At 40.9% G+C, this 135184-nt stretch overlaps 4 protein-coding genes across 9 annotated transcripts in view; 2 read left to right on the top strand and 2 right to left on the bottom strand.

Moving 5' to 3' along the window:
- The first annotated feature begins 18148 nt into the window (after positions 1 to 18148).
- Positions 18149 to 60977, top strand: LOC137642777 (NADH-cytochrome b5 reductase 3). Of its 2 annotated transcripts, XM_068375628.1 has the most exons (7): positions 18149 to 18243; positions 33210 to 33274; positions 51125 to 51326; positions 52481 to 52599; positions 53060 to 53264; positions 55733 to 55927; positions 58477 to 60977. In XM_068375628.1, exons 2-7 carry the CDS (start codon positions 33260 to 33262, stop codon positions 58647 to 58649), a joined length of 909 nt encoding a protein of 302 aa, XP_068231729.1. In that variant the 5' UTR covers positions 18149 to 18243; positions 33210 to 33259; the 3' UTR covers positions 58650 to 60977. The 2 variants fall into 2 exon arrangements, with proteins under 2 accessions (XP_068231729.1, XP_068231728.1); XM_068375627.1 differs by lacking the exon at positions 33210 to 33274.
- Positions 60978 to 62388: 1411 nt separating this feature from the next.
- Positions 62389 to 84404, bottom strand: LOC137642263 (protein XRP2-like). Of its 2 annotated transcripts, none has more exons than XM_068374789.1 (7): positions 84261 to 84404; positions 81226 to 81435; positions 80481 to 80653; positions 80158 to 80314; positions 76929 to 77085; positions 76213 to 76368; positions 62389 to 65783 (listed from the first exon to the last, which is right to left on the bottom strand). In XM_068374789.1, the coding sequence occupies exons 1-7, from the start codon at positions 84338 to 84340 to the stop codon at positions 65661 to 65663; spliced, it is 1056 nt and encodes a 351-aa protein (XP_068230890.1). In that variant the 5' UTR covers positions 84341 to 84404; the 3' UTR covers positions 62389 to 65660. The 2 variants fall into 2 exon arrangements, with proteins under 2 accessions (XP_068230890.1, XP_068230891.1); XM_068374790.1 differs by lacking the exon at positions 62389 to 65783 and adding an exon at positions 75898 to 76122.
- A 2141-nt stretch (positions 84405 to 86545) lies between these two features.
- LOC137642776 (uncharacterized) lies at positions 86546 to 115620 on the top strand. Of its 3 annotated transcripts, none has more exons than XM_068375625.1 (2): positions 86546 to 86610; positions 112705 to 115620. In XM_068375625.1, the coding sequence occupies exon 2, from the start codon at positions 112709 to 112711 to the stop codon at positions 114107 to 114109; it is 1401 nt and encodes a 466-aa protein (XP_068231726.1). In that variant the 5' UTR covers positions 86546 to 86610; positions 112705 to 112708; the 3' UTR covers positions 114110 to 115620. The 3 variants fall into 3 exon arrangements, with proteins under 3 accessions (XP_068231726.1, XP_068231725.1, XP_068231727.1); XM_068375624.1 differs by having other exon boundaries at positions 86549 to 86615; XM_068375626.1 differs by having other exon boundaries at positions 86579 to 86629.
- An 8165-nt stretch (positions 115621 to 123785) lies between these two features.
- LOC137642774 (protein MMS22-like) overlaps positions 123786 to 135184 on the bottom strand; it is a 120553-nt gene continuing 109154 nt past the window's right edge. For both annotated transcript variants that reach the window (XM_068375619.1, XM_068375620.1), the window contains exon 23: positions 123786 to 123935. The gene's annotated coding sequence lies outside the window, so the exon portion shown is untranslated. The remainder of the gene's footprint in view (positions 123936 to 135184) is intronic.

Raw genomic sequence — 135184 nt, 5'->3', positions numbered from 1 at the left:
CGAATTTAGCAGTTGCTGAAGGGCTCCCTTTTCCATATACTTTATCAGGGGATGTTATTTCCTTAGATTTTTTTTTCTTTTACTTTTATTCAGCATACAGTAAGGTTTCCAATTTTGTTGATATGGGAAATTAAAACCAATATATTGGTTTCATAGAAACTGGATTACCCATTTTTTTGGTATATATATGTATATATATATATATATATATATATATATATATATATATATATATATATATACATTTGTATGTATATATATATATATATATATATATATATATATATATATATATATATATATATATATATATATATATATATATATAAAGTCTACATTAAGGTAAAAGAAATCAAGGAATTCATTTAGAAAACTGAATCTCATTCCAACATCTGTGAAATGTCTCTAGATACAAACAGAAAAGTCATTTAAAGGTCACTCACGATGACAGAGGAAAGAGACAGTGACATTGCCCTATCAAGCAGGACAATGCCCTAGAGAGTGACTATATATATGCATATAATCAGCGCCCAAGCCCCCTCCCCACCCAAAGCTAGGACTAAGGAGGGTCAGGCAATGGCTGCTGATGACTCAGCAGATAGACCTGTAGGTTAGCCTCCCCAAACCCCCCATCCTTAGCTCTCAAGAATGGTGAGGTTACAGGGACCAAAGAAACTAACGAGCTTGAGCGGTACTCGAACCGCAGTCTGGCGTTCAGCAGTCAGGGACGTTACCACATCGGCCATCACAACCCTTTCTCGGAACTAAGGACTTGAATTCTGAAATAATAAGACTTAGCGAACAGTAGCATATTTCGTGACCATTCTAAGGTCAAGTTAACACCAAGGATTCTGTAGACCTTGGTTAACGCCACAATGGAAGAGTCCCAGTCACTGAACGTCACAGAAGTCTTACAAGGAGAGGTATTGAAACCAGGGCTACTGCTAATTCTGCTGACACAACAAGGAATACTGGTCTGAGTGGTAACGTCCCTGACTGGTGATTTCCAGACTGGGGTTCGAGTCTCGCTCAAACTCGTTCGTTTCTTTGGTCGCTACCTCACCATCCTTGTGAGCTAAGGATGGGGGTTTTGAGGAGCCTATAGATCTATCTGCTAACTCATTAGAAGCCATTGCCTGGCCCTCCTTTGTCCTACCTTGGGGAGAGAGGTCGCTTGGGCGCTGGCCATGTGTATATATGGTCAGTCTCTAGGGCATTGTCCTGTTTGATAGGGCAATGTCACTGTCCCTTGTCTCTGCCATTCACGAGTGGCCTTTAAACCTTTAATCCTTTACTGCTAGTTTCACTGATACTGTCACTGTTGATGTTTATATTTATTGGCCATTCATTTATTCAAGGATATTTTTTATATGAATCCTCCCCTTCTTCTTCTTCTTCTTCTTCTTCTTCTTCTTCTTCTATATGTGGTCGCTGTTTCGAATGAGCCTTTTCCATTGATTAATATCACATTTTTGATACCAATAACCCTAACAAAATATACAATATTAATGTTCTTGTAAATACTATTTTTTATGGTTTCAAGTATTTTTTTCCCAAGTGTATTACCATACCTACCATAGAGATAACCTGTCCACTCCCATGATCCAATCTCCATTTAAATTGAGATAACCTTTCCACTCCCATGATCCAATCTCCATTTAAATTGAGGTAACCTGTCCACTCCCATGATCCACTCTCCATTTAAATTGAGGTAACCTGTCCACTCCCATGATCCACTCTCCATTTAAATTGAGGTAACCTGTCCACTCCCATGATCCAATCTCCATTTAAATTGAGGTAACCTGTCCACTCCCATGATCCACTCTCCATTTAAATTGAGGTAACCTGTCCACTCCCATGATCCACTCTCCATTTAAATTGAGGTAACCTGTCCACTCCCATGATCCACTCTCCATTTAAATTGAGGTAACCTGTCCACTCCCATGATCCAATCTCCATTTAAATTGAGATAACCTGTCCACTCCCATGATCCAATCTCCATTTAAATTGAGGTAACCTGTCCACTCCCATGATCCACTCTCCATTTAAATTGAGGTAACCTGTCCACTCCCATGATCCACTCTCCATTTAAATTGAGGTAACCTGTCCACTCCCATGATCCAATCTCCATTTAAATTGAGGTAACCTGTCCACTCCCATGATCCACTCTCCATTTAAATTGAGGTAACCTGTCCACTCCCATGATCCACTCTCCATTTAAATTGAGGTAACCTGTCCACTCCCATGATCCAATCTCCATTTAAATTGAGATAACCTGTCCACTCCCATGATCCACTCTCCATTTAAATTGAGGTAACCTGTCCACTCCCATGATCCACTCTCCATTTAAATTGAGGTAACCTGTCCACTCCCATGATCCACTCTCCATTTAAATTGAGGTAACCTGTCCACTCCCATGATCCACTCTCCATTTAAATTGAGGTAACCTGTCCACTCCCATGATCCACTCTCCATTTAAATTGAGGTAACCTGTCCACTCCCATGATCCACTCTCCATTTAGATTGAGGTAACCTGTCCACTCCCATGATCCACTCTCCATTTAAATTGAGGTAACCTGTCCACTCCCATGATCCACTCTCCATTTAGATTGAGGTAACCTGTCCACTCCCATGATCCACTCTCCATTTAAATTGAGGTAACCTGTCCACTCCCATGATCCACTCTCCATTTAGATTGAGGTAACCTGTCCACTCCCATGATCCACTCTCCATTTAAATTGAGGTAACCTGTCCACTCCCATGATCCAATCTCCATTTAAATTGAGGTTCCATTGCAAAGCTGAACATTTTGTGAAACCTCCCGCGTTCCAAACTCACGAAACCAGATCCATAAAAGCTGAATAATAATGATTTAAACCAACGCTGAAAACCGTAGTATAATCAGGCGTGTATCCTGTAGGATGCTTGAGCAAGCAGAGAAGGATTTGAAAGAGATACGCAAAGACAAAAAGTCCTTTTAGGATAGGAGGAAAAATATGGCTCCTCTGTGACTGACTTTTCTTTCTTGTTTTTTCGTCCAGTTAGTTGAGTTAGATTATGGGATTTGGGGCCGGGGAAACTTAATTAGTTTAAGGACTGACTTTTATTTTCCCTTTTAGTTCTAGTTCTTTTTTGTTCTCGTCTATTTTTAGATGTTGCAATTTCCCCTTGGAAATTACTGCTTGATTTGCATGTTTGAAGGAGATGGAGAATGTGTGCCCCCCCAAAAAATTTTTGTTTTCGAAAGAGATGATGAATTTGTGCCATCAATCATATTTCAAGTTAGTGTTTTATGCAATAAAATTTGATAGAAATTGTGAAGGAAATATGAGTTTGTTTAGACTGGAAATAATCCAGAGGAAATCTCATGAGGTGGAAAATATAAGGATAAATTGAAAAGAAGGCAGCGAATTTAGCAGTTGCTGAAGGGCGCCCTTTTCCATATACTTTATCAGGGGATGTTATTTCTTTAGATTTTTTTTGTTTACTTTTATTCAGCATACAGTAAGGTTTCCAATTTTGTTGATATGGGAAAATAAAACCAATAAGTAATAGAAACTGGATTACCCTTTTTTGTTTATATATATATATATATATATATATATATATATATATATATATATATATATATATATATATATATATATGTATATATACACATATATGTATATGTATATATATATATATATATATATATATATATATATATATATATATATATATATATATATATATATATATGTGTATATATACCTATATACATATGTGTATATCTATATATATATATATATATATATATATATATATATATATATATATATATATATATATATATATATATATTTACATGTAAAGTCTAAATTAAGGTAAAAGAAATCAAGGAATTCATTTAGAAAACTGAATCTCATTCCAACATCTGTCAAATGTCTCTAGATACAAAGAGAAAAGGCATTTAAAGGTTTAAAGGTCACTCATGATGACAGAGGAAAGAGACAGTGACATTGCCCTATCAAGCAGGACAATGCCCTAGAGAGTGACCATATATATGCATATAATCAGCGCTCAAGCCCCCTCCCCACCCAAAGCTAGGACCAAGGAGGGTCAGGCAATGGCTGCTGATGACTCGGCAGATAGACATGTTGATTAGCCTCCCCAAACCCCCCATCCTTAGCTCACAAGAATGGTGAGGTTACAGGGATCAAAGAAACTAACGAGCTTGAGCGGTACTCTGGCGTTCAGCAGTCAGGGACGTTACCACATCGGCCATCACAACTCTATATCTGATTTAAGGACTTGGATTCTGAAAACTTCTGAATCTTACTCCAACACCTGTCAAATGTTTTCAGAAACTGTACAAGTTTCTCAACTTCCAATCTGAAATTATGAAATACGGTCTATCACATAAACCATTCTATGCACTATAGGTTCGCTTGCTGTGAGCGATCAGATGAAAATCTCCCACCATCACCAATCTGCAGTGGCTAGAACATATTGCATAGCTATACTAGTCAGGGTCACCCATACTAGGTTGGTTTGCTGTGAGCGATCAGACGAAAATCTCCCACCATCACCAATCTGTAGATTAATATAAACTTTAGATTCATTTTTATGTATGAGGTTCTACAAAAATTATAATTGAATATTTCAAAAATATATTTTATATAAAACTAAAAATTGGAAATTTAAACTATTACAAATTTCAAAAATCCCTAGATTAAAAAGAGGATAATTGTTGTTTATTTATTATACACACACTTACACATATGCATACACATTTAGACACATAAGCAGGCACATACACCACCACAGATATCATCCATATTGCTTTTATCTTGAAGGGAGTGTATGACTAGAATCCCATTGAATGTCAAGTGTTGGCCTTTAAATGGCAATGCTTACAGCTCCATCTATCATGAGCTGGCCTTCGTTCCTCTCCTTCTGAACAATGTGTGTTCCATCAAATCATTCTGTATGAGAGGGTTTCTCGTCGTGGATATCAATATAATGTTCATTTATTGACCCCCGATTTCTGCTGGCTTGCGTACATCAGGGTGTCGTGATTCACATATTTCCTCTAGGTAAACCAACACTATATTGATGTCCACGACCAGAAACCCTCTCATACGGAATGATTTGATGGAACACACATTGTTCAGAAGGAGAGGAACGAAGGCCAGCTCATGATAGATGGAGCTGTAAGCATCGCCATTTGAAGGCCAACACTTAACCATCAATGGGATTCTAATTATACACTCCCTTCTACCAGAAAGCCATGTGTGTGTGAATATGTCATATATATATATATATATATATATATATATATATATATATATATATATATATATATATATATATATATATATATATATATATATATTAAATATATAAAAATTAATCAATTCATACATACCACTACCAAAGGGACATACATAAGGGTTTCGCTCTGACCAAAGAGCTCATCAGGTGGGTTTTGCCCACATCCATTATGGCAGGCTTGGTTCCCACGACCCTTTCTTCCTTCCCTCTTTTTTTTATTTCCTTTTAATCTCAACTCATAATTCATCAGTACTTCATAAATGTATCATGATAATTCATGGCTTATATTTGAGTCGGAAGAATAAGGGAAGCAATTTGAAACCTACTTCAGTTTTCTGGGCATTGAACTTACGGGTTTTTCCGCCGCGCCAGAGGTTGCCCTTCCTTCTGAAATAGCTTTCGGCCAACTTCCCTCACTACAGCTAGCCTATTAGGGGTCAGTCATGACTTGTATTTGAGTTAGATTACATAGAGAAGCAATTTGAAACCTACTTCAGTTTTGTGGGCATTGAACTTACGGGTTTTTCCGCCGCGCCAGAGGTTGCCCTTCTTACTAAAATAGCTTTCGACAAACTTCCCTCACTACAGCTAGCCTATTATGATCAGTCATGACTTGTATTTTTAGTTGGATTACTTAGAGAAGCTATTTGAAACCTACTTCAGTTTTCTGGGCATTGAACTTACGGGTTTTTCCGCCGCGCCAGAGGTTGCCCTTCCTACTGAAATAGCTTTTGGCCAACTTCCCTCACTACAGCTAGCCTAATAGGGGTCAGTCATGACTTGTATTTGAGTTGGATTACTTAGAGAAGCAATTTGAAACCTACTTCAGTTTTCTGGGCATTGAACTTACGGGTTTTTCCGCCGCGCCAGAGGTTGCCCTTCCTACTGAAATAGCTTTCGGCCAACTTCCCTCACTACAGCTAGCCTATTAAGATCAGTCATGACTTGTATTTGAGTTGGATTACCTAGAGAAGCATTTTGAAACCTACTTCAGTTTTCTGGGCATTGAACTTACGGGTTTTTCCGCCGCGCCAGAGGTTGCCCTTCTTCCTGAAATAGCTTTCGACAAACTTCCCTCACTACAGCTAGCCTATTAAGATCAGTCATGACGTGTATTTGAGTTGGATTACTTAGAGAAGCAATTTGAAACCTACTTCAGTTTTCTGGGCATTGAACTTACGGGTTTTTCCGCCGCGCCAGAGGTTGCCCTTCCTACTGAAATAGCTTTCGGCCAACTTCCCTCACTACAGCTAGCCTATTAAGATCAGTCATGACTTGTATTTGAGTTGGATTACTTAGAGAAGCAATTTGAAACCTACTTCAGTTTTCTGGGCATTGAACTTACGGGTTTTTCCGCCGCGCCAGAGGTTGCCCTTCCTACTGAAATAGCTTTCGGCCAACTTCCCTCACTACAGCTAGCCTATTAAGATCAGTCATGACTTGTATTTGAGTTGGATTACTTAGAGAAGCAATTTGAAACCTACTTCAGTTTTCTGGGCATTGAACTTACGGGTTTTTCCGCCGCGCCAGAGGTTGCCCTTCCTACTGAAATAGCTTTCGGCCAACTTCCCTCACTACAGCTAGCCTATTAAGATCAGTCATGACTTGTATTTGAGTTGGATTACTTAGAGAAGCAATTTGAAAACTACTTCAGTTTTCTGGGCATTGAACTTACGGGTTTTTCCGCCGCGCCAGAGGTTGCCCTTCCTACTGAAATAGCTTTCGGCCAACTTCCCTCACTACAGCTAGCCTATTAAGATCAGTCATGACTTGTATTTGAGTTGGATTACTTAGAGAAGCAATTTGAAACCTACTTCAGTTTTCTGGGCATTGAACTTACGGGTTTTTCCGCCGCGCCAGAGGTTGCCCTTCCTACTGAAATAGCTTTCGGCCAACTTCCCTCACTACAACTAGCCTATTAAGATCAGTCATGACTTGTATTTGAGTTGGATTACTTAGAGAAGCAATTTGAAACCTACTTCAGTTTTCTGGGCATTGAACTTACGGGTTTTTCCGCCGCGCCAGAGGTTGCCCTTCCTACTGAAATAGCTTTCGACCAACTTCCCTCACTACAGCTAGCCTATTAAGATCAGTCATGACGTGTATTTGAGTTGGATTACTTAGAGAAGCAATTTGAAACCTACTTCAGTTTTCTGGGCATTGAACTTACGGGTTTTTCCGCCGCGCCAGAGGTTGCCCTTCCTACTGAAATAGCTTTTGGCCAACTTCCCTCACTACAGCTAGCCTATTAAGATCAGTCATGACGTGTATTTGAGTTGGATTACTTAGAGAAGCAATTTGAAACCTACTTCAGTTTTCTGGGCATTGAACTTACGGGTTTTTCCGCCGCGCCAGAGGTTGCCCTTCTTCCTGAAATAGCTTTCGACAAACTTCCCTCACTACAGCTAGCCTATTAAGATCAGTCATGACTTGTATTTGAGTTGGATTACTTAGAGAAGCAATTTGAAACCTACTTCAGTTTTCTGGGCATTGAACTTACGGGTTTTTCCGCCGCGCCAGAGGTTGCCCTTCTTCCTGAAATAGCTTTCGACAAACTTCCCTCACTACAGCTAGCCTATTAAGATCAGTCATGACTTGTATTTGAGTTGGATTACTTAGAGAAGCAATTTGAAACCTACTTCAGTTTTCTGGGCATTGAACTTACGGGTTTTTCCGCCGCGCCAGAGGTTGCCTTTCGTGCTGAAATAGATTTCGGCCAACTTCCCTCACTCCAGCTAGCCTATTAGTAGTCAGTCATGACTGATGACATTTGAAATTCAGTGGTGAAGCCAAGGGCCATTGTTTTGCCAGGCGGTGAAGCCAAGCGTCATATTTAGGCTAGGCGGTGAAGCCAAGCGCCATTATTGTGCCGGGCGGTAAAGCCAAGCGGGCCAGGCGGTGAAGCCAAGCGCCATTTTAAGCCGGGCGGTGAAGCCAAGCGGGCCATTATTGTAAGCTGGGCGGTGAAGCCAAGCGGGCCAGGCGGTGAAGCCGAGCGCCATTGTAAGCCGGGCGGTGAAGCCAAGCGGGCCAGGCGGTGAAGCCGAGCGCCATTGTAAGCCGGGCGGTGAAGCCAAGCGGGCCAGGCGGTGAAGCCAAGCGGGCCAGGCGGTGAAGCCAAGCGGGCCAGGCGGTGAAGCCGAGCGCCATTGTAAGCCGGGCGGTGAAGCCAAGCGGGCCAGGCGGTGAAGCCGAGCGCCATTGTAAGCCGGGCGGTGAAGCCAAGCAGGCCAGGCGGTGAAGCCGAGCGCCATTGTAAGCCGAGCGGTGAAGCCAAGCAGGCCAGGCGGTGAAGCCAAGCGCCATTGTAAGCCGGGCGGTGAAGCCAAGCGCCATTGTTGGGCTGGGCGATGAAGCCAAGCGCCATTGTAAGCCGGGCGATGAAGCCAAGCGCCGTTGTAAGCCGGGCAGTGAAGCCAAGCTGGCCAGGCAGTGAAGCCAAGCACCATTGTAAGCCGGGCGGTGAAGCCAAGCGCCATTGTAAGCCGGGCGGTGAAGCCAAGAGGGCCAGGCGGTGAAGCCAAGCGCCATTGTAAGCCGGGCGGTGAAGCCAAGCGCCATTGTTGGGCCGGGCGGTGAAGCCAAGCTCCATTGTAAGCCGGGCGTTGATGCCAAGCGGGCCAGGCGGTGAAGCCAAGCGCCATTGTAAGCCAGGTGGTGAAGCCAAGCGGGCCAGGCGGTGAAGCCAAGCGCCATTGTAAGCCGGGCGATGAAGCCAAGCTGGCCAGGCGGTGAAGCCAAGAGCCATTGTAAGCCGGGCGGTAAAGCCAATCGGGCCAGGCGGTGAAGCCAAGCGCCATATTAAGCCGGGCGGTGAAGCCAAGCGGGCCAGGCGGTGAAGCCAAGCGCCATTGTAAGCCGGGCGGTGAAGCCAAGCTGGCCGGGCGGTGAAGCCAAGCGCCATTGTAAGCCGGGCGGTAAAGCCAAGCGGGCCGGGCGGTGAAGCCAAGCGCCATTGTAAGCCGGGCGGTAAAGCCAAGCGGGCCGGGCGGTGAAGCCAAGCGCCATTGTAAGCCGGGCGGTAAAGCCAAGCGGGCCGGGCGGTGAAGCCAAGCGCCATTGTAAGCCGGGCGGTAAAGCCAAGCGGTGAAGCCAAGAGCCATTGTAAGCCGGGCGGTAAAGCCAAGCGGGCCGGGCGGTGAAGCCAAGCGCCATTGTAAGCCGGGCGGTGAAGCCAAGCGCCATTGTTGGGCCGGGCGGTGAAGCCAAGCTCCATTGTAAGCCGGGCGGTGATGCCAAGCGGGCCAGGCGGTGAAGCCAAGCGCCATTGTAAGCCGGGCGGTGAAGCCAAGCGGCCAGGCGGTGAAGCCAAGCGCCATTGTAAGCCGGGCGGTGAAGCCAAGCTGGCCAGGCGGTGAAGCCAAGAGCCATTGTAAGCCGGGCGGTAAAGCCAAGCGGGCCAGGCGGTGAAGCCAAGCGCCATTGTAAGCCGGGCGGTAAAGCCAAGCGGGCCAGGTGGTGAAGCCAAGAGCCATTGTAAGCCGGGCGGTGAAGCCAAGCGGGCCAGGCGGTGAAGCCAAGAGCCATTGTAAGCCGGGCGGTGAAGCCAAGCGGGCCAGGCGGTGAAGCCAAGAGCCATTGTAAGCCGGGCGGTGAAGCCAAGCTGGCCAGGCGGTGAAGCCAAGCGCCATTGTAAGCCGGGCGGTGAAGCCAAGCGGGCCAGGCGGTGAAGCCAAGCGCCATTGTAAGCCGGGCGGTGAAGCCAAGCTGGCCAGGCGGTGAAGCCAAGCGCCATTGTAAGCCGGGCGGTGAAGCCAAGCGGGCCAGGCGGTGAAGCCAAGCGCCATTGTAAGCCGGGCGGTGAAGCCAAGCTGGCCAGGCGGTGAAGCCAAGCGCCATTGTAAGCCGGGCGGTGAAGCCAAGCGGGCCAGGCGGTGAAGCCAAGCGCCATTGTAAGCCGGGCGGTGAAGCCAAGCGGGCCAGGCGGTGAAGCCAAGCGCCATTGTAAGCCGGGCGGTGAAGCCAAGCGGGCCAGGCGGTGAAGCCAAGCGCCATTGTAAGCCGGGCGGTGAAGCCTAGCGGGCCAGGCGGCGAAGCCAAGCGCCATTGTAAGCCGGGCGGTGAAGCCAAGAGGGCCAGGCGGTGAAGCCAAGCGCCATTGTAAGCCGGGCGGTGAAGCCAAGCGGGCCAGGCGGTGAAGCCAAGCGCCATTGTAAGCCGGGCGGTGAAGCCAAGCGGGCCAGGCGGTGAAGCCAAGCGCCATTGTAAGCCGGGCGGTGAAGCCAAGCGGGCCAGGCGGTGAAGCCAAGCGCCATTGTAAGCCGGGCGGTGAAGCCAAGCGGGCCAGGCGGTGAAGCCAAGCGCCATTGTAAGCCGGGCGGTGAAGCCAAGCGGGCCAGGCGGTGAAGCCAAGCGCCATTGTAAGCCGGGCGGTGAAGCCAAGCGGGCCAGGCGGTGAAGCCAAGCGCCATTGTAAGCCGGGCGGTGAAGCCAAGCGGGCCAGGCGGTGAAGCTAAGCGCCATTGTAAGCCGGGCGGTGAAGCCAAGCTGGCCAGGCGGTGAAGCCAAGAGCCATTGTAAGCCGGGCGGTAAAGCCAAGCGCCATTGTTGGGCCGGGCGATGAAGCCAAGCGCCATTGTAAGCCGGGCGGTGAAGCCAAGCGCCATTGTAAGCCGGGCGGTGAAGCCAAGCTGGCCATGCAGTGAAGCCAAGTGCCATTGTAAGCCGGGTGGTGAAGCCAAGCGGGCCAGGCGGTGAAGCCAAGCGTCATTTTTGGGCCGGTCGGCGAAGCCAAGTGCGCAGTACGGGGAAGCCAAGCATCAATTTTTGGCCGGTTGGTGAAGCCAAGCATCATTTTACCCACTCAAACAAGACACGCTCATTCATCATTATCAGAGTTTCTTCACCTGCATAGCCAGTCCTTAAGCCTAAAAAAAAGACCTTAAACCTAAAAAAATACCTTAAGCCTAAAAAAAAACCTTAAGCCTAAAAAAAAAAACCTTAAGCCTAAAAAAAAAACCTTAAACCTAAAAAAAAAAAAGAAGAAAAAGAAGATACTATTCCTTTCATAAGATTGTGAGGGCATCAACTCGCCAATTGTCAGGACCAAAACTTACTCTGCTCATCCCAGTTCTTCAACCTTCATCAGCAGCCATTTGATATCAGAACACCTTTCCAGACTGACCTGCTCCGAAGAAGCGCAGCTTACTTCACTAGCTGATTATCTTGGTCCAACCTTTAAGGACAAGACTGCCTACTAGAAGAAGCCTGGCTCGTTCCCTCTGCAGAGCCGGTCTTCTAGATCATTCCCCCAGAACCACCTGAAGGTTGATATCCGAAAGAATAGATCTAGATATCCGACCATTTGTACACTTGACAAACGGCTTGTACTCGTCCATCAAGGTACAAAGCATACTAGTCTCAGCGGGGTTTCTTCCCTCAGTAGGCCATTGTCCTCCAGGTTATTCCAAGAATTGTAATTCAAGCTGGATAGTAAGCCTTGTATCCTCCAAGCTGGTCAGTCCTTCCAAGTATCCTCCCTGTAGCTGTCTGTCAGTCAGTCAGTTTAAAGATCCGGGGGGGGGGGGATCTCCTTCTTGTGGATGTGGTATCTCGAACTTGTCCTGATTGGATTGAGTACAATCATCTGAAGGTTTGGTCCTGGCAAAACTCGGCTGAATCTCCTTACCCTCACAAAATAAACTGAAATTAAACTTTAATGGAAAAAAATATTCTCATGTTTAAAACTTTTTTTGGTGTTTTCATTTTTTTTTTTTTTTTTTTTTTTTTTTTTTTTTTTTTTTTTTTTTTATCCATTTGCTGATCAAAGTACTTAAGTGCCGGTGAGACTCTTCAGAAGCCATTCGATATGATCAGCTGCTAACTGAACCTGCTTAACAGTACCACTGATGGTGATTGAATGACTATATTCGTGCCTTTGTGGCATATCTATTAAGCTGACTCCACTGTGGCGGGTGATTTCCATCAGCGTCCTTCCTTCCACTCCATATATGGCTCTGTGGAACCTCCTGGGCACATGCAAGTCGACAGTCACGTACCTGTTGAGGCCAGAGTCCCTTGTGGTGGTCACTCTAACCTTTTCACCTTGGAAGGTGATGTGACTACTGTCGGATGAGGAGATGACCCATTTGGGCTTCTCGGGTTCCAGGTCAAACACGATAAGTTTTCGTGTAGTTTTTTTAATCTTTTCTTCCTTTTTCTTCTCCTCCTCCTCCTTCTCCTCCTCCTCCTTCTCCTTCTCCTTCTCCTTCTCCTTCTCCTTCTCCTCCTCCTCCTTCTCCTCCTTCTCCTCCTCCTCCTTCTCCTCCTTCTCTTTCTCCTCCTCCTCCTCCTCCTTCTCCTCGTCCGGGGAAATTTCCTTTTTGAGCTGCTCTTCCTGGCTGTTGTTGGTGCCATGGAGAGCGCCTTTTGAGGCTAGTAGCCAGCCAAGCACCTGACCCACACCAGATGCCCCTTCAACTTCCTCCTTCTCAGCCTTACGTCCGTTGGTATCCTGATCCTGTGCCTCGACTACTTTCTCCTCACTTTTATTGTCTCTGTCATCCTTTTGGACATCCTTCTGATCATCCTTAATATCCATGTTTAAACTTGTCCTAAGTCTCAGTTTCGTCATTCGAGGTTTGTTTTCTTCTTTCGTCTTATCTCCCTCTTCAAGTTCCTCCTTGAGTGAAGGGATGATCTCATTTGCCGCAAGCAGCTCGTCCTTGAGACCAACATTTTTTTCAGATTTGAATGTTTCCAGTTCTTGACTCAATAGGATGTTTTTTTGCTCCAAGTCATTCAATTTCAAATTTTCTTTTTTGTAATTTTCTAACTCTTGTAAAATTCCTTTGTAGCGCTCATTCCTGAGGAGATCATTTATTTTTGCCTCATTGAGGCTTTCTTCCAATTCCTGCTTCTGTTCTGAAATCTGCTTTATTATTTCCATTTTCTTTTCAGCGAATATTTCCAGTTTCCTTTTGTTCTGACGAACTTTATCCAATTTTTCTTTGATTTTAATATTTTCTTTTTCTTTCTCCATTAATTCATTCTTATATTGTTCCAGGATAACTTTTTGATTGCAGATTTCCTTTTTTAGATGTTCGTTTGTGCGGTCTAGGTCGGCATTCTTTGTCGTCAAATTTTCCATATCGATTTGGTTATCGATTTGAAGACTTCCGATGATGTTACTGAGATGCTGATTCTCTGCTCTCAGCTCTTCATTCTCCTCTAAGAATTTTGATTGTTCTTCCTTTCTTAGACTGATCTCGGCAAAAGCTGCCTCCAGTTGTTTTTCCAGGAAACTGATGCGTTCCTCAAATGTCTTTTGGACATTCTCCTTCTCCTTCAGCTCTTCTCTTTTCTGATTCTCTGGGGGCCCTCCTTCCACCTTCTCCTCCATCCTGCCCTCAGAGTTGAAGGGGTCCTTAGACCTCATCCAAGAGGTCATCCTATACATTAAGGATCCTTCCTTTTGTGGTTCTGTGAAAACCACACCGCCAAGTTTCCTCTTAACTTGAAGATGGCCAGTAGTAAACTGGGACATCTTGTCAGTTCCTGCTTGTTGGGGACTGCTCATCATGCTGAATGCTTCTTGAAAACTTTTATTCATTTTGAATTGCTTTCAAAAATCTATATGATAGATGACTGGATTCTTCTTCTTTTGTCAGGTATAATATTGAAAACATAAAATTTCCTTCAAACGACTCTCGGAGACCCTTTTGAATTCGGAATTCTCTTGGAGACTCAACGGAGACAAGAACAATTCTTGAAGACTCTGTGAAGACAATTTCGTTGGCTCCGAGAGAAATCCTCCGCCATTGAACAATCTCTTTTCATCCTTTGCAAGGAGAAATTCTCGAAAAACTTTTACCGAAAAAAGATGAAATATAAAAGATTTATTTACATCGAAAGTTAAATTCAGTAATAGATTTTATGGTCATTTTCTTGTGCAACAAATGAAGTCTTTTAAATTGATATAGAGTTTCTCTAAATCAAAAAATTTCGAAGAAATTTGACATTTTTTTCAGCTCTCTAGAAACCGAAACGTTTTGGTTCAGCTTCGCCAAGAAATCTCGGAAGCCGGAACAAATCCTTTTCATTTAAAGAAAATTTCACACAAATCTCATATGCCATTATTATTATTATTATTGTTGTTGTTGTTGTTGTTGTTGTTGTTGTTGTTGTTGCCTTAAGATTGGGTACATTATCTGTAAACATTAAGAGCATTATATATATATATATTTATATATATATATATATATATATATATATATATATATATATATATATATATATATATATATATATGCATATATTCATATACATACACACACATATATATATACAAGTATATATATATATATATATATATATATATATATATATAAATATATATATATATATATATATATATATATATATATATATATATATATACTGTATATATGCATACTTAGTAAGTACTAGGGAAATCGTGACATCAACTGATTTAATACGTTAAATCTTCAATTATTGTTATTATTATTATTATTATCATTATTATTATTATTACATACACATATACATATATATATACAAAGATAGATAGATAGATAGATGGATAGATATTGAAGCATTGAATTAAAAGTTCAAGATAGAGACGACTGGCGAACTCTAACCAAGGCCTTTTGCGACAATAGACGTAGGAGATGATATATATGTATATATATATATATATACATATATATATATATATATATATATATATATATATATATATATATATATATATATATATATATATATATATATATATATATATATATATATATATATATATATGTGTGTGTGTGTGTGTGTGTGTGTGTGTGTGTGTGTGTTTGTGTCCAAACGACAGGTAGTAGGTTGGCCAGAGCACCAGCCACCCATTTAGATACTACCGCCTGGGAGTTATCGGCTCCTTTGACTGGCCAGACCGTACAACATTGGATCCCTCCCTCTGGTTACGGCTCATTTTATCATTGCCTACACGTACTCAAAATAGGCTGGCCTATTCTTACCACATTCTCCTCTGTCCTCGTACATCTGACAACACTGCTATTACCAAACAATTCTTCTTTGCTCAAGTGGTTAACTATTGCTATGTAATTGTTCAGTGGCTACTTTCCTCTTGATAAGGGTAGACGAGACTTTTTAGCTATGGTAAGCAGCCCTTATAGAAGAAGGGCACTCCGAAATTCTAACCATTGTTTTCAAGTCATGAGTAGTGCCATAGCCTATGTACTATGGTAACGGCTGATGATAATATATATATATATATATATATATATATATATATATATATATATATATATATATATATATATATATATATGTGTGTGTGTGTGTGTGTGTGTGTGTGTGTGTGTGTGTGTGTGATGAACATAATCCATAGTCATGTGTGAGGTATATAGTCTATTTTGTTTTAAGAATACAGGAGCTTTCTGTTACATGAATGATACACAATTTTTTTTTTCAAATGAAAATGTTGTGTCTATCCAAAATAAAAGTTGAATTCTAGCGAATATCAAAGAGGAAAAACTTACATCTATCTATCTATCTATTTTTCTATCGATTTATCTTTCTATTTTTCTATCTTTATATCTATCTATCTGTCTATATATATATATATATATATATATATATATATATATATATATATATATATATATATTATGCATATACTGAATATATAAACAGTATGATATAAATATTATATATATGATATATATATATATATATATATATACATATACATGTACTCTGTATATATATATATATATATATATATATATATATATATATATATATATATATATATATATGTATGTATATATATGTATTTATACTGTATATATATAAACATATATATATATATGTATATATATATGTATAAATATATATATATATATATATATATATATATATATATATATATATATATATATATATATATACTGTATATATATATATATATATATATATATATATATATACAGAGTACATATATACGTATATATATATATATATATATATATATATATATATATATATATATATATATATATATATATATATATATATATACAGAGTACATATATATGTAAATATTTCATCGATCCTTGTGCCAGGGGATCAGAGTTATTGTGTAAAATACGTAAAAAGGTCTCGGTAAGGCGTTTATCGTGATAACTCTCTAAATGTTATTTCTCGTATTAGAGTATCATTTTTATAATAAATTTTTTTTAAAATATAGCCGTATTCTACTTATTTCCCGAATGGTTTTGAGAGGCTAGCCCTTAAGGCCTTGTGACACGCCCAGCACATCGGGCAACTTAGTAAACCGGTGAAATTTCGCCACAATTACTGAAGTATCATTATCTCAGTAAGCAAAATCTTATTAAATAAACGATACAAATCAGTATGACGTCATCACCTCTCAGTGAGACGTTCTAATATCCGAGAGGGTCTATTCTCATCCAGACTTCAGGAATATGCTCCCCGTCCGTCAACTGATGAGTCACTATGATTTCACAAGTTTTGAACCTTAACGGCAAAAGGAGTCGAGTTCAGCGTACCAATTGCTATTAAATGTTAATTTCAACGTGTTTGTCTTAACAAACAGTATGTTGTAATAACGAGGTATGACCAGAGTTTATATTTAACTTTGGGGTGGCCACTTAAAGATATTTTGGGCAAGTAATACTGTCATAACGTAGGCCTACATTTGTAGTTGTTTTGGGTAGATATTTGCGTTGCTTTTGGTAAATAGAGAAACAAGTTTTATATAAGTATATATTCTACAAAATCTACACAGTCTTCTACACAGGGCAAAAGATATTATAAACGTTTACCCAAAAAGCTTGCTTTAAGTGGTCACTTGGTAACTACATTGTCTCTTTTAATTAAGTTCAAGGCTAAATGATTTCTTATCAAGATTTTTTTTTTTAGATAAAAAGTTACTGGGTGTTCAAGTGATCAAAGTAAAGGAGAACACGTCATAGTAAAGAAAATCACAATGCCTTTTTTTCTTAAATCAAAATATAATATAGGCTATCTATATGGTTCATTTATTAAATGTACTAAATTTGTTTTTGAGAAAAGAATCTCTGATTATTATTCAATAGAACTTAAATCTTTGCTTTAGAAATTGTTTTAAGATCAAGTTGAAACAGGTATAATAATAATAATAAATTGTTTCCAAGAAATGTTTAGTAATAAGAAGAAAAACGTCAAGGTATCTGTCCAGGAAGAACCGTTTTCCGCATTGCCTTACTGATACTTTTAACAAACGTTTTGGTGTTCTTCTTTACTCTATCATCTAATTAAAAACGCTTATTTCAAAAATTCACAATATCTACATCATAGATGTACTAAAAGCCTGATTTTAACTATTATTTATTATTATTTTCTTACTAGTTTTCCTATTCTAATGAGAAAAAAAGATGGTGTAATTACAAAATTCATACACTAAGCCAGACATTCGAACAAAACGTTCCCGATCATTCTAAAAAAGCTGTTTTTCGTTTTAGATTTATTCATAGCGAATAAATTATTATTCATTATTATTTTCTTACTAGTTTTCCTATTCTAATGAGAGAAAAAAAGATGATTAATTATAAAATCCATACACTAAGCCGAACATTCGAACAAAACGTTCCCGATCATTCTAAGAAGGCTGTTTTACGTTTTAGATTTATTCATAGCGAATAAATTATTATTTATTATTATTTTCTTACTAGTTTTCCTATTCTAATGAGAGAAAAAAAAGATGATTAATTATAAAATCCATACACTAAGCCGAACATTCGAACAAAATGTTCCCGATCATTCTAAAAAAACGTTTTTCCGTCTCAATTTTATTGAAAGTGAACGAACCTTTGCATCACCATTACACGAGCCGGATTTATAATGACATCATTCGACTTCCAGATAATCAAGTAAATGGCTGAGTGGCTCGACATCCAGGTACGTATATATAAATATTTAACTCGTTTATTATATTTAAAGGGATAATATGAATGTATTTAACTCCCCACTGCTTTATTATATCAATGGCGACCTGTACTTAAACGAGAGAGAGATAATTTCGCAATAGCTTGATATAGGAATTATGTCATCTCGTATTTATTTAACCTTTGGGGCATCTAAGGTTATCACTGACTGTTGTTGTATTGGGGGTAAATTAAGGAATTTATAGATTATACATTATACTATGTTTATTTATCGATTAATATATTAATTTGCTGATTGTTTAATATTTACTTAGTAAGCAGGACAAGTAAAACCAGTGCCGGCAATCTAATTTGAATTCCATTTATTCCAATTTAATAGTTATTTTATTTTGGGTAATTTTTCAAGATAAGGACACACCCACCAATTAGTTTTACCATTATATACCGTTTCCCCAGTATGTTATCTCCACCCGAAACCCCCTGAGTTCCCACTGGGGTCCCCCATTATCGGCGGATATATATATATATATATATATATATATATATATATATATATATATATATATATATATATATATATATATATATATATATATATATATATATATATTTCTGAAACTATTCATTTCCGACAGGAACGAGTGTCATTTTCGAGGAGAACGGAGCTTTTTCCATAGATATAAGTAGTTTTTCCTTAGGTTACATTACCCTGTCATAAAGTACAATAATACCCTTAATTCCATGTATTCCAATCTTATAATTATTTTATTTTGGGTAATTTGTTAAGATAAAGGACACACCCACTAACTAGTCTTAGAAGGATCACTGGTTGTCATTATCCTTTGTTGTAATGAGAGTGATACAGGTAAGGATAGGGTGGTCACTTTGAACTAGGGGTGCTTGCTTGGTTATAGATTGCCTTGCCTTATACAAGACACGGGCTCTGAATATGCTTTTGATATAAAATCAGAGTTTTTCTTCAGGAGCGTTTGTATATCGGCGGCCAGTTCCTCCAGCGTGCATTTCAAAATATACACAAACTAACCTAAACGTTCCCCCCTAACCTAACCTACAATTCCTGTCCTTACCTATTTACCCAACAGGGGGCTAATGCCCCCCTGCGAACCCCCTTACACTGTCGTATTTTTAATCAGCCATCATCATACATACAGGTGGCCACTATCATACATACACCCTTTTCTTCCCCTTGTTATGTTTGAGTCGATCTGTTGGGTGGAATTGTAATGAAATTATACCCCGATCTGTACCTGCTCATCTAAAAACTACAGTACAGTGTGGGTTAACCCCCTACTGAAAATGGTCATGACATTCGGTAAAGCTGTTTAATATTGTTGACCTAACTTGTCATGGTACGAGTAACCAAAGCATGTCGTTAACAGATACTGTAATGATGCGGGAATGTAGTTAAAGTTAGGGTTGCAATGTTTCCATAGATAGTAGGTGTTTGCGAGTGTATTTATGATAGCTGCCACCTATATGTACGATTACGGATAACTTAGAATACGGCAGTGTTCTGCAACCCCCCCCCATTAGGTAAGTAGGTAAGGACACAGATTGTAGGTAAGATTAGGGTTGAGGTTAGTTGATGTGCATTTAATCCATAATGGAGGAAGTGGCTGCTGATATACAAATGTGCCAGTCTTTGCTTTCATTTCCAATTTCATCTGGAGCAATGCTTATCGGAACGTCACCCTGGCAAACTCATCCCCCGCCACTGTGTGGCAAAACCAAAGCAGTAACCTCCCCAGTAAACAGCTTAAACTCACGGGCCGAGGTAGGTCTCAATATCCCGCCATGCGAATGCAAGACAAATGCCTTACAGCTGTATTAGCTTGAAGGCCAGTGCATTGTCTCTCAGATTTTGTTAGATATGATTGAACTTTCCTGTTCCTATTCCGTAGTCAACCTGTGTCCACTGATCTACAAAACTTCCATGGTGCTATGGGTCAGGTTAGAGTGAAGCCCCACATTCAGGTTAGGTCTTTGTGTCATACCGAAAGGTCAGCTTATGTATGGCGATACATCCTATTTTCGATAAGCTTGTAATGTTCCTCATTGTTGGAGAATGCATTTGTTTTGTAGGTTTTTCTGGTAACCTAAGTTTGGTGCAAAAGGAACGTAAGGATTCAATGTTTATTGTTGTCATTATCAGAGCAGATATATACCATTTTTTAACCATTAAATTCGGATTAGATTGCAGGTGGGCAATAAGAATTGGTAATTTGCATAATATACCCGAGACAAGGGTTTATGACCATGCCGAGCACTGTCACATAAAGGTAATGATGCTCCGTAACTTAAGGAATTGAGATGAAGTATAGAATTTTATGGTAAATTCAGACTATTTATGGGAGGATTTTATGATACACTATAGTCAAAGATACAGTATGATAATTGTATCAAAGGCCATACTGTATCCCAATTGCATGAGCATGTTTTCAGTCATTTACTAGGATCTTGGCTCCAACCTACACGCTAAGCAGCAAACATAGTTTTTCAATTCTATCTACAATCAAAGCAGTGCATGTTCGGTACAATGATTGTTGATGCCAAAGCACGAACTTATACTATGTAATTCATTTCCCCAATTTAGGTCTGTTCCTACTTGATATACAAACCCTCTTCTTTTATGTTGGGAATATTTTTCAACACAACCTTGACAGCTGTTGAATATTTTAACATGCAGGTGAGGTATAGGTTTAGGACCCCTGTCCCTTTACCTCTCAAAATCTTTTCAATCGTGTTTTTGGCCACATCGAGTATGGACGTACTGATGTACATTTAACTGAACTTTTCGATTTCTTTTTCCCTTAAGTGAATACTGACTGTTGATTGTTATGATATGAAGTAAGATACTTGTACGTGGGTGGATGGTCTTTACATCTGGTTTTCGTTAAGCTGGTTGTAGATTCACTTAATGGTGTTCTTACTAGGGGCATGATTGTTCACAATCCTTATCATGTTCCTAGTGTAGGTCATGGCCTCCTTTGCTGTGTCAGGCATATGTTTTGAGGGGGAAGAAGAAAGCATTGCTTCTTCCTTTCGCATATTTGGACGAGTCTACTGTCGCGGCTCTTGCATTTATACCCCTGGTTTGATTGCCGAGGATTATTTATCGGGAACAAGGAGCCTTCGGACTTATATCAGCAGACTTTCAGGTTCTGGTGGCATGTAGGGTTCCCTCATTGTTTGCCATACCCCATCAGAGGTTGGGAGCTTCTCTCTGATTGTGCTACTGCTGATGAAAAGTGTGACCTAAGGAAGGTTTTGGCTTCCTTAGGTCATAAGTGAAGAGACTTCAAATAGGTAAGGGGCGGGGCTTCTCGCTCTAACTCCCGCCAGTCACTTAACTGCTCGTTAAAAGGATTCAACGGCTGTCAAGCATTAGCTGTAAACATACTCTCAACCTGAAAGCCTTTGGTTGGGATAGCTAGGATTATACAAATTACAAAAATTTGTAATTTTTGCAAAAGTATTTAAGTTCAACATTTGTATTGTAGACACTTACTGTATAGTTGTCACTCATCATTGCCAGTTACAGAAGTTAAGATGCTAACATGTGCTTAAAGTTATATACTTGCGCTCTGAATTCTCAAAAACTATATTGATTATTATCAAATAAGGATGTATATGAAATTATACTTCAGAATGCTGTTGCAAGAACAAATGCTAACTACTGTACCAGATTTCTTAACCCTCTTACCCCCAAAGGACGTACTGGTACGTTTCACAAAAGCCATCCCTTTACCCCCATGGACGTACCGGTACGTCCTTGCAAAAAAATGCTATAAAAATTATTTTTTTCATATTTTTGATAATTTTTTTTAATAAATTCAGGCATTTTCCAAGAGAATGAGACCAACCTGACCTCTCTATGACAAAAATTAAGGCTGTTAGAGCATTTTAAGATAAATATACTGCAAAATGTGCTGGGGAAAAAATAACCCCTTGGGGGTTAAGGGTTGGAAATTTCCAAATAGCCTGGGGGTAAAAGGGTTAATATGGTTGATGTTTTCCATATTGATATTAATACTGTATGAGAATCGGAAAAGGTTACTGTGTAGCCTGTACAGGAGTAAGGAAATATGTGAAACAGTACGATGTGTTGATGCGCTTTATGGACAAAGATAAGCACAGCACAGTAGAGGTACAGTATAAACTTTAGTGATGTGCATTTTCATTTTACTATACTGTAGTTCTTTTTCATAGCTCTTATCTTCAGGAAGTTTTTATTTTTTGGTGCTGACCTACTTGTTTTGTATACCAGTATATATTTGGTAAAATGTGGAGATTTGTCTTTCTTGTTGCATAAAATTGCTGTGTACACGTACGTAAGCTTGTGCTTTCCTTGCTATTTTTGTGTATTAATTCTCACGATGTTTTTTTTTTTTGTAGATACAGTAATTCTTTGTGCATGCAAAGATGTAGTTTACCATATTTTACAGTTACATATTATTACTGTTTGTTCCAACACAAATACTTACCTCGAACTACTTTCTTAGGAGATTACATGGCTTGCCAGGTCTTTTAGGTCTGCGAACCACTCTCTCTCTGGCCACCAGGGCGCTACCAAAGTCATCCTTATGTTCCGGGCAGCCCTTACTCTGTTGAGCACTTGCCTGATCAACGTGAAGGGGGGAAAAGCGTACACGTCTAGGTTGTCCCATTTGTGCTGAAAGGCATCCTGCAAGGCTGCCTTTGGGTCTGGGACAGGAGAACAATACACGGGGAGTTGTGCGTTCATCTTGGTTGCAAAGAGGTCCAGATTACAGGTAACTCCTAAGAAAGTAGTTCTCGGTAAGTATGTTAGGAAAAATAAAAATTACTTATAATTTTTGATATTTTGCATAGGTCTGTTCAAGTCAGTTTTTACAATTCAGTAGGGTATTCTGGGACCAACCTAAATGATATTCTTGTGCCGGCAAACCCTGACTCTAGGTTTCTCCTGTAAAGTGTCTTGAGATATTTTATATTCAAGCTCCTAGAGTCCAGTATATATACAGCACAGTGACCTTTATTGTCTTCCCTAATAGCTTTAAAAGGATTAAGGAAATTAGTAGAATCTGGTTAAAGTGATTATTATTATTACTATCCAAGCTACAACCCTAGTTGTAAAAGCAAGATGCTATAAGCCCAGGGGCTCCAACAGGGAAAAATAGCCCAGTGAGGAAAGGAAATAAGGAAATAAATAAATGAAGAGAACAAATTAACAATAAATCATTCTAAAATAAGTAACAACGTCAAAACAGACATGTCATATATAAACTATTAACAATATCAAAAACAAATATGTCATAAATAAACTATAAAAAGACTCATGTCCGCCTGGTCAACAAAAAAGCATTTGCTCCAACTTTGAACTTTTGAAGCTCCACCGATTCAACCACCCGACCAGGAAGATCATTCCACAACTTGGTAACAGCTGGAATAAAACTTCTAGAGTACTGCGTAGTATTGAGCCTTCATTTCATATGCCTGTACAGTGCTAAGCTAGCCGATTCGTAATCCTAGCCAAACATCATAAGGGATATTGCAGTCATTAATTGTTAGCTGTTACCAAATAGTCTTTGCAGCATGCTTTCATCTTCTTGCTGTTCCCACTTTTACTTAACCCTTTTACCCCCAGGCTATTTGGAAATTTCCAACCCTTAACCCCCGGGGGGTTATTTTCTTCCCAGCACATTTTGCAGTATATTTTTTTTAAATTGCTCTAACAGGCTTAATTTTGGTCATAGAGAGGTCAGGTTGGTCTCATTCTCTTGGAAAATGCCTGAATTTTCTCAAAAAATTATCAAAAATAGGAAAAAAAAAATTTTTATAGCATTATTTTGCTAGGACGTACCGGTACGTCCATGGGGGTAAAGGGATGGCTTTTGTAAAACGTACCAGTACGTCCTTTGGGGGGTAAAATGGTTAACCACCATTCTTGCTCTCTTACTTCCCTTTTCTTGCATAACTTCTATGAACTCCAAGTTCATAGTACTGTACAGCTGCAGGATTCCTCTCAGTTAACACTGGATGGAGAATGGCCTGCTTTGTCCCAGGTCCTGGTTTTATGGCCTAAATTCCATATATCCGTTCATCCCACTCATGTCTTGTACAGTACTGAATAGCTTGATAGGTTGCAGTAAAAATTAACATTACGACAATCTCTTGCGAAAAACACCGACCAAAATAATTAACGACAGCGTGCAAGTCCAAAACAGAAGGATGACCTGGAGGGCGCGAGTAGTAGGTGTCGGTGGGGTAGTCCAACTGTATTCTCTAGGGCCTGTCACGGCCCTCCCCTTTGATGAAGGGATTATCTAAATGGAAGACAGCCTGTGAATAGTGGTTTTCACACGCCCTTGTTGTATACACGACACCCACAAGGTGATCGCGCGAGGGTAGTAACCTCTGCATTCCATGCTTTTATCTTTCTCTAGTATATTTGGAAGATTTATATTAGAAAAGTGTAAAGAAGGACCCTTTTCATCGGGCGTCACAATTCTCTCCCCAGGAATAGATTTTTCCTTCGTCAAAATCCCTTAAATATACATTATAGGTTTAGTGCCATATTATTATTAGCTAAGCTACAGCCCTAGTTGTAAAAGCAAGATGCTATAAGCCCAAGGCCTCTAATAGGGAAAAATAGCCCAGCGAGGAAAGGAAATAAGGCAATAAATACTGTAAACAGTATGAGAAGAAATTAATAAAATACTTTTAAAACAGTAACATCAAAACAATTAAGTCATCTATAAACTATAAAAAGACTTATGTGAGCCTGTTCAACATAAAAACATTTGCTGAAAGTTTGAACTTTTGAAGTTCTACTGATTCTACTACCCAATTAGGAAGATCATTCCACAACTCGGTCACAGCTGGAATAAAACTTCTAGAATACTGTGTAGTATTGAACCTCATGATGTAGAAGGCCTGGCTATTAGAATTAACTGCATGCCTAGCATTAAGAACAGGATGGAACTGTCCAGGAAGATCTGAATGTAAAGGATGATCAGAGTTATGAAAAATCTTATGCAACCTGCATAACGAACTACAGTAATTGAACGACGGTTCCAGAGATTAATATCTATCTCAGGAATAAGAGATTTAATAGACTGTAAGTTCCTATCCAACAAATTAAGATGAGAAACAGCAGCTGAACACCAGACAGGAGAATGATACTGGAAACAAGGTAGAATGAAAGAATTAAAACTTCTTCAGAATAGATTGATCAACGAAAATCTTAAGAGACTTTCTCGATATGCCTTTTTTTTTTGTGCAATTGAAGAAGACACAGATCTCCTATGTTTCTCAGAAGTAAACTTGCTGTCCAGAATCACACCTAAAATTTTAAGAGAGTTATACAGAGTTAAACATTATCAATGCCGAGATCCTGATGTTGAGGAGGAAGATGGTTTGTATTTGTGTAGGGACAAATAAAAAATTTGAAAAGTAGATTGTAGCTTTCCTAACTATACAAACTTGATTCCTTGATGTTACGCTAACCGCCTCTTCCATCCCACGAATCTTATTATTATTGTTATTATTACTTGCTAAGCTGCAACCCTAGTTGGAAAAGCGGGATGCTATAATCCCAGGGGCTCCAATAGGGAAAATAGCCCAGTAAGGAAAGGAAACGAGGAAAAATTAAAATTTAAGAAGAGTAACATTAAAATAAATGTCTCCTATATAAACTATAAAAACTTTAACAAAACAAGAGGAAGAGAAGCAAGACGGTACAGCGTGCCCGAGTGTACCCACAAGTAAGAGAACTCTAATCCAAGACAGTGGAAGACCATGGTACAGAAGTTAATGGCATTACCCAAGCTAGAAAACAATGGTTTGATTTTAGAGTGTCCTTCTCCTAGAAGAGTTGCTGGCCATAGCTAAAGAGTGTCTTCTACCCTTAACCCTTTTACCCCCAGAGGTCGTACTGGTACGTTTCACAAAACCCATCCCTTTACCCCCATGGACGTACCGGTACGTTCTTGTGAAAAAATGCTATAAATTTTTTCATATTTTTGATAATTTTTTGAGAAAAAATTCAAGCATTTTCCAAGAGAATAAGAGCAACCTGACCTCTCTATGACAAAAATTAAGGCTGTTAGAGCAATTAAAAAAAAATATACTGCAAAATGTGCTGGGGAAAAAATAACCCCCTGGGGGTTAAGAGTTGGAAATTTCCAAAGAGCCTGGGGGTAAAAGGGTTAACAAGAGGGAAGTGACCACTGAACAATTACATTGCAGTAACCTCTTGGGTGAAGAAGAATTGTTTGGCATTCTCAATGTTGTCAGGTGTATGAGAACAGAGGTCAAAAGTAGGAGGTGGGTGGGGCTTTTTCCACACTACTTGTTAGTAGTTATAACTGCTTTATTCAATTTTAATGCTGTTTAAGCTTCACTGAAGTCATACTCTTATTAAAGAGCTTATGTTTGTATTGTTGATAAAATACAAATTACAGTACTCGAAGTATGTTACCATTTTGTGATTGTACAGAGTCCTTGCTGCTTTTATTATTATTATTATTGTTATTATTATTATTGTTATTATTATTATTGTTATTATTATTATTATTATCATCATCATCATCATCATTATTATCATTATTATAAGCCAAGCTATAACCCTAGTTGGAAAAGCATGGTGCTATAAGCCCAAGGGCTCCAACAAGGAAAAATAGCCCAGTGAGGAAAGGAAATAAGAAAATAGATAAACTACAAGAGAAGTAAAAAAATCAAAATAAAATATTTTAAGAATATATACATTAAATTCGACCTTTCATATATAAATTATAAAAGCTTCAAAACAAACAAGAGGAAGAGAAATAAGATAGAATAGTGTTCCCGAGTGTACCCTCAAACAAGAAAACTCTAATCCAAGACAGTGGAAGGCCATGGTACAGAGGCTACGGCACTAAACAAGACTAGAAAACAATGGTTTGATTTTGAAGTGTCCTTCTACTACAAGAGCTGTAGTTAATTTAAAGCCGATTTTGAGCTAAGCCCTCCTTGTCTTCATTTTTAACTATTGTCGTGCTGATGTGACTTAGATTTCAAGGAATGGTTTATTTTGCTTGGACTTATGTATTGAGGAATTTATGTACTTTAGTTGATGGGTAGAGTCCGACATCAGAGCGAAAAGCGGAGAAAACACCAAAGAAACACCAGACAAAAAAATGCAAGGCGTATACTATACGGGTTCTATATGTGGAGTGAGTTCACTAGCGTGGGTTGGGTTGGTAGTAGTAGCTTACGCAGCATAGATGTTGAACGGCACCTCGCTGTTTCAGGGATTTTGAAGAGGAAATCTCTAATTGGTGCGAGGCCTCTGGTTATGATTTATCTTGCTCCAGTATTATATCGATACCTTATATAGGTGAGCGAGCTGGGTTCAACCTGGCATTCCTATGCATTTTTTCTCTGGTAATATATAGCAGTTATATACCTTAGAAATGGTGCTAAAAGGAGCAGCTCACTGGGCGGCACCGGTCATTCGCCCAGAAATAGATTTTTCCTTCGTCAAAATCCCTTGATTTGTATGTATTTCTTGGGATCTGTATTTGCAATGCTTCATTGTTTGGTCATTAGTTGGACTCCTGTGTTGCTTTTATGTTCTTTTACAATATTAAAAAATATTGACATTGGTTTTGAGTTTTTTATATCTTTTTGTATCCAAAATGTCGTATTAATGATGATTTTAAAAATATATTTACAATGTGATATGCTTAGTCTGTGAAAAAGGAAGCCCTTAGGAATTTTTGTGGTGCTTTCATTGGATTTGATCTTAGATAGGTTTAATTTTACCCCTTCTTTACACCTTTTATCCAATAGAGTATTCAGCTTCTTTGCACGTTAAATATAATATAGTAAAAATTATATAGTAAGCACTCGCTTAGTCTGACTGAAGGACTAAAGGGTTCTCTAACCTATACGACTTTAGGCAAAATCTGACTTTGTGCAAATTAACAAGAAATTTGGCTTTCTATAAATATATACATTAGAGAGAGGGGACACATCCTTAATAAACACTTCTGAACATCTAGCATAGGTATTCTATAAATAGAGTACTTGAAAACACTTAAATTTAGTACCTGTACACTCCAAATAGAACACTTGATAAGACTCGGGCAAGAAAGATATGCCTTATCATTAAACCCTGTCTGGTTATGAACTTTTTATCTGTTCAGCACTTTTTATCTGTTCAGCACTTTTTATCTGTTCAGCACAGTAATGAATCACACTGTCATAAAAAATTTGAGTTGCTATCTATCTTTATAAATTGTATTATCTTATTTCGCACCATAAAAGAGGCATATTAAAATTGCTTCCATTTTAATGGGGCAGATTGGGGAAAAATTTAGGGTACCAGATAGTATAAGAAAGAGATCCAGAATACAATACAAGCAATAAACCTAACCAACTATTGAGCCATGGTCCCCATACTTATCAAAATCAAAACTTTTCTTCCCTTAGATAATGTTTAACAAATACTGAAGCTCAATGTCTCTGTATTATGCTTAGAACTCTCCAAGGATAAAATCGTGGTAAAATTCAAAAATATGGGACAGTAGCGTGAAGCTGCGATCAGAGGAATGAAGCAGCAGGGTCGTATGGGAGCGCCGAAAGGTGATTGGATATGTAACGGCTCCTCACTTATCCTTCCCCTTAGAGGATTAGACTGGGAAAGGTCTATTCGGGGTGCAGATATCTATGGTTATGTTAGGATATGTCCCTGATTTATACACGATGTCTTCGGATTGTCGTCCTGGGGGTTAGAACCCTGTGATACCTGACGGTAATTCTCTTGTAGTATCACTCGCAGACATATTATACAGTAGGAAGCAGCCGGAGGGAACTTCCATCAGGACGACAAGGCTATCTCACCCAAAAATGGATTTTTCCTAAGTCAAAATACCTTTTAAAGTACCTTGCTACTGTCTTAGTATTATGAGCTTTCACATTCAAACGGGGAAGATGAGCGTTGTCTTGTAAGCACCTAGGTGCAATTGCTTTTTATCCTTTTCTTCCAACCTCTTCTAACTTTTTCATTATTTTGTAAATGCAAGATTTTCTATAGGTTGCAGCGAGCTATATAGCCCAAAATCATAAATCCAATCTAACTGGGCAAAGATATTTCTCCTCATTGTCTCTTCTGAAAAACTCTTTTGAGTAGAGGATTGAGATAAGTATGTGGTTACCTCTTTACTTTAGAATGGTTATTAGCTCGGAAACTTGGCAAAAGGGAAAGTGATGCTTCCTCACAGCTGAATCCTACTAGAACAGAGATAGCTTACAATTAACTTTCTTTTTAGGCTGTCGCTGAAGCTAAAAGAAACAAGAGTTTTGATTGTTAAATACTTGAAACATACTAAATTGGGTTTCAGCCTGTGGCTTTTCAATGATGAAGGACCTAACTGTATCCCTAATTGCACTGCTATTAGCTAAAACCAATACAACATACTGAAATAAACGAGACCTAGAACCTTTTATTGATGAAGCAATAAAGTCTTTATTGTATGGATAAATATCAACACAACATCGTGTTCAAATAGAAATAAATTTCTACCTCATACGATGTTGTGTTGATATTTATCCATATTGACTCATTAGGGGTAATTTGAATGAATTACTACCAATTGTCACGTGGTGGGCCGGGATATCGGGTAAAACTCGCTGGTAAGAGGCTGATGTCTCACCAGGTAAATCCTCGGACAGCTAGGTAGCGTCAGGTTCCGATATCTTTTATGGCCTCTCGTGGCATGGTTGGTTTTGACCTGGCCTTTCATTAGAAGGGGCTAGCGTTCGATTCCAAGTATGAGGTAGAAATTTATCTTTATTGTATCTTGAGAAACCTCAGATTTTGATAATGTTATGTAACTGTTTTCGATTGTGGTAGGTTTCTAATGTTACATCAACTAAAGTAAGTATACCACTGATGCTGATATGTGGTCATTACAGTGTCCAGTCCAGAGGATTTTGAAAACTATACGTCTGATGATAGGATGTAGTATCCATGCTGTTAGAAGTAGCATGAGGGTGTTTTAGTGTACTAAATGACCCTGTAGTGGTCTTAGATCTTTTGTTTTGCAACTCTATTCACTTCTGGAACTTCAAAAGTTCACACTCGCAGCAAATGTTTTATTGTTGAACAGTATACCTAAGTCTGTCTTTATATTCTATATATGAAAGATTTATTTCAATGTTGCCATTGTTCTTAAAATACAGTATTTTATGATAATTGTTCATTACTGTACTTCTCCTGTAGTTTATTTATATCTCTCTTTTCTTTCATTATCGGGATATTTTTCCATGTTGGAACCCTTGGGCTGATAGCATCCTGCTTTTCCAGCTTTGGTTGTAGCTTAGCTTGTAATGATAATAATAATAGAAGAGACCGCAGGTCCAAGAACCACCATTTCAGTGACTAAAATTGGACTATTCTATCTTAATTCTCTTCCTCTTGTTTTTTAAAGTCTATAGTTTAAATATAAAAGATTTATTTTAATGTTGTTACTGTTCTTAAAATATTTTATTTTATTGTTAATTACATCTCTTAGTTTATTTATTGCTTTATTTCCTTTCCTCACTGGGATATTTTCCCTCTTGGAGCCCTTGGGCCTTTAGCATCCTGCTTTTCCAATTATGGATGTAGCTTAGCAAGTAATGGTAATAATAATAATTGTAGTGTTTACCATGTTTAAACCATTTTGATCCATTTATATAGAGGCACGTACTCTTGATAGCAATAGAGTAAAATCACGTAATACGACTGCAAATGAAAGTGAATTCTCACCTACCGTTGGTTGTTAAGTTCACCTGAAGCATTACAACAGTAAGGTAATGAAATGAATTACATGTTAGGTAGCCTATCCTAGTTTAATGTAGTGAAAACTGTACTTGCAGGGTATATGATGAAATCATATGCAGTACATGAGACAAAATTTGAAGGATTGCGTAGGTGAGCATATGTGACAATGCACAAAGTTGTCCTAAAAGTCATTGTTTTCACTAAATAAATCTTATGAAAGAGACTGAGGCATTAGAGAATTACAGTGAACTTTGTAATACTGTAAATACTGTATGATTTATGAGTCTGATCCGTGCAATAGGTTACTGACTCGCTGGGATCTGACTTAGCGAGGTCTTACTTCAAATACTATTTGTTCCTACACGAATACAAATCATCATCCTTTTTTAGGAGTATGTCTTCAGTGAAGTTGGAATGACCATTAAAATTTAATGAGATACTTATAACTACCCATGGGTGGTGCAAAGGAAGCCTTGCCCATTTTTCAGTCATTAAAATTAACACTTTTGACTTTGTCTGCTTGCGATACATATGTACTCTTGTGTCACTAGGTTGTGGCAGTTGATTAATACATGATGGAATGCGGGAAATTAGACGACTTTTACATCGTAAAGAGGATTTATTGTCTAAGTTAATTTCCACAGAACATGAGCAGAAATCTTCTTCAAAGTGAATGAATGAATCTCTTTAATGAAATAGTCAATGGAACTCTAAATCTCTCTAATTACATAACAGAGGAAATATAAGTCTCGCTGACTTTTAAATTACTGGGACAGTTTACTATAAAATGCTCGTTAGTTACAGATAACATCGAGTCACTTAATAGTTACAGACACACTCTGGGAGAATGGACTTAGAGGGGGAACGGTTAAAATACATTTCAGAGTACAGTACTTTTAATATTGGGCATCTTGTTGATTACCAACGCCAGCCATATCTGAAACAAGCCTACCATGGCTGATGGGTCTACTATTGGTTGCCCACTCACAACTTAAACTGGGTCAGTAACTAACTACTCTTGCCCTCCCAGCTGTTCTTATTGCACGCACATTGCGGGCGGGTATGAGGGCTTGTCTTGCCTCTGGCTAGCAGTGTCAGGGGATGCAACCGTATCCAGCTGGTTCTTGCCTCCTTTATGTCCCTTCTCCCTGGTGTGCCTGTTGCCATGGAAACAGACTCAGTACACGTGTGGTTGGATCAGTCTCATTGCTTATACAAGCTAAGGAACAATCTCCTGTGTAAGCACGATCGAGAATATTATATTTGTTCACCTTTTCCGAATGCCCCAATTATAACAACTTAAGGAATAGATATTTGTTTGAGGCTCGAGGTGAGGGTGGCAGGTTCATCCTTGCCAAGATTCTTGGAAATGATGTGTCCTACCATGCAAGTGGCATTTTTAGATTTATTTCAGAAGCAGGTCTTCAGAAAAATATTTGACTTTAATGACATTCAACTTTAATGATTTTAATTGAATACTCTTTTATTTTTTATTTTATTTTATTTTTATTTTTGTATACATAAATTAAATGTTACCGGCGTCAATGACCTTAGATGTCAGGATGCCTGAAAACTTTATATCAATCAATCACCTTTTCATTGGTCACTCTGTGATCAGTCGCCTCCTGATTGCTCACTACGTAATCGTTGTTCTTATGACTACTCTAAGGACAATGGTTTGTATTTGTGTAGGAAGAAATGCAAAATTATAAAAGTGTTATGTATTTGTCCTGACTATACAAATCAGAATTCTTTAAGTTACACTTCCTGTCTCAGTCATCCCACAAGTTGCAGGCATAGAGTTCAAGGTGCTAGTTTTGCTGACTGATTGATTGGCACAGCTTCTCAAGCACTGCTTGTTGCTAGTTAAAACTGTTCCGTTGAGTTTTATGACTTCCATTTTCACTGAAATCATACTCCAATTATGGGCTCTGGTTTGTATAGTAAGGAAAAATACAAATTACTTTTAAAACTGTGATTTTGGAATACTGTACATTATTGTGTGACTATGTAAACATACAGTACATGTTAATTGGTATGTTGGGTTATTGCAGCTTTGGTATATAATATTGTGGACCTTTATCCAAAGGAGATGCCAGGCGAATAGTCCTTCCATGTTAGAAATGCACTCCATATATTGATGTGATTATTTGTCTTGAATGTTTTAGGTTGTGGCGTAATTCACTTGGAAAGCATCTTTTTCTTAGGGGGCGGCAGAATGGACCACCACAAGGTATGAGAGTTGTGGTTAGAGTAGTGTGTTTTATGAGAATTAGTTTTATCTGTAAAAACTTATTTTAGTAAGATGAAAACTAATTTTCAATATTAAACTTACCCGATAATCATGTAGCTGTCAACTCTGTTGCCCGACAGAATTCTATGGAGGGATACGCCAGCTATCACAATACTAGAAGGGGGTGTACTTACCAGCGCCACCTGTGGCCAGGTACTCAAGTACTTCTTGTTGACACCTCCTCAATTATTCCTCTGTCGTGCTTCTGACAAGACGTTCTGGGATACGCTTATGTTCTTGGAGTATTTTCACGACTTTGGTGAAGTATTTCTCTTTGATTTCGGCTGTCGCTTTACTGGAAACTTCTATTTTAGCTTAGTTAGCTTTTGGAATTAATTTGTTTAATTTTGGTGACGAAGAGAGTATGAACTCTCGTTCACCTTTCAATGGCCGACCCTTCCCTTAGACGGAAGTGTTGGTGTCTAAGAGAGTATAGACTCTCTTTCTTAATTTTGCTTAACAAAAGTTATAGATTTATTTTATATCTCTCCGCCTCTTATAGGCCTCTTCGATTAACTTCCTTTTATTATAAACTTATTAAAATTAATTTTTATATTTGTTTATATTCGACCTTCCTAATAGTAGGCGGTCTTTTCTTGGTACCGAAGTTAATTATCGTGAGCCCGTCATTTCGGTTTTACCTGTTAACATATTATGCTATTTTAATGTTTTTGAAAGAATTTCTTTGATAGTCTCGTACTTTTTCAAAGTTGAACTAACGTTTTGTTTGTCTCGGCAGTTGTTGACGTTCAGAACGTTTCAACTTGCACTCTATCGTTACGATAGAGAAAGAATGTTCACGGTTTCACATTGCAGTAAGAGTAACCGTGTCTAGCGTTTTGTTCATTCTTTCTTAACTTAATGGTTTTGATCCTAATAAGGAACTTTTCTTTTTGGGAAATATTTCAGTTTTTTCCTTTAACAATAATATGTTTTAACGATATATATGATTGGGCTCTTCTCTCAGGTTCTAAGTCAAGAGAGAGAGAGAGAGAGATAGAGACGGAGGGAGAAAGAGGATAAACGTTTCCCTCAAGCCTGCCAGGCGTACGAGTAACGTCGTTATCGTTTTGCTCTTATCCCTAGTCTCTTTAGGGGAAGAAACTAAACGTTTCTAGAGTGATCTAGTGTTTAGTCTCTTTCCAGCCACTGAATTTTCTTTCATTAGATTTTTCTGTTACATTGTAATTCTGTTTTCGCAATTACTAACTTTTGAGAAGGATAGAATTGCGTGTTTCAGGTACAAACCACTTAAAGTTTCGAGTTCAGTGAAATAAGTGCAAACAGAAATCAAAGTGATAAGTGATTAGCGCAAAGTATGTCAGTGTTATGCGTGAGGGTACTTTTGTGCGCGCCAGTCGTCCTCCCAGTCCGGGACCTCTTGCAAGCTCCCAAGCCCAGGGGAGAAGCAATGTCGAAGGACAAAAGGGTTCGGCAGGCCTTGTTCGGCGCACAGAAGTATCCTCGGTGGTTGTGGGCGTGTCTTACCGAGACCGTCACTCCCACCCGCAGACGATTGAGCCCTTATTTTGCTCGTCTGCAGAAGAGATTTAGAGGAGAAAATATAGGCAGAGTAACGCTGGTCTCAGGTCTCAAGACCTCTTAAACGTAAGTCCAGACCTATGCCAGACGTACGAAGTAAAGTTCAACACCCGGATGCAGTCATTGGGTTAGCTCTGACTCTCCTCAGTCATCAGTTTGTCGGGCTGAGAGTGCGCCTACACTCCCCCCGCCTATGCTCGCTCCACCTGATCGCAGTACCACCTGCCAGGCGTACGATGTTGTGGACTCTACTACAGTCCATGCAAGCACAGCTTTCGGACCTGATGCGTGAGTGTCGTGCTGAGAGTGTTGCACCTCCTCCTCCTCCTGCACCGGTGGTGCACCAACCGCCTGCACCCGTTCAGCCTGTGCTGCACCCGCCTGCACCGGTGGTGCACCAACCGGCTGCACCCGTTCAGCCTGTGCTGCACCCGCCTGCACTCGCTGCACCCAGTCGCAGCACCATCTGCCAGGCGTACGATGTTGTGGACTCTACTACAGTCCATGCAAGCACAGCTTTCGGACCTGTTGCGTGAGTGTCGGGCTGAGAGTGTTGCACCTCCACCTGCACCCTTTCAGCCTGTGCTCAACCCGCCTGCACTCGCTGCACCCAGTCGCAGCACCATCTGCCAGGCGTACGATGTTGTGGACTCTACTACAGTCCATGCAAGCACAGCTTTCGGACCTGTTGCGTGAGTGTCGGGCTGAGAGTGTTGCACCTCCACCTGCACCCGTTCAGCCTGTGCTCAACCCGCCTGCACTCGCTGCACCCAGTCGCAGCACCATCTGCCAGGCGTACGATGTTGAACCTCTTTCTGTGTTCGCTGTTCCCAGTGTTGTTCAGCCTCAGCCTTCTTTAAGGCAACCTTTGGTTTGGGATCAGGAGGATTACTCCACTCTTCCTCCTCCTCCCCTGGCTGCTCCACCGGTGGTGCAACTCTCGGTGGAGGTACAACCTCTTCCACCTGTGAGTCAGTCTCCTCAGCTGCTGCACCGAGCTCAACCCGTGCACCCTGATCCTGCGCCTCAGACACCTCTGCTTGCGGGAACTTTACCTTGTTCTGCGCAACCTCGGTCTCTTCACGCTCCACTCATACCACAGGAACAGGAACTTTCTGCACCTTCCACTGTTGTTGTTCCAGCTCGTTCTGACTCTGCTGTTCAGCATACCTTACCTCCATTTTCAAACCATGGCAAAAATATGAATCATGAGTTATGAATGTAAGGTAAACATTATGTTGATTTTTAAACCCCATGCAAGCATGCATAAAGCACTCTAGCACTGGTCATGGAATTTCTGAGAATGTTAAACGCCATGCACACGCTCTGCTTTCCTTACAGCAGGCTCTGCTTACAGCAGGCTCTGCTTACTACATGCTCAGCATTCAGCATGCTCTGCATTCAGCATGCTCTGCATACAACATGCTCTGCATACAGCATGCTCTGCATTCAGCATGCTCTGCATACAACATGCTCTACATACAGCATGCTCTGCATACAGCATACTCTGCATTCATCATACTCTGCATACCTTACCGCATGCTTCTCAACATATCTTGGGTTGTTGCCAACTCACTAGACTGTCAAGCAGTTTCATAACGTTGCCTTCTAGTCTGCTGCTTTTGCACCAGTGAACCCTCACTCAGAGAACTTAGCTTTTCTAGGATAAGGTCCCTGTAGATGAGAAAGTTCTTTTCTCCCTCCTTCTGATATTCCCTTGAGGACTCTGTCATTTGGAGGGAGCCTTTAGCTGCATAACCTCTTATGGACTTTTATTTAAGCATAACATGCTTACAGGGAAGGTAATGGTTCCACTTCAGCCGCTAATCCCGTCTGTTACCACACCTGCTCCCATAGACCTTGAGCTGTGTTGCATGACATGCAGTCCAAGCTTAGTCCTTGTTAGAGGATTTTTTGTTTACGGAGTCAATGTGTCACGGGGAAGACGTTCAACAACCAACAGAAGGGACTTGTTGTGACGCAGTGCGGCAACCTCAGCAACCCGTTAAGGAGTTGTCTGTACGACCCAGATAGTCTAGACAGATTCGGGTTGTCACTGTACTTCCTCGCTTGCCCATGATTGACAGTTTACAGACTGTGCAGCAGTATCATGATCTTGTGTCCGGCTCCGTCAGACGACTGGCTTTTAAGAGCTCCCACAAGTCGTCGCTGTCTGGAGATTTTCAAATGGACTATGGTTCTGACCAAGGAACTGGGCCTCCTGGTCAATTTGAGGAGTCTCAGCTCGTTCCATCCCAGACCATTGTTTCCTTGGGTATGGATCTTCAGAGTCGAGCTTTTCGGACTTGTCCGTCGGCCCCAAGGATCTTCCAAGCCCTAGAATGCATCCAGAGCATGCTGAGAAGGAACCGATGCTTAGTCAGGCAGGGGATGAGTCTAACAGGGACACTTTCATCGCTGGCCCTGTTCATCGAGTTAGGGAGACTCCACCTCCGCCCCCTTCAGTATCATCTAGCTGCTCACTGGATAAAGGACATGACGCTAGAGACGGGCTCAGTTCCTGTCTCCGAAGAGATGAGGTCTACTCTAACGTGGTGGAAGAACAGCATTCTTCTCAAGGAAGGTCTTCCTTTGGCTGTTCAGACCCCCGACCACCGTCTCTTCTCGGACGCATCGGACACGGGCTGGGGTGCGACACTGGACGGACAGGAATGCTCGGGAACATGGAATCAGGGGCAAAGGACACTTCACATCTATTGCAAGGAGTTGTTGGCAGTTCATCTGGCCTTGATAAACTTCAAGTCCCTCCAGCTTAACAAGGTGGTGGAGGTGAACTCCGACTACACCACAGCCTTGGCTTACATCTCCAAGCAGAGAGGGACTCATTCGAGGAAGTTGTTCAAGATCGCAAGGGACCTCCTCATTTGGTCAAAGATCGAAAGCTCACGCTGGTAACGAGGCTCATTCAGGGCGATATGAATGTCATGGCAGATCGCCTCAGCCGTAAGGGTCAGGTCTTCCCCACAGAGTGGACCCTTCACAAGAATGTTTGCAACAGACTTTGGGCCCTGTGGGGTCAGCCAACCATAGTTCTATTCGCTACCTCGATGACCAAGAAGCTCCTCTTGTATTGTTCTCCGATTCCAGACCCAGCAGCAGTTCGCGTGGATGCCTTTCTGCTGGATTGGTCCCATCTCAACCTGTATGCATTCCCGCCGTTCAAGATTGTCAACAGGGTACTTCAGAAGTTCGCCTCTCACAAAGGGACACGGTTGACGTTGGTTGCTCCCCTCTGACCCGCGAGAGAAGGGTTCACCGAGGTACTGCAATGGCTGGTCGACGTTCCCAGGACTCTTCCTCCTAGAGTGGACCTTCTGCGTCAACCTCACGTAAAGAAGGTACACCCAAACCTCCACGCTCTTCGTCTGACTGCCTTCAGACTATCGAAAGTCTCTCAAGAACTAGAGGCTTTTCGAAGGAGGCAGCCAGAACGATTGCCAGAGCAAGGACGACATCCACTCTCAGAGTCTATCAGTCTTAATGGGAAGTCTTCCGAAGCTGGTGCAAGGCCAATGCAGTTTTCCTCAACCAGTACCACTGTAACCCAGATTGCTGACTTCCTGTTACATCTAAGGAACGTAAAATCCCTATCAGCTCCTTCGATCAAGGGTTACAGAAGTATGTTGGCAGCGGTTTTCCGCCACAGAGGCTTGGATCTTTCCTCCAACAAAGATCTACAGGACCTCCTTAGGTCTTTTGAGACCTCAAAGGAACGTCGGTTGTCCACTCCAGGCTGGAATCTAGACGTGGTCCTAAGGTTCCTAATGTCATCAGGATTTGAACCGTTCCAATCAGCCTCTTTTAAGGACCTCACATTAGAAACTCTTTTCCTCGTGTGCTTAGCAACAGGTAAAAGAGTAAGTGAGATCCACGCCTTCAGCAGGAACATAGGTTTCACATCTGAAACGGCTACATGTTCCTTGCGGCTCGGTTTTTTTTTTGGCTAAAACGAGCTTCCTTCCCGTCCTTGCCCTAAATCGTTCGAGATCCCAAGCCTGTCCAACATGGTGGGGAACGAACTAGAGAGAGTACTTTGCCCTGTTAGAGCTCTTAAGTACTATCTAAGAAGGTCAAAACCATTACGAGGACAATCAGAAGCCTTATGGTGTGCTATCAAGAAGCCTTCTCTACCAATGTCTAAGAACTCAGTTTCTTACTACATCAGGCTTCTGATTAGAGAAGCAAATTCTCATCTGAAGGAAGAAGACCTTGCTTTGCTGAAGGTAAGGACACATGAAGTGAGAGCTGTGGCTACTTCAGTGGCCTTCAAACAGAACCGTTCTCTGCAGAGTGTTATGGATGCAACCTATTGGAGAAACAAGTCAGTGTTCGCATCATTCCATCTCAAAGATGTCCAGTCTCTTTACGAGTACTGCTACACCCTGGGTCCATTCGTAGCAACGAATGCAGTAGTAGGCGAGGGCTCAGCCACTACATTCCCATAATTCCATAACTTTTTAACCTTTCTCTTGAATACTTTTTATGGGTTGTTCGGTCGGCTAAGAAGCCTTCCACATCCTTGTTGATTTGGCGGGTGGTCAATTCTTTCTTGAGAAGCGCCGAGGTTAAAGGTTGTTATGAGGTCCTTTAGTATGGGTTGCAGCCCTGTATACTTTAGCACCTTTGGGTTGATTCAGCCTCCAAGAGGAACGCTGCGCTCAGTAAGGAAGACGAACTTAAAAAAGAGACAGAGTAACGGTTCATTCGACTTCCTTACCAGGTACTTATTATTTCATTGTTATTTGAGATAACTGTTATATGAAATATGGGATACTTAGCTATCCTTTAATCTTGTACACTGGTTTTCACCCACCCCCCTGGGTGTGAATCAGCTACATGATTATCGGGTAAGTTTAATATTGAAAAATGTTATTTTTATTAGTAAAATAAATTTTTGAATATACTTACCCGATAATCATGATTTAATTGACCCTCCCTTCCTCCCCATAGAGAACCAGTGGGACCGAGGAATAATTGAGGAGGTGTCAACAAGAAGTACTTGAGTACCTGGCCACAGGTGGCGCTGGTAAGTACACCCCCTTCTAGTATTGTGATAGCTGGCGTATCCCTCCATAGAATTCTGTCGGGCAACAGAGTTGACAGCTACATGATTATCGGGTAAGTATATTCAAAAATTTATTTTACTAATAAAAATAACATTTTTAGGAACTGGTTTTTTATTTGCCCGATTTCAAGGGTCCTGTATTTTGTCCTGGTTATTTGTTTGAAGGTGTACTGTATGTGGCTACTAATCAAGACTTTTAGTCATTCTTTCATAATGTATCAAACATGAGAAGCTGTTGCTTTCGTATGTACTGTGCGTTGTATTTAATGTAACTGTAAAATTGCTGTATAAGTTTTATTCCTCGATTGGTGTCCATATGTCATCATGTTTCCTTTAACAGTTTTTTTTTAACTCTATTAATAGTAAATCTATGTTCTTTGAACATTTGTTAGTACCGTACAGTATTGTAAGCGCTGTAAGTGGAATTGAAGTACGTGTAATGTACAAATATTTGTAGCAATGCCTCATTACCACAGTTTCACTATTTCATTTTTCACTATTTCGTTGAATATTTAACAGATTATTACCATGATAGATTCTGTGGCATTTGATCATTATTTCAGTAGTCATGAAGCTTTTCAAAGAATTAGTTGGAATAGAAAGATTGTAGTTCTGCTTACTGCCAGCTTCATCAATTTTCAAGCAACTATTTAAGCTAGAAAATTATCCAGGCCATTTAAAAACAGCCTCTCTTTATTTTCTACATAAATCATAGCTAAGCTGTACAGCTGTTTTATTTTTAGATGTTTAACGGCCCATTTTACATAGTTATTTCTCATGATTCATACCACTCATGGAATGAGCGAATAGGAAATATTTCCAACGCTAAATTTCTGTACAGTGATTAATCCCACCCACTTAAAGAGAAACTGTTAATGTTTGTTGGTGCAATTATTTACCTTGGCTAATTTTATTGTACGTAATCTTATGTTTGTCTTCTGCAAAAATGATTGAGTAAGAAATTAAATGCATGTCAAACAGTGGTTAGGTTTTGTCTTTGACAAGGTCATTGAACCTCTGGACTAATATTTGGGTAATGCTCATTGCATGTAGTTAACTCTTGATATTATGACATTTAGTTATTCATGAATATAATTTAGCCATGAGACGGTTTGTGGTAGCTTTTGTTAGGTATACGGTATATCAAATTGAAAGCGTATTTAATACGTATCTTAAGTTTTTTATCGATTGCTTGAATCCAATAGGAAACAATATTATGCTATTCAGCATAAATATATTTTCTTTGTTACGTGTTGTTTGGATTTCATTGTAATTACTATCAGTATACAATATATTGTGCTGAGACATCTGCCAACAGACAAGCAGATTAAGGGGGCCCTTTTTCATGGATGGTGTATAAGAATATCACTTAACTTAAATTCTTACGCAAACTTAATCTGAGTATTAAAAACATCTTTTGGTATTAAGCATGAAGTTTTTTGTAAATACAGAGCAGAGCTCTACTGTTTTGCACTTTGGAGTTCATATCTCCTTATTTCTGCAAATATATAAGTTGAAAAATAATTATCTCTTATGCCTCAAAATATGTATGGAGTGAGTGAATTTGTACTGAGAGGATTTATGCAGAAAGCTCCTTCCTTGTAAGCATCTGTGCAGAGCATAAGACATCGATGCATTTTCATTATATAAAGAAGCTATTTTTTTCATACTATATTGTGTTATGATTAGGAACCATTAGCTTATTTAAAGGTGAATATTCCTTTCAACATCATCATTATCTTATTGATTTCTGGGCTCTGACCTGTGCCGCCCAGTGAAATGCTCCTTTTACATCATTTCTAAGGTAATAACTGATGTAAAAGGAGCATTTCTCTGGGCGGCACAGGTCTCTCGCCCAGAAATAGATTTTTCCTACTTCAAAATCCCTTTTTTATGCCTTGTTTTATCGTAACTATTTAGACGTGTGATTGGTTACCTCTGGTTTCTTGTGCACTTTTGGTCTGGATCTTCATCTATGCCATATCTCCATGATTTTCAGAGTTTTGGTTTTGGTATTTGTCATGCTAGTTCCTTATATTAATTGCTTTGGCTTGCTGCAAACCTTTCCGTCTCATTCCATGCCCAGAAATATTTAATATCTCTGCCAATTTTTAGTCTGAAAATATCGTGCCTTCACAACTTCTTCATCCTTAATATGATCTCAATTCCCACTATTCATTTGCAGTACTTTTTATAGTCGGCACCAAAAATCCCCTTATTGCAATGAATCTTACCAGTTGTTCATATAGCTATTAATTTTGGTAGCTATGGCTATTTGACAGAACATGAAATAACACAAACTAACCAACCCTCTAACACACTAGCCCGGGGACCACCCCATCTAACCAGCAGATGCGATTGGCATCACTCGTCATAATGTATAATTTTTGCTGTCTTTTAATGTTGGCTTTATGATTTTTCTTTAATTCTGAATTAGTTTTGAAAATATGCATTTGAAATTTTTCTTCAACTTGTTTATCATTTGCAGTTTGTTTCATAGGAGTTAAGTGTATTACTGGTATATCTTCCAAGTCTTTCAAGTTTAGAACTGTGATAGATGATTATTTACTAGATTAATGAATGATCCCAGTGATCCACGCTCCTCAATTGCTGTTTGCTCTGGTAGGCTTTGTTTAATGCCAATTCATTGGTCTCAGTGTAGGTGCCTGAATGAAGTGCAGAGGCCCTCTTATACACTAATACAGTAGTAGAGAGAAAGATAAGTTAACTGAAATATTATAATGGCTTGTAGTAACACAAGTGGCAGATGATCAAGGTTCCGATAGTGGTTTTCTTGAACTGTTATTGCTCAAGTTCACTGCTATCAGTGCAGATGTTATAAGCAAAGATCATTTAATTACTGATATTTTGAAATAGGTATTTCATCAAGTTTAATCTATTTAACACAATGTCTTAAGAGATTGTGCAGCTAATATGCCTTTAGCTTTTTTCTGAGGTTAATCCTAACCATAATGTGCAAGAAATTCCAGTTTATCCTTCTTTGGAAAATAAAATGGCACCTGCCCTTGCTTTGCCTAGTTCATCAGGCATGCACCCCCAAAGTCTGCATTTGTATCGACTCAGAACAAACCTTTTGTCCTTTAAAACAGGAGACAATTTGACTGTAGCTGGAAGAGTTGTTGAATTGTTAACAAGGGAGCTAGGTAATAACAAGTGGGCAAGGGGGATGGTCCCATCCATCTGACTGTTAGAGGCGACCCACTTTTGACTAACTGTGCAGGATGGGAGGATGTGCATTTTAATATTTTTCTTCAAGCTGTTTTGTGATTTTCCAGGTGCACAAGTGTCCAGGTAGAGGTAAAACTTATGGTAGGTTTTATGTCGAAGGCGACTCGACATCCCTATGTGCTTTTTGCAATTGCAGTGGTATGTTTGTGATCATTCTTCCCTCTGTAATGAGTGCAGGTCTTGTTTTTACTAGGAATGGATAAGTTTGGGAAAAGACGCCTACCCACCATCCTGCTCGGTGCATTGTTCAGGCTGGGCAGAGAGATCTGCGTCCTGCTGTGATGTTTTTACCCCTGGTAGACCATGGGACTTAACTGTACAGTATCTCTGCTAACCCGTGATAACTTTGACATAGAAGAGTTTGTGACCTTCTTTAGTTATTCTATAATTCCAGGTATGCAATATGTCCATGTTTCAAATTTCAAGTTGACCACAGTGTTTCTAACTCCACCAGTTAAGTGTAACAGTTTTGCACCCTTGAAAGTGTTTGTTCCCTGTTCTCCCTCAGTGACAGTGACCCCCAATGAAGTGGTTCATGCTAAGGAAACTTTTGTTGTTCAGATGTCGACTCCTTTTCAAGCAGTCCGTGAAGACTGTTGGTGAGGGGAAGAAGGGGTCAGTTTGCTACTCCTCTTCCTCCTTTACCAATTCCTCCCCCTGCTCTTCTGATTTTGACACTTCTTTGTATAAGATGTCTAGAAGAAACCCTTTCTCCTAGACTTCTTACACAAAAAATCCCATTAGGTTTCTGGGAGGGAGACTATACTAACTTGGTGACTGGGACCCATGTTGTTAGTCCACTGGAGTGTGAACCGGGTGGTAGTAGGTGAACTGTTTTGCCTAGGCCTAAACACCTGTACCATAAGCCAGAAGCCAGGTGAGGGTGGAATATGTGTCCACATTCCTGGTTGTATACTGTACAGTATTAGAAAACCATTATGGTCTTTTCTTTGTTTCATCGCATTGAAAAGCATGTTCTGTTACCACATGGAAGGATACATAGTGATTCATCTTGTACCGAGTAATCCATTGTAGACATGAACCAAGATTGTTTGTGTTCCGATTAATTTTCTCTTAACTGGGAGTAGTCCCTGAATCTGTCCTCGGATCTGAGCTTTTGTATTCCAGGAGGAGAGTACAATCCCATTACTGGGTTGATGAGACTTCATCCCTTCTTAGGGAAGAAGAGGCTTGAGACCTTATAACCCAGAAGAATTCACCCCCAGTCCAGTTCAGACAGAGTTGGAGATCCCCCAGTCTGAGAGCTCCTTCATGGAAGTTCATACAATGCTATGTTGAGACTTGTATGACTTACATGTGTATCTTAGATATTTGCTGTTTGATAATGAAATTTACTGTTTAATCAAAATTTATCTAGAAAATGTCTTAATATTTCAGTCTGGCTCTTGCCACCTTTTTTCTTTTTGCTCTTCTCCTGATACCAACATTATAACCAAGTATGTTTCCAAAATAACAGGAAACGTAGAAGTGATTGAATTTTGAAGGTCCGAGGTCTCAAAGGTTACGGTCAAGGTCGAGCAAAGGGTCTGCCGAATTAACCCTAACCTTAACTCCAAGTTTGCACATGGTTGTCACACAGACTTCAAATACGCCTACGGTCTAAATTGATTCTGCGAAAGGCAAGCTGCTTTCAAGAAATAAGCTACTGTGGTAGAGGTGCTTTTCTAGTTAAATATACCTCAGTTCCCTTTTCCTTTCTTTCCAGCTGGCTCTGAATGGCCTCCCAGGTTCCCGTGCTGGACTTTATGGCTAATTCATAAATCCAATCCTAAAGGGAATGCGTCCTACCGTTTTCTTTACGTAACGTGTTATTTCCTTGGCTGCACTATTCTGTCATTTACATTTCATTTCACCCTTTCCCTTTGAACTTTTCCCACTTTTATTGAACAGTTTTAACTAATACCTTGCTCTAGTTTTTATTGAGTTAACTCCAAGACACGTCTTTTGGATCAGACCCATAATATTCGCGACTCGATAATCTGGTGAATTCTTTTTAAATTACTTTATTGGAAATAATCAGTCACTAAACATATGTATGTTAAAACTTTTTTTTTTTCATCCATTTAGATATTATAAGCTTACGGTAATTATATTGCTGTATGATTATAGTACAATTTACACCTTTCTTGTGTTATGGATATATTCTTATTGTTTGTAAACATTTTCATATGTTATATCTTGTTAATTTTATGAAATCTGTATTGGTTTGTTTGGGTTTCATTTAATAATTTGATGAAATATTTGGTTTATTATGTCCCCCTTTTTTAATTGTCTATTATGGTTTGTATCTTCATCTTTTTTATTCTGTTCACGTCTTCGTTGATATCACTGTATTCAGGAACGAGGGTACAATTTAGTGCAAACTATTATTATGTTTCATTTCAATAATTTGATGAAATGTCTGTTGGCTTTTGTGTTTCATATGAATATTTTGATGAAATATATGTTGCCTTTTGTATGTTCAATTTAAGTAATTTTATTGAACATATATTAAGTAATTTTTCATTGTATCTGTATCTGAAAGAATATGTTGCATAACAACACACTTTTTCTATACCTGTCAACAATTTACAATTAGGCTGTACTTTATGGACTCTAAATAGGGAAGCTCATTGAGAAACCATCTTACATATTTGCCACTTGGGAGACTTCTAATTTCATAGAATTTTAAGAATGGTCTTTGAATGGAAACTTGGAGTATGTTTTAACTTATAAAACAGTTCCCATATTTTCATTATGGTATTTTTGGCCACAATATGCTTTTAGTGAGCAAACTAGAGCAACATTTGTATATTATTATTATTATAATTATTATTATTATTATTATTATTATTATTATTATTATTATTATTACTAATAGCTAAACTACAACCCTAGCTGGAAAAGCAGGATGCTATAAGCCCAAGGCTCCAATAGGAAAAATAGCAAATCAAGAGAACTTTAACCAAAGACAGTGAAAGACCCCAGTACAAAGTCTATGGTTTTACCCAAGACTAGAGAACAAGGGTTTGTTTTTGGAGTGTCCCTCTCCTAGAAGAGTTACTTACCATAGCCAAGAAGTCTCTATTTTATTTTAAATTTCATTGGTCTTAATTTTTTTTTTTTTGTTAGCTGTTTACCTATTTTTCAATATTTTTGTTTTTTGTATTTTAATTACTGATAACTTGTTACAGTGGTACAGTACCTCGGTTTACGCACATAATTTGTTCAGGGAAAAAGCTCCTAAACAAATGCTTATAAGCTAAAACAATTATTCTGAAAAGAAGTAAAGGAAGTTCATTCGAGTCATCCATATGTTCATAACTACACATACAGTATACAGTACTGTACATTAATTTTTAAAGGGTTTTAATGCTAATAATTAAACAATTTATAATCCCTAACATCAGAAATAAATATAAATCAATAATTCATTTCTGATGTTTGCAATGAAATTGTAAATACATACTTATACCAAGGCACTTCCCCAAATTTTGGGGGGTAGCCGACATCAACAAATGAAACAAAACAAAAAAGCAAAACAAATAATTCTATAAAACAATTTAACTGGCATGGAAATGGAATAAAAAAGTTACTATATGGTAATAGTCTCTCCTAGTACCATGCAAACTCATGAAGGGTGTCTGCATCATTTCTCATGCTGGTATGATGGAGTTTGTACATGCCGTTGTTGGGGCAGTTATGGATGGCTGGTTTGAGGCCAACCTGTTTGTGGAGCTTCTCGCCTTGGTGCAGTGGGAAAAGATATAGCATTGTGGAATAACCGCTGCAAAGGCCATAAGTGTACCCATCAGACAGGCTGTCACTATATGTTTTTCTGATGGTCTTGTGAGCTTGCGTAGTACCTGTATAGGCATGTTTTTTTGTCTGTACCTCTAGTACTTGTTGCCCTAACTACCATTTTTCATTTTCCTTTTTCAAAGCTTTTGACCATTTCCACTTCTACAAAATACCTAATGGTTTTTGTCTGTCCTCTCCTCTATAAGAAAATTATGATGATATTTTTTTTTACCAAGGACCCATGCCTGATTTTCTTCAAGACATATTCCTTGTTTACACATTAAAAAGTTAATACTGTATACAGTACTTAATATTATTCATAGAGACATCTCAGCTCATATCTAACATTTGAAGCATATTGATTTGAGACTTGAGAAATTCTGCACATTGCAGCCTAATCTCTCTCGTACACACAGTACTTGTCCACGAAAAATTCCATACAAAGTGAAATTTTTGCTCGCAGACTGATGCAATACCCTTAATCCAATTTGAATTTGTATGGTTGTATCCTGATTTGTTCGAATTCAGTTATTCTTAAACCGAGGTACTTCTGTACTGTAATCTCATTTTTAATATGTACTTTTAGGCTACAGAAGAGGCTGTGACGTCATCAATGGTCGAAATGTTTACATTTTGCCCCTATGCTTTTGTGAGGTTTAAAATAGGTTGGAAAACCTTCCAACCCTACGTTTTAAGTTATGAATACGAGATCACAGATCAAATAAAACAAATATGCAAAAGCCAAAACTCAAAAACGTTAATACATCACCAAATAACGTCCAAACAGAGCAAGAAAACAAGAGAGAATTTCCAATAGTTCAGCCAGCTATGGCGGCAGAGAAAATCTGAATTGGTTGAGTATAGTTCTACCTGTGGTACCGCGAGGGCGCTGGGGTACACCTGGCTTATATGCTCTAAGCTGCGCAAGAGATTTTGAATTTTCTGCCGTGGGCGTCGGGGACTTTAGCCATTATATAACCATCGGATAAGTATATTCAAAAATTTATTTTATTATGAAAATATCATTTTAGCCTTAAAGGTGGAGGTGTTCAGTGTATTTCATGGAACTTTGTATGTTGTGAAATGAAATTGAAAGCTTTTGGTTAGACTTTGTAAAATAATCACTAATAATCTCAAATAACTCAATAAATTCTGTAGATGTTGAGAGATTTCCCTACTGTTGAGTAATAAGAGCTTGATGGGTTTGCGATTTTATCATTGTAACTTGATTAATAAGGGAAGTACTTTTATATAGTGACTTATTATACAGTTCTGTATTAGTTTATTCAGTACTTAACGGTATCTCGTCAGTTTATTCAATGTTGAGCTACATTTAGATTTCTTTGGGGATTGTTGCAGAATTATAGGAGCTTGAGTTGTAGTTTGTCATGTTGTATTTAGTAATACATAGTGCTATTGCATAAGACTCATTGTTATTTAGATTCTAAAAACTTAAAAACAAGTTCTAGTTAGTGTATGGTAGTATAAAGCGGGGTTTACACGAGCGAGCAGCTCGTCGAGCCTGGCTCGACAACCCTGTGTTTGAATTGATGTTCGAGCGTGTAAACGGGCTATTTGGTTGTCGAGCGCGCTCGTCGAGCGGCTCGATGAAAGTCAGGCTCATCTTGACTTTTGTGGGCGGAGCTACATTGTTTGACGAGCGGTGTGAACGTGTGAACGGGTGTCGAGCATCGAACCTCAGTTGTTATTCAAACCTGCTAGAGGAAACATCATCAAAGAAATGCATAATTGCTGCCATTAATGAAAGTAAGAATGAGAAGGAAGTCGTACTTGATTTCATACATGCATATCGAGCTCATCCAGCTTTATGGAAAGTTAAATCAAAAGACTATTCCAATAAAGTAGCCAGAAACAAAGGAATAGCGGACACTCAGTCTTTCATGTGGAGTTATGGCCTTCCTCATAGTAATGAAAGGGCTGACACGATTCGGTAGATCAATGTACGTGTCTTCATCCATACGCAAATAATTGCGCCAGTCATCAGGCTCTAATTTTAAAGAAACAAGCAAGTTGGTATATGAAAATTTCTCTCTTTTGATCTTTTTTTTTTCCTTCTTAGTGCCACTGCTAAAGCAATGGCTATCAAATGGTCCTGGTCGAGAGACATGTTGACGTTGTTTTAGCACGAGGCACACTGAGGCTCGATGTACTGTCTGAAAGCTCTTCGAGCCGTTCTACAAGTAGGTTCGACAACCGGGCTCGACGAGCTGCTCGGCCGTGTAAACCCCGCTTAAGATGCTTTCCAGTTTAATTATTGGGTGCTTTGTGCTTTTGTATCCTGTGGTTTTTGTATTAGCTACTGTATCATGTTTAATGTATTAAATGAGTGTTTCGTCATCTTGTTTCCCCTTCCTCCTGTAGAGTTAATGGAAGTGTCATTAATCATTTTGCATTCATCCCCATCAGTTGCTCATTTTGTTGCTTTTTTTTTTTTTTGTCTCTATTACTGTCCATAGCAAGTCCAAAACAGAAGGATGTCCTAGAGGGCGCACGTGTTAGGTGTCGGTGGCGTGGTCCAACTGTGTTCTCTAGGGACTGTTACGGCCCTCCCCTTTGATGAAGGAATTATCTAAATGGAAGACAGCCTGTGAATAGTGGTTTTCACACGCCCCTGTTGTATACACGACCCCCACAAGGTGCTCGTGCGAGGGTAGTAACCTCGGCATTCCATGCTTTTATCTTTCTCTGGTATATTTGGAAGATTTATATCAGAAAAATGTAAAGAAGGACTTTTTCACCGGGCGTCACAGGTCTCTTCCCAGAAATAGATTTTTCCTCTGTCAAAATCCCTTTTTTATAACAACTTTAACATCATTTTTTAGGCTTGGCTGTTTCTTCATGTTCAGCAAGCATTCGATACTACTATATTACTATTTATCAAGACATTTTGTCTGTGGTTGGCTTTAGCCGTCCCTGATGATTCTGTGTCTTATCTCGGTCCTCTGTACCATGACTTTCAAGTCTCCTCCTCTATATACAAGCCCACATTTGTTTGGTTGAAAAGGCTTAGGCGTATGCACATTTTTAAATCGCTGTGAGAACTGTACCTAAAAATCTCTTAATAAGATAGGACAATAGTTTTTTTTTTTTTCTGTGACTTATTTCTTTTTGTTTTTAATAACCCATAGTTCCTTGGTTGATGTTTAATGTTTTTTTGCCCCTTTAACCTCACTGTGTTCTGTAACCAATGAATTATAGTTGTAATATTCACTCCTTTTATAGTGACTTTATGAGGTGATTTATTTTGTTTTTGTGCAATATGTATTCAGTATTATCCAGACTGTATTGTTTTGCATGTTGGCTAACTGTTCCAAGTGTCATTACTGTATGCCGAAGCTTTTTCATGTGTATCAAGGGCTTTTTTGTTCCTCTCCCCAAAACCCTGCAGAGGGTAGTGTCGTAAGTGCTCCTCAAGCGTTGGACTGTAGGCATTACTAAAGGATTTCGTAACATCCTTTTGTCCTCTAGCTGCCCTCGCGTTTTAGCTTGCTGTCCAACCTTTTAACTTTTCCCGAGGGGTTCTCTCCCTGTTGCATATGATTGCTGAATGGTCTCCAATGCCTCAGTATAAGGCCTTCTTCCTCATATTCATAAATCCATTCCATTCCTCTGGATAGAGGAAGATTGAGCAAACTGGTAATGATAATGCTTTGGGGCTCCACCTTCCTGCTACTCATAGTTATCACAGGTAGCAAGGTAGTTTAACCTAGGGGCTACAATTGACAGTTCATATTGCAATGATGTTTTGATGTTCTCTGCACGTGGTTCCTCATTGGCGTGGAATTTAGAGGTTTCTTGATAAATCTTTGTTTCTATGAAAGAAAATGGCCTGTTTCCTAGAAGGACCCGCAGGAAAAGAAAATTTGTTTATATTTTTAGATATGCGGGAAAAATTGTTCTTTATTTTTTTATTAAATGCTCAGTCTACAGTAAAATTACTAATACTGTAGTCGGCTTGTCTTATTTGGTAAAAAAAATATATGTGAAACTTTGTTTGTATCTATGTAAAAAGAATATTCCCTAAAATGACTTTGAAGGCAGTTTTTCAGAGTATAGTTTTATTAAAGTCCATGTTATTCTTTATTTTTCAGGCTATTCCATTGGTGGTGGGTCTGGTGGTAGTGGTTGGTACAGCTATTTTGACCAAACTCTACCTGTCGAAGAAACGTGGTCCGCCTAAGACTCTTCAAGATCCAACTGTCAAGTACCCTCTGGAACTAATTGAGCGGGAGGACATATCTCATGACACGCGCCGGTTCAGGTTTAAACTGCCGTCTCCTGATCACATTTTGGGTAATAGTTGTGACTTTTAGCTAGGAACCTGTAGTCACTCTAAAGTTTTGGAAATTAAAGCATTTTTTTGTAAGAGGGGCTTTACCCATGCAGTATTTGGTTCATACATACATTCATATACCAAGGCACTTCCCCCAATTTTGGGGGGTAGCCGACATCAACAAATGAAAAAAAAAAGGGGGGGGGGGGACCTCTACTCTTTACGTTCCTCCCAGCCTAACAAGGAACTCTACCGAGTTCAGCTGGTACTGCTAGGGTGCCACAGCCCACCCTCCCACATTATCCACATTATTTGGTTCATGAGTAACATTAATGTAGATAGTTCAGTATTTAGATTTTAATAAATTCACAAAAAGTCTCGATGAGATTTAAGTAAGAGTATATCTATTTTTTTTTTACATATATTTTGTATTATGTGCACTGATATAACCAAGTTGTGTATCCATGAATTTATTAATCTTATTACACATCGGTCAACTGGACTTATGAATGACTTGATATCAAGAACACATACCAGCTTAAAGGATAGATTTTTTTATCATAATTTAATAGACCATGATTTTGTACATTTGCCAGTCTCAATGTTGACCTGTCATCTGCTGCCTTTGATTTAATCTTTTTTGCTACCCATCTTTGAACTTGTTGTTTCCGCCCGACCCCATCCCCTCGTTCTTAAACACATGCGGTGGTGCCCAAAAGTGACAGTAGCACTGTATGATGAAAATACTTTGAAAAATAGTTATGCTTTTTCTCAAAGGCTCAGAAACTATGTAGAAATTATTATATATGTGAAAATGTAATCTCCCAATTTATCCCCTCGTTCTTAAACACATGCGGTGGTGCCCAAAAGTGACAGTAGCACTATATGATGAAAATACTTTAAATAATAGTAATGCTTTTTCTCAAAGGCTCAGAAACTATGTAGAAATTACTATATATGTGAAAATGTAATCTCCCAATTTATCCCCTCGTTCTTAAACACATGCGGTGGTGCCCAAAAGTGACAGTAGCACTGTATGATGAAAATACTTTGAAATAATAGTAATGCTTTTTCTCAAAGGCTCAGAAACTATGTAGAAATTATTATATATGTGAAAATGTAATCTCCCAATTTTTCCATATTTAGGATTAATCTTTTTAAACTTATTTTACAGGGTTGCCTGTTGGACAGCATATCTACCTTTCAGCCCGGGTAGATGGACAACTTGTTGTCCGTCCTTACACTCCAGTCTCCAGCGATGATGATAAAGGATACATGGATCTAGTCATTAAGGTAAGCATCCATATCTGACACAAGTGTGCTGTAGAGGGTTCTTTAGTATGTCCTGCCAAGCTGATCAATTTTTGCTTGTCATTTATGAAAAAAAAATATCTTAAAAATTCAAGTGTTTTCATCAAGTCATTCATTATTATTATTATTATTATTATTATTATTATTATTATTATTATTATTATTATTATCCAAGCTACAACCCTAGTTGGAAAAGCAAGATGCTATAAGCCCAGGGGCTCCAACAGGGAAAAATAGCCCAGTGAGGAAAGGAAATAAGGAAATAAATAAATGAAGAGAACAAATTAACAATAAATCATTCTAAAATAAGTAACGTCAAAACAGACATATCGTATATAAACTATTAACAACATCAAAAACAAATACACTGTATGTCATAAATAAACTATAAAAAGACTCATGTCCGCCTGGTCAACAAAAAAGCATTTGCTCCATCTTACAGGTATACTTCAAGAATGTTCATCCCAAGTTCCCTGATGGTGGCAAATTGAGTCAATATATGGAGGCCATGTCTCTTGGAGAGACCATTGATGTCCGAGGACCATCTGGTTTGCTTGAATACCATGGCAATGGCACATTTGCTATTAAACCAGATAAGAAATCTCCCCCTAATCCTATTTCAGCTAAAAGGGTCAACATGATTGCAGGTATGTCAGTTATTATTATTATTATTATTATTATTATTATTATTATTATTGTTATTATTACTTGCTAAGCTACAACCCTAGTTGGAAAAGCAGAATGCTATAAGCCCAGGGGCTCCAACAGGGAAAATAGCCCAGTAAGAAAGGAAACAAGGAAAAAATGAATATTTTAAGAATAATATTGAAATAAATATCTCCTATGTAAACTATAAAAACTTTAACAAAACATGAGGAAGAGAAATTAAATAGAATAGTGTGCTCGAGTGTACCCTCAAGCAAGAGAACTCTAACACAAGATAGTGGAAGACCATGGTACAGAGGCTATGGCACTACCCAAGACTAGAGAACAGTGGTTTGATTTTAGAGTGTCCTCCTAGAAGAGCTGCTGACCATAGCTAAACAGTCTCTTCTACCCTTACCAAGAGGAAAGTAGCCACTGAACAATTACAGTGTAGTAGTTAACCACTTTGGTGAAGAAGAATTGTTTGGTAATCCCAATGTTGTCAGGTGTATGAGGACAGAGGAGAATCTGTACCAGACTATTCGGTGTAGGTGTAGGCAAAGGGAAAGTGAACTGTAACCAGAGAGAAGGATCCAATGTAGTACTGTCTGGCTAGTCAAAGGACCCCATAACACTCTAGCGGTAGTATCTCAACGGGTGGCTGGTGCCCTGGCTAACCTACTACCTACCAGTTATGGCCATGTTCTAAGCTATTTTGTTTTATCAAAGTTAGAATGTTTAAAGCAGACATTAATAATAATGAGCCCAGTTCGTGGTCGAGACATTACCTGCTATCGTTATGGAAATATCAGCAGTTAATTTATAGAGATCTTGAAGCTAGAAATGCATCAAAAAGTTGCCAAAGCCCCTCGCTTATCAAACAGTATTGAACACTAATGAAACCTTATTTTTTTTTACTTGTCCAAAGTAGGTTTCAGATTGAAACACTAGTGACATGCTGATAAAACTAGTTTAGTTTTGAATAACAATTTTGAATAAAGGAAAAACTTGTTAAATCATCAAATTGGGAACTGTAAGCCTTAATTGTTCCATTTGTACAGAGGTGGGGAAAAGATGGAAGTTTGGCAGCTTTTCTGCAATTTTTTATGATGAAGTTAGAGTAGTTAATTGTACGATATCAATATCAACTGTTCATAACTATGAGGTCATTAAATAAGGAGTGCCAGTTTTGGAAATGGTAAATGGTATGTTGATAAGCATCATATTAAAATGTATAGAAAGTACAGGGTTTGCTTCAGCTTCAAAGTATTGTTTAGTCATATGAAATAGTGCTAGAAATTTTTCAAATGATGTAGATATACAGTACACTCACTACAGAGGAAAATCTAATATTATTTTAGTTATGACTATTGAAGCACATGAAATGTTCAATACATATAATTCTGTAGACAGAACTTCTCCCTAATGTTCATTTAACTATATTTTCTCCATCATTTTCACTTCCTTGTTGGCCTTCATGTGAAAGTAATTAATATCATATAAGGGATATTCAAGATTTCCTGATACTTCACAGCACCGTTATTTTATCGTAAATGCTTTACTCGAAAAAACCATTGTAAGAATTATAAAGTTGAAAGATTTTGTGAGTCATTGACAAAGAAATTCTAGATTAATAAACATAATCATATCCTACGTAATGTATTCAACAGAAATTTGATTCCTTAAATTGATAAGCATGAAACGTCAAAACAGAAACAAGTGAAAACCTATACATGCTTTTATTTTACTTCAATGAGATTTCTGGTCTTACACAGGTACAGTTGTTTAATTTAGCACAGATTCTTGCTTAATGGAGAAAAGTGTCTGTGTGCCTTAGGTCCACGACCTCTTTTTAGTGGTAGAAAGGAAAACATTTCTTAATTACAACATCCCTGTCCTAGAAATAGCACAGTCAAGGAATTTCCTAATACAGTCGCACCTGTTGTCGAGACGTGTTCAACTTGTGTCTCCTATCGTCAAGAAATGATAGGATATATCAATGAAAGTTTTGGGCTTCTTCACATTCTTGATATTACAGATGTAAAAGTATATAGTATTAGGAAAATGGTAAAAAAGTTGAACTATTAACTGTTATTAGACTGAAAGGATTTATCAATACCATAACTAGCATATTGTGTTGGAAAAAGATGGAACTACCCCCAACAGACAGAAATCATTGATGAAACAAGAAATAGTAGGATTTTTTGTTTATGAAATATAAAATCAACAAAAAAATTTTAAAATGTATTTTGATGGTGGGATTAAATATGGAGTGTTGGCCAATGGTTTAACTGTATTCTGAAAAGTAGAGATAGAATAATGTTGATACTAACTCTGTTGAAAATTTGTGTTCTTAAATTTTTTTCCTATTTTTGTAACAAATGTAAGCCAGGAAAGAGTTAGTTCAATCTCAGGTGAATTTTTGTCCTCAAGAAATCATGTAGGTAACAATGCCTTTCTCTTCCTGTAGGTGGGACTGGAATTACTCCAATGTTGCAGTTGATCAGACAAGTTGCACGCAATGAAAGTGATAAGACACAGTTGGCGCTATTGTTAGCCAATCAGACAGAGGCAGATATACTCCTCAGACGTGAGTTGGAAGACATATTATCACAACACCCAGATAAATTCAAGTTGTGGTATACTGTAGATCGCCCTGAATCAGGTAAGAAGGAATTCAAGGTTAGATGTTGATATTTGGTTGCTAATATGGTTATTGTGATTTTGGTTTTGAGGTGTTACTTGTGTTTTTACGAGTGAAACTAAAAAATCTTTGCCTTGTACTTTGTTTTATCTCAATCCTATCCCTCATATAAGCCCAAAGTCAGTCTTTGAATGTTCTCTGACACACTTGTTAATTTATCAATTAACTGTGTTATCAGAATACCCCCCCTCCCTAATGCCATTACAATACCTTAATTTATTAGTACAGTAATCATATTTGTTTTTATGCTTTTACAAACATTTTGTCCCTTAAAATGGGGAGTATTTTTTCAACCGATCTGAATTGCCCGTTGAATTAATTAACGAGGTAATTAATGACACGTGGTAAGCGTGCGCAAGGAGCACCCTTCCCCCGGTGGGAAGCTCATCACTCTTCTTTTCGGAGCAACCAATATGGACATATTGTTTCGTCCTTACCAAACATTTTCATCATTTTGTTTCTTGTAGAAAGTGAATGCTGGCTATTGCTTGTGATTATGAATGTGATACAAGAAATTCATACTTGCTGGGGAAGGATGGACGAAGCAGTTGGTTTTTGGCTAAACCGGCTGAACATCCATGATTGTTCGCAATCATCCCTGTGTGCCAAGTGTAGGTTGTGGCCTCCGTTCAGTGGCAGGTGTATGCCTTAGTGGGGAAAGAGAGCTGATCATTCTCTGGAGTCTGTCCTGGCAATGCCCAAGAAGACACCAAGAAGGTCTTTCGCCTGCTCCGTTTTCTCACTTGTGAATATTCCCCTTGCTCGATCCCGTGGGAGTTACGTCAGAAGCAAGGCGCTCTTTGAGCTATGTCGGCTGGCTTTTCCAGCTCTGCTGGAGTGATTGCCGCACCCCATCAGAAGTTTGAGGCTCTTATCCAGTTGGTACAGGATTGAGTTCGACTTCTCGCTTTGGCACGCTCTGGGGATTGTGATAAACTATAAAAAGTCGAATCTCATACCGAAGCAGAGGTTCAAGTACTTGGACATGCTGATAGGTTGTGGTAGCGAGAGGTTCCATTAGACAATTGCATTAGCAAGCTTAAGGGGGTAGCACAACAGTTTCTGTCCATGACAGAAATACTAGCTTGGAGGTGATAAAAATAGGTTGTTATTAGTAGATACCGTAGATTGTGTTTTGTTACTGTTCATAGTAGATTGTATACAGTATACCTACTTCTGGCCTTTAATTATAATGTGATAATAACCTTATCCATTATTATCTCCTTGATATTTCCATTTCTATACACTTTTACCTTTTGGTTTATGTTCTATATGTTGGCAACTTTCCAAATCACATTTTTTAGTACAGTATTGTAGTTTTGCGTAGTTTTTAGTATTGATTTTTATTGTATTGTTGTGTGTATTTATTGTTCTTCTAATAACTTAACCTAAGATGCCCAAGTGAAGTTGTAAAAGGTTACTTAGTGTATAGTAGATTTTAAACTGGCAGCTAGCTAATCTTCACATTTAAGTTGTGCAGTCTAAGGTCGCTTGCCCAGTGGTTGCCATATTTTCAGAGGAGGATTCATAAGATGAGAGGGCGCTTGTGTTGGTGTAGATGTATGTACTATGTTTACTTTGTCGTCGTAGTTTTGGTCTCCAAATTGGCAGCAGGATTCTCCTCATTAGTAGCAGCAATGGCTAAGATTGAGTAACTCCTGCTGATAAATACTTGTGAAGATGGAGTTTCAAAGTCAGGACAGCCTGAGCTGTTGCTTACAATCCATGTTTTAAACAAGTGTCTCTCTAGCATCTCTGTCTTCTGGTTTTAGCTTCACCAGCAAGAAGAGATTGAGCTTTCACATAGGCAGCCTTCAAGACCAAAACTGTTTGAGCCAGCAAAGTATCTACAGTTGTCTCTGTGACTACGGATGCAGTGGGGACATATCATTGTAGGGTCTATGAAGGTAACCTCTCAATCTCCCAGACAAAGGACAATTTCTGTACTTCCTGCTCCAAGGTTTTGGCAAAGGATGGTAACCGCATATCTGCTAAGTCAATTTTCAGCAGCAGTAGCATTGCCAACACTACTACTATACTTCAAGGAAAATACTCTCAAGTTACTTAGATTGTAGGAGGACAATGTTAAGGTTAACTTCTTGGGCTTCCTCTCTATGTATTCCAGTACCATCTGCTCCAGGATTGAATGACAAACAGCCAGGTCGTGAGACTGTGACCTCGCACCTTTAGACAGCCATGACACCGGCAACTCTGTAGCAGAATTGATCATGGGAAAACATATCCCTTATGTCAACTCCAAGAATTTGTCTTGGGGTACAAGAGATGTTTGCCTTTGTTAAACCTATCAAATATGCATCCATCAATTATGCTCTGAATATCCTACAAATCTGGATTTTGTAGGATTTTTATGTTTGTGTGGAAAAATGTTTCATAATAAAAACTTTATTTTGTATTATCTATGAACTGTACACTTGTTTTTATGAATTTTTTTTTTATTTTGTGAGTAAGAATGTTATTAATACAGTTTATAATCATTTTATTTTTTATAGGTTGGAAATACAGCAGTGGCTTTGTAAGTGCCGAGATGATTTCGGAACATCTCTATCCACCTTCCGATGACACGCTGGTGTTGATGTGTGGTCCTCCACCGATGATCAACTTTGCTTGTATTCCAAACCTTGACAAACTTGGATACTCTGCCAGTATGAGGTTTGCTTACTAATTGGAAATCTGCAGCTTTTGGTTACTTGATAAAAGAAAAGCTTGCTAAAAAAAGGTATGGTTGAGGTTGTTAGCTTTTCTCTGGGGGTTTTGATATGCTCGTATTCACTGAAAGAAGGGAAGAAAGTAATTACAAAGTTTTTTTTCTAGTTATGGTTAGACTTTTTTATCTTTAAGTGTTTTGTTCTCAGTCTCTCCCCTCCTCTTCATATGAATAACCAGGTTTTGCAAACACTTTCTCCAGCTTACCTAACTTACCGTAATGTACAGTACAATAACCAAGTGCATTTCATACCTATGATTTTTTTGAAAGTACCAAAATAAAATCTATTTGCAAAGTAACTTCTCAGTACCAAAACCAACACCAGAAAGACTTCTCTACTCTAAACAACTAAGTATCTGAGTGATTTCCCTCATGCAGTATTTACATGAAATAATTCTTTAAGAAAAATAACCTACATACATCATATCATTTATTTATTATCACTGCGATTAATGAAAAAGTAACACTTACAGATTAAGACTAATTCAGTTATTAAAGATCTCAGAATTGATTGTTATGTTTACGCAAATCATATTTTCAATTACTTGATGGACAACGCACATTTGTAGTTGTAGGTGGGAAAAGTAAATAGAAAAATTTAGCCACTTTTTATTTGTTTAATTGTTTCTGGTAATCTAGACTACTGTATATAAATATATTTACATTTTCATTATTGGTAATGACATGTGAGTAATAGCTTTGCGATATGCTTTCTCAATTACTGGTTTGTAGATGTTTCTGCTACTTTCAGCATTATTTAACAGTAATTTGAATTTAATTAATGTGCCGCTGCTCAGTTTGTGTATGAGAGACATGCCATTTTAGTCATATTCAGATATTTTGAAAGTTAGTCGAGTTCAGTTGGAAACTCTAGATATTAAAGCTTTTGTCACTGGTGTATTTTTTCATTTTAACATAAGTAAAGTACTGTAATAATAATTCTGTTTACAAGCAAAACACACTGTTTTACAGAGTGCTGGTATAAGCACTCCTTCAATTTATCGTTTGAGGATTGTTACAATATAGACTATATAATTTCAGAAAAATACATAATGAATATTTACAGGACATATTACTGCAAAGTAATTTCTTTTCCGTGTACTATAGTGTATTTAGGGCATTTTATTTTTCCTTAGAGCGCAATCATTGTCTGGTTGTATAGATATTGATGCAGACTAGTTTTCCATGCCTTTTGTCATGCACAGTACATTTCCCAAACCTTTGCATACAGTACACAGACTTACAAACAAAACTCCCATTGGAAAATGAGGTCAACTTTACCTTATTTCTTAATTGCATTAAATACAGTCGTCGTCGGCGCCCACTCGTGTCCGAGTATTACAGTAATACAAAGGGAAAAACATGCCCTATTTTCAAGTACAGGACATGTATCCGAGAAAGTATTGTTTTGGTATTGATACGTACAGTAAATTTTTTAACCACCATTAGTCTTTTGGTTAACCCTACTAAGATATTTCACGTAGCAAATTTTAGTGTGGATTAGATGATTATCTGTGTTACCTAACCTTTTTTTTACCTTTCCTTGGTTATAATACAATTAAAATGTACAGTATATAAAGTTGCTGTTATCATATGTACATTCTACTATACAATATATGAATGTACTATAGTCAATTTTTTTTAATGAGGCGCATTTGCACCGACTCGCAGCGGTGCTTTTTTAGCTTGGAAAAATTTTCTTGCTCTCTGATTGGTTAGAATGATCTTGTCCAACCAATCAGCGATCTGGAAACATTTCCGAGCTAAAAGGGCACCGCTGCGAGTCGGTGCAAATTTGCCTCGCTAAAAAATATCGACTATAATTACTAGATAATTGATTTTACTCTACAAAAGGAGTTTGTTTTAGACTAAAGTATTTTAATAACCTTCTTGTAGAATAGTGAAATCTTAGTTTTTATTTTTTATCAGGGAGGTGATGGTATTTAATACTAGGTAGAAAGGCACTGGAACGTTTGGTAGATTACAAAAGTCGGAAGATTAGGCATTTATGTAACCATGCCATGTAGATATAACTGGGTGACCAGATTTGTAACTAATGTACATTTAGGGTATGATGAAGCATACTCTTCAGAAAACCTTATATTGATAATGGATAGATTATTTTTTAATAATTCACAAGTAATTATTTTTAAGTTTGTTAACCAAATTTAATCATTTCTATTGCTTTGGAGGCTTTTTATGGCATCAAATTACTGTAGTTACTGTTGGTTTTAGTCATGTAAAGAAAATGTAACATGTAACGTGTAATAAAAAGTTCTGAGTTTCTCTTCATGTGTAATTAGATGTCACCCTTTTGTCTCATAGAATAGAATGGGGTATTTTTTCATGCTTACAGTACACATACATACATACATATACCAAAGGCACTTCCCCCAATTTTGGGGGGTAGCCGACATCAACAAAGAAACAAAACAAAAGGGGGACCTCTACTCTCTACGTTCCTTCAGCCTAACCAGGGACTCAACCGAGTTCAGCTGGTACTGCTAGGGTGCCACAGCCCAACCTCCCACATATCCACCACAGATGAAGCTTCATAATGCTGAATCCCCTACTGCTGCTACCTCCGCGGTCATCTAAGGCACCGAAGGAAGCAGCAGGGCCTACCGGAACTGCGTCACAATCGCTCACCATTCATTCCTATTTCTAGCACGCTCTCTTGCCTCTCTCACATCTATCCTCCTATCACCCAGAGCTTTCTTCACACCATCCATCCACCCACAGTACAATAATGAATTATATCTTGAGTGTATATTGTTTACAGTAAGTTATGGAGTATGAGATAAATGATATAAAGATGGTTTGTGGACAGTTTTTGTAATGAAACTGTTAATTGTACTGTAATCCAAAGTTGACTGACTTGATTGAAATACAAAATATTTCCTTAATTAGTTAGGCTCAGAAACTTTTTAGTTTGTTTGACTTTGTTGCCCCTAAGGTAGATTCTCATGCATGTAAAATGGAGAAACCTCTTATTAGTAAATGTAGTAGTAATAGTAGTTGTAGTCATATTAATAGTTGTAGTAATAGTAGTCGTAGTAGAACTCGGTATTCTCAATAAAGGTAAAAGAAGTCAGATGGGAAATTTAAATTTTTCTGTTCAATATGATATAATTGAAGATATGGTATTAGATGTTGAATTGTAAAATAGGTGGGGTGCTAATCATGGAAATAAAGAGTATTAATGCAATTGTATAGGCAGTGCATGAGAAATTTGATTAATTTGGCTTGTGTGTAGACAAAGGGAACTAAAGATGCCAACAAAGCAGCCAAAACTTCAACTACTATGACGAGATCAGTAGCCACTATTCTTTTCAGTGATTCTTTAACATATCTGGGTTGTTTTAGCCTATTGTAAAAGTCCCTGCCATTGCCATCTGTGATTCAGGAATATGAGCCTCACTCATTTTTATAATATTAGTGTATATATTTTCCCATATTACTGTATTACTATTATTGATAGATAGATAGATAACGGATGCAGTATTATTGTTTTAGTAATGCTTGGAGCAAGCAAGATTAGTGAAGATGCAATTGTACAAAAATGATATATATAGATAAATAGGTATACATCCTCATCATCCTTGAGTTTGGGAGAGCCTATATGTCTACCTGTTGAATCATCAGCAGCTATTGCCTGGTCCTCTCTGGTCCAGCTTGGATGTAGAAGAGAGTTAAGAGAAGGTCATGTGAATATACGGTCAGTCTGTAGAACATTCTACAGTATAATGTTACCAATTTTGTAAAATTTTCATATACGTAAATAAGAGAAAATCTTATTTCAATGGCACTGAAGACTATAAATATTAGCCATAAAATACATCCAGTGGCATTTAAAGGGTTAAATACAAGAAGGCATGTAATGAAGACAGATAGGATTGAAATAAAAAAAATTAACATTAAATCATTTATTAATCATATAAAACTATATTCAACATGAGATTGTGTACCAAGTAAAGCATTTTGAATGACTATCATTCAACAAAACTACTCTTTGATTTGGAATTATAATATAAAAATTACTTATATAAAAATAGTGCTAATACAATGCTGAGTATCACACATTGGACGGATGCTTTATTCTGATGTGAGAATCACAGGCAAAATCATACAACAGTTTTTGGGGGGTTACTACTTACACCTGTCACATCACAAATGTCTTACTTCTGGTCTTCGGAAAATGAGGTCCTGGAACCACCAGGTAGGAGTGAAAGTAATTAGGTGACATCCTAAGTGTGGCTTCTTGGATACAAGATCCTCTGCCTCACATTTTAAATAATTACATTTAAAACAAAATGGTATTGAAGGAACCACAAAAGAGTAAAACTGTATAGGAGTAAGTTTTACTTAATGATTATTATTAGTATTATTATTACTATAAGCTAAGCTATAACCGTAGTTGGAAAAGCAAGATTCTATAACCCCAAGGGCTCCAACAGGGAATAATAGCCCAGTGAGGAAAGGAAATAAGGAAATAAACAAACTGCGAGAGAAGTAATAAAAAATCAAAATAAAATATTTCAAGAATAGTAACAAACTAGATATTTCAAATATAAACTATAAAAACTTAAAAAAAAACAACAGGAAGAGAAATAAGATAGAACAGGGTGCCCGAGTGTTATATCCATGTCTCCAACAAAATCACTCGGGCATGGAAATGGTAAGGAACACCATCCCACAGTCCTATTTACTTGGGATTTGTGCGTGTGTAATGAACTCTACAGCAAATACTATATTAACATCTGAAATAGCAAGCAACTTGCTTCCTTGAGTTGAACATGTCTCGGCTGCTTACTCGATGCAAAAATTTCTGGGTCGACCTGTGAAAAAGGTCCTTCTTTACACTTTTCTGATATAAATCTTCTAAATATACCAGAGAAAGATAAAAGCATGGAATGCAGAGGTTACTACCCTCACGCGAGCACCTTGTGGTTGTCATGTATACAGCAGGGGCGTGTGAAAACCACTATTCACAGGCTGTCTTCCATTTAGATAATTCCTTCATCAAAGGGAAGGGCCGTAACAGAGACCCTAGAAACCACACTTGGACCGCGCCACCGACACCTAACACGAGCGCCCTCTAGGACATCCTTCTGGTTTGGACTTGCTCGCTTAGTCGTTTTGTTTGTGCTCTTGGTGTTTTTTCATGTTTGAAGTTTGAAAGAAAAGACCTCTAACTGTCAATTGACGGGTGGAGGGGGAGAGGTGGGGAGGTTTAGTGCCATTATTACCCTTTATAGAGTACACTGTAGGTATTACTTGAAAGGTATTTACATTTATCTTTTTCTTATATCCTCCTACTCTACTTCCTTCTTGCTGTCCAACCTCATCTAATTTAACTTGTTGTCTTGGTCAGTTTGACATTCCAGCATCTTGATTTATGTCAGTTTTACTAGTATTTTCTTTGTTAAAAATTGGAGTACACTACAGTACTGTCGGATGTGTCTGTTTGTATGTTGTTTCTCAAATTATGTGATAGATCTAGATAAGCTTTCCAGGTAGAGTTTTCCTCTTCAATGTCAATGCAAAACTGGAAAATTTTGCCTTCTTATCCCTCCTGTTCATAAAACAAATGCAAGGAGTTTGATGGAATATTTCAACCGTATTCAAACCATGAAATATTCTCACCTTGCAAGATTTCGAACAATGCTGAAAAAAAAAAATAAAAAGCAAACTCTTGATCAGAAGAGTTCCAAATATAAGTTGCAGAAGAAGCAAAGGAGTGAGAAACTTTCCCTTTGCCTGTTTTAGAAAAGCAGATAAATAGGTATGTCTTCTTTTAAACCAGCACTAAAGCATTTGTAATGTGCCAGATTAATTTCTTGCGTGAACACAATATTTGTGAATACTATAAGTGAGGAAATATAACATTTATATCTGTATTACATACAATTACTTCTAGCTAGCAGAATTTATCACTTGCCGTGTATAACAACCTATTTTCTTCCCCCAAGAAGATTCTTTTTGACTCCTAAACAAATCCTAAATAAAAAAAATTCCAAGATAAAGACTATTTGAACTTTTAAATTCCATATCAATGTCTCTACCATTTGTAAAGGCTACAAGTGATTCTAAAAATGGTCTTAAATTAAAACATTAAAACAGACACTTGTCCTCTTTCAACATCTAATAGATATCAAATAAAATTATCAAAATAAGTTTTAATAAAAATGACTAGAAAATATTGTACGAAGCCCCACACTTTAAATAAGTCAACATTCTGCAAGTGGTTTTTTTTTCTATGCACGTAAGAGACATATTGTGTATATTGGATATAAAAGCTCGAGTGAGTGTACCGTACAATATTAGGGACATTGTGCCCAAACGCTTCAATCACAGCCACACATACTTTCATCCTAATTATAATTGCCTACCATTTTAAACACCTTTACATTTAATAGTTTACCATACAAACTCAAAAAAAGAACTTTATTAAGAAATGGGTAATGCTAATTCTAGTGCTTAGAAATTGATTTTGATTGAGTAAAATCAGTATTTTCTTTTCTTTTATAAAGAATCTAATTATGGATAATTAGGTCGTTAGTTAATAACACTAGTTCAATGATAACATTGCTTGAAAAACACTGTATCAAGATTGTTTGTGTAAAGTTTAACACTCCAGATTAGGTTTATAAAATAGCTTCCAAGTGACCTTGAAGCAATTTTTAGGCTAACCTGATGTTATTCCTACAAAGTTTTGCAAGGCCCACTGAGACGGCTTTGTATTAGTGAAACTAACAATTATCTAAAGTAACAATTAATAGTGATTTTTTGTACGGTGCTTTCTTGTCGTCATCCTTGTTACTACTGCATATGAAAAAGTATAAAACACATTAGTTGTACACTAATGACTACTGCATTTAAGAAACCAAATATTATTTTTATAAGCAGATTTGGTAATCATTGCCAGAACTGAAACAATTCTGAAAATAATTTTGGGGTGCACAGTTTTTAAAGAGCCATTGACATGGAGGCATAAGAAAAGAAGTTATCAATTTGCTGATTGCTGGAATTGCTGTCTGATGTCACATAAACTGTCTGGCTGGAGGAGGAGGAATTTACCTGTGCAGCAATCTGAAAAGAGTATGTCATTCAATATTTAAAAATGCAATTCAGAGTACAAAAAGTCCTCAACTTAAAAACTTAAGTTCTTAGAAGCTGTTTGTAATAAAAATTTTGGCCAAGGTTAGACTTCACCTAACTTGCATGCTTTAAATTTTCAGCTGCAAAAGTCAACAAGTATTCTTGTCTCATATTGCAAATGTTGTCTTGCTTAATGCATTAAATTATATACCGTAATGTTTTGCTACAATATTTCATAATGAACATTTGATACAAGATCTGAGATTTATGTTTTTCAATATTTAACTTAGCCGGTGATTATATAGCTGCAACTCTGTTGCCCGACAGACAACTCTACGGTTAAAAACTCGCCAGCGATCGCTACACAGGTTGTGGGTGTGCCCAACAGCGCCATCTGTCGTCCAGATACCCAGTACTCAATGTAAACAAAGACTCAATTTTCTCTCTGTCGAGCTATCGACAAGACGTACTTACTCGCTGTTGCTAAACTGGAGTTTTTTCACAACTAATTGGTGAAGTACTTTATTCTAGTTTTGAGCTTTCGCTATGCAGGTGTTTTATCTTCATCTTAAATCTTGAACTCGTTTTGGATAGATTTAATTATGGTGACAAAGAGAGTATGGACTTTCTTTCACTTTTAAATGGCCGACCCTTCCCTTAGACGGAAGTGTGTTTATGCTTTTAGTAATTATATCACGTTATAGATTTTCCTCTATATATTTTATATCTCTCCGCCTTTATTAGGCCTCTTCGATTAACTTTCCATTTATTATAAACATATAAAAATAATTTTAATGTTTTGTTTATATAGACCTTTCCTGAGAGTAGGCGGTCCTAACTTGGAAACCGAAGTTAATCAACGTTGAGCCCTTTATATCGTAATTAGCTTTTAAAGAGCTAAGGATTTAAAACTTTTTAAATGTAATATTTTATGAAAGAATTTCTTTGATAGTCTTCGTACTGTTTTCAAAGATGAACTAACGTTTAGTTTATTTAGGCTACGCAGTTGTTGACTTTCAGGACGTTCAACATGCGCTCTATCGTTACGATAGAGAGAGAGTGTATCACGGTTTCACTTTGCAGTAAGAGTAAATCGATTCTGACGTTTTGTTCATTCTTTCTTAGCTTCAATGTTTTAAATTCTATTTTAAAGGAACTTTTTAATTGAAAAACCTTTCAGTTTTTTCCTTTAGTCAAATAACATGTTTTTTTGACGAAATATAATTGGGCTCTTCTCTTAGGTGCGAAATCAAGAGAGAAAGAGAGAGAGAGATAGAGAGAGGGAGAGAGAGGAGAGAAAACGTTCCGTTCAAGCGGGTAACGTTGTTCTCGAGTTACTCTCGTCCCTAGTCGCTGTACGGGGAGGAAGGATAAAACGTTTTAGTTTTTTATTCTCGTCCCCAGGCTATGTGCGGTGAGAGATTGAAAACGTAGTTATATGAACTAGTGTTTAGTCTCTTTCCCAGCCACTGATTTTTTTATCTTAAAATATGTTTACTGTTTTTTGCTGGTATTAATGAGCTTGCATTATACGACTGATCTCGCAATTACTACCTTTTAATGAAGGGTAGAATTGCGTGTTTCAGGTAGAAATCAGTAAAAGTTTCGATTTCAGTGAAATAAGTGCAAAACAGAAAATCGAAGTGATAAAGTGATATGCGCAAAGTGTTACAGTGTTGCGTCCGAGGGTTCGTCTGTTCGTGCCTGTCGTTCACCTAGTCCGGGACCTCTTACATGCTCCCAAGCCCAGGGGAGAAGTAATGTCAAACGACTTATGGGTTCGAGAGGCCTTGACCAACGAACAGACGTTTTCCCTCTATGGTATCGGGTGTATCTTACCAAGATCTCCCCTACCATAAGACGAGAGAGACGTTGTTTCTCCTCGTCATCCGAAGGCTTTTCGCATAAGAAACCTGTCACAAGGTTTCGAAGCCCTTAAGCGAAAGTCAGTCCTTTCAGGACAGGTCCAGCGTCCTGGTTACAACCATTAGGACAGCTCTGACCCTATGCAGTCATCGGATAACTGCTCGCCGCCTAACAAAAGCGTAACACAGACTCCGAGAGTCTTTTTTTGTAGGCAAAGTGTTGCGGTCACAGACGTTACCCTCGTCTCTTACCACAACCATTTCCGTTGATCCTTAATGGGTTGTATGGCAAGACATGCAGTATATGCTTGCCTCCCTTATGGAAGACTATTCTGCCGATTAGTCCGTTGAGTCTAGCCGTTTATCTCATCGATATCCTGGCTTTCAGCCAACCTAACGTTCCTTTGTGCTTACTGTTGACGTTGGCGTAGCTTAGTCACGTCAGTCAGGTTGTTTAGAACCACACTCGATGCGGTCTCGTGTGGTTTTTCAGCCGCATTTGGACGTTAGGCCACTTGCTGATGCTCCTGTTGACGTTCAAGACGTTCACTAACAATCGGAGTTGACTTGTTTTGACGCTGTGCGTCAACCTCCGCATTCTAGAGTTGTTTTGACTGCTCAGTCTAGGCAGTCAAAGCAGTCTCGAGTGGACGCTGTGCGTCCTCACGCACCTGTTGTGGTTGACAGTTCAGTTGTTGAGGTAGGTCTCTCCCTTGCTTGAGACTCAGCTTTTATCGGACAAGGTTCCTGTAGATGAGGAAGTTGCTGTTCTCCCTACTACTGATATTCCCTTGAGGACTCTGTCAGATGGAGTGGAGCCTAAAGCTGCTTAGCCTCCTGTGGACTTTAATTAAATCATGATGATTTTTTTAAGGATCTTTGTCCGGATCTTTTTGTAACTGCTGCTCCTCGTTCGCCTAAACGTCAGAGCTTACACTAGGCCTAGCTACTTCGAAGCCGTTGTTTTTAAGCTAGTGCTCTCTCGCTCTCCTAGAGAGCTTTACATTGGCTAGGCGACTGGTTTTTCACCAGGAGGAGTTTGGGGGATACAGCCTTTGCTTTCCCTTCTTTTAAACTGGTTTATAGAGCGAGAGTCTGATATGACACGAGAGAAGTTCTCGGCTTGGGAGTTCATGCCTCTGCCCAGATAGACTTCTCAATTCTCGTAGACTCTCCCTGGCGCCTGGCCAGGAGACGCTCCAAGTTGTTTACAGGTCAACTTCACAGCTGTTTTCGAGCCTTTGAAGTTTTGCTGTACAATTATGTCACGCATAACAAGGCTTTCAGGGATGGTAAACGGTACCGCCTCAGTCGCTAACCCCGTCTGTTGCCACACCTGCTCCCGTAGACCCTAAATGGGCTTTGCTGCAAGACATGCAGTCCAAGCTTGCGTCCTTGATAGAGGACTTTAATGCGGAGAAGGTTGCTACCGAACCTTCTGGCCAACAACCTTCCAACCGGTCGGTTGTGCGCCCTGTTGACGCTGAGGTAACCTACTCGCGTCTGCCAGTTGAGATGATTCCTCCACCGATGCGACCCAGTGTGGGTTGCCAGCCGCACGTTGACGTTAAGCGACGCTCGGAGGTGGTTGTTGACGTTCAGGACGTTCAACAACCAGCAGAGGTGACTTGTTTTGACGCAGTGCGTCAACCTTTAGCAACCCGGTAGGGTGTTGACTGCACAACCCAGACGGTCTAGACAGTCTCGGGTTGACGCTGTGCTTGCTCGCGCACCCATGGTTGTTGACAGTTCACAGACTGTGCAGCAGTTCCATGATTTTGCGTCCGGCTCCGTCACGCATCCACCAGTGCGACCGGACTCAGCGAGCCAGACGTTGCCCACTCCGTTGCCGTTTCCTCATCAGTTTTCGGATGAGGAACCCTCTGATGAGGACGTTGCTGAACAACAAGACGATCAGCCCCCAGAATAGATCAAGCCCTGCTATCCATCCAGAAGATGCTGAAGAAGGAACGCTGCTCAGTCAGGCTGTGGATGAGTCTGGTAGGGACGCTGTCATCCGTGGAACAATTTGTGTCACTAGGAAGACTACACCTCCGTCCTCTTCAATACCATCTAGCTTTTCACTGGAAAAAGGACAAGACGCTAGAAGCGGTCTCGATCCCGGTTTCCGAAAAGATAAAGTCTTGTCTGACTTGGTGGAAGGACAATATCAACCTAAGAGAGGGTCTTCCCCTGGCTGTTCAGACTCCCAACCACGTTCTCTTCTCGGACGCATCGGACGTGGGCTGGGGCGCGACACTAGACGGTCGGGAATGCTCAGGACTGTGGAACTCGAGTCAGAGGAGCATGCATATCAACTGCAAGGAGCTGTTGGCAGTACATCTGGCCTTGAAAAGCTTCAAGTCTCTCCTTCGAGGCAAAGTGGTGGAAGTTAACTCGGACATCACCACGGCCTTGGCGTACATCTCCAAACAAGAAGGTACCCACTCACTGACGTTGTACGAGATCACAAGGGACCTGCTCATCTGGTCAAAAGGTCAAGACATCTCCCTAGTAACGAGGTTCATCCAAGGCGACTTGAACGTCATAGTAGATTGTCTCAGTCGGAAAGGGCAAGTAATTCCAACCGAATGGACCCTCCACAAGGATGTGTGCAAGAGACTTTGGGCCACTTGGGGTAAAACCATCCATAGATCTCTTTGCAACCTCGCTGACCAAGAGGCTTCCAATCTATTGCTCTCCAGTCCCGGACCCAGCAGCAATACATATAGATGCTTTCCTCCTAGATTGGTCACATCTGGATCTCTACGCATTCCCACCGTTCAAGATTGTCAACAAGGTACTGCAGAAGTTCGCCTCTCACGAAGGGACAAGGTTGACGTCAGTTGCTTCCCTCTGGCCCGCGAGAGAATGGTTCACCGAGATACTTCGATGGTTAGTAGACGTTCCCAGTAGTCTTCCTCTAAGGGTAGACCTTCTACGTCAGCCACACGTAAAGAAGGTACTCCAAAGCCTCCACGCTCTTCGTCTGACTGCCTTCAGACTATCGAAAGACTCTCGAGAGCTAGAGGCTTTTCGAAGGAAGCAGCCAGTGCGATTGCTAGAGCAAGGAGAGCTTCTTCCATTAGAGTCTACCAATCGAAGTGGGAAGTCTTCCGAGACTGGTGCAAGTCAGTTTCTGTATCCTCGACCAGTACCTCTGTAGCTCAAATAGCTGTTTTTCTCTTATACCTGAGAAAAGGACGATCCCTTTCAGCTCCCACTATCAAGGGCTACAGAAGCATGTTGGCATCGGTCTTCCGGCATAGAGGCTTAGATCTTTCCAAACATAAAGATCTGCAAGACCTCCTTAAGTCTTTTGAGACCACCAAGGAGCGTCGTTTGGCTACCCCTGGATGGAATTTAGACGTGGTACTAAGATTCTTCATATCAGACAGGTTGGAGCCGTTACAATCAGCCTCCCTGAAAGATCTCACTCTTAAGACTCTTTTCCGGGTATGCTTAGCCTCGGCTAAAAGAGTCAGTGAGATTCATGCCTTCAGCAAGAACATAGGATTTTCGTCAGAAAAAGCCACTTGTTCGCTACAACTTGGTTTTCTAGCCAAAAATGAGCTGCCTTCTCGGCCTTGGCCTAAATCTTTCGATATCCCCAGCTTATCGGAGATCGTAGGCAATGAACTAGAAAGAGTCTTATGCCCTGTTAGAGCTCTTAAGTTCTATTTAAAGCGTACTAAACCTTTACAAGGCCAATCTGAAGCTTTATGGTGTTCAGTTAAGAAACCATCCTTGCCTTTGTCAAAGAATGCTTGGTCAGACTTTATCAGATTGTTAATACGAGAAGCTCATTCACATCTGAGTGAGGAAGACCGAACTTTGCTTAAGGTGAAGATGCACGAAGTTAGAGCTGTAACAACTTCCGTGGCCTTTAAGCAAAATATATCTCTGCAAAGTATAATGGACGCAACCTATTGGAGAAGCAAGTCAGTGTTCGCGTCATTTTACTTGAAAGATGTCCAGTCTCTTTACAAGAACTGCTACACACTGGGACCATTCGTAGCAGCGAGTGCAGTAGTGGGTGAGGGCTCAACCACTACAATTCCCTAATTCCATACCCTTTTAATCTTTCTCTTGAAATGTTTTTATTGTTGTTTTTTGGGTTGTCCGGAAGGCTAAGAAGCCTTTCGCATCCTGGTTGATTTGGCGGGTGGTCAAAGTCATTTCTTGAGAGCGCCTAGATTAGGGGTTTTGATGAGGTCCTGTTGTATGGGTTGCAACCCTTGATACTTCAGATCCTAGGGGTCGATCAGCATCCTAAGAGGATCGCGAGGCTCCGTAAGGAAGACGTACTTAAAAGGCAGAGAAATTGTTCAAGTCGACTTCCTTACCAGGTACCTATTCATTTTGTTTTTGTTATTTTGATAACTTCTAAAATGAAATAAAAACTCTTAGCTCATAAAAGTGTAAACATATATTGCTGGTCTCTACCCACCCCCCTGGGTGTGAATCAGCTATATAATCACCGGCTAAGTTAAATATTGAAAAATGTTATTTTGATAATAAAATAAATTTTTGAATATACTTACCCGGTGATTATATATTAAAGGACCCTCCCTTCCTCCCCAATAGAGACGCAGTGGGACGAGGAGAAAATTGAGTCTTTGTTTACATTGAGTACTGGGTATCTGGACGACAGATGGCGCTGTTGGGCACACCCGCAACCTGTGTAGCGATCGCTGGCGAGTTTTTACCGTAGAGTTGTCTGTCGGGCAACAGAGTTGCAGCTATATAATCACCGGGTAAGTATATTCAAAAATTTATTTTATTATCAAAATAACATTTTTCAGTTGAATTTCTGTTTGTAACTTCAAATATATGTAAGTTAAGGACCTAAGAAGTGTAATTACCATACAAGTTATAATTATATCTGGTGTAAGTCAAAGGGATTATGCCCAGACCCTTTAGTAATGCTTGAAGTGTATCATTTGAGCTCAACTTACGGTACAACCTATGTACTCTATACTGAGATATGGATAACCAATACTGCGCCAATTACAATTTGCATTAGTTTATGTTTGGTATAATATTTAAAGGTAGTACTGAACCATATGCCAACTGATATATAAAGGTAGTACTGAATCATACGCAACCTTGTCTAGTGAGTTGCCATCTCCACAAAGCACTTCTTCAGAATTGAGGAATATTCAAACAAAATCATTTTGATTAGTAGAATATTCCCATTACTGTACTAAAAACCACATTTATTGAGATAAAATCTATCCTGCCTTCCTAGCTAATTGCACAGCATTCAACCGAGTTAATGGTGTATTATCTCCCACTACCACCTGATACAAGGTGAAGCATTAAATATTTATTTGACAATGCATATCAACAAGCAAAGGTTATGGGAATGAAAAAGACATGATGATTTGGACTAAGCGACTCAGTGATCACTAGGGAAGGTTTCTGCCCATCATTATGAATACAAATCCATTCTGGTCAATCCCCAGACGGGAAGGGATATATATGTAGAAAACATTTTTTCTTTTATTATTCAAAGATAAAGACTCACACTTCATAGGTATTAGCTATATGGCTTGCCGACAAGTATAAAAATAATACATTCTATTATTAAAATGCTAGTAATTTCTACATCATACTGCCTAAACTAGTAGTATAATATCTTCATTCATATATCAGAAATGCTATGGAAGTATTGTTTAAATTGCCAAGATAAAAAGAGATGATAATACTAAAATTATATCAGTAATGAAGGGCCATCTGTACAGTATAGTAATACTGTGATGAGACAAGTAATAGATATGGAGGTAATAGGGCTAAGGACTAAACTCCTCCATCATGGATACGGACGAGTACCTGGACCAGATGGGAATATAAGTTGAAAGTGCACAAACGGAGACGCTGGTGTCAGAACATTAATGAGGGTAATGAATATTTACATTTCAGTTTGTGGGCATTTATCAAGACATGTTTTTTATTGGGTTCAATAGCAATATAGTGATCATCATCAGATTTCGATAGTGATCACCAGCTCCTCATTGCCACACTGAAATTAAAACTGAAAGCACCCAACAGAAATGTAGATAGAATATAGTTATACAGCTGTTAAAGTAAAAAGCATCAAAATTTCTAGTTGTTTTTCCATTTTATATTTTGGTCTGAAAATGATGAAAAGTGAAATTAATATAGCAGCCTTAAGTATAATAATTTTTATGTGACTTGAAAAAGGTACAAAGCATGTTCTTATCTTTAATCAAATTAATTTTTTGCTGCTATCATTACCAGTACAGTATTGCTTTTTAAAAGCTGCACTAATCGCATCCTGTAGCTTTAGGTTTTCTTCACTTCAACTCCATTAATCACATACTATGAATGTAATGAGATCCCACTCTATTCCCAGGATATCACTTCTCTACCTGGTATGCAGAGGTAAATTTCTCTGTATGCGTCTTACTTGAGGGTACACTCGGGCATACTATTCTATCTCGTTTCTCTTCCTTTTGTTTAGTTGAAGTTTTCATAGTCTATATAGGAAATATTTATTTAAATGTCATTGTTCATAAAATATATTATTTTTCCTTGTTTCCTTTCCTCACTGGGCTATTTTCCCTGTTGGGGCCTCTGGGCTTATAGCATTTTGCTTTTCCAACTAGGGTTGTAGCTTAGCAAGTAATAATAATAATAATTGGCTAGTATCTTGCTTTTTTATGAGCCTCCAGCTATGTAAACAGTACTCATGCCTGTTGTGGCGGCCAATGTGTTAACGTCCCTGACAGTAATTGCCAGACTGGGGTTTGTCCCTTTCAAACTCGTTAGTTCCTTTGGTCGCTGCAACCTCACCATCCCTCTGAGCTAAGGATGATGGGTTTGGGGGAGCCTATAGGTTTATTTGCTTAGTCATCAGCAGCCATTGCCTGGCCCTTCCTGGTCCTAGCTTGGGTGGAGAGGGGGCTTGGGCACTGATTAATAGTATATATGGGGCATTGGCCTGCTTGCTAAGGCAATATCCCTGTCCCTTGCCTCTGCCATTCATGAGCGGCCTTTAAACCTTTAAACAGGTATTTTCTTTGATGAAGATATTTGTTCTAGCACTTCGTAAAAGTCAATTTCTAATGTTTTCATTCTGATAATCATTCCTTCCAATCAGTAGGTACTTTTAGTCGCTGGCATAATTTATGGAATCGCTAGCTTTGCCAAGTATGACTTAAAGGTAGCTTTTTTTTTTAAGAACAAATATTTAGCCTTTCACAGTGTTCCTTTGTTTTTATCAGTAATTGGTTTTATTTATATTTTCAATTACATATTTTTTTGGGATGGTGAAGGGTTTGTAAGTAGTCTTGTTGTTAACTATCAAGTGAGTTGTTTTATAGTTGAAGTAGTCTTGTTGTTAACTATCAACTGAGGTGTTATATAATTAGCACTGAGATTGATTCTCCTTCTAGCTAACATACTCATATCCCCTTTTTATTTACTGTGCTCTGGCAAAAAGGTGATTTTGTCTCTTGATTTTTATGTTTTTTTTTTTTGAGAAAAAAGGTGATTTTGTTTCTGGTTTTTATATTTTTTGGGGAGAAAAGGGTGATTTGTCTTTGTTTTTTATCTTTTTTGAGGGGTGTTATCATATGACATACCATTATATATAAGTTTTTGGTATTGAAGACTAATTGATTTTCATTATTTACCAGATTCAAATATACCATGTATTTTCTTAGCCATCTTTCCTGATATTAATTTTTATCAACTTTTTAGCTTATTTTATGTAGCAATTACTTTTTTTGCTGCCTTTAATTTTGCCCAATTTTTCCAGTAATAATTGTTACTAACCTTATATAGAAGCTATTACCTGATACAAAGATTTTGTGTTGCGCAATACAGGTTTTCTGGGTCCTTGGATTGCACATACCTATGAGCTATAAGAAACTTAAACACTGACCCGTACAGTCTCCAAGTTCTCTACTAACCCTTCAGGGCAATTGCCTTACACCGAGATGTTCAACATCTCGACTTTGATCCTCAAAGCAATTGAGGCATGCATATGATTAACGGGGCTGTGATGAAACAAACTGTAGTTATAACAGTAAGTTATCAATATGTCAGTTAATCTTGAAATGACTACTCTCTTCCCAGGTCCATGAGAATTACAGCCTAAGAGACACACACTATCTTAAATGTGATGGCACTGGATGAGACAGCCGTGAATCCACAGTGTGTATGGGTAGTGCATCTTTTTTTTTCTATCATACAAAAGACTGGTGAATCTAGGAACATCATGGGAATGAAATATTGACATATATAGGAGTACTGGATAACTATTCAAGAAATGTTCATGAATAAACAAACATATTTTCTATTACCGAGTATATCAAAATCAACAGTATTTGGACCACATGATTTGGAACCGAGGCCAGCGTATATTACTGCTCTCTCTTACTTTCCGATATCTTATTTTAGAGTTGCATTACGTATACTGAGTGCTACTTGTCACTCTGAAATTAGAATAAAAATGAAGCAATACAGTTACAGCTTTATGTAATAAAATAATAAATATATTTTAAAAATAACAAAAGTACTCTTACCGCACTGCTAGCATCCATAATACCAGTCCCAAGACAAAGTAAAGCTATGACTGGACCCTGACTAATGACGCTATTGTATTCGGAAGTTCGGAATACACGCTGTGCATCTGCAATCTCCATTTTGACCTCTCGACTATGTTGTATTACACAGTTGGTCTGGAATGAAAATTGTAAATTAATTGATCAAAGAGAATATTATACTATAAGAATTGTAGCTGACTTGCTATTTACAATGTTTTATATCACAATTATATAATTTTGGAGTTGTTTGTGCAGTGCAATACGTAAACTTATTACAAAATATCTTCCTACAAAAATTAATCGTGGTACTTTCTAGCTTCAAGTTAACCCTTTTACCCCCAGGCTATTTGGAAATTTCCAACCCTTAACCCCCAGGGGGTTATTTTTTTCCCAGCACATTTTGCAGTATATTTTTTTTTAAATTGCTCTAACAGCCTTAATTTTTGTCATAGAGAGGTCAGGTTGGTCTCATTCTCTTGGAAAATGCCTGAATTTTCTCAAAAAATTATCAAAAATATGAAAAAAAATTTTTTTAGCATTTTTTTTGCAAGGACGTACCGGTACGTCCATGGGGGTAAAGGGATGGCTTTTGTGAAACGTACCAGTACATCCTTTGGGGGTAAAAGGGTTAAAGTTGTAGGTTGTTTGTGTAATCATGCAGTGTAAATGATAAATATAGGATGTCAAGTACTTACAACTTCTGTTCTTAACAGTGTCATGAAATTAATAGCCCTTTGTCTATACGATGCATCGTAAAAGAAAATGATTAGCGTCGCTTCCTGCGTCCCGTACACGGGAGATCCCAAAGTGTAGGGGACAACGCTCAAGTTGATATCGAGTCTCAGACCCACACTAAAAATGTCAAAACATACAAACCACATTATATGAAGGAATACAAGTCATTGCAAGGAAGTCTATAAATACTATTTCTATATTATAAATACTAGAAATATTAAATCAAGATTAATGAAATTACAATCTACCCTCTAAAAGTACAAATACATTATGGTATATGAAAAGCCTTTTACGAGCATGCTCGATGGGCACACAGTAATACCAGGCCACAATAGTGAAAATGAGGGTTCATGATGTCAGAAGTGGGAAAACTAAAGGCAGGGATCTGGCAACACTGTATGATGCCAGATCCCTGTTTGTGGTTTTCCCACTTCTGATGTCATTAACCCTCATTCTTACTAATTATTGTAGTCTGGTATCACTGTTTGCCCGTCGGGCATGCTCGATCGTGTGGACAGGGCTTATGAAAGATTATAAATTTCAAATCTTAAGAGAAAATTTTATGGAACAAAAGCACTATGTAACAAAAGTACTCTAATATGTTACATAAACTATATCAAAGAGAAGTAATTCCTTGTATTACATATAATATCAAAGGTAATTCCTAGGGATACTAATGTGTTTACAGCTTAAGTTACTTCTCTAGAGAAATTTACATATAATATTTTTTCAATTCTATATCCATTCATTAAAATTATTGTATTCCAGAAGTTCATCTCAAGTTTTCATTGATTTTATTCTCAATCCTACTTGTCTTCTAGAGGCTCCAGTTCTATTGATGGGTCCTCTTGTATGGCTTTCCCGAGACTAGTTGCCAAACTTCTTCAAATCTTAGGGGAGGAAGAATGTGAACCATGGTTTTGATGATGGGTTTTCATTCAGAGATTCCAGCAGAAGACATCATTTAGTAATCAGTGTGGCTCAGTGGTAGAACACTCAGCATTCAAATATTATTGATATGCTTCCCCCTTCAATTGGCAGTGACTCATTTGATGCAGATTTGATGCTGAGCTGGTAGTACACGCAGGGAAGAAAGTGTTACAGCTGTTTATCATCAGCTCCTGAGGATTCCAGAGGGAACCTCAGAGTCTGCATTTTGGCCAAGTAACTCTTCTGTTGCTTCCTATAGAGACTGGAGCTGACTCTTCTACAAGAGGAATCTCTTTTCATGCTTAGCTAAGGACCTAGTTTTGGCTAGAGAAATAATATTCACATCATCCTGAGGAAGACTAGGAACCAATGTACACCATTTTAACCGATACTGTATTTTAATTAACAAGGCCACATAGCTCGAGGGTAGAGCACTGAGCTGGCATCTGCAGTCCAGAGTTTGGTCAGTACTAGACACTAACTCAGTAAATATAGAAGTAAAAAGAGTACTAGCAATCAACAAAAAGTCGAAGGTGGAGGAAAGGGGCCAAATTACCTTACTCCATAATCTCACAATATAATGCACTTATTTCTCTACAAGATAAATTCCCTGTCAATTGACAGTATCTTTCTTTCTACAAGACATGTCACCAACAGCAATTAATGGTTAGGGAGTGACTTTGACTTAGTAAGGTTTGTGTACTGTTATAGTAGCCTTACATGCCTCTACATATATAACCTGTCAATTTAAAAGAAAAATGATCTTACACATGCCTGTAGATAGCAATGCTAAGCAGGAATAAATATGCAATGTAAAATTCACAAATTTGTTTACTCAAAGTATAGAGATTTTGAAAATACCTTGGATGTTAGATTTTGACCGAGACCATGCCAAATTTAAAACTATACAAACAGCAGTTAGTTGCCAGAGAAATAGTGGGTAAAGCTACCCAAAATGCTATGATACCCAGTTGCCCACTTTCAATAAGCCATGCTTCCATTACTTGGTGTACTGTAGAAACATACTTCTAGTCCTATTATCAGCATTGTCAGTTTATTCTACATCCATATCTTATCTTTCATTGAAGATAATCTGCTATTATAACTTATTTCTTTCTGCTTCCGAGTAATTTTGATCATGTGAATTACTTATAAAGTGAGCTTTTTTTTTTTTTGCAGTCAGCTACATCTGAATACCAACATAATTTCTAATTTGTTTTAAAAGCATTGCCTTTGCCTTCCTGTCTTGATGAATAGCTTTTGTGATAACTGAGCTTTCACAAAATAATTTGGATTTTGTGGCTTCTTTGCCAATTGTCTTATCCTCCTTGTACCAATATAGTTAAGGATGATGATATACAATATGTTCCATTTTTAAAGGATGAACAAGCAACAAGTACTTGTCTCCTAGTTGTAAATTCTTATGAATACTGTATTGTTCTCTATGTCATGGGTGAATCCTGGTGCATAGTTCAAGGGTCATATACAAATGTAGGAAGACATTCCTATTGTCTGGCAGCAGATGGGGTCACATTGAGGTGAAGCACAAGCACTTTCTAATATCGAAGTCAAACAAGTGTAATACTTAGTTTCTAGCCATAATTTTCAAAGTTGTGCAAGTGTTTATTACTGCTTTTTATTCCTTCAATTTTAAAATGGTTCTATTCTGAATCCCAACCCTCTGTTCCACCTGGAACATCTGGTTTCATTTAAACATACTGTACTGTAATTGCCTTTAAGATTCTATTTATCATCATGTCTTTTTCAACAAGTCAGAGAATTGGAAATCAAGTTGCTATTTAGACTTCAAGTATGTTAATGTAATGGATTTTTCATGAAGCAAATATTGATTTTTTCAAACAAACCTACTACCATTCCCGGCAGGATAAAAATACTGGAGATATTAAGTCAACTAGTAAGGATAAAAAAGTCATAGCATGCTCGAAACTACCCCCAGCTACCTTATCTTTTTTAGCTAGAAAGGGGAATGATATGTTTTGGATATGTGTTTGATGTAGAAACAGGCTATGTTAAAGCAATCGGCAAGTACTGAAAATTTTGATTAAAAAGAAAATTGTATTTTTCAGTAACGAAGACCTTCAACTAATATGATTATCTTCTCTGGCTTGAAAGAAATGTTGTATTGTATATGAAAGCCTACTCTTATAGATGACAGGGGAACAAAGTAATCAAACGTACATTACGTCAAAATCTTTACAGTACTGTAGTGTACTTTATACTATCTAAATCTGTACAAACCTCTTGAACTCTTCTGTTTCAGGCAATTTGAAGACTTCCAATAAGGCTGAATTTTGAGAAACACTTGACCAGTTTGTCTCTCCTTCAACAGGTGTGAAATCATGGATGTTTGACCAGTTATTGTTAAAAATGCTGATTTTAGCTCGGGTAAAATGGTCTGAAAATAAAATAAAAATAATTTTGATTTCTCCTGCAGCAAATTTATGTAAAATTATGGCAGAAAGCAATGAATTGAATAGAATATGCACGGATGTCAATTTTCTTATAATTTCTTAGAAAAACGAGCTATTACTATATCATAATATAAATACTGTATTCCATACCTCCAAGCTGAGGATAATAGGCCTGGAAACAACCAAATCGCATCTTGGTTGACGCTTCTATAATAGGTTGCGTTTGACAGAGAAGAAAGATGTCCATTTTACAGCAATCTCGGGTGCGGAATTGACCACAGGCAGCCATAACGACGCAATCCCGACAATCTCGCAAGAAGAGACTGCGAAGACAAAAAAAAAAGAATAGAGATATAAACCAGATTTGAGGTATGATTGCAATTTTATGCACTTATAAAATTTATCTCGATGGAAAGTTACCCATACTGTTCAGTACATAACATAATATAATTGAAAAATTATGAACCAAAGTGATTTCAAACAAACAGAACTGTATTATGACATTCATCACTTGCAAATTCTTTATTGATATTAGTCATAACTTTCACACTAAATCCCTTGCAGTAATATGCTGATTTATTAGTTTTTAAACTGAAGAGGAGTTCATGCATTTATTTTATTATGTATCTTTGATCTGAATGGCAAGGACAATTTCAAGTCGTTTTGTTTTACACTTCTTAAGGGTACTCATTTTAACTGCGCTGAGTAATAAGGTATCATGAATTATTAAACTTTATTAGCACTTATAATACAGTGTAGTCATATATTCTTCAAGAAAAGACAAAAAGACATTTGATTTTACTGACTTTACATAATGTGAAAAGAAAAGAAAAGAAAGCTAAGCAAAATGATTAAAGGGAAAGTAGAGACGTAAAAATATTCAGAGTAAACGTACCTTCCAGTAGTAGGGCCAATGAAGATAACGCAATCAGAACAGTCATCAACAGTTATTGTATTGACATGATCAAACAGATAGATTTTTGATGACTGACAATTCTGTATAATGAACTGTTGTCCATCGATTGTGCCTGGTATTCGACCAACTTCTTGTCCAGAAATGTTTTCTATGGTGTAGTCTGCGGGATTGACTTTTTCGCGTTTGTCCCTAAAATAATAGGAAAACCACGTTACAAAATACGAATGAAAAAGCAAAAACATATCTGAAAAAGCAAAAACATATCAACAAGTCAAGTTATTCTACAGTTGTGTAATGATAAAGGGTGCATTCACTTCTTGGTGAGCTAGATTAGATCAAGTAAGCCAGGTGAAGTAAAAATCAATTTATTATATTTCTTTGAATACCTTTTACCACAGACATTTAAATTGCTCTTTTCCATTCCAAGAGTCTTCATCCTTGGTTCACATTAGCCATACTATTAACCCTTTTACCCCCAGACTATTTGGAAATTTCCAACCCTTAACCCCCCAGGGGGTTATTTTTTTCCCAGCATATTTTGTAGTATATTTTTTTTTAAATTGCTCTAACAGGCTTAATTTTTGTCATAGAGAGGTCAGGTTGGTCTCATTCTCTTGGAAAATGCCTGAATTTTCTCAAAAAAATATCAAAAATATGAAAAAAAAAAATTTTATAGCATTTTTTTGCAAGGACGTACCGGTACGTCCATGGGGGTAAAGGGATGGCTTTTATGAAACGTACCAGTACGTCCTTTGGGGGTAAAAGGGTTAACTCCTCCAGTGCATTACAGTACTGAGTGAGTTACCCTTTGCTCTTTCATATCAGAGCCAAAAAAATCTTTTGACTTATGCATCGTCTAAACTTGAAAATCACTCATTCAATTATATGTGTCAAACAATTTCTACCAGAGTATGTGGGTATGGTTTATTTCATCATCATCATCTCTTCATATGCCTATTGACCAGGGTCTCGGTTAGATTTCGCCAGTCGTCTCTATCTTGAGCTTTTAAACCAATGCTTCTCCATTCATCATCTACTTCACACTTCATAGTCCTCAGCCATGTAACCTTTTTTTTCATGTGGTTATAATTTTTATTAAATTCCAACAATATCTAACATGGTACATTTTTTCATGTTGCAATGTTTTAATAAATTATAACCCTAATCCTCTTATGTTAAGCAGTTGTTGGTGTATATGAGAAAATGTCTCCAGGCATTTCTGGCGAATTTAATGTATTTGGGTAACTTACAATACAGTACTGTAGTTTTTACATTTTCTTCATTAAATCGAAAAACTATTTCTTCATTAAATCGAAAAACTATTTCTTCATTAAATCAGTACCTGCTAGGTGCGTAATTATTTTGTAGCAGAATACATTTTGTTATAAAGGTATTTAAATTAAGTAAGAATTACTAAGTGATACAATGTTGCAGGTCATGTTACGGAGGGAAAGCCCCCCTTAGCCCCCTATAAGTAAGGAAGATGTCCTAGCCCCCTATGTTAGCTTAGGTTAGGTAGGTGTGATTAAACCAGGACTCATCCCTATATTATCCACATTCTATGGTTTTTCCATCAGAAATCCATGGTTATTTCTTGTGAAACACAAATGACCTACTGTATGTATTTTTCTAACAGGTTTAGGAGTAGTTTATAATATCTGCTATTAGTATGTAATGTAATACCCTGGTTTTGTGTTGCACCAAATAAGTCAGCCCACTGGAATCCCCCGATCTAGTTACCTAATTGGGTTATATAAGGGGGGGGGGGGGGTAAAACACATGAGTGTATAGTTTGCACCGCAATCATTGTCAGATATTTATGAAACACGACCGGTTGGAAGAATATATAGTTCATGTATTTAGCATTATATCAACCTCATACATTTACATTCCTCGTGGTCGGAATTTCATGATTTAGATCCAAATTTCCATTTAAAAGCCCTAGTTTCTTAAGCTCCTTCTAAGTACAGTACTTGAATGTATGGGCTTGTCATTTTTGAGAGGCCTATAAAATCATGACTGGATATTAGGGTTTTCTCTGAAAATAGGCTTTTGTCTTAAATTTATATGATTGAAATTAGACCCCATGAAAATACTGCAATGATTCATAGCTGTATTTCAATTTTAGTTAACTATCCATATTATAAACCGTTCTCCTGGCCAGATTATTATTATTATTAAATACTAAGCTACAACCCTAGTTGGAAAAGCAGGATGCTATAAGCCCAGGGGCCCCATCAGCGAAACTAGCCTGTGAGGAGAGGAAACAAGGAAAAATAAAATATTTTAAGAACAGTAAAAACATTGAAATAAATATTTCATATATAAACTGTAAAAATTCAACAAAACAAGAGGAAGAGAAACTAGTTAGAACAGTGTGCCCGAGTGTACCCTCAAGCAAGAGAACTCTAACCCAAGACAGTGGAAGACTATGGTACAGAGGCTATGGCACTATCCAAGACTAGAGAACAATGGTTTGATTTTGGGGTGTCTTTCTCCTAGAAGAGCTGCTTACCATAGCTAAAGTCTCTTCTACCCTTACCAAGGGGAAAGTAGCCACTGAACAATTGCAGTGCAGTAGTTAACCCCTTGGGTGAAGAAGAATTGTTTGGTAATTTTAATGTTGTCAGGTGTATGAGGACAGAGGAGAATCTGTAAAGAATAGTCCAGACTATTCGGTGTCTGTGTAGGTAAAGGGAAAGAACTGTAACCCGAGAGAAAGATCCAATGTAGTACTGTCTGGCCAGTCAAAGAACCCCATAACTCTCTAGCGGTAGTATCTCATGTGATATTCCAATGTTGAACTATTCTTCATGGTATTTGTGCTGAATTAACAAAATTCCCCCTTTTAAGAAACGTCCAAGACTCCGCATGCATCTTATTCAGAAAAACATCTGTCATGATTACAGTACCAGACTGCAAATGACAATCAGCTGATTTGACTCGACAATCTGAGGGATCGGGAGTATCTAGACTACAGATTTAAATGTAACGGAAGAAGAGACATTATTTACCAAGAATATGTTTTCGGTGGATCCTTTTCATTTTCTTTTTGATTATCTTCATCTTTTCCTTTACTCTGCAAGCAGCCCATGGTCGAAATACACCCAAACAGCTTTGACAGTTCACCAAGGGATCTTTTTCCCGCTAAGAATTTCTTGGGCGTCGTCTGCAGGTTTGTGTTTAGGTTCAGAGTCGAGGCGTAACCTTTGCAACGGCGCCTCTAGTATTATTATTATTATTATTATTATTATTATTATTATTATTATTATTATTATTACTTGCTGAGTTACAACCCCAGTTGGAAAAGCGGGATGCTGCTATAAGCCTCAGGGTCTCCAACAGGGAAAATAGTCCAGTGAGGAAAGGAAACAAGGAAAAATGAAATATTTTAAGAGTAATAACATTAAAATAAATATCCCCCATATAACCTATATAAACTTTAACAAAACAAAAGGAAGAGAAATTAAATAAAATAGTGTGCCCGAGTGTACCCTCAAGCAAGAGAACTCTAAGCCAAGACAGTGGAAGAGCATGGTACAGAGGCTATGGCACTACCCAAGTCTAGAGAACAATGGTTTGATTTTCGAGTGTCCTTCTCGTATTAGAGCTTCTTACCATAGCTAATGAGTCTCTTGCTATTGATTTCAGATTGACTATCTTTCATGATATTTTGTCATTTCTCCGCACTTTGTATAATATTTCTTTCGTCTTTTTCTATATTTCACTAAATAAAATTATACTACTATTTTCTTTGTCATTTTCTTCTTTTTCGTATGATAGTCAGCAAACACGGGTGCGTTCAACACGTTTGTTACGCCGAACAAAACAGTTTATTTATTGTTGGATTATCTTAAATATTTTAAAAACGTTTTCTATATAGATAGATTGGGAAACGATTCATACAATGGGACGTAAATACAAAGAAATTTTGATTTGGGAAAACGTTTGTAAATGTTATTTTCCAAAATGCTCTATTCACGCTCATACCAAACAAGTGTGAAAGGATGTTGTTGAACGAACCTTATTAGAGAGACTATAACGAAAACAGATGTTGAAGAGTAAATTATGGTGAACCGTGAAATGCTAATTGACTGACAATCAAATGATAAACATATGATCAAGTATGGTGAAATGCTAATTAAAATATGCTTCAGTAATATATGTCTGAACACATTAACGTTTAATTGGCGTTGCTGACCTTTCTATAGGTAACCCCAGTGGAAAATCATTCTCATGTAAGCTCGATACCTTTAAAATCTTATGAAAACTGAAAGTAAGAAAAATAAATTCAAGCGAATAGTAGCATTTTTAAACATAAACATGAAATCAATGCCAACGAAGTTGGAAGGGCGTTATGTTTTCACTCCCATTATTTTGTGTGTGTGTGTGTGTGTGTGAACAGCTCTCTCTCTCTCTCTCTCTCTCTCTCTCTCTCTCTCTCTCTCTCTCTCTCTCTCTCTCTCTCTCTCTCTCTCTCTCTCTCTCTCACAAGTTTATTCGTAATGAAACTTGCAGGAATAAACTGCTATGTAAAAAGCTGGAAATTATTAAATTTTGGAAGGTCAAGGTCAAGCAAAATGCTCAATTCACGTAATCAACCATAAGATTGGACATATTTGGCACAGAAGCTTCAAACGTGGTTCATATTTGAGTGTATGAAAATCCACGCCAATTAATACATGTTGAAGTCGAAGGTCAAGGTCGAGAAATAACCTGCCTCAGCGGAGGTATACAATACTGTATTCAATGCTTTGATTTATATATTTTATGTATAACCTTGCTGGGCTATTTTCCCTGTTGGAGCCCTTGGGCATATAATATCCTGCTATTCCAATTAGCGTTGTAATTTTAGCTGGTAATTATAAACAACATATCAATACTTCTTATGCAGGCGAGTATTTTGGTATATTATTTAAACAAAGAACTCCAAAAGAATTCCCCACCATATAATGTCTTTTATTAGACTTAGTAGTTTGTCGAGAGTATTAAATGTAAGTTGAAAGACCGTAGATACTACAACAAGGCAATGTATACATAATACCCCACCAAAAAAAAAGGATAAAAGAAATGTCATGAAAAATATTTTTTAGGAAAGCACCAAGTTTGCAAATAAAATTAGTTTCAACATGGAATTGACTTTGTCTTAGATTTAACAACTGTAATACAATTAATGCATATTTATATAGATAAAATATAAATCTGAAATAATCTAAAACTTAGATATATATGTCTTAAATGCTTAATTTTTCAAAATTCCTTATAAAGATAGATCCCGAACACATGCTTATTCTCGCCTGAGGAATCGGACGCCGTGTTTACATCGCTGAGCAGCACTAGTCCTGTCGCCTTGTTGGTTATAGGGTAAGGTAATGTTTATCAGGTATTTTTTATGGTCCTTATTTCACATTATTGTTTATTTATGCCTGTATTCAATTGGTGTAGACCAAGGACGTAGGGCAATTTAAATTAAATGTTATTGAACTGTTGTAGACTTAATCGAGAAGTGACGGCATCCCTGAGGAGTTTCCTGTTTGATGGGGGTACTCCGGTAGGAAAACCCAAACTTACACTAGGCCAGACATGATGTCAACATGATGTCAAATTATTGGTATAGACCGTAATTTGGGTGTATATATGATAGCGCCCACCTGTATATATCAATATGGATAACTTAGAATACGACAGTGTAAGGGGGGTCGCAGGGGGGCATTAGCCCCCCCCCCCCCGGTTAGATAAGTAAGTAAGGACACGGGTTGTAGGTTAGGTTAAGGGGGAAAGTTTAGGTTAGTTGGTGTCCATTTTTAATGAATGAGTGAAGAACTGGCCGCTGATATACAAAAGCTCCCCGTAATTTAACGGTATTTATTATAGCCTTGTGGGTGTACATATGATGCAGCCATCTCTATGTATGATGACAGGCTACTAAGAATAAGACAGTGTAAGTAGGTTAGAACACGGCTTGTAGGTTCAATTAGGGGTGCTAAGTTTAGGTTAGTTGGTATCCATTTTCTATGCGTGCAGGAGGAACTGGTCGCTGATATACAAAGGCTCTTAGTTTAGAACGGGAAAAGCTTTGCCTAATATGAAATGTTTTATATTGGAAAACCCGTTTTCTCTGAGAATGTCCGTAATTTTTGTCGCTAATAAATAGAGATAACATAATATATCGTACGGAAATTAAGACCACCCAGTAGGAACTGGGGTTTTTGGATTGGGAAAATTTACTGGGGAATCCATAAATAATGGTAGGTAAATAAGTGATACTTAAATTTCCAGCCAAATTCATGAACCATGTATTTTTCCTACTCGCTATCTTGTGTTTTATGCATTTCTGACTAGGATTATTGAGGCAAATGACCCTTTCATAAGTGTTTGGATCTCCTTATATAAGGACAATTCTGGGGGACCCCAGTGGGAAACCGGTGTATTTTTGGGTGGGGAATGTCATAAATGAGTGATTTGCAGCAATAATAATGATCAGAAATGCAAAATAAACATTAGATAACCAGCTCGAAAAATATATGGTTCATGTAAGGGCCTGAAAATTAAAGATTAATAATCTAGGATTCACTTCACATCCTTTTAATAGTTTTTGCTCTGCTGTGCGCTTGCTATGCTTGCGGAAAAAGAAAAACTGCAACCTTCGTATGCACTGGCAAGCAATAATGCTGAGCTGCGCTCTCAATCCTTGTGGGTCATTATTTCGGGGTTATTTTTTTACTTTCACATGGGTAACAATAGCTATACACTGAACAGAGAGTATTTCTATCCTAATTGATAGCCTACATAGATGAAATTACACTAAATTTCGAAATACTGTAGATTGTACTTCCCGTAAGTTCCCTCTTGGAGACGCCTTTATATGATGTTGTTTTAACTCGAACTGAAGGGAAGGTAAAAGAAAAAATGGCTGTAGTAGAACAAAATCTTGGATCTTGTGCATAAATACCTGGAAGCTCCTAATTGGTTAAAAAAGCCAGGTATATAATGATTACGTCAGATGAAAAACAGAAAAGCTGGCCAAAGCGAATGCAAGAAACGCCTGCGCAGTTGCCGCAGTAACTCGACATCGGTCTCCCAGATGTAAACACTGGACTTAGAGTGAGATATATACTTCACATTTTAAACGACTGATACGTAAGTTATTATGCTCCAGCCCCAATTAAACATGTAGAGAAAAATACCAAACTAGCCAGCACTCGTCCATTTCTTATTGCGAATTTCAGTTTCGCTATTTATTAAAGTAACATGTATTACCCTAATGGGATAACGGTAAAGTTAAATCTTATGTTTTCAATGAATTTGACCTTTATTTCTGCCATAAATAATCAGATGTAGAGATACATGGCCCTTCTTAATAACTACAATAATTGGGTTCCACAGTGGAAAGTCAGGGTTTTTTAAACATTTAAACTTACCTGCTGGTTATATATAATAGCTTTATTCTTTCTGACCGGCAGAAAATTCAAAACTCGCGCCCATCGCATCTATATGCCAGGTATACACTAGCGCCACCATGGAGCTAGGCCGAACTATCCCTCCTAGTCTCAGATTTCTTTCTGCCGCCATATTGGCAAGAACTTTGGAAATTCACTCGCCGTTTATCAGGAATTAACAGTGTTCTTGGTGATGTACAATTGTTTATTGGTTTTGACTTTCGCATTTATTGGACTAGCTTACGGATTCTCTTGGATATCTACTGATTTGAAGTAATTTGAATTAATTTTGATCCTTGCTTGAATTGATCTCTCTATTTACATTTTCAAAATGGCTGACCCCTCCCCTTCATATAGGAAGTGCATTAAAGGGTGTAAGACTCGGCTTGCAAAAGCCCCGGTGGATCCCCATTCAATTTGCATTAAATGTCGAGGTAAAATATGTCATTTTGAGGATAGATGTCAAGAGTGTTTTGAATTATCCGAGAGTCAATGGTTAGCTTATGATCGCTACTCTCGTAAATTGGAAAGGGATAGAGTTAGACGTAGTTCCTCCCGTTCAAGGGATGTATCATTTTCAAATGTCATTGAACCTAATTCCCCGATAGTGGTAGATCCTGAACCTAATCCTATTCAATCTGAACCAACAATGAAGGATATGATGATAGCCATCCAGGCTCTTGGTTCGAGAGTGGAATCGCTGGCAGCGGACAGAGACCAAATTTTGTCTGATGTGAATCTGCTCAAAAGTGGTAATATTATTAGTGATATGGAGGGTGCGTCTGTGCGTTCTTGTCGTTCACCTAGCCTTAGACCTCTTGCAAGCTCCCGGACCCATGGGAGAAGTAAAGTTGATCGGCGAAAGGGAACGAGAGGCGTCATTAAGCGCAGACGTACCTTCGAGCGTTCCTGTTGAATCTATTTCTCAGATCGCTCCCCCTCACCATGGGAAAGGTGAGGTTAGTTTTTTATCCTCATCCTCGGATGAGACTAAACAAGGAAAGGGCTGGCGTCAAGCTTCCAGACCCCTTAAAAGAAAGGCGGATGAAGGTGCGTAAGGTCGCGATCCTTCACCGCAAAGGCCTGGTTGTAGTCATTGGGACTCGTCAGAGAGCTTTCAGCTGCATACTGAATGCTCTCCTCCTAAGCGGTCTAACAAGACGTCAGATATTGACAGAATGATTCAGACTGAATCAGAAATTATTCCTGAGTCTGAGGTTACGGTGCATGCACCACCGCTTCCATCGGACTGGATTCAATCTCCCGCTTATGAGGAGCGTTATGAGAGCGACGAAGAGCGAGAATTCGCTTTGGAAGTCTTGACCGCTGTTTCACAAACGATGTCGCACAGGCGGCCTAAGCAGGATCCTAAGTGGTCTATGCTGCTTGATATGAAACAACAACTACTGTATCTACTTTCATGCATTCTTATCAGCCCGCAGTCGGCAAAGCGTTGGTTCATCACGATTCCGATCGTGACGCGATGTCGCACAGGCGGCTTAACTTTACAAGCGATGTTGATCGGTGTGATAGAAGTGCCGCTTTTAAGTCTGCTAGTACTCTTGCAGTACCCGTTTCTGTTGAAAGTAAACGTCAAGCGAATGAGCGTGACGTCGGGGGTCATCATTCTAAGCATGATGACAAGCGCCAAGCAGCTGAGCGCGAACTCACGCGCCAGGCGCCTGAACGTGACGCGACGCGCCTAGTAAAGCGTGACTTAAAACAAAGAGACCGTGACGTCTCCTGTCAAGCGGACCATGACGCCAAACGTCAGTCTATTTCAGTTCAGCATGCGCACGAACGTGACGCCAAGCGCAACGTTAATGAGCGCCAAGCAAGTAAACAAGCTGAGCCACTTGATCGCACACATCGCGCGCGCCTGATGCCCGCATGTGCGAGCGGCGCTTTTCAGAACTAGAAGCGATTACTCCTGCTGCTATTATTTCTGAAGAGGATCATGATGATCATTCATCCTTGGATGAACCATTGGACATTGCCTCTGAGGATGAAGGAAATAAAAGAACACAACACACTGTTGATTTCAGGAAAATTATGCTGATTTTCTCAGAATTATTTCCTGACAATTTTACTTCTTTAGCTCCTCACTCCCCTCCATCGGTGTTTACAGTTGGTTTATCTTCAAAAACATCAAGGTTCACTAAGATGGTTCTCTCACGCTCTTCTAAGAGAGCATTAAAATTAATGGAGAACTGGATGCAGTCTAAGAGAGTTGTAGGAAAGACAAAATTCTCTTTTCCACCAGCCAAGTTAGCTTCCAAGTCCAGTATTTGGTATGAAACAGGAGGTGTCTTAGGTTTGGGAGTTCCTGCCTCTGCTCAGGGCGACTTCTCAAGTTTGGTGGACTCTTCTCGACGCTTTCCTATGAGGAGAACTAAGACCTTCTGGTCCATAACTGAATTCGACCATCTTCTTAAAGGTATATATAGAGCCTTTGAGGTTTTTAATTTTCTTGACTGGTCTATGGGTACCTTGGGAAAGAAAGTCTCTGCTCTAAAGGACCCTGAGACTCCTAATCTTATTCATATTATGTCCTGCATGGACAAAGCTGTAAGAGACGGTTCAAATGAATTGGCAGCCTTATTCACAGCAGGGGTGGTCAAGAAGCGAGAGACCATGTGCTCTTTTATCTCTGTGGGGGTCTCTCCATTCCAGAGGTCAGGGTTGCTCTATGCTCCTCTTTCTCCTTCTCTTTTCCCTCAGGAACTGGTAAAGGAGGTAGCTTCTGCCCTCACTCAAAAGGCTACTCATGATCTGGTCGCTAAGTCGGCAAGGAAGGTCCTTCCAACGTCCTTTTCTACTCGTGGGTTCAAGGATGATTCTACTTTTCCACAAACGACAAAGTTTTTTTCGAGGAAAGACAGTCGGCAGAAGTAGCTTCAGACCTGATAGTAGAAGGACCAGAGCAAGAAGAGGTTCTAGGTCAGGCAGGAGCAGAGTCTGACTGTCTGTACCTTCAGACCTGGGAGGAAAAGGGAGCAGACCCATGGTCTGTCCAAGTTTTAAAGAAGGGTTACAAAAACCCTTTCATCTCAAAACCCCCGTTGATTTCAAACGTGGTGGATCTTTCTCCCAAATACAAGGAAGAAGTAAAGAGGCAGGCCATGCAACTCAAAATGTCCCTCTTGCTGGAGAAGGAGGCGATAGAGAGGGGGGGGGACTTAGAATCACCAGGCTTCTACAACAGGCTATTCCTGGTTCCCAAGAGCTCGGGAGAATGGAGGCCAGTCCTGGGCGTAAGCGCCCTCAACAACTACGTCCAAAAGACGAAATTTACAATGGAATCCCAAAGTTCAGTTCTTGCGGCAATAAGGAAAGGCGACTGGATGGTCTCATTAGACCTCCAGGATGCTTATTTTCATGTTCCAATTCACCCAAGTTGCAAATGTTATCTAAGGTTTGTCTACAGGAAGGAAGTATTCCAATTCCGGGCCCTATGCTTCGGCCTTACTACCGCCCCTCTGATATTCACAAAGATCATGATGAATGTGGCAAGCATGCTCCACTCGAGAGGCATCAGGGCCTCCCTGTATTTGGACGATTGGCTACTAAGAGCCCCATTATTCAATCGCTGTCTGGAGGACTTGCGTCTAACAATGAGTCTGGCGAAGGAGTTAGGACTGCTGGTAAATGTAGAGAAGTCTCAATTGATCCCTTCACAGAGGATTCTGTATTTGGGGATGGAGACTCACAGTCTGACTTTTCAGGTTTTTCCATCACCCAAAAGGATTCAGTCAGCTCTCCTAAGGATTCGTGCCTTTTTAAAGAAGGAGCTTTGTTCAGTAAGAAAGTGGATGAGTCTCCTGGGAACCCTCTCCTCACTGGAACAATTCGTGTGTCTGGAGAAGTTCAATTTACGACCCCTTCAGTTCCATCTCAATTGTCATTGCAACAAGGAGAACAGTCTAGACAAAGAGAGCATTCCTCTTATGGACCAGATAAAAGAGTGCCTGTGTTGGTGGAACAACTTAGACAGACTCCAGGAGGGTCTCTCTTTGGAACAGAAGAGCCCAGCCTAGTGTTGTTTTCCGACGCCTCGGACTTGGGGTGGGGAGCAACACTGGGAAAGTCAGAGATTTCGGGTCTGTGGTCAAATCAGCAACTAAGTCTCCACATCAACCAGAAGGAACTGTTGGCAGTCCTATTAGCTCTCAAGGGGTTCGAGAATCTAGTACAAAACAAAGTTATCCAAATCAATGCGGACAATACCACAGCTTTGGCATACATAGCGAAGCAAGGAGGAACGCATTCCAGGCCTCTTTACAAGTTAGCAAAAATGCTTCTCATTCGGGCACATCAAAGAAATATTTCCCTATTAACAAGATTCATTCAAGGGGAAAGGAATGTGAGGGAAGACAGCCTCAGCAGGAGGAACCAAGTTCTCCCCACAGAGTGGACACTGCATTTAGAGGTATGCAAGAAACTTTGGCGTTTATGGGGTCGTTCCCTGATGGATCTATTTGCAACCTCAAAGAGCAAAAGACTAGAGAATTACTGCTCCCCAGTTCCGGATCTCGAAGCGTCGCACATAGACACGTTCCTGATGGACTGGTTACATTTAGATCTGTATGCCTTTCCACCTTTCAAAGTGCTGCACAAAGTTCTGCAAAAGTTTGTGTCTCCCCAGGGAACCAGATTGACGTTGATAGCCCCATTCTGGACGTCAAGAGGTTGGTTCACAAAGGTACTGGAATGGATGGTGGACATCCCAAGAAGCTTGCCATTGAGAATAGATCTTAGACAACCACACTTGGCAAGAAACCATCTAAATCTCCCAGTTCTACTTCTGACTGCCTTCAGACTATTGAAAAACTCGCAAGATCTAGAGGATTTTCGAAGGAGGCAGCCAAGGCTATTGTTAGAGCAAGGAGAACTTCAACTATCAGAGTGTACCAATCCAAGTGGGAAGTTTTTAGAGAATGGTGTAAAACAAACTCAATTTCTTCTTCCAGTACCCCTATAGCTCAAATTGCCGATTTCTTTCTAGAACTTAGAAGAAAGAACAATTTCTCCTCCTCTACCATTAAGGGATATAGGAGTATGTTGGCAATGGTCTTTAGGCATAGGCAATTAGACCTCTCGAATATTAAGGACCTTCAGGATCTGCTTAGATCCTTTGAAACCTCTAAAAAACATCAACAAGATTCACCAGCCTGGAATTTGGACGTAGTTTTAAAATTTCTTATGAGTGACAGATATGAACCCCTGAGCTCTGCTTCTTTTAAAGATCTGACTCTAAAGACTCTTTTGTTCCGTAACCGAAATACAAACCACGCTATTTACAAAGGGTTATTACTTTTAGCGTAGCTGAAATGGCGAGCCATTAGAATTTAACGAGGGTGTATTACCCCCGCGCTAGTTAGCGGGGGGGGGGGGGGGGGTAAGGGGAGTGGTAGCTAGCTACCCCTCCTCCCCCTCACACACAGGTGAATACTCACTTTTAACTTTTGGCTCGGACTGTGACAGACGTCTCTGTCTTGGTCCTCGCTTGGCAGCCATTGTCTGTTTTGTCTTTACTTAATCGCTTACTTTTCTTTTACTCAATATATATGTAAACATGTTTTCATGTTTGTATATATATTTGAGTATAGAAATAAGTAAGTTTCCTTTTCAGATGTGTGTGTGTAGTGTACGATATCTACGTGGAGGCCTCGGCAGTTAGGCCACCACGGCGTATTTTATGGGTGGCGATCGAGTTTGACTTATGTCTTTCTCTCTCTCTCTCTCTTGAGGTCGTTCACCCTTTTACTACGTGTTACTACGCCCTTGTAGCCTAGCTTCCTTTCCGTGTGGGGGGTTGCTACGCCGTACGTTTGTATCAATTAGTTATGAATCTAATTGTAGTTGTTTTTTGTTTTTCAGCTTGTAGAACGATTCCTTTTTAGATTACATAATTACATAGTTACATAATTATAATTGTTATAATTCTGTTTTGGTTACAGCTCTCCTTCCGCAAGTGTAAGTGATTGTGAGGGCACGTGCCTGTTTTGTAATTCTTGTTCCTTTCCCTCGGGATTCCTCTTCGGAGCCTTCCCGGGGGAATGAATGTGTACTAATATTATTTGTTTTATTTTTTACAGTTACCGATCTAGTTCGTTTCTGTAATATAGCAACGGTGTGAGCTGTCTGGTTGAGTCCTGGGGATTCGGCTGTTGCTGCCTCCCCCCTTGTATTTTCGTCAGGGGCGTGTCTCCTTCTACTGGTAGTACTCCCGTGTCGACGGACAGCTCTCCAGTTCATTTTAGAACAGTCAGGAGGCTTGCCTCCTTGGGCGGATAACTTTCCTTCCGAGGGAAGTTTTTCCTGTCCAGGCTTGAGTTTTTCCCCTTTTGGGGGGTTCTTCTCTTGCCTTTTTTTCGTGCGACTACCTATGCTCTTGGTGCTGAGCGGTCGCACCTGCAGTTTCGCTCAAGGGGCTGGGCAACTGCAGGAGCTCCTCTTCGGAGGATTGCTCCTTTTAGGTCACTGGCTGACCGGTCTCTTCCACGAAGTGTTTCTCTTTCGTTCGCGAGAGAGTACACTCATAGAGACTCCTCTTCGGAGGTTTCTTCTGTTGCTGTTGCTGTTGGCCCCCCTCGCCGTAAGGCCCTCCGTCCGCCTCGTCGTAAGGGCCTCTCATCTCCCTATAAGGGTGCTATAGGCGCCCTTTTGGATCTCCGTTTGCAGCCTACAACTCCTTTTTCTCGATCTTCCGCCTTGGTGCAGATGGACAGCAGTCTGATCTCGTCTTCCGACGGGCAACGGTCATCCTGACGGACAACGGTCTGCCCGACGGACAGCGGTCTTCCGACGGACATCAGTCTCCCTGCGGACAACGATCCCTTCGGGGCAAAGGGTTGCCCCCACGGGGGTTCTTCCCTTGCGTGTCAGGGTTTCCCTGCGCGCCCTTCTGCTCATCAGCGCTCTCCTGTTCGTCAGCGCTTTCAAGATGATCTTCCCTGCGGTTCCTGTTACGTGCCCTGTGCGCCCACGTTCGCCCTCGCGATCTAGAACTTCGGTTCAGGTCGGGGTCAAGGACTCTTTTTCTTTGCGCAGGCTTCCACGCGTAGCCTTCTGCTCGTCAGCGATCATCAGCTCGTCAGCGATCATCAGCTCGCCAGCGATCATCAGCTCGTCAGCGATCATCAGCTCGCCAGCGATCTCCGGATCGCCCACGTGTGTTACAGCTGGCACGCCAACGTTCTCCAACACTTCTGAAGGAACATGGTTCGCCAGCTACTAGCTCACCTCCGCATGCTGATCGCCATCGCACGTCCCTCAACTGCGGATGCTGATCGCCATCGCGCGACCCTCAACTACGGATGCTGATCGCCATCGCGCAACCCTCAACTGCGGATGCTGATCGCACGACCCTGCATGATCGCCCGCTTACGCATGCTGCTCCTCATCGCACAACCCTGAACGATCGCCCTCCTGCGGATGCTGATCACCATCGCACCCTTTCACGCGATCATTCACCTGCGCTTGCTGCTCGCCATCGCACAACCCTGCACGATCGCCCGCTTACGCATGCTGCTCCTCATCGCACAACCCTGAACGATCGCCCTCCTGCGGATGCTGATCACCATCGCACCCTTTCACGCGATCATTCACCTGCGCATGCTGCTCGCCATCGCACAACCCTGCACGATCGCCCGCTTACGCATGCTGCTCCTCATCGCACAACCCTGAACGATCGCCCTCCTGCGGATGCTGATCACCATCGCACCCTTTCACGCGATCATTCACCTGCGCATGCTGCTCGCCATCGCACAACCCTGCACGATCGCCCGCTTACGCATGCTGCTCCTCATCGCACAACCCTGAACGCTCGCCCTCTTGCGGATGCTGATCACCATCGCACCCTATCACGCGATCATTCACCTACACATGCTGCTCGCCATCGCTTACCATCACGCGGTCATTATCGCCAGCGATCTTCTTCACCTACGCGGCAGCACGATCCCTCGCCGTCGCGCCATCGCTTGCGTTCGTCGTCTCGGACACGTGTTCATTTACCTGCCCACCCTCACGCCCACTCGCCTGCGCGCCCGCGTGAACGCTCGCCTGCGCGCCCGCGCGATCGCTCGCCTGCGCGCCCGCGCGATCGCTCGCCTGCGCGCCCGCGCGATCGCTCGCCTGCGCGCCCGCGCGATCGCTCGCCTGCGCGCCCGCGCGACCGCTCGCCTGTGCGCCCGCGCGACCATTCGCCTTTGAGCGACCGTTCGCCCTCGCGCGACCATAGTTCGCGGCGAATTCCACAGCCGGTGGTAGCAGCAGGGACGCGTGGTCCTAGACGGCACTCGGGATCACCTCCATCCAAGCACAGGTTGGTAGTGCAGGACGAAGACAGGTCAGTACAGCATTCTTCCCCACCTTCTTTTCAGGCAGGTACCGTCGTGTCCACTCCAAAGGATCGCCTGATCCCTTTCACCTTAGCAAGGATTTCGGACTCTGTGTCCTTGGAGCAGCAGACATGGTTTGGTCCGCTGGCACGGGCGTTAATGAGGGTTATGAAACCAGCACTCGCCGGCCAGGGTAACAAACCAGCGGCTGTCTCTCCTACGCTGAAGAGAAAGAGAGGAGTGGACTTCGTGGTGACTTCCCCCAGGGCGAAGTTGGTTCCCAAGAGGTCGGTCTCGAGGGTCCCCTCTCCTGCACGAGTACTCTCTCCTTCTCCCGCCCTGGAAGGATTTTTGGCGGGGGGCTTTCCGTTCAAGATTTCTCCATCGGACAAGGGGTGACTGCTTACCTCTTCCTCTGGGAGCTTACCAGGTTCTTTCCCCCCTCGGTTACGGCCGAGGTTTGGTTCAAGGAAGCTACAGGAAGATCAAGGGTACTTTCCTCCTCTCGAGCTCAGGCACCTTGGCCTTTCGTCGTTAAGTATCTACTTGCGGACAAGCTCGATGTTGTACCATCTGGACGCGCTGACTGAAGGCTTCCTTCGGGTGTCTCATCTGTGGAGGTCGACGGCCTCAGACACTCTTCCATCCTTGAGAAGAGTTTTGTTTGTGCCCAAGGACAGAGACTTAGACAGCTGCTGTGCGGAGTAAATCGACTTCCGGTTTCACTCCTCCAAGGCGCTTTCTTCCAGACTCTGCAGGGCTCCAGCGCCCTTTTCTTTCAACCACGTCGGCCTAAGTTATCGGCTACGACAACTGGGACAAGGTGTCCAATTGCAGTTTCCTCCTGTCAGGAACAGATGGCACGGGAGACTCCCCCGGGGGGGCATAGTCCTAAAAGGAGTTCACGAACTCTAGGATTGCAGGTTTTTTCACTGGGAGGATGCTTAAGGTTACTCATCCGAATGACAGCTTCCCGATGCCCATTCCCGCACAATCTCTGTGAGTAGCCAAGGATATCGCGCCTGCCGTCTCTGTCAGCGAATTCAGTGTCTCTGAACCTCTATGCCATAGCGTCAGCAGAGTTGCCCGGTTGGGCAGAATGATCCATACCTTAGGCGAAGGTCTTCCTTAGGATCATCGACGGCTTCACCCCCGGCCCCCTCAGTCGATCCTTTCTTGTAAGGAAGGATCTGAGAGGGGATGTCCATAGTCGACCTCTCAGCCCTGATCAAGTTTGTCGAACAAACTTCGGCCAGCGTAGACCAGCAGAATCGATCAGACTGGTAACGAGGCGACAGGACTCCTTTAACCCTGGATCGGAAGGACGGGTACTTTCAGTTTCCATTCCATCCATCTTCCAGGGTGCGCGTCGAATTCAGCCTAGACTGCAAGTATTCCTGCTTATGATGCAGTGTGGCTATCCCGCCGTGGCATAGCAGGTTTGTTTCCCTAGAGAACTCTCCCTGCCTTCCTCTTGGCCGCTCAGGTGCAGGCTTCCGCCTCCTCTGCTGTTTGGAGGGCTGGTCAACTCTGGTAGGCTCGGGTTTCGACCTTCTTCAGCGCCGGGACAAGCTTCCGGATGCTGACCATGAGTGTGGGCTCATGGTATTTTGCTTGGAGCCTTCTCTTTCTCTGCCTCAACATTTGGAGTATCTGGCCATGATATTGAGTCAACCGCCTTACCACATTGGAAACCCCGCTTCTCGTCCGTCCAGCGAGGTTAAGCAATGTCGGTACTTGGATGGGTGACCACCTGGGGACGCCAGATTCTGTTACCACATCCTCCGAGCCTTCTTTCGGTTGACTGTGGCAAGACCGAGGAGAGTCGCAGTACCTGTTCTCAGTCAAGCAGAGCTTTCAGCCCTACCTTGGAACGTTTCCTAGTTCTTCTTTCCTCATTGACCCGTCTATAGTCCGAACGGTCGCCTCAGGATAAGTTCCATGTGGGGCGATCCAAGTTCCGGTGGCTTCAGGCAATGTTTAACCGGACTCCCTGGCCCTATGGGACCAGCGGAACTATTAAACCTGCAATGGGTGTTGACCTATGGAGCCTCTTGATGGTAGTGGATATTCTCGTCCTTTCCCCACATTCTTGATGCGGTTCTCAGACTCGTCAAAGGAAGGGGGGGGGGGCATGTTCCGGTCCAGGCCTATGGTCAAGACCTGAAGGATACCTCTCCATCATTCAGGCAGGCTTAAGGGCCTTAGTCTGGCCCCTCTTCAGATCCTACAGCTCCTGCCAAGTCGCCCCGTTGCGCGTCGACTTCATTCTAACCAGCAGGGGATGCATTTTCACACCTTCACATCTTGCAGTAGAGATACCGGGATGATTGAGATTCTCTCAATTCCACCATCGACTCTCTCATTCCAGGCAGGGGAATGTTTCTCTAAGACTATCCGAGCAGAGCCTCATAGAGAGAGTGTACCTAGGGGTCTTTGACCTTGGGTAACCAGCAAGTGCTGGTCTGGGGGACCTGATCGCGACACCTTGGAACCTCAAGCTTCCGCTAGTCTTCCCCCCAGTCTCAGACCCCGAGACTCTGGCAAGATGCATTCCGGTGATGGTGGGATAACTTCGACGCCTGCGTCTTCCCTCCTTTTTGTCTGCGGACAATGGGCCTCAACAAGACCAGGTTGTCTGTCAACCTTTCAATGGGAGAGCTCCACTGGGACTACGCGCAGAACGGTTTCTGGTACGGAGGTCGCGTCATCTGCGATAGTCATCCACAGGGGTCTCCCAGGCAAAGTGAAGAGTCTAAGGTGGTTGGTGCCGTGGGAGATATACCTCTTCCCGTGAGGCCTCTTCTCCAGCAATAACGGTCTTATTGCCTTTCGGCGGGAGGAAACTCCTTTCCGCTCTTGGCAATGAAGCCTGTCGCTCAGCCTTTCCCTGACCTTCAGGCTTAAAGGAATAACTTTTTCCTGCCCGCTGGATCTATCCTCGCTCATGCGAAGCTACGATCGTCCCTGCCCTAGTCGGAGGAAGACCTCCAACTTGGAGCATGGCTCGGACTTTTAGTCCTTTAAGAGATCTTCTCAAGACCCTTTTACGACAGGCCTCGGATTGTATTCCGCCTTGGGTCTTCTGCTCACTCTGGCCACGGCCAGTGTGTAAGCAATCTTCTTGGTCTCTTACTACTCCCCCCTTTCTAAGGAAGAAGGGAAGGCAACATTCAGGCTAGCTCCTGAGTTGTTGGCTAGACTCAGAATCTGAGGGTCCCGACCCTTCGGTCCGATTCATTCAAGATTTCGAGTCTCCATTCTGTGTCTGATGTCCCAAGACCTTCTCTTTCTTGCCAGTAAGGAATCGAGAGGTTAGCGCTGGGAACAGCTGCAGTTTGTCCTCAGTTGCAGCCGATTTGGGAACACAAGAAGGACATGGGGGGAGAGTCACCAGTATACCTCTTCAGCCCGGACTCAAGGACATTCATCTCGACCTGTCTTCAGACCCTCCCCCGTCACGTCGCCCTACAGCACGATGTTGGATACATCGCAACGTCCCTCGCCTTCGAGTAATACTACTCTGTGACGCAGGTGCTACAAGCTGGAGTCTGGAAGCGTCTGATGACCTTCGCAGCCCGCTTCCTGCAGGGCGTGACCCACAGGAGTCTCGATACGTTTTCTATCGCTCTGTGGTGGCTACACAACAGCTGGTCTAACCTCAGGCTCCTTTTTGGACAGGTAGCAGAAGGTTGAGGGCATTGTTATCAGGTTTTAGTCTGCATGAACGAAAGAAGTATGTCTGGCCCTTACTTCTTTCTTCATCATCCCCTCTACGGGGAAGCAGCATCCTGGTCTCTGCATAGCTGACCTCGAACCTCTGCAGGTAAACCATGCTTCCTTGTGTTCCGAGTATTGAGTCAATACTGTCGCGTCCCCCATACCCTGACGAGGTGGTATTGGGAACGTCCTAACCCAGAGTTCCTTCTGGAACTCCAGGTCAACTGCCTAAGACGGGTCACACTTCTTCCTTCACACACAAGCTCACGTAGGCCACATGGTTCCTTGCGGAGCAAGGAACTTGTGAGGTGCAGGGACTCCTTTTCTCGAGTGCGACTCACTCGGATTCTGAGTCCCCGGGTAAAGCCAAAGCCAGTATGGCTGGGGACTTTCCACCCTTCCTAAGGGATAAGTCACCCTTTGTAAATAGCATGGTTTGTATTTCGGTTACGGAACAAATGACAAATTCGAAGATAATTTGTATTTTTCCTAACCATACAAACCTTAGCTATTTACACATATTTGCCCGCCAGCCCTGTCCCCCAAGACAAGTCCTACCTCTAAGTGAAAGTGAGTATTCACGTGTGTGTGAGGGGGAGGAGGGGTAGCTAGCTACCACTCCCCTACCCCCCCGCTAACTAGCGCGGGGGTAATACACCCTCGTTAAATTCTAATGGCTCGCCATTTCAGCTACGCTAAAAGTAATAACCCTTTGTAAATAGCTAAGGTTTGTATGGTTAGGAAAAATACAAATTATCTTCGAATTTGTCATATTTTTAGTAAGCCTAGCAACAGCTAAACGGGTCAGTGAGGTTCATGCTTTTAGTAAAAACGTTGGTTTTAGAAACGGGAAAGCTATATGGTCCCTGCAGCTTAATTTTCTAGCCAAAAACGAACGTCCTTCTCACCCTTGGCCAAAATCTTTTGAAATTGTTAATCTCTGATTTGGTGGGCGACGAAATAGAGAAGGTTTTTTGTCCTGTTAGAGCATTAAGAGTATATTTAGACAGGACTAAAAGTTTAAGAGGCAGTTCAGACGCTCTTTGGTGTGCTGTAAAAAAGCCTTCTTTACCTATGTCAAAAAACGCCTTATCATATTTTATAAGAATTTTAATTAAAGATGCTCACGCACAGTGTAGTGAGGCAGATCTTAAACTCTTAAAAGTTAAAACTCATGAAGTTAGAGCAGTGGCAACTTCTGTAGGCTTTAAACAAAACTGTTCTCTGCAAAGTATAATGGATACAACGTTTTGGAGAAGTAAATCTGTATTCGCACCACATTATTTAAATCGTGTCCAGACTCTTTATGAGGACTGCTACACTTTGGGACCATTCGTAGCAGCGAATGCAGTAGTAGGTGAAGGATCTACCACCACATTCCCTTAAATCCCTAGTACCCTTTTTCCCCTCTTGGAACTTGTACAGTATAGATTTATAGGATTGGAGGAAATTGTTAGACAATCTTCCGCAATCTTTGATTGAATCAGGTAGTCAATTGTTCCTTGAGAGCGCCCGGAACAAGGATTTGTTCCGTAACCGAAATACAAACCACACTATTTAAATAGGGTATTACTTTTGGCGTAGCTGCACTCACCCTCGCATTGACAGCCTTAATCTTTTTTGCTTTCTCTTTCAGTTTGTGTGTTTGGAAGTTGGCCTCTCTCCTTATCATGCGGAAATGCCCTGGTTTACCCGATCGCCCTTGTGGGACTTGTATGTCGGCGGTCGAGACGGACCCTCACACCTTGTGTCCGTTCTGCAGAGGTCAACGGTGTGATAAGGATAAAGTGTGCAGTGCGTGCAGGGAGTGGTCTACCTCCCAGTGGGAGAGGTTTTCCCGGCGACGGAAGAAGAAGTCTAAGCGGGATCTTTCTCCTTCAAGGGTTTCCTTGAAGAAGGAAAATTCCAAGGACTCTTCTTCCATTGCCCGGACCTCCTCCGTAGCTCCCGCTCGATCGGTCTCTCGTGAGAGGCTGTCGAGTGGTAGCGTAGGCCGTTCTTTTGTTGACCGACCTCGGGGTTCGGGAGAGGGAGTTGTCTCCTATAGCGAGGCAGCTCCTCCTCCTCCTCCTCCGGGGGAGGATTTATCTGTTTCTGTTTATAATGATGATTTATTGCAGCTTTGGGCTTCCTTGGGGCTTAAGGGTTCGCCCTCCAGGGAAGCCCCATTTGACTTGATCCAGTTGGGCGCAGCTGTCAAACAGTCGCCGGTGATAGCGGAGATTGACCCTCTGTCTATCGTCGACGTTGTTGTGGCAGAGGCTTCCGATGGGTCGGGTCAAACCCCTGCCTTGGGTGCTGATGTTGCTGAAGGCTCAGTTCCCCCCTCCGAACATCCTTCGAGGGAGGAGCTGAGTCCAACGGTCTCTCCTGCAGGTGATTCTCCCCCTCGGGGGAGTACACTGACAGAGACTCCTCTTCAGAGGACCGACGATGGTGTTCCTGCTCCCAGAGGACGTATCCGTCGCAAGGCTCGCCCTCTTCGCCGTAGAGGTCTTCCTTCTCCCCACAAAGAAGTTAGGAGGCGCCTCTTCAGCTCCTCGCCCTCGCCATCCCCCGCAGAGGATCCTCCTCGTCGTGAGTCGACCGTTGCAGCCGCATCTTTGGACCTCTCTGCAGATCATTCGCGATTTCCTACGCCTGCCAGACTTGCTGATCCTCCTTCACCGTTCGTGGCAGCTGATGCGCAGTGGGCGCCCTCGCACCCCGTTATCCAATGGGCACCGGTCCCTTCGGGGCAAAACGGCTTGTCTCACAATGTGAGCAAGTCCCTTAAGTACCAGGTTTTACCTGTGCGCGACTTACGTGCAAGCCTTCTCCTGTTCCTGCTGTTGCTGAGTCTTCCTGTGCCGGAAACAACGCGCCAGCGATTTCCTATGGCAGAGTCGACATGTCAGCGGTCTCCTGCTCGCCATCGATCTCCTGCTCGCCAGCGCTCTCCTGCTTGCAAGCGCTCTCCTGCGCGTCAGCGATCTCCTCCTTGCCAACGCACATCTGCGCGCCCTGATCCTGATACGCGGCCTGCGCGCCCATAATCTCCAGCTCGCCAGTGAACTTGCCCTGCGCGTCAGCACGTAACTACTGTACGCGCCCACGATCTTCGGATCTTGGCGTAGGAAGGAAGCCTCATCCTTCGCCTTCTCGCGAGCGTTCACCTGTGTGCCTTCGGAACTCGCCCTCTCGCCAACCCTCGTCTATGCGCCATCGCTTGCAGTCACCTTCGCGCCCACAGGTTCCAGCTCCTACCGTGCGCACTTCCAGAGGTGGACGGGACACGACGCGCCCACGAGCAGTCTCCTTCACGCGCTTCTAAGCCTGCTGACCCTGCGCCCCATCTGTCTTCTCCAGATCGCGCACCTGCACGCTAGCGATCTCTGGCGCGTCCGCGAGCCCCATCGCCTGCGCACCATCACTCTCCAGCACGCCCACGCGCCTGCTCGCAGATCACCTGTGCGCCCACGCGCCTGCTCGCAGATCACCTGTGCGCCCACGCGCATCCTCACCTGTGCGCAGTCGCTCACCTACTCGCCCTGCGCGCCATCGCTCGCCCGCGCTCCGTCGTTCACCTACGCGCCGTATTCTCCTGGTCGCCAACACTCGCTCATGTGCACCCTCGTCCACATGTGCGCGAACGTTCTACCGCGCGCGAACCTGGGATTGTTCCATCGCGTGAACGACAGCGCGAGCCCAAGTGCGATTCCCTCTGGGTTTCGCAACGCGAGCTTCCTAGCGGGTCTTCAGGAGCGAGAGCAGTCAGGTTGACCATCTTCTTCACGGTCCCCCCCCCCACAAGCGCAGAACGGCGCGCTCGCAGGAGGGGAGGTCTCCAGAGAGGTCTAGGCACCAATCTTCTTCCCTTTCTTTTCAGGCAGGCCCTGTGGTATCTACTCCGAAGGATCGTCCGATCCCGTTCCCTCCAGCGGGAGTCTCTGACACTGCGTCTGTCAGTAAGCAGCCATGGTTTGGGTCCCTTATCAGAGCTGTCTTCCAGGCTGTTAAGCCTGCCTTCGCTGATTTGGGTCTCAAACCAACGGCAGCTCCGACCCCACTGAAGAGGAAGAGAGGAGTAGAGATCGGGGTGACTTCTCCCAGGGTCAAACTGGCTCCTAAGAAGTTCGTAAGGAAGGCTCCTTCCCCCCCCCTCAGACGTTCTCTCCTTCTCCTGTGGACGAAGCTTTTCCGTCCTCGGGAATCTACCGAGGTGAGACCTTCTCCCACTGCACCCATGGGAGAAACCCCACCGCGAGTAGGAGAGTCGTCCCGTGTTGGGGCGGAGAAGAGCCCTCAGACTTCGTTGCTGGAGTCCTGCATCCTTCCTAGGAGGGAACCAAAGGACTCGAAGACTATCCCGAAGTCTTCTTCCAGGATTTGACCAGAGCCAGCGAGACCGCAGGAGAACGTCCACGTGTCCCCCCAAGTAGAGCATCTTGGGACAGGAGACTTTGCTGCCTGTTCACCAGGAGGAGAGCAGCAAGAGTCAGAGCTTGCCTTCTGGCAAGTCTTGACTCGGATGAGGCATCTCAATGGGTTCAAGGACCCTGAGATCGCCCCTCGTGAGGGCAAGGACACGGTCCTGGACCGAGTCTTTGGCACTCAGAAACCCACTAAGGCAAGTGCGGCTTTGCCTTGGTCCCAAGGGGTGAAGAGTGCCAGGGATAAGGTTGAGGGCCAGCTTTGAGGCTCGAGGTGAGGATGGCAGGTTTATCCTTGCCAAGATTCTTGGACATGATGTGTCTTACTATGTGAGCGGGATTTTTAGATTTATTTCAGAAGCAGGTCTTCTGAAAACTATTTAACTATTGTAATGACTTCTTAATTTTTATGGTTTTAATCGAATTCTTTTAATTTTCATATACAGTAAATGGTAACGGCGTCAATGACCTTAGATGTCAGGATGCCAGAAAACTTTCAATCAATCAATCAATCAATCTCCGAGCTCGCCTCCTCCAGCCGTTCCACTGCTGGCAACAAGCTTCTCCCACCTCCTTGTGTCCAAGAGAGGAGGTATTTTGAGATCATGGAGGAGTTTTGTTTAGCTCTTCCACTCCACCACTCTGTGGAAGAGCTTACCAGGGGAGTCTCTCTTGAGAGACACTCCAGCCGGCAAGTGACATTTTCGGCAACAGAGATCCTGAGTCAGGAGAAGGTCGCAAAGTGTGCCATGCAGGCCACTTCGTGGCTGGACGTCCGGCTGAGGTCTCTGGGCATCCTGCTGCGATCCGAGGATCTGTCCAAGGAGAGCACCAGGAAGGCCCTGGAGACCTTCCTCCTTTCGGGCACACGCACCATTGAGTTTCTGGCCCACCAAGTCTCGAACTTGTGGGCAAACTCGATCCTGAAGCGACGTGATGCGGTGACCGAGAGTTTCCACTTGAAGGTCCCAGTCGTGGATGTCTGCAAGCTCAGACACTCTTCCCTCCTGGGAAAGAGTTTGTTTGAGCCCAAGGATGTGGAACAGGTGGCTGAGAGGTGGAGAAAATCGAACCAGGATTCTCTTCTCCAAAGGGCTCTTACAACAAAGCCCTACAGACCTCCAGCACCTCAACAACCTCGCCAGTCCAAGACAACGAAACCGGCAGCGGCAGCAAAGACGATGGGTCCAAGCGGCAGCCCTTTCCTGTCAGAGACAAGAAGGGCAAAAAGTCCTCCAGGGGAGGCAAGAATCCTAGAGGGAGCGGCCGAGGCCGCAAACGCTAGGATTGGCAATCCCCCTGCATGTCCACCAGTGGGGGGATGCCTGAAAAGTTGCGCATTCAGGTGGCAGCAACTCGGGGCCGATATCTGGACGATCTCCGTGATCAGTCAGGGATATCGCGTCCCGTTCATAACATCTCTCCCTCCCCTGACAGCGAATCCAGTGTCGTTGAGCTCCTATGCCATGGGATCGGCAAGGGGGCTAGCCCTACGGGCAGAAGTCGAGACCATGCTGAAGAAGGATGCTCTCCAGGAGGTCTTCGACGGCTCCCCAGGCTTCTTCAGTCGACTCTTTCTTGTAAAGAAGGCGTCTGGAAGCTGGAGACCAGTCATCGACCTCTCAGCTCTGAACAAGTTTGTCAAACAAACTCCGTTCAGCATGGAGACAGCAGACATGGTCAGATTTGCAGTGAGATCGCAATACTTCATGTGTACACTGGATCTGAAGGACGCGTAGTTCCAGATCCCAATCCATCCGTCTTCCAGGAAGTACTTAAGATTCAGCCTAGACAACAAGATCTACCAGTTCAAGGTGCTGTGTTTCGGTCTCTCCACAGCACCCCAGGTATTCACCAGAGTGTTCACCCTGATCTCTTCGTGGGCACACAGGATCGGCATCCGTCTCCTCCGTTATCTGGACGACTGGCTGATCCTGGCAGACTCAGAATCGACCCTTCTTTGACACCGAGACAAGCTTCTGGGAATTTGCCAAGATCTAGGGATCATGGTAAATCTCGAGAAGTCTTTTCTGCTTCCATCTCAACGACTGGTATATCTAGGCATGATATTGGACACTAATCTCCACAAAGCCTTTCCATCAGACGACAGGATAGCAAGGCTGAGGAGGGTCGCAGATCCTTTTCTCAGACGAGAAGAGCTTCTAGCCCAATCGTGGTTACGTCTTCTAGGTCACCTTTCCTCCTTAGCCCGTCTAGTTCCAAACGGCCGCCTCAGGATGAGATCCCTACAATGGCGGCTCAAGTCCCAGTGGAATCAAGGCCACGATTCCCCGGACATTCTGGTCCCTACGGGTCCTGCGGAACGGACGGACCTTCAGTGGTGGGTGACACACGAAAACCTCCGAAAGGGAGTGGATCTTCTCGTCCTCCCCCCGGATTTGATGTTGTTCTCGACGTTTCAAAAGAAGGGTGGAGGGCCCACGTTCTGAACCACAGGACCTCAGGCCTATGGTCAGAATCAGAAAAGTGCCTCCACATAAATCTGTTAAAGATGAAGGCCGTAAATCGGGCGCTTCAACAGTTCCAACAAACCCTGGCGGGTCACTCCGTGGTGGTGATGAGCGACAACACCACGGTAGTGGCTTACATCAACAAGCAGGGAGGTACCTTTTCACAACAGCTATCCCATCTTGCAGTAGAGATACTGAGATGGACCGAAGTTCACTCGTTTCCACTATCGGCTTGCTTCATTCCAGGCAAAAGGAATGTGCTCGCTGACAGTCTGAGCAGAGCATCGCAGATAGTGAGTACCGAGTGGTCTTTGGATCCTCTAGTAGCCAAGAAAGTCCTGACTTTGTGGGGTTCCCCGACAGTGGACCTGTTCACGACAGCATTGAACTTCAAGCTTCCACTGTACTGTTCCCCAGTCCTGGACCCCAAGGCACTCTGGCAAGATGCCTTCCAACAACGGTGGGACAACATCGACGTTTTTGCCTTCCCACCGTTCTGTCTGATGAGGAGGGTACTCAACAAGACCAGACTGTCGTTCAACCTCTCGATGACTCTCATAGCTCCGCTTTGGCATGACGCGGAATGGTTCCCTGACCTTCTGCATCTCCTTACGGAGCCTCCGAGAGAACTCCCTCCACGACACGAGCTACTCAAACAACCACACGCTAACATCTTTCACAAAGCCGTAGCTTCGCTTTGGCTTCACGCCTGGAGACTATCCAGCATCTCCTCACAGAGAGAGGCTTTTCGCAACAAGTTGCGGAAAGGATGTCTCAGCATCTGTGAAAGTCATCCGCAGGAGTCTACCAGGCAAAGTGGAGTGTCTTCTGTGGTTGGTGTCATGGAAGGGGTATCTCTCCCCTCGATGCCACTATTCCAGCAATAGCGGAGTTTCTTGTGTATTTGCGGGAAGAAATGCGCCTTTCAGTCTTGGCAGTAAAAGGCTATCGCTCAGCCTTAAGCCTAGCCTTCAGGCTGAAAGGAATTGACATTTCCTCCTTGCTGGAACTTTCTCTACTCATACGAAGCTACGAGCTTACCTGCCCTCAGTCGGAAGTGAGACCTCCTCCATGGAACGTGGTTCGAGTCCTCAGGTCTCTTAAGAGACCTCTGTTTGAACCATTACGCCAGGCTTCTGATTGTCACCTGACTTGGAAGACTGTGTTCCTACTCGCATTGGCCTCGGCCAAGCGAGTCAGCGACCTTCATGGTCTCTCGTACGACGTCGCCCATTCAAGGAGATGGGGGAGGTAACGTTCGGGTTCGTCCCTGAGTTTGTGGCTAAGACTCGAAATCTTGGGATTCTGGACCCACGGTTCGACTCCTTCCGGATTTCGAGTCTCCGTTCTGTAACAGATGACCCAGACTATCTCCTACTGTGCCCAGTAAGGAGTCTGAGGCTCTATCTTAAGAGAACAGCTGCAGCTCGTCCTCGAGTGCGAGCATTGTTTGTGAGCACAGGAAGGACGAAGAGGAGGGTCACTAAGAACACCATCTCAGCATGGATTCGCAGGGTCATCCACCATTCCCTGAATCCAGACCCTCCTCCGTCACGTCGCCCTAGAGCACATTATGTCAGAGGCATCGCTACGTCCCTGGCATTCAAGAGAAACTTCTCAGTGACGCAGGTTCTACAAGCTGGGGTCTGGAAGCGTCAAACGACCTTCACAGCCCACTACCTGCAGGACGTGACCCACAGGAGGCTCGATACGTTCTCTATCGGCCCTGTGGTGGCTGCACAACAGCTGGTCTAAACCTCAGGCACCTTAATGGACAAGTAGCAGAAGGTTGAGGGCATTGTTACCCGGTTTTAGTCTGCATGAATGAAAAAGTATGCCTGGCCCTTACTCTTTTCTTCATCCTCCCCTCTCTTGGGGAAAGCAGCATCCTGGGTTCTCTGCACAGCTGACCTCAAACCACTGCAGGTAAACCATGCTTCCTTGTGTTCCTAGTATTAAGATAATACTGTCGCGTCCCCCATACCCTGACGAGGTGGTATTGGGAACGTCCTATCCTAGATTTCCATCTAAAGGATTCCAGGTCAACTTCCTAGGACGAGTCACACTTCATTCCTTCACACACAAGCTTACGTAGGCCGCACGTTCCTTGCAGAGCAAGGGATTTGCGAGGTGCAGGGACTCCTTATCTCGAGTGCTACACACTCGGATTCTGAGTCCCCGGGCAAAGCCAAAGCCAATAAGGCTGGGACTTACCACCCTACCTAAGGGTTAAGTCACCCTATTTAAATAGCGTGGTTTGTATTTCGGTTACGGAACACATGACAAATTCATAGATAATTTGTATTTTTCCTAACCATACAAACCTTAGCTATTTAATCATACTTGCCCACCAGCCCTGTCCCCCAAGGCAAGTCCTACCTCTAAGTGAAGTGAATCAGTTCACCGGTGAGTGAGGGGGGAGGAGTAGCTAGCTACCCCTCCCCTAACTAGCGAGGGGGTAGTTAACCCTCGTTATAAATCTAATGGCTCGTCATTCAGATACGCCGAAAGTAATACCTTATTTAAATAGCAAAGGTTTGTATGGTTAGGAAAAATACAAATTATCTACGAATTTGTCATATTGGTAGAGGTCCTGTCATGTTATAGGTAAGTCACCGTTTGACAGCTCTTAAAGTTCTTCAGCCCCCTTGGTGGGTCACTGGTTCTCAAGGACAGCAGACTTATGATTGCAGAGAGCCATTGAAGTCGGCGTCCTAAATAGATACGAACCCTTAAGCAAAGTTTTTGTTTTATAAACTCTTAAGTGAAATTCCATTAATCTTGCTGTCTCTGACCCGCCAACAAGGGTGTCAATCAGCTATTATATGTAACCAGCGGTTAAGTTTAAATGTTTAAAAATGATATTTTCATAATAAAATAAATTTTTGAACATACTTACCCACTGGTTATATAACTTAAAATGCCCCCCTTCCTCCCCTCTAGAGGCCTATGGGCATAAAAAAATCTGAGACTAGGAGGGATAGTTCGGCCTAGCTAGTGTTTACCTGGCATATAGATGCGATGGGCACGAGTTTTGAATTTTCTGCCGGTCAGAAAGAATAAAGCTATTATATATAACCAGCGGGTAAGTATGTTCAAAAATTTATTTTATTATGAAAATATCATTTTGTGTGGGAGAATACAGAAAACGAGATGTCTAACCAAAACACACCAGTAATTGTAATAAAAAAACATTGGTTACCTATAGCAAAATCAATTAATTGTAATGAAACTGTCAAACACTGGAGCTTTTGTTTTCCAAACTTTCAGATGCATAGAAAACAGGATTTTCTCTCCCATTTCCCATGGATTCGAGTCCTTTGTAGCAGTCGTCATCATACTATAAATACCTTGTTTCTTCATTGGGTTATTGATATATTGGTTTTTGCTGTGCCATATTCTTGCTTCGCTTGCGATTAAGCATTATCTTATTGCTCCCATGTTCCGGTAAGTGGAACATGTTTCACTTTGCGCGTTAGCCCCGTGGAATAGTAATTCAGCGTTAATTATCAGTTATACAAAGCAAAGGGGTAAATCGGCAAATATTTCTGTAACCTTTTGGTTATCCACTTTACTAACCTTAATACTTCTTGGTAGCACTGAATGTTCACATAGGAACCTATTCACTACTTCTGGAGTGCCATTATAATGTCCACAAAACCTTCTAATAACCTTAAAATATGGGAAGCAATAGTTACTGCACGTCTGAACAATAGAATCCATGGCAGATAACTGACGCACTTTTTTAGAAGGGCATATGAATTCCTAAATCACAGTTGATTGGATAATCTTTAAACAAAGCAACCTTCAGCCTTTTTACCGCATTTATAACCAAAAACAAAGGACGATCAGGCATTTTTACCCATAATGCATAGGTTAGTGAGCGCCATGCTGTCTTCAGGTAACATATTCAAAAGATTGAATTCCTTCTGGAGTTAATTTTTATTCCAGACTAAATTCTGTCATTAGTTCCACAAGATCATTTTTGGTTCCCATATTTATCCTTTCTCTACTTTCACTCTTTTGAGGACTTCAGGTAGGACATGCTCTCTCTCTCTCTCTCTCTCTCTCTCTCTCTCTCTCTCTCTCTCTCTCTCTCTCAGGTACAGTGAGTTATGAAAAATGCCATCTCTGCTGACTCAGACCAGTTATTTTTAAGGCTTACATACGTAAGAGAATATTTTGTTGTGTACTGTATATTGTGTATAAAAATATTTATAACTTCAGAACCAGAGTTTATTCCTATTCATCATCCCCAGCAGTATTAGGAGCTATGGTTTCTATACATACTTTTCTAACAGCATATTGTACCTTCTTTCTTTTTTGCCCTTGTCAAATGCTCTTATGGCTTAATCTATCGATATTTAAAAAGTTTGTGTTGAATTCTTTTTTTTTTTTTTGTATAGAATAATACTAAAATTTTTAGCAGAAACTCATGACTTTAGTTAAATACCCATTGTTGAAGCCTGCTTTATTCTACTGCTAAATCAAGTGACACATGGATTACCACGTGTTATTACTTGGCACTGGGGGAACCATAGAAGCATTAAATGATGTACTGGGAGTCCTCTCTCTTCTGTAGAATATGTCTTGATATTTTAAAGCTGTGTAAAAATATTGAGTTTGTATATAATAGGTAAATTTTTTGAAGTTTCTCTTTCATTAGCATTTCTTTTTTAGCACAGTACTGTATTAGTAAATTTTGACAGAAGCTTTTATGTGAACTTCTTATTCTTTTAGAGTTACTAGTTTCACTAAGCAGTTTTGTTCATATCCAAACCATTATGCACACAGTATTTATAGAATATTGGCAGCTAATTGTAATTCACCAAATGCAGTGGTATTTGTTACCTGCTGTACTGATAGTGTTTATTGCATTTTTCCTGAATAGTTTTTTGCATAAGTAAAGATGAACCAATTTATCTTATAACATTGGCTTTATGAAGGTACAGTAGTAAAATACTTTGCTATGATTTTTAGATAATTGAAAATTGATAAAAAATTGATATGCAAGGGTAACCTCAACCTTGAGTTTATCCTTTGATTAATTTTTTTTTTTTAATTTCCATCTCAGATGAATGTCGAAACTCAGTGAAAAATCCAGGTGTTCCCATATATTTCCTCTGCAAGATCCTATAATTCTTCAACAAACTGATGGGACAATGCGTAAGTACCAACAGCTGGCGCTAACTATCACAGCAGTGGTGAGCCTTGTTGCATTCTTGTTTTATAAACATGAATATGAACGTCTGCGCTACACTTTAGAATACCTGGATACTTTCGGACAACCGCCATCCAACGATGAAGCGGCAATTCCTCATTGTGGGTTCAGTACAATTCACAAAGTATCGACCCCTCCCGCAGACTGGGTACAGGTCACGTCAGACCTAGAAGTATACTCCTCCTTTTTTGATGATCAGAAAGGAATGGGGGAGCCACAGATCAGAAGTATAGGTGCTGTAAGTAAATCCCACGAAGCTCCAACTTCACTGGATTGTTTGGTATGGTTTGAGTCTGAAGACCCTCCAGTTCATGGCTCTTGTTCTGTGGAGTATGCAGCAGAAAGATTTCATGGCCATGGTACCAGTGAAGAAGATATTGAAGTTATTCACATTTTGTGCTCGGCTGATGATAAAAGACTAATGCTGAGCAAAACGCCTTACATGATACAGTTCGTTGTGGATGGTGTAGAGCCATCAAAACCAATCTTCGTTCATGAAAGTGACAGTTTGAAAAGTGTCATTAACAAGTCTGCCGTGTGCATAGTTCCTGTTGAGTCTCCTGTCACCTCATTAAGTATTGTAGAGTTTATTGCCTACTATAATGTTATCGGTGTTGATAAGTTTACAACATACGGCACTGTTTTGACTCCTTTGGTAAGGAAATTATTAGATAAATATGGAGACGAATCTGGGCTAGAGTACGAAGAAAAACTATTTACTTCCTCCAAAACTTTTAAACTGACATCCCCTGTTATTAGGAAAGTTATTGAACTTGATTGCTTATATCGTCATCGTGATACCCATGAAAATGTTCTTGTTCTTGATCTTAATCAGTATGTCATCTTGGAACATAAGCCATCCCTTCAAGATACCCTAGTTGTTGTCCAGGGAAATCAGCGTCACAAACGAGATATCGCAACATTCCATTTGAGCAGTCAAGATGTATGCCTTGATAAAGAGCACACTAAACGTGGAACTATTCGCATGTCACAACAGACTCGTATGGTTGGCCAAATAGAAGAAAAAGGAATTGCTATTTTACGACCCCATGTTCTAACGGGCTGGAATATGGGCGAAAAAAGTGGTGGTCCTTCTAATTATCAACACGTGTCAGCTGCAACCATTGTTGTCTACCATTATGGTATATGTTTGGGTAATAGTAAACATGAGGACACCCATCATCTTCCCACAAAGAAGAGGTTTGTAGAAAAAATAGAAAAGTCCCTTTTGTATCGAAAATGGTTGATTTATCAGTGAAATACCAATTATTACTGTTTGTACTGAAAGGATTTAGCCCTTTGTTGAGAAAATAATGTATGCTGGTTGCTTAAAATGAGATAGTGTTAATTCAGTAAAGGCTATTTTCCAATTTATTTTAGTTGAAAACCAATGCTTTGCAAAATGAATTACAGTGTAGGCTAAGAAAAAGAAGGAATGAACATAGCTGTTAAATTATTAATAATTAGGCTCACACTGTGTCGCAGATCAAGTAAACATTGAATGTGTCTAGAAATCTACCAAAAAAAAAAATGCTTGGAAGCTAAAATGTAAGGAACAGTGAAGACTAAATCCATAAAATTGGTATAAAATACTGTAATTGATGTACTTTATATGTGTTCCTACGTATATACAAACCTTTTGTCTTTTGAAATAGGGAATGTCTTTAGCACTGCTGTAATGGCCATTGAAATCATAAACTAGGTAGTTAACAACAAATGCTGAGTGCGAGCGATTAGCTCCGTCCATTCTCCTGTCAAAAACTTCACTTTTGTCTTTGGCTACAACGAGTGTGGTTGTACTGCTGTAGCCTTTTGAATGCGGTTTAATCTTTTTCTCATACTTTTTAGTTTGAATGGTTGATATTGGCTTTGTGTTAATAAGGAAATGAAGCAGGAATGCGAGTGTAGGTTTTAAATCGGCTATAGATCTACTCTCTGCGCCATAGTGGCAGGATTGTTCACAATTATCTTCATTTACGGATTGTAGATTGTGGCTTCCTGTCAAGGCTGGTGTATTCACATAGGAGTGGAAGGGCTAAGTTTTCTCAAACATCATTCTTGCCAACACCCATGGAAATGTTGAAGAAACCTAATACTGTGGTCCTCATTAAGTTTGTTGTTTTCTAAAGCTTCGGGTTATACACCCTTTGCTTTTTTTCTAGGGAATATGCTTCAGGAGCAGGGAAAGCTCAGATCTACATCAGGGAGTTTTTTTAGGGTTGGTGAAGTGCTAGGTGATTGCTGCACTCTAACTTATCCTGGAAGCTCTTCCTTGCAGACCGCCGATGACGAGTGAACTATAGAGGGCTGTGTATCGCTGTCTGAAGAGGACTCGACATATGCCAGAGTGTTGGTGTCTTTTTCCTTTAGGGTTGTGGTGGCCTGATTGGTAACGTCTCTGCATGGTGTTTGCCAGACGGGGGTCAAGTCCCGCTCAGACTCTTTAGTGCCTCTAGCGTCTGCAACCCTACCATCCTTGTGAGCTAAGGTTTGGGGGAGTCTATAGGTCTATCTGCTGAGTCATCAACAGCCATTGCCTGACCCTCCCTGGTCCTAACTTGGATGGAGAGGGGCTTGGGCACTGATCATATAATATATATGGTCAGTCTCTAGGGCATTGTCCTGCTTGCTAGGGCAATGTTACTGTCCCTTGCCTCTGCCATTCATACATCCATACATATACCAAGGCACTTCCCCCAATTTTGGGGGGTAGCCGACATCAACAAATGAAACAAAACAAAAAGGGGACCTCTACTCTCTATGTTCCTCCCAGCCTGACAGGGGACTCAACCGAGTTCAGCTGGTACTGCTAGGGTGCCACAGCCCACCCTCCCCCGTTATCCACCACAGATGAAGCTTCATAATGCTGAATCATGAGCAACCTTTAAACCTTTAAACTGGCTAAATCAAGAATGAGATCTTAAAGAACACAGTCTCTTTCTGGCTTTGTGAGACAAAAGTGTGAACAAAGTGAGGGGTATGGATCCCACTTTGTCTCCAAAGAATCTATAGTCAAACAGGTGATGAAGGAGTTGGAAGTGCCCAACAACTTTCACAACCTCCTTCAATGGAGTATACCCACCAAATCCTTCATTACTTGTGTTCTTGCCCAGTGGTGGGAGCTCTTAGTACAGTAGTTGGGTAGTTAGCTCTGCTCTCATTTGGGACTGAAAGCATCTTTTCAATGGTAACATGGTTAACGTCAGTCTGAGGAAAGGTAGAATGACTGGCTTATCTCCTACTTCTTTCCTTCCCCTCACTTGGGGATGAAGCATTCATGCCATTACACTCTGGATCTGAAACTGATGCTGGTAAGCTACATTTCTGAGCATCATTTTTATTAGACTGGATATATAAGAGGTAGTTATCCCACATCATCCCTTTATGGAGAGGATGGTGAAATTAATACCTATCCATTTTCCATCATACTTCAGGTATTTCATTCCTGATTGCGTCTTCTTTTCGGTGGAAAAAGATTACGTCACAACCAAGGACAGGCCAGGTCTTATCAACCTACTCACCCCTATGATGGGGTGATAAGAGGTTGCTGGAGTCATCTTCCTTGGTATCATACAGGACAAGGGAGACTGGTATTTTTAGGGAAGAAAAAGAACCAACCAGTTTGGTTCTAGGGGTACAGTACTTCCTACCTACCAATAAGTGAATCTCCCTATTTTAAGAGAAGAAGGGTTTGTATACTTGTAAGAGCAAATGAGATTTTAAATGTAATTCATATTTTTCCTAGCTATACACCTTAATCACCCCTCTCAGTCCTTAGCCAAAGATTGCTAACTACTACTTAATGATTTCAACGGCAATTCCAAATCCATTAAAGATATTCCCTATTTTAAGGACTCTGGTTTGTATAGCTAGGGGAAGTAAAAGCTACTTTTATTTGTTATTCTTTTATGTCAAAACCAATTGGGTAAGTAGAAATTAATTAAGCTAGAAAAGGAAAGTGTGCAGGAGGTTGTCATAAAGCAGGAAGCTGTGATTATGTGTATTGTACGAATTTTATTGTTGGAAATCTCTTGAACATGTTCAAAGTAAAATAAATATTGACAGATTTGTCAATACAGTACGATTGCTATTGGAACATTTGTACTGATATAAAAGTTTTTGGCTACTCAATATTATGTGTTTTAGGAGATTAAGAATCTTGCACGTATAAATATAACGTTGAATATTATGCAGGGCTAATTTATATCCAGTGTTTCTCTTGGTGATCAACAATGAATGCTAAACAGTATACAACATGTTTACTGCAATACTGGTCTCTTTGTGAAATTAAGCCCCTTTCGGTGGGTATGTAGATGACTGGCAGATGACTATCGAGTGCCATTGGCTTATCACCTTCTTTAACCATGATTTGTACTTTTGTTCCCTGGTAATCTATTTGGATCAACGTTAGGTCACAAACAGACCCAAAAGTCTAACAGGTTGAGTAAGGGAAATACAGTGCTGTGAAATTTCCTGATCATTGTTGTTCGCAGAGATTCATTTTATCTTTGGAATAATGGAAATGTTTTGAAATTTTACTGTAAGTAATTTTTAGCACATTAAGTAGACATTTCTTGATTAAGTAATTCTTGCCCCGTCAAGCCATTCTTAAAGTATTCGTAAGGTAATTGTTGCCTAAATTTCAATGAATAATGAAATCATCTTTATCATTCATGGTTATGCTCTCTCATTCTCTCCCCAAATTATGGTGAGACACTAACCAATCGTTTTATTTACTTTATTATTGCTGTGTAGAAATCTTTTTCTTATTAAGCTTTTATATTTTTAAGAAATGAGAATGTTCTATATTATTGTGTTGCATATACATTGTTTTATGCGTTTGCTTAGAGTTACTTTTGAATGTTTCATGTAAATTTTATTTTAACAATACTTCTATCACACTTTCATGTTCTACTTGGTGCAGAGAACATAGTTTATTATTAACCCTTTTACCCCCAGGCTATTTGGAAATTTCCAACCCTTAACCCCCAGGGGGTTATTTTTTTCCCCAGCACATTTTGCTGTATATTTTTTTTTAAATTGTTCTAAAAGCCTTAATTTTTGTCATAGAGAGGTCAGGTTGGTCTCATTCTCTTGGAAAATGCCTGAACTTTCTTAGAAAATTATCAAAAATATGAAAAAAAAATTTTTTATAGCATTTTCTTGCAAGGACGGACTGGTACGTCCATGGGGGTAAAGGGATGGCTTTTGTGAAAAGTACCAGTACGTCCTTTGAGGGCAAAAGGGTTAACAAGTCAAGTAATAGTTATGACATCAGTGAAACCTTCTTTTCTAGAGCTATACTAGTCCTTTACATCTTTCCATTGTCTGGTTAATTCAGTTTGTCCCACCCTTCTTTTTGGGTATAGTATATTTATCCTTTGCCAATGTACTAGATGTCTGTTTCATCTACTGTGTTATTGTATGTAATTTCAAGAAAATTTGTTTTTTTAGTCAACACATTTATGTCACTACTGTATTTGGGGAAATCTACGAAATGAACGGCAAGACACGCTTCTACCATTATGACAATTTTATTCTGTTTCTGCTGACTGCATTTTCTTCTGATACTACTTCATGTAGTTCCAAATATTCAGTTTCCATACATTGCAAATCAGGTTCTTGATCATTTAAGAAAAATAATAAAAACTCTCCTTACATTAAACACTGTTAGATACTTTGTGCTCAACTTCTGAGGTAACAAGATTCTATGTATGGAGTGAGTTTTTGTGATTTTTCTTGAATGATTACAATACCCATGAACCTGATTTTTGATGTATGAAACGTGAATCTCTGGAACTTCAATACAGTAGTACCTCGGTTTACGAATGATTCTGAATATGAGCAAATCTGTTTACGAGCATAAAAATTGAAATAGGTTTACGAGCATTGTATTGGTCTGCGCACTAAAATTTCCTTGCTTATGCATATTTTTGGTGATAAGTAATATGGAAACTAGCATGAAAACAGTCAGGCGGTGTCCATACGCAAACCTGCAGTGTTTCATGTGATTTTTACCCTATTTTCATGCTATTTTAAAGAAAAGCAAAAGCTGTTATATGTAGATAGGTTCCTTGTGGAAGTTGAATGTAAGAGAATAAGAAAATAAGATTACCAAATGTCCATAAAGCATAAATTAAGTGTGATTCAGTTATAGTGAATGTCGTTCAAGAGAGACGACTCCCGATATTTTACCAGAATGCTCATGGAGGGAGATTTTCCTTCCAATTACTAACTCCCTCCTACCTTGTCCTCATACCAGCCACAACTCTCCTCGAAGGTAAAGTGCAAGTTAATTTATCAATACTGTACAGTACACTATTTCTTATTTTATTGTGAATGATTAATTTTGATTCAATTCTGAGAGGGTTTATAATTTGTTCACTAAATTCCATTACAGCCTTGTAAAAATGAGTGTATATCCATATATATGGAATGCATAGAGTAAATTTCCTTTATTTCTTATAAAAATTGTTTTAGAATAAAAGCATTGTAGTTTATGAGTTTGCTCCCGGAACGAATTAAACTCATAAACCGAGGTACTATTTTACGTATCATACTCTGTAATTACGATACATAGGATGTCCTGAATTTTTCTCCAATTCATATACTATACATTATATTTAAAATGGGATGCTGTAAATGAGAAGTACCTATTGTGGTAAAGAATATTCTCTGTAGTTTTAACTGTGATTTGATATCTTGAATCTCATCAATTACTGTATTGTCTATTGATTTTATGTACAGTTATTTATACTGCACTGTAATTCTATGTGTGAATGAACACAAAATATGCAATTTTGTTGTAAAATAGTCCGTTTTCAATAGATGAAAATATTTATGTATTTTTACTTATATAAGCTGCCAAATATAAATTACTGTCTGATGATCACAAAAAAAAAAAAAAAAAGTTTTTATCTGATTAGTATGTTTAATTAAGGTTTATGAAAGTGCTTAGTTTTAAGTGTTCTATTTTCTTTATTCATATAATTCACATTTAAACAAAATAGCCTTTGTTATATTGACATTTTTTAATTTCTTTTTATATAAAACTAATTTGCATTTGAAAGATTGAAATAGCACAAAGTGACCAACTCGTGGGAACAAATTTTGTGTGACTCGTCTGTTATACAACCATTGTTTAGTCTATTTACAGGTATTATGGTTCTAAAGTATGAAAAATTTATTAACTGTTTTTTGAAAATGTCTTAGAAGGTAATCCTGATATCAGCTAACATTGGCTATGAACGCAAGAAATTATTAGGTAGTCGACACAATTTTTTAAAGTAAAGGCTTTACTAATGAAGATTAGAGAAATGGCTGTGTTGGCTATTCAGCACAAAGCGGAAAGTAGAGTTGGACAATGTGAGGTTACAGCACTTTAGTTTTAATTTAGTTGAGCATCAAACGTAACAAATTTAAATCTTTAGTCTTTTACCTCTTACTGTAAATGAGGATGTTTGGTTTGACTTGAGATTCTAGCAATTTTGAGATGATTATTTTGTACAGCCCTGTGTCAGGGAGAAAATGGGTAGCATGGAATTGTAATCATTGTGGAAGTTGAAAGTTAGTTTCTTTTGTTTCAAGTCTTTTCTTGCTTTCTTTCCTTCAAGAAAGCAGCAGTGACAGAAGTAGTCCTCTAAGAGTTGTATTTGTCCTCAGTAGTATAATTAATCAAATGAACTGTTAATTATAAAAGGAAAAACAGATGTGCAGAAAATATGAAATCCTAGGTTGTACAAAACTATGCTGCCAGCTTCTCATTCCTTATCAGCTTACCAGTATTATATTTGCTTTAAAGTCATTGGCAATGAGATTGTGAACCAAAATTTGGGTAAGCAGCTTTTACTTTCATTTCCAAAGAATTCAGGGACTGGTTAAATATTTTTTTTGGGGGTAAGATAAATTATTTCAACTGACTTCCATAAAATTTTGAATCATTTGGCAGTTGGATTGAGTATATTTGAATTCATAAAAAGGGCATCTAGGTATTATTGTACATCATAAATATACATTTATGCAGTGGTGATTTATTTTCAGTTGTGATTTCTATGGTTGATAGGTATACCCAGCTGAATCAGTGATTTCTTTTTAGATATGGGTAATGAATTTGCATAAGTATAAATTTTTACTTGTTCATTTTGTTCTAGTGTAGAGTTTTTACTCAAAATACATATTTAATAGAGATGAGAACCCAGTAAATTAAAGTAAATTTAATATGTAATACCTATTTTGTAAGTACAGTGGTAATAAATGATGCAGTTTGTCCTCATTTCTACTTAACTCTTAATACATGCTATCATATGCTTTGTATAGGAAAGATGAATGTGTTCCAGTACTGTCCTTTGTAAAGGTACAGCCAGTGAAAATCTTTGCTCCATGTGTGAAGCTTAATGTTTAATTTGTAAAGGCTGGGGATGTCGATTAATGTGTAATTTGTGAAGGCTGGGAGTGTCGAGTATACCAATTTTGAAAATATGGTTATCATAAAAATACTGTAGTTGACTATTTGAAAACTGGTAAGGATGCAAGTAGATTATAATGCTGTACAGTATACACTTTGATACTGTGGATCCATCTTAAATTCTACATGTATGCACTCTTGCAGCCATAATATGTATGATCATTATTGAAGCATAATTATGAAAATACTTGGATATTCTGCCATTGAGATGCAAATTTTAACCTGGCATTGGTGGGTTTCTAGTTATTTTTACTTACAATTTCAAGTGAAAGAAAATTTGGGCGTGCGTGTTGAAAAAAAGTGCGGAAACTTGTGCCTTTGGTGATAATTATGATTACAATATTGTTAAATCTTTCTCAAAATTACAGCCATTTGTTCTCTTTTGTTGCTAACTTCACAAAATGTAGCAGAAGGGCATTAACATGGTCTGTATACTATTCTTTTGTGATTTTTTAACAGGAAAATTGATGGATTTAGACTTCAGTACTAAATTGAAAATCTGTTGTAGATATGACCTTCATAACTGTCAGATTATGTTCATGGATTAACTTGAGCTTTTTTAAACATTAAAAATGTTTTATACATTTATATTTTGATAGGCTTACATAGTTCTCCAATGGTAATTTTTGTTTTCCATGACTGATTTTCGGTGCTGCTGTACCTTTTGTAATGCTTTAGTTATCAGTTGTAAATTAAGTATTATAGTTTCATAATGTGAAATTCTTTGTTAGGAAATTTTCAAATATTGATAAAATTTATTTTTATAACCTTAATATCTTTCTTTTTTAGTAGTTTGCTTTTTTTGTTTGCTTGTCACTAATTATACCACTATGAATGTTATTACAAAGCCCCTAATGTATTTCAAAGGGACATGCACACCCAAGGAAAGGTGTATGATTTTCTAAGTGGAAGTTTGAGTATAACAAAACTTCATTGTTCATAATTCAAGGAATTGTGGCAATTTTTAGTGATTACTTGCCCTTACATCGTGTTAGACTTCTCTCCATAAGACAGTGTTAATGTTAGGTTTTTTCACATTTTTCCTATTGCAAAAATCCTGTGGGGTTGGATTTATATGAACTGGTAGGCTTTCTTGGATGTTTGTCAAATTTGAACTTTACTTTCATTGATGTTATTATATTGATTTAATGATTGTGTTGTGAGAAAGAATGCCAATAATGCAGTTTCCGTTTGATGGGGGAATTTAACCATGCGTTTAATATATTCCTGGTAAAGCAATTATACTTTTGTATTTAAAGAATCTTCGTAGTTATATACATTACTTCTGCAACCAATAATCTTCAAAGGTATATACTAAAATATTTTACGTAAAAATTTATGCATCTCTACCCTAAACAGATATTTATGCATTTATAACTACTCTTTCATTGTCACTGTATTTTATGTGATGGATGGTTAGAGTGGTGGGTGGCAGGTTTCTTGGTAAAATAAGTCAGTTGTAATATCAATAGACTTTATACATTGTAGACTGAATAATGAATAGTGAATTAGTAGTAATTGCATGCTCCATTTACTTAGGAATTATAGATATACTGTCTGCTCATGGCTGTGAGACTTAAATAATTGCTTTCATTTCATGTAGTCTATGTACACCTTAAGGATGTTAGATTATTGAGAGATTGTAAAGTGCATTGATATATTGCATTGTAATGATTTTAGATCTTTCAGGGAAAATGCAGTTTTTATTTTTACATTGATAATTGCAACAGATGTTGGCAATGCTGTGCATTTTGCAATACAGTTTCTAGTTCATCCTTGTGCTTAACAAGAGGTGGTTTTGTGGAAGGAAGTAGGCCTACATTACTTAGCAAGATTATGCACAAAGGAAGTGACTGAATTCTTTACAGGATCTGTGCTCAAATGGACCTTGAGGCTTGCTTTTCACAGGTATATATTTTTCAAATTAAATTTTTGACATTGTCAGATTATCATTTTTAATTTTTTTAGGATCATATTTCAGGCGTTGAATGGGGCAACGATTATCTTGATATCGTTGATTTTGAGATATCTAAACTTGGAGAATTGATCAGCGTTGTGAATTATTATATCGGTTGTCTCTAGGAAGTATGAATCGAGTGTTACAGGAGACGAGAACTTACTAATTGTGTAATGTATCGAGAAATTACAACTTTTGTAAAGGGGTTAATCTTGTATTATAATAGGTAGTTACCCGACATTAATTTTGTCATTTAATTATTATGAATCTTCTATATTTAGTTTAGTTGATATCTTGAGTTAACAAAGGATGCATACTTTAGTTACCTTGATAGAACAATATTTGTTAATATATGACTTTCATTACTGCTTTATCAAGTTGAATGTACAGTACTATATATAGAGGCTTTCTTTCATGTCATATGCTAGTTCACTTGTTAATCATGCTGCATTTATTATATTTATATCTAGTATCAAAATGGGTCCAAAATAATAAAAAAAAATGCATAAATAAAACTATTTTATTAACAAAATTTTAATGATTATATTTACATTTCCAGTATAAAAATATACACCTGTAATTATGAAATGTGCTCTTGGTGAAGAAGTTTACTTCTAACCTCCAGATCCAATTCAAAACTTTGGTGTTTTGCAGCAGCTGCAGCTGAAAGAGGAAATTGTAACTTTAAAATAATCCTTTACACATAGTTTTTATTTATTATTTACTGGTATGAATCAATGCATAATATAAATTTGTTTCAGCACAACCCAATTACATATACAAAAACCTCATTAATCAACTAATTCATACAGGTGCTAGATGGCAACTTTTCCCAACTTATATTACAGAGTCCTTTCGTTTGAGAAATTCTCCACTACCTACGCCTAAATAAGCTCCTGCTGCTATAAGCAAGGAGGCTTCGAGATCAAGCCAATATGGTAGGCAACTGCTTCATCAGGGCAGCAGAGGATAAACCCTTGTTTGGGGAAGCGATGGATTTGATAATCAGACACTTGGATATTAAGAGGCCTGAGCAATTGCCTAACGAACTTCAAATGCAGGATCAAAGTGGGGAAACTTCTTGTTCAGGGCTCTCCTCTCACCTGAGGTAGATAAGTGTCTAGGATATCAAGTAATATTCTCCCGAGGATGGAGAGCATGAGCAAGGACACCACCAAGAGTAAGAATGCAGCATTCAATTACCTCTTTAGCTTTCTCTACTCCTCTAACCTCCACAGGATTAGGATTACATACCAGCTAGATGAATAGTTCCTGGAAGATTTACTTTGCAACATGGCCACAAGGGAAGTGATTTTAAAAGACCATCCCTTCAATCAACTTTCTCAACCAACCACTAAAAGAAATTTCAGTATGGTACAAACATCTTCTAAGGGGGAGGTCAAAGTTGAACAACTCCCTGGCATACACGTCCCTCTGACAGGAAGGTCCAAGGTGAACAACTCCCTGGCAGACACTTCCCTCCGACAGGAAGGTCCAAGGTGAACAACTCCCTGGCAGACACTTCCCTCCGACAGGAAGGTCCAAGGAGAACAACTCCCTGGCAGACACTTCCCTCCGACAGGAAGGTCCAAGGTGAACAACTCCCTGGCAGACACTTCCCTCCGACAGGAAGGTCAAAGGTGAACAACTCCCGGGCAGACACTTCCCTCCGACAGGAAGGTCAAAGGTGAACAACTCCCTGGCAGACACGTCCCTCCGACAGGAAGGTCAAAGGTGAACAACTCCCTGGCAGACACCTCCCTCCAACAGGAAGGTCAAAGGTGAACAACTCCCTGGCAGACACGTCCCTCCGACAGGAAGGTCAAAGGTGAACAACTCCCTGGCAGACACCTCCCTCCAACAGGAAGGTCCAAGGTGAACAACTCCCTGGCAGACACGTCCCTCCGACAGGAAGGTCAAAGGTGAACAACTCCCTGGCAGACACCTCCCTCCGACAGGAAGGTAAAAGGTGAACAACTGCCTGGCAGACACCTCCCTCTGACAGGAAGGTCAAAGGTGAACAACTCCCTGGCAGACACCTCCCTCCGGAAGGTCAAAGGTGAACAACTCCCTGGCAGACACCTCCCTCCAACAGGAAGGTCAAAGGTGAACAACTCCCTCCAACAGGAAGGTCAAAGGTGAACAACTCCCTGGCAGACACCTCCCTCTGACAGGAAGGTCAAAGGTGAACAACTCCCTGGCAGACACCTCCCTCCGACAGGAAGGTCAAAGGTGAGAAACTCCCTGGCAGACACCTCCCTCCAACAGGAAGGTCAAAGGTGAACAACTCCCTGGCAGACACCTCCCTCCGACAGGAAGGTCAAAGGTGAACAACTCCCTGGCAGACACCTCCCTCCGACAGGAAGGTCAAAGGTGAACAACTCCCTGGCAGACACCTCCCTCTGACAGGAAGGTCAAAGGTGAGCAACTCTCTGGCAGACACCTCCCTCCGACATGAAGGTCAAAGGTGAGCAATTCCCTGGCAGACACCTCCCTCCGACAGGAAGGTCAAAGGTGAACAACTCCCTGGCAGACACCTCCCTCCGACAGGAAGGTCAAAGGTGAACAACTCCCAGGCAGACACCTCCCTCCGACAGGAAGGTCAAAGGTGAACAACTCCCAGGCAGACACCTCCCTCCGACAGGAAGGTCAAAGGTGAACTCCTCTCTGGCAGACACCTCCCTCCGACAAGAAGGTCGAAGGTGAACAACACCCTGGCAGACACTTCCCTCCGACAGGAAGGTCAAAGGTGAACTCCCAGGCAGACACCTCCCTCCGACAGGAAGGTCAAAGGTGAACAACTACCTGGCAGACACCTCCCTCCGACAGGAAGGTCAAAGGTGAACAACTACCTGGCAGACACCTCCCTCCGACAGGAAGGTCAAAGGTGAACAACTACCTGGCAGACTACACAAAATACTCATTAACCGTGTAAATAACACTTACCCTTCAAAGAATGCCTTGTTGTGCTTGATGAATTTTGGAAGATACTTGAGAATCTGACTACAGTATTGTGTAAGAGTTCCACGGACGACTGACGGTACGAGAAAAGGAAGAAGGGGAAACAAAAGATAAGAACACTTGTGCCTAGAGAATTTGTAATTCGCGATTGAACCTGGGGCTTAAGCCGTCAAACCGGTTGGAGCGCTGAGATGACTGCCACGATTGAAAACCCATCCAAAGACCTTCTCGTACAATCCTTGAGGTAGTGAGCGGTGAACGTCGACTGATTAGACCAAGTTCCTGCTCGAAGAACCTGAGCTACCGACATGTTCTTTTCAAAAGCTAGAGAGGTGCTTAGGCCTCTAACATCATGAGCTCTGGGCTTTCCTGGGACTGAAAGCCCAACACTTGAATAAGCCTGTATTATTACCTGTCTGAGCCAAAAAGAAATAGTATTCTTTGAGATTTTCTTTTTAGTTGTTCCCGTGGATACGAAAAGGTTCTTAATAGCCGGACGGAGATTCGCCGTTCTCTTAAGATATTTCCTAATCACTCTGACAGGGCACAATTTCAAGTCTTCCTGATTACCTGAGTTCGGAATTGCTGGGACAGTAAAACCTTCAAACCTAGGATCCCAAACGGAAGGATTCTGGGTTTTGGCGACGAACGAAGGGACAAACTTAAAGGAGATCTCCTTCCATCCTCTAGAATGTTCTACTTCATACGACAACCCATGAAGCTCACCCACCCTCTTAGCTGAGGCTAACGCTAGAAGGAAGACAGCTTTGAGCATGAGATTCCTGTCCACAATATCTTTTAAGGGTTCGAAGGGTGGTTTTCTAAGCATATCTAGCACCCTAGCCAGATCCCAACTCGGAACCCTAGGGGAAGATGGAGGACATGATTGCTCGAAACTCTTAATGAGCATGGAAATGTGTCTGGAAGAACCCAAATCTATGCCCTTCAAGAGAAAGACTTGACCAAGGGCGGCTCGACTCCTTTAACCGCTGGGACCGACATGCCCATCTTATCCCTGAGATGAACTAGAAAATTTGCTATAACGAGAACTGATGCTTCTAAGGGTTCTATCTTCTTAGAATTGCACCATTTAACGAACATTGTCCATTTAGATTGGTAGACAACCGTAGAAGAGTAAAGGGACATCCTCTTAGCTGTCTTAAACGAATACCCTTGTCTTTTCAGGAGGTACTGGATAACCTCCAGGCGTGAAGACGAAGGAATTGAGGGTTTCCGTGAAACCTCTGAAAGTGTGGCTGCCTCACGAGGTCCGGTCTGTCGGGAAGAGGCCACGGAGGGAGACTGGCGAGGCTTTTTAGGTCTGCGAACCACTCTCTCTCCGGCCACCAAGGCACTACCAAAGTCATTTTTAGGTTGATTGCCATCCTCACTCTGTTGAGGACTTGTCTTATCAGGGCGAAGGGAGGAAAAGCGTAGACGTCGAGACCATCCCACCTGTGTTGAAAGGCGTCCTCCATTGCTGCTTTCGGGTCTGGGACAGAACAGAATACGGGGAGTTGTGCGTTCAACCTTGTCGCAAAGAGATCCATTACCGGGGATCCCCACATCTGAATGATGTAACTTGCCACCTCTGGGTGAAGGGACCATTCTGTCCCCACTACTTGTCCCATTCTGCTGAGGCCGTCTGCTAGGACGTTCTTCTTCCCCGGAATGAATCTTGCCGACAGATTGACTTCTTCTTTTTACGCCCACTTCAGGACTTGTAGGGCGAGACCACACAACTCTTGGACTTCAATCCTCCTTCCTTCTTTATATACGCCACCACTGTTGCGTTATCTGACATCAGAGCCACTGAGTTTCCTTTCAGATCTTTCGTGAAGTGTTGGCAGGCTTCTTGGACCACTCTCATCTCCAGGACATTGATATGTAGAGACTTTTCCTCTTCTGTCCATTTGCCCCTTGCTGTCTTCCCTCAAAGATGCGCACCCCATCCCTCCTTTGATGCATCCGTGAAAAGGAGTTCCGGAGGTGCGGATGACAATGGCATCCCTTTTTGAGTGTGTGTCCGATTCTGCCACCACTCTAGAGCTTGCTTGGTTTCCTGAAGAACTGGAACAATCTTGTCTGGGGAGCTTTTCTGATTCCACTTCTCTTTTAGATTCCATTGAATGCTCCTGAGGTTCTGCCTTCCGTGTGGAACTAGCTTCTCTAAGGACACCAGATATCCTATCAACCTCTGCCAATCCTTCGCTCTTCTGGGATGCCCTTGTAGGAATGGATGGAGTACTTGGTCCAGGTTGTTCAGCCTGTCTATTGATGGAAAAGCCTTGACTTGTTATGAATCCAGAACTATCCCCAAGTAAGTCGCTTTGTTGGTCGGGATTAGGCGAGATTTCTCCAGGTTGACTGTGATGCCCAGATTTTTGCATAATTGAAGAAGATCTGTGCCCTGCTGATTCAAGACTTCCTTTGAGGATGAAAGCAGTAACCAGTCGTCCAGGTATCGAATTAGACGAATATCCCGTTCGTGAGATATCGTCGTAAAAACTCTCGTGAATACCTGGGGAGCCGTGGAAAGTCCGAAACACAGGGCCTTGAATTGCAAAATCTGGGTGCCCCACTTCACCGGGAGAAACTTCCTGCTTGCTGGATGAATAGGGATTTGGAAATAGGCATCCTTGAGGTCTATGGAAATCATAAAGTCCCCCTCCCTCAAGGACGCCATGACTGTTCCTGGGGTGTCCATCTTGAAGGTAGTCTTTCGAATATATTTGTTGAGGGCTGACAGGTCTATCATTGGTCTCCACCCTCCTGTCGCTTTCTCCACCAAGAACAGTTGACTGAAGAACCCCGGACCCGGGAAATTCACCGTCTCCAAAGCTCCCTTCTGCATCATCGTGGAGACTTCTTCGTCCAAGGCAGCCCTCTTCAACGGGTCCTTGGGAACCAACCATTCCGCCTGACTTGCTGGAATCAACGGAGGAAGGTCCTCCAGAAATGGAATCCTGTAACCCTCCTTCAATACAGTTACTGTCCACGGATCTGCTCCGTGGAGCTTCCAAGCTTGCCAAAAGAGTCTGAGGCGTCCCCCTACCTGAGGCTTGGGCAGGGGAGGGGGGCCTCTCACAGTACCTCCTACGAGATGAGCGGCCTGAACGGCTTCTTCTGGAGGACAAGTAAGCACTCCTGTAAGTGGGCGGCGTTGAAGTAGCTCCCCTTTTGGAGGGATTCACCGACTGGGACCAATGTCCTGAGGAAGGTTCGCGCCTTCCTTGCGCTGGGGCAGACCGAGAAGTCGTAGGAGCTTCTGCAACAGGTCTCCTAAATACGGGACGTCTCGCCGAATGTGGCTTGGGCACGACGAGTTCCCTCTTTTTGGTCATCTTCTCCGCTAGCTCTTCTGCCTTCTTTGTGGGGATAAGTTGTTCGTCCCATACCGAGATGTTTCGCAGAGCTCTAACCTCCCTGTCGGGGACTTTCACTGGAAGGTTCTTAAACATTGAATCTCTTCGCCTCAGTACCCAGTTCGCGGATAGAGCCAAGGCCTGGAACGTCAGAAATTTAAGGGCACGACTTCCTGATCCCAGCAACTCGTTCAACGCCTCTCGTTTGGCAGGCTCCAACGAGTCTGTCGGAATCTGAGTGCCCACTAAGGTGATGGCCCACCAATCCAACCACGAAGCGACGTTAACCAGATCCTTCGACATCTCCTCCATCATCACGGACTCGGACTGAGAGAAGTAGGTGGGCGCCGATGAAGCCCTTTCGTCTGAGAAGCCCTGGCATAAGATGTCCAGAACATCCTCCATCTTGCTTGCACCATGAGGCCTTCCTTCCAAGGCATAGTACTTGCTTTGGGACTTAAGTCCCTGCATGAGTTTAGCCGCATTATAGCCTTTAACAGAGTCTCCATTGCGGGCTATAACTTTGTCGATATGGGCTTGGCCTACTCTAACGTCGCTGGCCTCCGGAAGGGCTAAAGAAGACTTCTTTTGTACAGGTGCTCCCAAAAACTTGTTCAATCCGGAGGTCCAATCCTCCTCTTCTTGCGGTATAGGGTCTACCAAACTATTGTAGCTCCTAATTAAGGAGATCACCCTCCTATACGCGGAGACCTCCGTCGGAAGCGCAGCCTCATCGTCCGCTTCCTCTGTCCTACGCTGGGGGGAGGAATGATCACAGGCACCTCTGCTTGGACGGGACCCTCGCCCCTTCTTATCCTTGTCGACAGAAGCCTCCGTCCTCTTAAAAGCCCTCGACGAAGGGACGGGCTCCTTCGTGAAATTGTTCGACGGAGGAGCCCGCACTCGTCTCTCATTTCGATGGGGAGACCCGTCGAGGCTGCCCGTCCTAGGAGACGACTCCCTCCGCTGGGCGGATTGAGTGTCTCTAGGTCGGGACTTATGCCTACAAGACGAAGTCCTCCGGTCATCGGTTGACGCCATGGCGAGGCTACTGGAAGCCCTTCTTGGAGGACTGTCTCCTGCCCGCTTGGCTATAGAGCTTGAGGTCTTCGTAAGGTCCCTCAGCTTATTGTCGGGTACGAAGACCCATGTTCCTTGGGGAGAACTAGCTCTCCTGCTCTTCCTCGGAGGAAAACGAGAGCTTCCTCTCCTATCTCCTGATCCTGTGGGTGACCTAGAAGGGGACCTCCTCCTCATGGACCGTTCTTTCCTCCTACGTCTCCTACGTCGTGCCTCACCCGACGAGCACGATGAATCTTCCACTGACGAGTCTGACTTACACGGGAACCTCGACTTCGTAGAGGATGGAGGCTTCTTGGACCCACGTTGCACTCCAGACGTAGAAGGTTGTAAAAATTTGTCCGGAACTGCTGAAGTAGGCGGCATCTAAGACGACGGACGATCTATGAAAGGGAAGGACTCGCTCAAGCCCTCCTCCATATCCAACGGAGACCTTAACGGAGTCCTTGGCACACCCCATGCGAGCGGATCTTCTCTATCGACGGCACCTTCCGCAGCCGAAGCGCCTGAGACATCAACCCAAGAATCTGGCGAAGAAAATGGGACATTATTATTCCACATGGGGTCCTCCTCCGAGACGCGCTCCCCTTGCACGAGAGCAACGTCCCTCAGACCCCCACTACCCAAACTTACAGACGCCTGATTTGCCATGAAAGAAACGCCTGCAACATCATTCCCCTGGGAAAGAGGCACCAACTTTTTCCCTTTCACAGACTTACCTCGTCCCCTACTCTGGGTAGGGGAAGAAGAAGGAACTCTACCTGATCCCTCACCTGCAGAAGTCGCAAGGGAGGACAAACTGGTTTTCCTGGGAGACCGCTTCGTAGCCTTCTTCTTCTTGGTCCCAAATTTGACCTCACTCCAGCTAGCACATTCCGGATACGTGTCCAAAGGCGAACACACTTTACCTCTACACGAGGAGTACAACGAATGAGGATCAACCTCGGGCTTAGACAAAAAAGCCCCACACGATTTCCCGGCTCTAGGCCCAGGACAACGGCGAGCATGCTCCATTGCACACAATCCCAAAGACCGCTAGACACAAGCACAAAAGGAAAGAAAGTGAAAGCACACTGCAAAGCACTAATCGCGCGGGTAAGGCACTAAAGACCATGTGGTAACCACGTGGCGATGAAACACAAAGGGTCGCACTGAGAACAAAGGAGCGGCGTGGGATAACATGACGCGACCAGAAAACTTACTGAAGAGCTGCGACCTGGGAAACATGTGGCCTACCTTGGTTTGCCCTCAGGGCACGTTTTCCCCCACTATAGAAAATGGGAGTAGGGTAAACTACACAAAACTCTGGTCGTTTGAGAGGAGGTTCCAGGTAACTCCTAAGAAAGAGTTTCGAGGTAAGTCTCTGTGTTGGAACAAACTTACTTTAAATGTCCTAACAATAAGTAGAGTTGAGATATATTACTTACTTTAACTGTCCTATCAATTAGGATAGTGAAGGCAAGTATCCATAAAGACCTTAAACCAAGTTCTAAGTCAAAGTTCACATATACTCCTTTTCTTATGCCCTTAAAAGTATTCTACATAACTTTTGCTTAAAAAATTGTTTCTCAATTTACTTCTTATATGAAGTCACAAAATGCTTATCTCTTTCATGAAGCCCTAATGACCAATTCACACAAACTAACCTGGTAATTAGAAAATCTCTATTGATATAGTAGCCAGTTAGGCACCTTTTCCTTCTTTCTGGTCATAGAGAATAGACCTAGGAGTAAACTTTTACTGTATAAATGACTCGGAAGTTTGTACTGGCGTAAGAATAAAAGAATTCTACTTTTGTTAGCAATATGTAATATAATTTATAGCTAATGATTCAGTGTATCATAGAACTATATGCTTGACAAACATTGCAAAATGTTATTTTTATTAGTAAAATAAATTTTTGAATATACTTACCCGACAATCATGTAGCTGTCAACTCCGTTGCCCGACAGAATTCTATGGAGGGATACGCCAGCTATCACAATACTAGAAGGGGGTGTACTTACCAGCGCCACCTGTGGCCAGGTACTATAGTACTTCTTGTTGACACCTCCTCAATTTTTCCTCGGTCCACTGGTTCTCTATGGGGAGGAAGGGAGGGTCGATTAAATCATGATTATCGGGTAAGTATATTCAAAAATTTATTTTACTAATAAAAATAACATTTTTCAATATTAAACTTACCCGATAATCATGTAGCTGATTCACACCCAGGGGGGTGGGTGAAAACCAGTGTACAAGATTAAAGGATAGCTAAGTATCCCATATTTCATATAACAGTTATCTCAAATAACAATGAAATAATAAGTACCTGGTAAGGAAGTCGAATTGAACCGTTACTCTGCCTCTTTTTTAAGTTCGTCTTCCTTACTGAGCGCAGCGTTCCTCTTGGAGGCTGAATCAACCCAAAGGTGCTAAAGTATATAGGGTTGCAACCCCTACTAAAGGACCTCTACAAAACCTCTAACCCAGGCGCTTCTCAAGAATGAATAGACCACCCGCCAAATCAAAAGGATGCGGAAGGCTTCTTAGCCTACCGTAACAACCATAAAAACAACAATAAAAGCATTCAAGAGAAAGGTTAAAAAAGGTTATGGGATTAAGGGAATGTAGTGGCTGAGCCCTCACCTACTACTGCACTCGCTGCTACGAATGGTCCCAGGGTGTAGCAGTTCTCGTAAAGAGACTGGACATCTTTAAGATAAAATGATGCAAACACTGACTTGCTCCTCCAATAGGTTGCATCCATTATGCTCTGCAGAGAACGGTTTTTATTAAAGGCCATCGAAGTAGCTACGGCTCTTACTTCGTGGGTCCTTACCTTCAGCAATGCAAGGTCTTCCTCCTTTAAGTGAGAATGGGCTTCTCTAATCAGAAGCCTTATATAATACGAAACCCCGTTCTTGGACATGGGCCTCGAAGGTTTCTTGATGGCACCATAAGGCTTCTGACTGTCCTCGAATAGGTTTAGACCTCTTAAGATAATACTTGAGAGCTCTGACAGGGCAAAGAACTCTCTCTAGTTCGTTACCTACCATGTTGGAGAGGCTAGGTATTTCAAACGATCTAGGCCAAGGACGTGAAGGAAGTTCGTTCTTTGCTAGGAATCCGAGCTGAAAACAACATGTTGCAGATTCGGTTGTGAAACCAATGTTCTTGCTGAAGGCATGAACCTCACTGACTCTCTTAGCTGTTGCAAGGCAGACGAGAAAAAGAGTCTTGAGGGTAAGGTCCTTGAAGGAAGCTGACTGGAGAGGTTCGAACCTAGGTGACATAAGGAACCTTAAGACTACGTCTAGGTTCCAGCCTGGAGTGGATAGACGACGCTCTTTAGACGTCTCAAAAGACTTAAGGATGTCTTTAAGGTCCTTGTTGGAAGAAAGGTCCAAACCTCTGTGGCGGAGAACTGAAGCCAACATACTCCTATACCCTTTAATCGTAGGGGCTGAAAGGGATCTCTCATTCCTAAGATGTAGAAGGAAGTCAGCTATTTGGGTCACAGAGGTATTGGTAGAGGATATTGAATTGGCTCTACACCAGCTCCGGAAGACTTCCCACTTAGATTGGTAGACTCTACGAGTGGAAACCCTTCTTGCTCTGGCAATCGCACTGGCTGCTTCCTTCGAAAAGCCTCTAGCTCTAGCGAATCTTTCGACAGTCTGAAGGCAGTCAGCCGAAGAGCGTGGAGGTTTGGGTGCAACCTGTCTACGTGAGGTTGACGTAGAAGGTCCACTCTTAGAGGTAGAGTCCTGGGGATGTCGACTAGCCATTGAAGTACCTCTGTGAACCATTCTCTTGCAGGCCAAAGGGGAGCAACCAGCGTCAGCCGTGTCCCTTCGTGCGAGATGAATTTCTGCAGAACTTTGTTTATTATCTTGAACGGTGGGAATGCGTAAAGGTCGAGATGGGACCAGTTCAGTAGAAAAGCATCCACATGAACTGCTGCAGGGTCTGGAACAGGGGAACAGTACAGCGGAAGTCTCTTGGTTATGGAGGTGGCAAACAGATCTATGGTAGGTTGACCCCACAAGGTCCAAAGTCTGTTGCACACACTCTTGTGGAGGGTCCATTCCGTGGGAATGACCTGATTCCTTCTGCTTAGGCGATCTGCTGAGACGTTCATATTGCCCTGAATGAACCTCGTGACCAGAGTGAGGTTTAGACCTCTTGACCAAATGAGGAGGTCCCTTGCGATCTCGTATAGGCTCCTCGAATGGGTCCCTCCTTGCTTGGAGATGTAAGCCAAGGCTGTGGTGTTGTCTGAGTTCACCTCCACCACTTTGCCTAGCAGGAGGGACTTGAAGTTCAGCAGGGCTAAATGAACTGCTAGTAGCTCCTTGCAGTTGATGTGGAGCATTCCCTGTTCCTCGTTCCACGTTCCCGAGCATTCCCGTCCGTTCAAGGTCGCACCCCAGCCCGAGTCCGATGCATCTGAGAAGAGATGAAGATTGGGGGTCTGAATAGCCAACGATAGGCCCTCCCTGAGAAGGAGATTGTTCTTCCACC

This window comes from Palaemon carinicauda, chromosome 6 (genome assembly GCF_036898095.1).
Source record: "Palaemon carinicauda isolate YSFRI2023 chromosome 6, ASM3689809v2, whole genome shotgun sequence".
Taxonomy (NCBI): Eukaryota; Metazoa; Arthropoda; class Malacostraca; order Decapoda; family Palaemonidae; genus Palaemon; species Palaemon carinicauda.
Note: the sequence above shows the minus strand (reverse complement) of the source record. Positions and strands in the feature narration are given on the sequence as shown.

Coding starts and splice junctions, on each gene's coding strand:
- LOC137642777 (XM_068375627.1), top strand. CDS start 18,220: ATGGCTGAGTGGCTCGACATCCAG. Junction 52,600..53,059: donor ACATGGATCTAGTCATTAAG/GTAAGCATCCAT, acceptor TCCATCTTACAG/GTATACTTCAAGAATGTTCA. Junction 55,928..58,476: donor TGTAGATCGCCCTGAATCAG/GTAAGAAGGAAT, acceptor TATTTTTTATAG/GTTGGAAATACAGCAGTGGC.
- LOC137642263 (XM_068374789.1), bottom strand. CDS start 84,340: ATGGGCTGCTTGCAGAGTAAAGGAAAAGATGAAGATAATCAAAAAGAA. Junction 80,654..81,225: donor ATTGGCCCTACTACTGGAAG/GTACGTTTACTC, acceptor TTGTCTTCGCAG/TCTCTTCTTGCGAGATTGTC. Junction 65,784..76,212: donor TTATGGATGCTAGCAGTGCG/GTAAGAGTACTT, acceptor TACTCTTTTCAG/ATTGCTGCACAGGTAAATTC.
- LOC137642776 (XM_068375625.1), top strand. CDS start 112,709: ATGTCGAAACTCAGTGAAAAATCCAGGTGTTCCCATATATTTCCTCTG.